Raw genomic sequence first — 125,226 nt, forward strand, 5'->3', positions numbered from 1 at the left:
GTATTGAAGTATTGTCAAGAGAAAGAGAATGAGCTGAGAAATAAACAAGTTACATAAGCTTAAGTCGTTTATGTCCAGTTATTTAAAAATTAGTACCTAATTAGTACCTATTATCCATTACCTAATACATAATGTTTGGTAATAAAAGTAAACATCTGTCATACCACCTTTATCAGGTTTTTACTGCACTACAAACTTCTTAAAGTATTTTTAAATATAACATTGGAAACAAAACGAATATATAAACATTATAAAACAATTCCCTTAAAAGTAGATGCTGCCCAGAGAGTGAGCTGCCTTGGGGGGATGTTTGTGTTCAGTCCGCAGTTCTAAAGAATTCTATTTTACTAACATCCTTTAAATTGATAGCATTGGCTAATCAGCAGTTGCACACATTTGTTTTTCCACCACTTTCATATCAAGATGTAAACTATAATCTTCAGATTAATTTAATCATATATTTTGCAAAAAAAAAAAAAAAGCAAATGTGTCTGGTCAGGGGAGTCAGCAACCTTTACTATCATAAGAGCTGTTTTTTTGGTTGTTTTTTTTTTTTTTATTTCTTGACAAAAAAAAAAACAGAAAAAAACCAAAAGATCAACAAAACATATTTAAGCTTAGTAATAAAGGTGACATAGTACATTAGGTATAATTTAGCCTAGCAACATTTTTGTTTTAAAAAAAAACCTTTAAAAATATACAATATTATAAGACATGTAACTGTAGATGCATTTACAACATGTTTTTGCTTTTTTATGAACTTATTCACTTGTGAAATTAACTGCTTGAAGTAATGAAAGTAAATAAAGTTGAAACCTCCAGAGGTCTACATCTGCAACTAGTTATGTGCTTGCTTTAAAGTTTGGGACAGCCTCTATTTATGAACAGTTATAGCCTATTGTAAATATATAAATATACCTATAAGTCCAAGAGTACGCGCAACTTTGTAGGCGCTCAGTATGGCTCCGCCCACAGCTGCTCAAACCGGAAGTTTAGCTGTTGTTGACACACTGGAAGAAAATGGCTGCTGCTCCGACTTTTTTTCAATGAAGACACCGATATTTCAATTTCATTTCGTTTTCTTACATCGGAGCTACAGTCGACCGCTATGCAATCTAAAAGGCAAGTCGACTCTGTTTGTTTAGACTGTCGTCGCTTGTTCGGGTTGTGTCTCGGAAGACGTGAGCCTGGCAGCGTAGCTTGTAACTTACAGCTTTGCCCACTCGGAACGGGCTAGCATGCTAACGGTGGCTATGTTAGCCCAACGGTCAGGCATCAACGAGTTCTTGCTATTCAGCTGCTCTCTCTTGGCTGGGCTCACAGTCACCAGAGTTCACTAACCTTTGCCGTTTTGTTGTATTAACTCTGACACATCGTGTGGTCACGTTTACTTTGTTATTGCATTTTAAAATATAAGCTAATGGTAAAAGTACTTAGATGGAACAGTTTGGCTCCTCGGTCCTTGCAGCTGCTTGTGTGTGGCATCTCTGAGTGTCAGCTGGATGATTTGGCATCAGCACTCTCTTACCAGCGTGCCAGCAACACACTGAGTGCATCTCTATGAATGTACCAGTAATCTGTGTTTTTGTTTTCTCTTCACGCTGCCTGCGTGTCCTCTGTTGTGTTGCCGTGCAGGCTGTGAATGGTCACTTTAGGAAGGTGACAGTGTGGGTCAGAAAGGACAGCATCGTCTACCGTCACTCAGCTCGTAGCTGGCGGTGGACCACAATGGTAAGTTTAATCTCTGTCAGTTCATTCATCTCTACATAGACAAAGGACTCCTGCTGTAGTGTTTCATGTGAGATTCCGATCTCTATTGGTCTGTGACTTCCAGCTGTTGCTGATCTGTTTCACTTTAATTTTATCCCCCAAAGCAACAAGTTTTGGAATATGCATTGGATCGAGCGGAGGTAATATAACCACTGTTTTTTGTTGTTTTTTTTGCTCTGAAATAAATTTAAACTATGTACTCAGAAACATGAAGCACAATTTATTCATCGTGTTATTAAGTTCTTTCCTGCCCCATTATTCATTAATAACGCGTGTGTTATTTGTTATTCAGTACATTGTTGAAAGTGCTCGACAACGACCAGCCAAACGAAGAATTTCATCTGGCGGGAGGAAGAGTTTGTACCAGAAGCTCTATGAGCTCTACATAGAGGAATGTGAGAAAGAGCCAGAGTTAAAGGTTTGTGTTATGCACCATGACTCACTTGTTACTTGGTAATTACTGGATCTAATAAAACCTTACTTAAAACCAAGCTTGGGGAATGATTTGGAAAAAGTGGATTTTTTTTTTGTTTGCGACACAAAACCGCTTTGTTTCCCGTCACCTGCACAAACACGTTTTAGCTGTAGTAAAGTTAGAGAAACAACAATTTTGTAACAGTTATTTACCCCAGTAACTTGTGGATCCAGAACTTACAGTTGCTTCCTGCTTTTGTTTACTGCGAAACCTGCTGAATTAACGTGACATAACTCACATTATTATCTTTAAATAATATAGGAATAAGCATGTACATGTTTATTAAAGTATTATAAACATTAGCTCAGGAATATCTAAATTGGTTTTCGTATTTGTTCATTGGAGAATACACATTCTATCATTTTTATAAATTAATGGATCTGTATATTACTGCTTCACAAATTTGCCAAACAAGTTAAAGATTCTTGGTTTGATCTGGGGAGTAGACACAGATTTCTTTAGGGCTGAGCAAGGAAGGTCATCCAGCGTAAAGATCTGCCAAATCCAACATGCTACCTGCTGTGGCAACCTCTTGTGAATAAGGGAGCATTTCAAAGTACCTTTTATTTTATTTGTGTATTTTTTATTTAAAATTGTCATGCCACTGGGGAGGAAAATTGTTGGTTAAAAATTCTCTTAGAGAGACAATTTGTTCAAGAATAGATTGACATACTTTTTCTTTTGTTGTTTCGATTGTTTTGATGAGAGTTGTCAGATTTTTAAGATGTCTTTTCTCAAATAAATCGTAACCTAAACCCCACCAATTGTTCAAAAAACAACAACAAAAAATGTTGTTCAGCAGCCTCTTGCAGGAACTACTTTCCCTCTAACTAACCACATTCACTACATAACTTTGAAGAAGGAAGTCTATATCTAGCTGTGATAAGAGATTATTGCCAGTAACAGCATGACAGGATATAATCATTTACGGAGTCGTCCTCCCTAGTGGCATGCTTGCTTTTTCATTGAAGGAAAAAAAAGAAAGAAAGAAAGAAAGAAAGGTAAAATAGACCCTATGTTAAGTTGCTTATGACAAGGTTTGTGGATTTTCTTCTTTTTCTTTGGAAAGAGACACTGCTGCTAATCTGTATACATGTTTCTTCTTTTTTTTGGGGGGGGGGCGGCATCTTAGGCTTCACTTCGAGGAGTCCTTGGTTCTGTAGCACTCGCCACAAGAGAAATATCTTTTTTCTTTTTTTTTAAGAAAATTTTTTTTTTTAAATGCCATTAAGCAGGTATAACTAATAAGGTTTGTGCTTCTAATGAGGAGAATTTGCCTTTTGTGTGTTTCATTTGCTGTCTCTCTGAAGAATTTGAGGAGGAATGTGAATCTACTGGAGAAGCTGGTGTCTCAGGAGTCTGTATCATGTCTGGTGGTCAATCTGTACCCTGGGAATGAAGGCTATTCTTTAATGCTCAGGGGCAAAAATGGATCTGGTAAGTCAAGTTAGATCATTACATTGACCGTTGGGTTTTGTTTTTTGGCTCTTTGTGCTGCAGTTGTCTCACCTGCATGTTTGTGTTACTTTCTAGATTCTGAAACCATTCGCCTGCCATATGAAGAAGGAGAACTGCTGGAGTACCTCGACGCTGAGGAGTTGCCTCCTATTTTGGTGGATTTGTTGGAGAAATCACAGGTTGTGTGCAAGCGTGGTGCATTTTGAAATCCAATCATTTTAAACAAAAGATGGTGCAAAAGTGTCACATTTCTGCTTAAATATATAAAGAGCTAAGAACCATGTAAGGTTTCTATTTTGATTAATGAGCTCCCTGTGTTTGTAACCACCTCTCGGTCATGCTTTGTGTGTCAGGTGAACATCTTCCACTGTGGCTGTGTAATAGTAGAGGTCAGAGACTACCGGCAGTCTGGTAATACCAAGATTCCCACCTATCAGAGCAGACATATCCTACTGCGGCCAACCATGCAGGTAAAGACAGAATAAGATTATGAGGAGGCATGAGTGGAAAACCACATTAGATCTTTAGCACAATAAATCTGACTTACATTATATTCATAACAACTTTGTTTCCCTGCAGACTCTCATCTGTGATGTCCATGCCATGACCAGTGACCACCACAAGTGGACACAGGTAAAGTATTGTTCAGTATGTTTTATCTGAAACATGTAGTTGTGTGTTTTCATTTAAAGTGCATTTGGAGTTACTAGTGTGGTGCTCCATCCCAGAATTTTCCAGGCTCAGGTGTTTTCTGTAACATGTCCTTTCTCTTTGCTTTAGGATGACAAACTGCAGTTGGAAAGTCAGTTGATTTTGGCTACAGCTGAACCTCTGTGCCTGGACCCCTCCATTTCTGTTACTTGCACAGCTAACCGCCTGCTTTACAACAAACAGAAAATGAACACTCGCTCCATGAAACGGTATTGAATACCCTCTCATGCTCATCTAGGTTGAAGCCAGCTCAGTGTGAAATCGGTTATGCCAGGATAAAGATCTCATTTACGGATGTTTATTTTGTGAAATTGAAGGCAGGGAAGTGCAAGCTCTGTGACTGTATAAAGGAAAAAAGCCAATAAATGAAGCAAAGACCTTGGTTTTGTTAACACGCGTTAATTGTTTGCTTTGTAGGTGTTTCAAGAGGCACTCTCGGGCTGCACTGAACAGGCAGCAGGAGCTGTCCCACCTTCCCATACCACCACAGCTACGACTCTACGACTACCTACAGAGAAGAAAAGAGAGGAAACCCGCGCCTGTCATAGACCTGAAGATCTCAAAGATCGGAAACGTAAGTGGGAAACATCCACACAGTTTGTAGAGTATATATCAAGGTCCAAAAGTATGAACTGGGACTACTACTACTTTATTATAGATTATATTTGTATCTCCTTGTATTTTGTCTCCTCCATTTGGCTTTATTAACAGTATGTACTCCACAAGTTTGTGTAAAACCTGAGGGTCCATGTTATTATAATGGATGCAGGTGATCCATTTTTTTATGCCATGCCCCTCAATTCAGGTTTATTTATGTCGCTTCAAATCACAAGTTACAGACCTTGCGGTATTCAAGAGGAAACCCCAACAATGAGGCAATCCCCCTCATGATCAAGAAATTGGGACAATTGGAAGGAAATATTTAAAGAAGCCTCCAGCAGAATCAGGGTCAGGGAGCAAAGAGAGCGAAAAAGGAGATAAAACTAAACACAGACGAATGCCTGAATTGTGCTTTAGTTCAGGCATTAGTCTGAAATCTATGAAATCTACATGCAGGAAATCTACGTTGTAACATTGTAACTTGCAGTGTAACTGCAATCCCCTCTTAGACATATGCCATAATCCGCGCCAGTCATGCTGCGTCAGCCCCAAGTGTGGTTGCATTTCTCGGGAGGTACACATCAGGTTACGTGGAAGGTGAGGGCCTGAATCCAAACTGGGATTTGGTTTCACAGCAGAGGGCCGTAATAGCTGAAGGCACTGTCTCCTGTTCTAATTTAAGGAATTCTAGGAACTACAAGTAAGCCAGCAGTTTGAGAGCAAAGTGTGCTTTTGGGATAGCATGATACTAAGAGGCCTTTAAGATATGATGGGTCCTGATTGGTCAAGATTTTGTATTTTAGGAGAAGAATTTTAAATTCAATTCATTCAATTCTAACAGGGAGCCAATGAAGAGAACCTAATATGGGAGAAATATGATGTGTCTTGTTAGCACTGTTGGTGCAGTATTTTACATCCACTGGAGGCTTTGGTAGCCTCTAGGCTACGCGTGATTGACTCTGAGAAAGCCCTTCTCAAAGACAGCACAGTTAGTTCTGATGCTGCGTTTCCCGCTGTAACTATGTCATTTAGTAAGTAACACTGACCTTTTCTGCAAGTAGCTGCACCAAGGTGTTTTCCTTGTGGCTGCGTGCAGCAGGGCTGGGGGAGGGTCTGTGCTGGCGGACGTAGGTTACTGGTCTGGTAGCCTGGCTGCCCCTGAGTGGATGCGGGGCAGGCGTGGGGGCTTGGGGTTCATGGGTGCTTCGCCTCCGTGCTAGGGCTCTGGCTGGGCCTTGGGGGCCGAGGTTGTGGGCGGGTGGGTGCATGGGGGCTTAGCCCTGGCGCAGGGGGCCTCTGGCGCATCGGCCTAACTAGGGGGCTCTTCAACTGACAGGGAGTTTGTTCCATCCTTGTCCACTCTGCAGGTGGGGGAGAGTCATAGGAGAGGTGGAGAATAAACTTAACCTGGGTGTCTATTGTCTTGTGCAGTCTGGGAGATGATTGAATGTTAGGGTGGGTACAGTTTCCTATGCGGTGGGGTCAGGTGGGCTGCCCCGGGTCCTGTGGAGCTGGGCGGTCCTGCTGCCGTAGGCCCCAATCTGGATGGGCCTGGGCTCCCCTGCCTTGGTGGGTGCCGAAGGACGGGGGTGCCTACTGGGGTCAGCGGGGGAGCTGGCCCCAGGGAGGGGCATCTTGCTCCTCCCTTCTTTTCCTCCCCATCCCCGGCTGCCTCCCTCTTCCTGTTCCAACACACCCACCCACACAAGTAGGGCCTTGGGGTGCGGGTGTGTCACCAGGGTGCAGAGGAGGGATATAAACTACACCTTTATTGGCTGCTATTTCCAAGCACATTGTGCGCTGTCGGTCCTGCTTGCTACACAACAACATTGAACATTTAGTATTTACTGCTGTTTACACTTAGCTAGATTGATGTTGCTGTTTTTTTTTTTTGCTTGTTTTCTCTTCTTTTTCTCTCAACAGGTGACCCAGGAGATTTTTTTTCCTCTTCTTTCTCTTTTTAAGTACCCTTTCTCACTGTCCCGCTTCCCTTCTGTTTTTCTTTTCCTTCATCTTTCTTTCTTTCATGTCTGCCCCGTCTGTAACAACTGAAAATAAAATAAAATAAATAATAACAACAAAGGTTGATCAAATGGACCAATACGGCAAGGCCGTGATGATCCATTTGGCAAAGTAAATCCATTGGGTATCCTTGTTGGTCTTCAGACAACAATTCTGACGGCTAAAGAACCAAATGGGACAGGCAAAAAAAAAAAAAAAAAGTAACACTGACCTGGAAATTCGAGGTACAGCCGTATTTATAACAGAGTTGCTGTGGCACCAATATGAGCATCTTCTGCTTCATTGGGAAGATATAGCTCAAGGATATCTGACCTTTTGTACAGAAGAGTTAAGATAAATGCCAAAAATTTGTTTCAATTTGATTGCTGCATTAATTGTTTTTAGCTCATCCAGTCAATGGCCCTATAAGTTTATTCAACGGTGAGGTATCTGTCTGTTCCATCCCTCCACAATTCACAAGAATTGCTACTCCTCCTTGATCTGTCAGATTTTAGTGAAAGAATAATAATTAATAATTCTGGATATGACTATTTGTAAGATTCTTTGATTTCTTAGTGGATTTAAATCCTCGTTAGATTACACAGCCAATCAGTGACAACAGAACTTATAACCTTAATTCTGCACAATCACTTCTGAATTGTGATGGCTCACGAGCTGGATGAGCTTCTATCTCACTGACACTTTCTGTGTTTTTGAATGTTTCTAAAAGCTGATACTTTTGTGATCATTTACAGTTTTACATGAAAACGTGACACATAAATTTGGCAGACGTTTTCGTAAATGAGAATCATTCGCCTGTTTGTTATGACAATATAATTGTAGATGATGTTACTTTGCATAACAGCCATGGTAAAATCTCGGGTCTATTCACTGTGTCCCAAAGCACAGATCCCATTTTTTTTGTCTATTTACATCTTTCTAAATTATCGACTAAACCCAAAGGGAGTCATTAGAACAATAGGTGAAAACAAGTTGGTGTGTCAGTACTCTGGTGTGTTCCTCTTTACCGTTAACTATCGTTGACAAAAATCTCACGTCACTTAATTCTCACAGATTTTCTCTAACACCTCCTGTTTTTCTTCCTGTTGTTCTGGCTTGTCAACTATCATCTCTTGCAGTGTGTTGACATGTGGAAGCAGAACAACTGCCAACTAACTGTGCCCAAGGAAATTGATGTGAGTGGCTCTTTTATAAAACCCACACTTAAATACTTGATCCAACACTACTTATAAAAAAAAACAAAAACACTTAATACCACACAAGTGATTGCTTGGCAATGAAATTTGCATCCTGTAACAGACAGTTTTATATGTATGTTGATTTAGGTGGAAAAGTACGCTGTGGTTGAGAGGTCTTTGCAGTTGGCAAGCTCTGAACATAAAACTGTGATCTGGCCTGCTGAGGTAAGTTTTGCAGCAGATAACCTTACATTGTTGAGATCATTAATGGCTGTTTGCTGTCAGAAATAAGCAAGGAGTGTTTGTTTAAAATGGTAATTATTTCTTTAAAGGAAGAAAAGCAAACATTTACATTCTCACACTCTACAGTGTAGTTCTTTCACAAATAGTGACACAGTTTCTGCAGGATGGCAGCTTAACTGGAAAGTGATAAAGGTGCTCTGCAACTTGGTTTTATGCATTTACTTAACCAGCTGAGCCGAGTCTCCTATTGCAAAGAGATGTCACAGATAAGTTGAGCTTACTGGCACAGACTGATTCCAATTCTTTTCTATTTGTAAATGAGGCGGCAGTTATATACTAATCTTTTCCAATTTGTCTGAGAGTGATAGCAGTCAGTCCGAGTCAGACCACAGGTGTTTAGAGACATCTCTCCCACCAAGCAGCCTTTGCAATTGCAAAGTGTTTGCACAGGATACATGGTGGGAGGCAACCAGTCTCTAAAAAACTGAGATAACTATGGTGCAGCTACTTGCAATTGGTCTTCAAGGGCAAAAATAAATTTAAAAAAATTATGCAGTCCACAGATAACCACTGATTTTTTTCCCTATCCACAAGGAGGTTGTCCCACTTTTAATGTTGTGGGACTGACGAATAAAATGACCGAGCTGAGGTTGTTACTGTCACCTTTTTATGCTGTGTTTTTTAAATACATCCAGTTGCTTGTACTATTTCCTTGTCCGTCACAAATCTGCTAAAATTTTCTGATATGATTAATGATGGTTTTCAGTCATTTTTATGTGATAAAATAAAATAAATTTTAAAAAAAAACACACAAATTCTACAAGTAAATTTACATCAATTTTTCATTTGTTTAGGCAATACTTGTTCATCAGGGTCTTGTTCAGCCTTTGTCCCCATGCTTCTGTTTAATCTAGACATGCATCATATTTGAAGTGTGTTGCATTTAAAATATTTTGTGTAAAAAAACAAACAAACAAAAAACTCAGAAGCTTAATTACCAACAAATTACACTAAAATATAAAGTCATAAATTATGACTCCACATTAGTTTCCATTATCCTTTGCTACAACAATCGGTTAGTTTCTGTTTTAAAAATGGGGAAAAAACGTTGGAGAAGTAGATTGTTAAACATGTGGCATGTAACATTTTACCATTAAAAACATGATAATGGCAAATATAAATTTGAAGTTGGGGTCATCTGGTCGCCTGAAGGTTAAAGAATTGAAGCTCAATACAGGGAATGTGTCTTTTAATATCCACATTAAAGACTGCTTACTCCCAACTCTCTTCAACCTCTGCTTCTTCTCAATATGTCTTAATGTGTTAATATTATATAAAGTCAAAATATTTATATAAACCAAGTTAGCAATACTATTCTCCCAGTATCTACAATTTCTATTGTGACTGTAGCATTGGAACTGAAGATGCTACAGGTAGTTCTACCATACATTAAATATACGGACTGTATGATTACAATACTTAGTTGCTAAATTTTGCACAAAAATATAATGTCACTGCACACATCCATTTAAGGTGTTCTTGTCATTAGATTTTTTTGTCCTCTTATTTTTTTTTTTTTCCTTACACAGGAAGTTGTAGATGACTACACATTTGAGTGTGAAGTTGGGGGCCAAGCTCAGAGGACCAAGGTTTCTATTTTCCAGTCAATGGGAGACCCGCTTGTGTACGGGAAGATCTACTGTGCTAAAGAATCAAAAGCAGAGGACGACAGTCCAGACCTAAAGCTCATACATCCTCCGTAAGGACACCTTTAAGACAAACTGGTTATATTAAACTGAATTTAAAATGCTGCTTTGATTAAATTAATCTTCATCGTTTTTTGTGTGTCATTCACAGTTTCCTCATAGGTTCAAAGATCGATGCGGACCGGTAAGTCACATTGTGGGCTGCTCTTCAGAAATTCATTCATTCATACAGACTTTTTAGGGATCTGGTGTTAGAAAGTGTGATGCAAGGTTTTTGTCTTTTTAACAGATTTCTTACTCAGTACAAAGGAGTGTATGAGAGAGACGTCAAGTGTCAGGTCAAAGTGTCCCATAACTCAGGCAACATGGGTCAGGGGCCTCCCTCCCCTAGCAAAGATGAGGTAAACATGAAGATTCATACTTCTTTGCCTGGGAGATTCAGATGTGTCAAACTAATCAATATTTGGTGATTTGGAATTAGTGCAGATGAGAACATTACTTTTGGGTTACTCTTGTTATGCAGTGCGGCTAAAAAACAGGTTTAACTGTCACACGCAGGGTGATGGTATTTCTCCACTGGTCCAGACTTCTCTGTTGGGAAAAGGGGTGAAGCACCGGCCCCCTCCCATCAAACTGCCGTCAGGATCAGGAAGCAGCTCCTCAGGTACAACTTCTACTTCTAGTGCGATTGTTCATTGACGTCACACAAATCCTTAATTAGTGGCTAAAAACACCCCGTATTTGTGTGCTACTTTGAAGGGAAAAAAGGGTTGCAGGCAAATCTGATAGTTTGATTCTTTAGGATAATTAAGTTGCATTATAAGAGAGGCATTAAGTGCACTGCAAACATGTTTCTGAGTCTGTTCAAGGTCATTCTCAGCAAAGGTGGAACCAGATCTGCTCTAATAGTGCATTCTTTTTGGAAAAGAGTATTATAAATTAGAGATGGACCGATCGATATTACGTATCGGTCCGATACTGACCTAAATTACTGGATCGGATATCGGAGAGAAATACAAAATGTAATCTGATCCATTCAATATCACAAAAGCATCTCACAAAACCTGCGACATAACGTAACCGAGCTCATAACCTTAGCACGTCGGAGCCGTATACATCACGTGATAGAGCAACTGTGGCCTGCGCGACCTGTCGGCGGTCTGGTTGAACATTTGGAGACTCGCTACGTGCTTCCAAACCAGCATTTAATCTCTGAGAAAGCTGTCCCAGAGAAGTAAACTAAGTGTGTAAGTTCATCTCTGAATGTTTGTAAAGCATTCCCACGTTAAGCTTAACAACCGATATATGGAGCGACTGCCTCTTCTCTCCCCCTCCCTCTCCTGCTGCTACTTCAATCATGAAACTGATCAATGATCGGCTGATCGGCTTTTCTGTCGCGAGTCCGTCTCTCTTGTTAGTTTATCGCCCACTTTGCACCAGAAAGAGGAAACCAGCGGATAAACAACAGCAGCACGTTGAAGCTTGATAATCTGTTGTTAAAATTTATTTAATATTACTTTGTACACCAGGATCCTTTTCTACGTAGCTGACGGCTGGTAGGACATTAACAGGGAAGGGGGGGCACAAAGACATAGTTTTCTTTCTAATTGTTATGTCTAACTTTTAATAAATAATTATCTGAATCTTACAACCAATGTTTTCATCTGATGTGAAATGTACAGAAATCCATTATTGTATATAGGAACTATTATGTCCAATTTATAACCTAGTAAGCTACAGTAATTTTTCCTTTGGGAAGGTACCATCTGTGCAGTCTGCAATTCTGTTGAAGAAAGATGTTGAATCTATTTAATTATTGTAGAAAAATTATTGATTTCTGTGCATTTCTTTTTCTTTTCTTTTTTCACGTGCATTAAATGAAAGTCGATTATGTCAATTAAGCATTATGAGGTGGAGGTGGTTTCCTATTTTTTTATATTTTTTGCTGGGAGTTGGCAACCCTATTAGTTAGGTTGCTTAGTATTTCCACGAATTACTCTTTAAAATACCAGCATAGGGAGGATGGTGTAGGGTTTAAGTTTATTAGATTCATCAGTATTGCTGAACTATGAAATATTTTGGGTGCAGTGTATTTTTTGCATACAGGTATAACAGAATAGATTTAGTTTTGTTTTGTTTTTTAAACTTGAGTACGAACTTACACAAAAAGCAGCAAGATATTAAAAAAACGTTTTATTGATTATAAAATACGCTAGATCTGATTTATATCGGTATCGGCAGATATCCAAATTTATGATATCAGTATCGGTATCGGACATAAAAAAGTGGTATCGTGCCATCTCTATTATAAATATGTTATGTCTTTATTTTTCAGGTAATCCATATAGTTCACAAACCACCAGTGGTCTACTTAAGTGTCCTACACCCCCTCCAGCCAAAAGCCAGTCTCTGAACAGAAAGCACTCAATGGAGCTGGGCCAGGTGGGCCTGCTGTCACCTGCCTCCCTCTCCCCAATGGGATCCAATCAGAGTGAGTGCTGGAGTCCGATTAGTTATTCTGGAATGTTTTAAATCTGCTTTAAGCTTCTGAATTTTCCCAATTTGGAGTTTTTGAACATATTCTCATAAATTATGTTGACAAAAATGGAAAAACAGTAACATATTGGGAGCTTAGCAAATACACATAATACTGGACAACTGCAAGCCCTATTCTCTGAAGTATTATCAAAGGATTAACTAAGATGTCACGCAAATTGACATTAAAAGGGGGATCAGGTTTTGGTATAACTAGTGCCTCATAATTTAAATTTAGTTTTAATAATGGATTTTAATTGACTGAAAAGTACTGTGTCTTGTTAAAGTGTTGTACTATTTTGGCCCTCTTTCCCCCTTTCAGGATCGGGAACCCCCAAGCCATCTACCCCAACGCCTACCAATACGCCATGCTCGACCCCTCACCCCCCTGATGCCCTCTCCGCTCCTCTCTCAGTGACCCCTACCCCTTCAGACCCTCCCTTGGTTCAGAACCAGTCACAGAATGCCCTCCTCACGCCTTTTACCCAACAGCCGCTAGCTTTAAGCCAGACGCTGCCCGTCATGACCATTCCCCTGCCCACCATGGGTACATCCATCACCACAGGAACCACATCGTCACAGGTCATGGCCAATCCAGCAGGGCTCAATTTCATCAACGTGGTCAGCTCAGTCTGGTAATAATTTTAAACTGTCTCGAATGCCACATAGCACCTGCTGATCACTGTCACTTTTAATAATGATCTTGTACTGTCTGTGTAGCAGTCCTCAGGCTTTGATGAGTGGCTCCAATCCCATGCTGGGCACAGGCTTAAACCTGAGTGGAATCCTGCCAACTGGAGGGTTGATGCCTACCATGCAGTCTGCAGCACAGGCGGGTAAGATTCCATAGTTATGCCCCCCTTTTTATTACCTTTGCATTACATTTACAGAGTTATTTTTTAATTAAATCCCGTTCTAGAGAGTGTAGCTGTCCAGTAAAAAAAAAAAAAAGACTGGGTCTAATGACATTAGAAGAGATAAGATAAAGCCCTGATTGTCTCGCTGTTTCGTGGTAACTCCGATTTGTTTTCCAGGGAGTCCTTTTGGCCTGAATAGCAATGCTGGGTTGAGACCTCTGAACCTACTCCAGGTATGACTCTACAGTTTAGTCTTAACACACTTTCAGTAGCATGCACTGGGTATTTGTTTGGCATAGTGACTTAGTCCTGATCTTCACCTGTGTTGGCACACCTGAAATAGTGAAATCAGCAGCTTAAATTTCCCCACACCTCATTGCATATGCAATGTAGTGTAAACCCTTGAAAGTGCTTTAGTGCAATAAGGGGCATGCATCTTTTGTTATGCAATGTCCTGGCCTGAACAACAACTTAGCTTTATAACATTTTTACCCCCTTTACCTCTTGAACTGCTAAGAGTCTCTTAGCAAAGGTTTTTTTTGCTAGAGGAATAGCAGCAGAAGAAGTAAAGGATGTAATCTGAATGCAGACACAGCCTGTTTGAGGATCACTGCTTGTGCCATTCCCTTTATAGTCCTTTGTAGCTCTGTTAGTCTGATAGTAGTAATGATCAGTGCCGATCTCTTTGTTAACGCTCCATTTCCTTTTTCCTCCCTTTTTGGTTATGTGTGCATCATTCCTTTCCCTCTGCCTTCCCTCTGTCCTTCATCCTCATTTCCCTGTGTTTTATTCCACCACTTTTTGTTCGTTGGTGTGTGTATTTTACATCTTCAGATCCCCACTGGTCCTCTCATCTTTAATTCTCTGCAGCAGCAGCAGCTGTCTCAGTTCTCCCCACAGCAGAGTCAGTCAGCCACCTCCAGTCCTCAGCAGCAAGGGGGGGAGACGGTGAGACTCAAACACCATATTTTCATAGTATAGAAGAACACATCTTAATTAAATTACAGCAACAGAGGGATGTTAGAAATGATCTTCTAATAAATATGAGAGGTTTGATTTTGGTCATGTTTAGTGTCCATCTTCACAGATGTGTAGCTTGGCATCATTTAGTTAGTTAGCTTAGGCACACCTATTAAAAAAATATAGAATACAAAAACTATTCATACCTGTGAACTGAGAAAACTAGCATGGTTTTAAAGGGAGCGCTGTACTGCCTCTTTTCCACTTGAACCTACTCGGGTTGACTCGACTTGGTTTTTTTAGGGTTTTCCATTAGGTGGCAGTACCTGCCATGTACTTTTTAGTACTTATTCAGCCCAGGGATCCAAGCGATCTGAGTCGATCCGAAAATGTGGCATCAACAGATCTCATGCGACCGATTGGCCAATCAGTGGCATCACTCAATGAGTCATGAGTGCGACTCCTTCACAAAAATCCAAGCCACCATTTTAGATTAAACGCAGCTCTATTCAATTTCATTCATTTTCCATTACAGTTGAGTGCCATCTCAATGGGTTTTCCGTCATTATAGCAACACAGCCAAAAGTCCCATGGCGTCATTTTAATGCGACACAACACAGCAATGGAGGATATCGAGATGATGGTGTACTACGCTGGGTTTTTGGCATTTCCCTCGTTGCTGTGTTGTAAAAATGTTGGGTTTGATTTTTGGGAAGGACTCGCCAGTGGACTTGATTGGCCAGTCGGTTGTATGTGGTCTGTTGATGCCACATTTTCAGATTGGCGAGTAGGTACTACAAAAGTACACCAGGTACTGCCAACTAATGGAAAACTCTAAAAGGCCAAGTTGAGTTGAGCTGAGTAGGTACAATGGGAAAAGGGCTATAATTAAACTAATGTGATGGAGTAACTGGGCTGCATGCCAGACTGACTAGGAAAAAGTCACAAATACAAAAGAAATGTAGTCCTAAAGAGGCGAATGAATAATGGCTTTAGAACAACAATTTGAAACTACTGAACCTGATAAATCCTGCTTGGATTTGAGTCGTTGCGAAATATTTACACCTCTTAATAGTTATTGAGACACTCTGCATCTTAAAAAAGATTAATTTGAACAAATCTGATTGGAATAACAGGGAATGGCGTCTAGCGGCCGTGATGTACAGAATCTGTAACCACTGCCAAAACATTTCACTTCCTAACGATATGGAACCAAAATCACTACTGCTTGCCCCTTTTAAGTTTTTTAAATATATAATAATAATAATAATGGATACTTTATTGATCCCCATGGGGAAATTACTTGTTTTTCTCTGCATTTGACCCATTCACTCAGTGAAGCAGTGGGCAGCCCACTAAGCAGGCGCCCGGGGAGCAGTGTGTAGGGACGGTACCTTGCTCAGGGGTACCTCAGGGTAGCCGTTAAGTGGATTCGAACCGCCGACCTTCCGATCATGGGGCGACCACTTTACCTACTGAGCTATCCCTGCCCCACATATATGTGTGTGATTTACTGTCACATGTTCTGCTTTGGTGGCAGTTGTGTGTGACAGCCTTGTGTTGTCTTTGACTTTCTTCATAGAGTGACCAGGGGTCAGATCAAAGTTTAGGGAACCAGCAAACGGCTGTCATAAATCTGGGAGTGGGAGGCTTCATGTCTCCACAGGCAGCAGGTATGAGCCGCACAAGCACACACACACACGCAAAACATTTCTCTTCATTAACCTGTTCCTAAACAAAATGACACCGTGACACTAACTAGTACTAATAAGATAAGATGTACTAATGTATTCATGACTGTAATTACTGTTCGTTAGGACTCTCAGTCTGTAACTAAACATGACCATTTTGTTGAAGTTAGCCATTGTTCCTCTCAGTGGAACATGTAACATCTGACAGGAGAGACTCAACTTCCCCTTCTTCTCTGCCACATTTTCTCTTTTCTTTTTTAATTGTTTGTTTTTTTTTGCCCCCACCCTTCTGTCTTTCCTCCTACACTGTCCTCCTGTCCCTCTTCTCAATTTGCCCTATTCGCTAAATTCCCTGAATCTCCCAATTCACGCTATTTCTCCATAATGCGCTTTTTAAAACTCAACGCACACGGTCATTTATCTTTGGCCTCCCTGCAACATTTGTTTTTGCTTCTCTCTCTTCCATCTCTGTGTGTGTTTACGCACTCCTGAAACCACAACTCACCCCTGCTCTCCCGCTAATCCTCGCAAATATTCTACTTTTTTCACTTGTTCATTTCCTGTCTTTACACTCCCCCCCATTCCTTCTTCTGCTGCTTCTTTCCCTCTTGCCATCATGTCCTTCCCTCTGGGGCTCCCTGTCTCCCTCCTCCCCTTCCCCTCCACCTTAGTGCTGTCCCAGTTGGGCTGTGGGCTGGACGGGTCTGGGCCCCCGCTGCCTTCTCCAAGGCTTCAGCAGCAGCACCAGCCACAGATCCAAGTAATACGGCAACATTAACATCCATATACACATATAGAGTTTATAAGAGCTGTTGAGATTAGACACACCTGCTTCCACCAGCTCTCCTTGTTTTTATTTATCTTGCAGGCTTCTGTTGTGCTGCACCATAAAGTGTGAGGGAATTAGGTAAACTAGCTTTATGACATATAGATTTAGTATTTTTATCACGTTAATGGATTTTAAAAATAGCTTCCATCCATAACCTTTATATAATACGGAGATAGTTTTAGTATAAACCGTATTATTTTCCTAAAATAAATAAATAATTATAAGTTTTTATAAAAATCTTCTTTCAAATACATTTTATAGATAAACACCATTCACTCCATATTGTGTTGTATGTTTGGTTACTATGCTGTTTGATAAAGACCACAGTAGCCCCAGTACTTCCAGCAACCCACACACCAGAGCTCGCAGCACTTCCAATGGCAACAACTAACAAAGTGTCAGAGTGGGAGGCATGTTCTTGCACAGCCATTTAGCAGCAGGTTCTGAAACTGTGTCACTGGGAACAGACCGCTGAAAGGTAGCCGACGGCATTGCGACAGAGACATTAAGTTGTTCCACTGTAAGCATGAATCTGAGTTAAGATTTTTTTTCTTTTGCCCAGTTGAGGTTGCTGGCTTACTCTGAGCACAACGCACGGTTTGCTGAGCTGCATGTTTGTTTGTTTGTTTTTATGCCAGGATCACAGCCAATAATTTTTGTCTTCCAGACGCCACTGGTGCTGCTTGACTGTATCCCGCCTCACTCCCCAAAACATGACATGCCCCAAATCTTATCTCTTCCTTCCTCTTCCTTCCCCTCTGCAACCCATTAACCACTCTCCTGTGTTTCTCCGCACACTCTTCTTGTATGTTCTATGTATCAGGCTTCACTAACCCATGCCAGTTGTACGACACAAGGCACTCTGCTAGACGACGTTTTAGCAAGGGATTCCAGTTTACATGTGTTAAACGAGCTTGAGATGCTTACATAAATCTTAAAGTCAATATCATTATTTCTTTCTGCATTATCTTATTTGTCGTAACATACTGAAGTCTATTTTTTTTGTCCTTCTTCCATGTTTCTTTTTGCACTGAACAGTTGCAATTCTTGCAGCACCAAATGCAGCAGCAGCAGCAAATGGCTATGGGAGCAGCAGCTCCTCAGGGGGGAGTGCCACGGCACCATACCGCCAGCCAACCAAGAAGTAAGAGGAAGAGGAGCACGCCTCAGCCCCTCCCCAAATCATGAAAGACTTAAATCACACTAAAACCTTCCCCCCACCCAAATCCACACACAAAAGGACGTGAATGATCCACATTGTGCTCTTTACCTGCCTCGCTGTCGAGAGTGTAGGCAAAAAAACAACAACGAAAAACCCCACAAAAAACTCTTTTCTGTTTGTCTTTTTCTAGCTGACAAATTTGTATGTAATGGTTGTCAGATGTTTGGGAGAGAACCAAAACTGTGTCCACCGTAGGGGATTTGGGGGGGGGGGGGGGGGTTAGAAAAGGGAGCCCTAAAGTTAAAAAAAAAATTATTAATGCTATTTTTTGAGATGACACAGAAGAGGATTGTTGTAGGTAGTGGGCTTCCACAATAACGCACCACCCCCCTCCGTTGTGGAAGAGCTGTCTCTGATGGAGGCCCTGTGAACTGAGAGGATCGCAGATGCACATTCTCAGAGGATTCCCCTCGAGAAGCCCGATCCTCCTGCCTCTGCTCGGTTGACGCAGGTAGAAACTGCCCTTTAAGCACGGATCCCGACAGAGCGTACCGACACCAAATCCTCCCTGTGTAACCGTTACATGTGAAATGCAAATCTGATCTTGGAATTGTGCCTGGGGGCAGCTCTCTACCTCTCAGTCTGTTGGAAGTCTTTCTTCTTTTAAGCAGTCCCAGCACAGGGCTCAAACGAGGACTCAAGATCATCATGCAAGATGGTGTACCTGCTTTTGTACAGCACATTTTGAAAAGGCATTTCCTTTTAATTAGTACAGGAGCCATGAGCATATTCTTACGAGACATCAACTGAGTGTGTGTGTGAGACATTTCCGGACACTGAGAAATAATTTTTTAAAGCGGTCTTTGTCAGCAGTTTTATTGTTATTAAAAAAAAAAAAGAATATATATTGACAGTGAAAAATACAACTTTTAGATAAAAAAAAAAAAAAAAAACATCGTCCGAGTGTCATTATTGTGCCTTCTTCACACTGTGTGCAACTTTGTCAATGAGTTTCTGGATCTCTCTCTGTCGTGTTGTTGCTCGGCTGATACACTCCTGCAGCCTCTCTCCTGACAGTGATGTCCCACCTGAGCAACAAGTAGCAATGTATAGAACAGTATTTCCCAGTTAAGTTAAAAATGTCTTTTTGGCATTTTTGAGTTGTTGTTGTTGTTTTTTTTTTAATTTCTGTTGACTGAACCTGAGTGTTCATTTTGAAGCCGTCAGTTTATGTTGGTGTTACTATTACACATGCATTGATTCATACAACAGGGGTATTTTGAGGATGGTTTTTTCGTGTTAATACTAAATCATCGTGCCAGGAAGGACATTGGCATTAAATCTGGCAAATCAGCTACACGCTTTGGCTCTTCCAGTAAGGGATAAGCCCAAAATATCTTCAACCCAATTAGATTCATGCTACATACCATGCAGTCTCAGAAAGGCAAATCCCTTCAAACTTATTTCTCACCTGGTTTGTGCACAGAGCAGAGCCGGTCATCCTCATCAGTCACCACCGTCAGGTTTGCTGTTGACAGAGTCTCCTCCTCAGCTGTGGGGTCCGCAATCAGTATGGAACTGCAACAAGATTAGGCCAGGATTAGAAAAAGAAGCACATGTCACTTAAAAATAGAAATTATAAATTTGTTTTTTGGGTTTTTTCTTTTTTTATAATGGCTAGACAAACTTACTCATCAAAGATGCAAAAAGAAGCGCTGACCAGATGTTTGTGAATCTGAAGCTCACGTCTCTTTTCTAAATTCACCTCTGGTGCAGAGGTCTCCTTGTTGATGGTGACTTCTGGGAGTCGTGCTGTGAGGAGCCAGGATACTGTTAAGTTCATGTACTGCTTAAAGAAAAACTACTGATTTGTTTCAACTACTGATTATTACCAGTTACGACACATGGACTTATTTTAATTTTTTTTTTTAATTTACATTACAGTAGAAATTTACATACTGTTCTTTAGAGCAGCCAGCAGAGCGATAACACAAGCATCCAATATGTTCCCATCATAGTCGAGACACATGAGGTCACAGTACAGCACCCAGCAGAGCTGCAACAAGAGTCCGCAGTTTTAGTACCCATGGCTGGATAATTAAAGGTCAAATTGTGTGTCAGTGTAGCTCCGCGACTCTTGGGTTTACCTTTCCTCTGTCGATGCACAGATCCTCTGTTTTTATCACTTCAGAGCTTCAAAAAGCCACATAAAAACTCAGTTAAACCAGCACCAGGCTTAAAAACTGTCACTCATTTAAAATAAAAACTAAAAAAGCTAACATATATTGAAGTCGCGCACCTTTCAATGACATCAGCGATAAACTGGCTGGCAGCCTGGGCCTGCTCTCCCGGTGGTCCCGGACGAAAGCGAGAGGAACACAGGGGTGGCAGGTCCACGTTGGGCACTGACAGAGATGACATCAATGTTTGAATGATGTGATATCAGATAATTAACAAAGAAAGAATGGGAGAAAACGAAGACTTCTTACTACACCTACCAATGTAGCCTTTACCAGGTGCCTCCACTGTAGGGTTTGTTAGCTCCTGCAGGAGGAGGAGATATAGGTGAGTACTCATCAACCTGGTCCACACTCACGAAATAAAACAACAAAAAGGAAAAGCAAATGTGTTTACCGCTTTAATTCCACATATGATTGTGGTGTTTCCAAGCTTCACCAGGGCTGAGCCATCTGCTGTGGAAATTGACCCTAAACATGGAAATAAAGTTAAAAATCCTATGTAGGTTACAGAAACTTCTCTCTCGCACACACACTGTGGGGAAGTCTCACCTATGTTCAGTGTTGTGGTTCTGAATTCGGTCAGCTCTCGTCCATCAGGCCGACAGTTTTCTTTCTGAAGAGAAACAAATAACAGTTCATATCTATCCAGAGAGCAACACTTGTCTGTCAAGTGTTGGATAAACTTGTTTTCAACACTGACCAGAAAGCTCCGGTGGTACTCCAGAGGCTCAGCAGTCCTGCAAGTTAAAAGGGAACGCGGTAAAGAAAGCCATAGCACAGACACATCAGAAGCTCCGTCAGAAACAGCACAGCGAAGAGAGTGACCGAGTACTCTTGCTATACACGTCAATGACAAATATCTGAGCCAGTCATAAACTACAGCTGTGACACAAGAATGAATAAAGTGCGCTGTATGTCACGTGCATGATGTCCGGAATTTTCGTTTTATTTTGTGTAATAAATAATTTAATTTATTATAACACCAAATATGCATTTGCTCCGCTGGTAAGTACAGGAAAAAATAAACAGAGCAAACTAAAAGTGATATTTTCACTAACATAGAACGGAGAGCTTGTATATTCTTACTTGAAGCCAGCCGCCATGATGTTTTGATTAACCACGTGGGTTCGCGCTATGACCTACGGTAGCCGGGTAGGAAGAAGCGCATAACCAAAGTTTAACCAAACGCGTTTCTAACCAAATCATAGCATTATACTGTCCATAGTCGTCTCTGATCAAATCTATCTGCAAGTAAATAAACTCCAGCCATTTATTGAGTTTCTTTTTATATTTTTGTTGAACTTGTAGGACATTTTCAGGAAACATTTCCGATAGGTTTTACAAAATCATTTTTGTCCAAAATATGACCTTTAGGGAATTGGGGGACTGTTTGCTGGGATGCAGGTTGTTGTTTTCCATAAATCCATCCATCCATTCGCTTCCGCTTCTCCTTTTCAGGGTCGCGGGGGGCGCTGGAGCCTATCCCAGCTGTCATAGGGCGAGAGGCAGGGTACACCCTGGACAGGTCGCCAGTCTGTCGCAGGGCCAACACACAGGGACAGACAACCATTCACACTCACATTAACTCGCACATTCACACCTAGTGGCAATTTGGATTATCCAATTAACCTATCCCCACAAGCTGCATGTCTTTGGACGGTGGGAGGAAGCCGGAGTACCCGGAGAGAACCCACGCAAACACGGGGAGAACATGCAAACTCCTTTTCACCCATTCACACACACATTCACACACACAGGTGATGGCAAGCTACATTGTAGCCACAGCTGCCCTGGGGCGCACTGACAGAGGCGAGGCTGCCGGACACTGGCGCCACCGGGCCCTCTGACCACCACCAGTAGGCAACGGGTGAAGTGTCTTGCCCAAGGACACAATGACCGAGACTGTCCAAGCTGGGGCTCGAACCGGCAACCTTCCGATTACAAGGCGAACTCCCAACTCTTGAGCCACGATCGCCCTGTTTTCCATAAATGTTACAACAAAATGTTGCGGACTAGAAGAAAAGTCTTTATTGCTTTGACAAATAATCATATTCTTCCTAGCATTATACCTCCCTTTTCTCTTTGTGTACCGTACATGTTAAAGAGAGTCCTTGCCACCATTTCCACCCCTGTCCGCTATGAGGCAGTGTGCCCCAGCGCCGAGCGGTACTGTGCCGCTCGTTGTTCTCCTCCTCCAATATGATGATGTGGGAGAAAAACAGTCACTACTTCCGTATCGTCGTTGTGTTCAGTTGTGATTGGAAGTGGAGTTAGGTGAAGTGTCCTCACAGCAATGGAAACATAAGGACTCATTTTTAACATTTTAACCTTCTGAATAATATCGTAAGCCCGTAATTTGGTACATATATTTGGACACACCAGGAAGTTAGAGCACAGGCTGTGTGTCAAAAAGCAAAAGAAAGGAGAAAGCCAGCTAGTTTCTGAGCTAGCCCCTGCAGGTGGTCTGTCTGTCAGTGGGTGTAGGGTAGGTAACCTGATGGAAAATGGATTTCCTCTGTGAAATAGTTCAAGCCCTCGTCGCACTGGCAGCTGTAGTTTTCGTCGTGGTGAGTAATCAGTGCTTTGGATGAGAGATGCTGTAGCTAAGTTGTTTTGGGAGAAGTTGCCCAAATACAGTTACAGTGATAGCGTGGGTATCTTTCCTTTTGTACTTTTTCCAAGTTATCCTTGAGCATTGTGTTTGACTCGGGCCATTGTAGACTTTTACAGGCCTGTTCATGTACCTCAGTTTTATGATACTTCCTTTTCATTCTGTTCTAAAGCAACAGAGGGGTCAAGTGTCATGCAGAAAAAATACCTGAGCATGAAACGGACATTTAATTCAGAAAAACTAGACATTGGCTGATACCGGATCTTTTGGTTGTAAATAAGTCATGTATTGATTGGTATTTATTCAGAGCTTTAGTCCTATTGACTATAGAAAGCATATATAAAACCACCAATTGCTTCTCTAGCACAGAGAAGCAAGCTGATGATGACAGACACAGTTGATCTCTTTCCTCCTTGGCATTGTGTTACTCCACCCCTGGGATGGGGTAACACAGACCGAAAACATCCTTCTTTCTTTTTTTTATAGAGGTGCTCAAACTTGCTAATCATTAGTTAATAGCAGGCACCTGACTGCTAATTACTCTCTGCATTCCTATGTCATATTTTGTAGTTCATCTGAGGTTGTATTTACTCAATTTTAAGATCTGCTAAGGACGAGATTATTTTTTTTATTATATCCTAAAATGTAAAACTTTAGAAACTGGTCTATATCTAAAAGCATGCGAGCAAATATGTACCATATGTTATAATGAGTCTAGAAAGTCTTATAAGGTCTTCTCTCTAAAACCAACATGGGAGCGAAGCGTAGGTTTTCAGTCTTGGATCTAAACAAACCACAAGACTTGTGTGGTTTGGAGATGTTTGGCCAAAATGCATCACAAGAAAGATTCAATTGTAAATCAAATGCAATTCTCATATTTCTCACTTTTCAGTTGCTCGTAATAGCACACTTAACCGCAGGGATGGTGGACCTGACACGCCATGAGAAGGAGAAATACTTTCTCACCGCCACCGGAGAGAAGCGGCTCTTCCCCAGTCTGCATGATCCCCATTCCAGGGAGCTCTCTGTGGTGGTCCCGGCCTACAACGAGGAGCTCCGATGTGAGTAAAGTCTGCTTTTCTGCTCAGTCAGTCATTATGAATGCCCACATTAGACACACACTGTAAATAGTCACAGTTTTCACTTAGGCGTTAGTAGTGCAATCCATCCAGGTTGGTGCAGTCAGTCGTCATGTCACTGTGCACCTGCAGTAGGTTGTACTTGCTATTATATGTGTGTTACTGTGTGTCCCTTCAGTACCTGTGATGATGGATGAAGCTATGGAGTACTTGGAAAACAGGCAGGTAAGTGCAGAGCCTGAATTAAAGCTTAATTATATTTACAGTAAAAAGCAGCACATTTAAAAGCATATACAACGACATGTATCACCAGATATCCAATTACCACATTTAACAGTAACTGTAATTACATTTGGGATATTTATTTATAATCAAAATCTGACACACAAAGAGCAAACAAAAAAAGGCTGTTATCAGGACTGTGTTTTTATTAAGAACATTTATTAATAAATAAATGTACATACTTTAAGGCTAAACTATGTATAAACAGATGGTTTAAAAATTTTAATGACAGGAAAGCCCTTAAATTAGTTGTATCTTATCAGAGATACAATTCAAGTTTGTTTTTTGTTTAGTTTTTTTATATTTTGTTTACATTTTTTGGTCACTGGTTCCTTTTTTTCCGCAACCTTGTGTATTTAGGTTTCTTGAATAACTGATGTTAGTGCCTTTTTGTCTGCACTGATGATGGATAACGTTCATTATTTAAAAAAAAAACAAAAACATATATTGCTGGATATGTTATTCTCAGACTTACCAGTAGGTGGCAACAATGATCTGGGTAAAGTGGCTGTTGTGAAACAAGTCTCTCCTGTTTTTGTTTTTTTGTCTGTTTTTGTTTCTGACTGCAGAAACAAAACCCCTCTTTTACCTATGAGGTCATCGTGGTGGATGATGGCAGCAAAGACAAAACCACAGAGGTAATAATTTTAAATCTTTTTTTGGGGCAAATTTAACCAGGCCTTCTATTTTAGCACAACTCCGTTTTGCTCAGCTAAACATTTTCAGCCAGTATAGATCGGTTTCATGAGTGGACACTGTTGTGTTGTCCTGGCAGGTTGCTTTGCGGTACACTACGAAGTACAGTGCTGATAAAGTGCGCGTCCTGACGCTGGTGAAGAACAGAGGGAAAGGAGGAGCTGTGCGGATGGTGAGATTGTAGATGTGAGACTACAGTGTGTGTCCAAATGGGAACCCTGAAGCAGCAGTTTGGAGCTGACTTTGGTTTTTTTGTTTTGTTTTTATCTCTTTTAAAGGGAACTCTGAGCTCCAGAGGGAAAGTCATTCTGATGGCAGATGCTGATGGAGCCACAAAGTTTTCTGACATTGAGAAAGTGGAGGCTGGACTCAATGACCTCAACCCCAAACCGGTGTGATGGTGTTCTGTTCTGTTTTAAATTCAGTCTCACTTATTCGATATGTAAGTGTGTAAAAGTGGTTAAAATGTGGCCAAGCCTAATGCCTCATGTGCTGCTCTCACATCTAGGAGAACATGGCAATTTCATGTGGATCCAGAGCTCACCTAGAGAAAGACTCTGTAGCTCAGGTAACAGGGTTTTATTTTATTCTGCTTAAAAAAAAAAAAAAAGTGTTCGAAAACAAATTTCAGAGCAGTAAATAACCACACTTTGGTGTCTTTGCAGCGGTCTTTGTTTCGGACGTTCCTTATGTATGGCTTCCACTTCCTGGTGTGGTTCTTTTGCGTGAAGGGGATCAAGGACACTCAGTGTGGCTTCAAGCTTTTCACACGTGAGGCTGCACTCAAGACCTTCTCCTCTCTCCATGTAGAGCGATGGTAAGGAAACAGCCTCCACTGTTGGCACATGATGATGTCTTAGCTTAAAGTATTAGCTCTAATGTGCATTCACCTCGACTATATTAAAAGCAGAAATTTACAAATCTTAACCAATGTGTCATATGTTTAGCAAAGGGATTCCTGGAAAATTTTGTCTAAAGGCCATTACACACTGAGCGCATTGTGAAAAAGTCAAATTAAGTTTTGATGCCACATCTGAGAAGGCAGAGAAATAATTTCAGAGAGCCGGACCCGGAGCGACGTCTAGCTGTGTGTCTGAGCTAAAATAGTGTTACTTCACTTGTTCCACATCGTTGTTTATTCAGTAAAGTGCGCTTTTTGAGCTGCGAGTGTGCTTGTTGCCAAACGCAGTGGTGTGATTGTTCAGGTCCTTTTATTCAGAAATTCAAAGAAATTGAACTTCAGCCGCAAAGAGAAGGGAAAAAAAAAAATATATATATATATATATATATATATATATATATATATATATATATATATATATATATATATATATATATATATATATATATATATAAGTCAGGGCTATGTTTAATTGTGCAAAGTGCACAATGAACACTGCAAAAAGGGACTCAGGGGGCTGGAACTGAACAGCTGCATAGCCTTAAGAAAACCACTTATCAGTGAGGCTAATCTGAGAAAATGGCTTTAATTTGCTATGGAGCATAAAGATTGGACTCTGGAGCAATGGAAAAAGGTCATGTGGTCATGTGGATGAGTCGTCTCAACCTGATGACTACATCAGGTTGAGAGGAGAGGCAGATGGAGTGATGCCTACCGTACAAGATTATTGTTATGTCTGCAATTGCTTCAGTTGGTCGGGTCTAAACCCAGAAAGTTACATCAATTAAATCAACACACAGTATTCCAAGATGACAGTGCCGGGATTCATGAGTCAAAGAGTGGTTGAGGGAGCAGGATTGGTCACCTCAGAGTCCAGACCTTAACCTCGCTGAGATTCTTTGGAATGTGCTGGAGAAGACTTTACACAGAGCTTTGACGTTCACATGAGCAGTACAAGGTCTCGGTGGAGCTGTGGACATTATATGTGCAAAATCCATGCCTCAGGGAATTACAGTTGGTGTACTCTTAGTGTCATCTCAACCCCAGATGAACTGTAGGATGGCAAATCTATGTCATGAGGAATTTTCAGGGCTGAGACCCACATTTATGTCATGTTACAAATTGCAACCAGATAAACTTTACACACGCTTAAAGTGAATTAGGACTTTAAGCAGTCTGAGTCCACAATTCTCAGGCATAAAATGGTGTGGCGCCGCTGACTCGGGGACATGGATGAGCTGCTGCCCCAAGTGAAGGAGTTTAAGTATCCTGTGTTTTTTGTTCACGGGTGGGGGAAGAGTGGATTGGGATATTCACAGATGGATCTGCAGTGGTGAAGAGAGCACTGAGTGTGAAAGTGAAATTGTTGATTTACTGATCAATCCACGTTTCTACCCTCACCCAGAGCCATGAGCTGTGGGTAGAGACCAAAAAGAAGGAGAGTGCAGATACAAGTGAAAGAAATGAGCTTGCTGGGCTCTCCATTAGAAATTTAAAATAGATTCTGAATATATCTGCTTCTCCTTCAAATCAAAAACAGACAGTTAAGGTGGTTCAGACATCTTGCTAAGAGCCCTCCTGAGTGGCCGTTAGGTGAGCAGCAAACTGTCCACGATACAAAGTAACAGAAACAAACACTAGTCACAAGGATTTTTCATCTGTTTTCTGATAATTAACTGGTGAAAACTCCAAGAAGTGAATTTTTGGTGAAATTTAAACAGTCTTAATTAATACTAAATAACTAAGAAGTCCTGAGGATTTATACCTAGCACAGGTGATGGAGTTACAGTGAGGTTTTAGGTTTTAACCTGCAGTAAAACAGGAACTTTAAATCCACTTTCTTCTCACAGGGCTTTTGATGTGGAGCTCCTGTATATCGCCCAGTGTTTTAAAATCCCCATAGCTGAGGTGGCAGTCAACTGGACTGAAATAGAAGGTACGACTTTTTTTTCTCTCTCTATGAAATATGTCTCTTCCCACCATGCCACCTATCTGGAGGGCTATAAATATCTCTGTAGGGTGTGTTTGGAAGTCTGTTTGTGGTTGATTGCATTTATTTTTAGACCTTTTGTAATAATTGAAAATTGTAGGCATTTGTAGAAGTTGATCTACACAGGCATATTTCCAGTATTTGTCTTATGAAAGCACGACTTGAAGCTGAAGCGCCTCTGGGTTTGTTCTAACAGGGTCCAAGCTGGTACCATTTTGGAGCTGGCTGCAGATGGGACGAGACCTGGTTTTCATTCGCCTGCGCTACATCACCGGAGCCTGGAAACTGCAGTCGTTGCATAAGACTGATTAGCCAATCAGACGAGCCCTTGTATCATAGAGACGGCCTATGATACGGCCACCGAGCCTTTGGGTGGTTTGGGGGGGGAAGCGTTACAGCTGTGTCCATCATTCACTGTAATCAGAAGCAAAGCACGGTGTATCAATACTTCTCCTTTCCAGGCATCACTGGATGTGAAGTAATGACACAGTTGTGGTTTCCTCCTGGATCCTGCCTTTATTTTTATTTGATTACTGTTTGTTATGGCTTATGTTAAAAAAAAAAAAAAAAATCTGTTGCCATGGGTTACAGAACATCTCTGTGGCTCGTCCTTGAACTAAGTTACATCATGTTGTGCCCAGTCAGCCGCGAGAAGGACTTTTAGTGGTGTTATGTGGAGGACTAATTTTATTTTGTAGGGTTGATGGGCTTAATGACATGAACAAGAATAATAAAAAAGTCAGTGATTTATGACTCGATAATTGTTAGTAACCAAAGCTGCAACAATAGGTTGAGCTACAGAAATGTAACTGACAACTGTTGTTAATTCAAAAAAATATGAGCATTTGATTGATTTTGAGTTGTCAGAATTTGCTGATTTTCTTTGTTTTTTTTTGTTTTTTTTTCCAATTTGCACTGCTGTCAAATAGAATCAACGAATGACTGATGGTATGAAAACAACAACATGCTTTACAGTATGTAATCAGATTGGTGAATGGGAGGAAAAACATCCATTAATCCAATCCTTTAACTGCTTTTCTCACCTTAGTTGCAGTTGGGCTGAAGCCTATTCCAGCTGATACCGAGTGACAGGCAGGATTTATCCTGAGCAGAAAGAGAAAGAAATTGATAGAAATGTGCAGTAAACAAACTCATTTTACACGGTCGGCCACATACAGCCCACTTTGATCTTTGGCCGTAGCAACGAAACTGCCCTTTCTGTCAGTGTAAAGATGTTTAACTACACAGTTAGCCCCATTTAGTATAAAAAGAAGTCTAATTGCAATGGTCCAGCTCTTTATCAGCAGGAAATGCTATGAAACCTATGAATTCAAATCCAAAATCAATGCCCTCCTTCACATTTTATATTTCCCAAATTCGAGCAGTGGCCCAAATTGAGTTCTTAGCCAGACCGATTCTGGCCCCCAGACCTCGTGTTTGACACCTCTGACGTAGAGATTAAAGAACCATAAGTGATGACATGGTTTCATACAATACATAGAAACTTAAACTACTCTGCTGTGTTTGTAACAATGCTTACTGCAGCTACAGTGTTTGGTAAAGACATGACATGTCTTTGTTAATACTGAAGCTAAAGGAGTTTCTTGTTGTAGGGCCGAGGATCTTTAATGGGTCTTAAAACTTGACTAATTGTGACTGATGTTCCCAAACATGCAGTGAGGCACCTTTCAGGCTTCTTACACAGAGTACCAGGGTCAGGAAAGTACCTTTGAAATATTATTACTAGATGTCTGCAGGCTCTAACTCCACTAAACGTTTAATTTGGTATAAATCATGTTTAACTGATTAAGTTATCTGGGGTCAGCTCTAGGAAATGTTCAGCACAGTAGGCAGTGTGATCTGGCCTTTCCTCAACATGAAAGAAAGTAGGAAACCCTGGACTGCGGTATTTATCTCAATATTCATCCTTTTGTTTGTCTCCCAGGCCCAGTGTGGACATCTTGGAAGGAGTCCAGCAAGCGTTTTTGTGGTCTGAGTAAATGAACTTTAATAGTGCTGTTTTCTTATGCAAGCCTGAGGTCTGTGCTTCGCGCTCATGCAGATGTCTCTGAGGGCCTCCCGGAGCCCCAGGGAGCGCATCCTGTTTGTGCCCCGCTCGTCTGGCTGTGTCTGCCCTACCAGACACAGAAGTGGGGAATCGCAAGCTGCACATTTCTAGTTTCCTGCCTCCAGATTTGGCACTGCAGAAAATTAGGGTGCCCTATTTAAAGATTTACAAAAGCATTCGATTGGCACCAATTAGCTCCATGATATGAAATGAAATTTAATTTCAAGAAACCAAATGTAATGCTCCACAAAATAGGCCCTGTGTTTCTAATGGGCGATTAAAACCCTTCCAGGCTGTTGTGCTCGCATCTAAAACGGTGATCAAACAGGTTGCACAGCCCACTGCTCTCGGTCCTGCTCTGAAACCTTCCCGCGGCTTCTTTGGCGGTCCCCGAACCAAACCTTGGACTCTTAGTCCCCCACCTTTTTAGGCGCACACCGGCCAATTGAATTTAGTGGTGTGTCCTGATGGTTTACCTGGTGGTTAAGATGAAAAAAAAAATGTTTTTTTTTATGAGATATTCAAAGTAGTTTCACTTCGCGTTGGGAGTGTTGTTACATCCCGCAGCAGTTGCTGTAAACTCTGAAAATGTCAAACTTGTAGACTCACTGTCGCCAGCCGGGCTTGCGTCATTAACTGGACCAGTCACGGCACTCCCAATAAAGGATCGTATCCATCCGCAATGAGAAAGACCTCAGCGCTCCCAACAATGGATAAAAAAACAAACCTGGATTTTTAAGACGAGGAAAAACTATATATATAAATAAAGATGATTTCACCGCATGTGTGGAATCATGCATAAAGACTGAGTACTAAACGGGAAGATGTTTTACTTGATCTTTTCTTTTTTAAGCCTACAGGTGCAGCATGTGCGTGCACGTGCGCGCGGCCACAGGCAAGTAACAGTGTGAGGTGGTTGGATATGATAGCAGATTTGATCCTCCCCGAGCTGGACTTTATATATAACTTAAGAGTTAATATATAGAAGCAGATTTAGTCTTATACTCGGTACATTGCACCAATAGCCTGGCCTGCGCCCAACAGGTGCTCGTTGCTGTAAAGGAAGAAGATGACAGCAAACAGACCCTCACAGGCAGAGAGATGGGTGTAACAAAAACTCGCTGATAAACACTTTAAGTACAATAATTATTAGAGTTTTATCAGGTAAAGTCAGTGAAATCTTCAGCAATACTAGAACAGGTGTGATTTGGGGATTTTTATTTCTCTATTTTTCTTTTCCTTTATATCGTGATTAGGTGATTGGGAGCTCAGGTGCTCGAACACAAACGCTCGTGCGTGCTGCCGCGAGCGCTAAATCTGAAATCCTGAGAAAGTTCCAGGAGAGGGGGGGGGGGGGGGCGGAGGGATCTAGCATGCAGGCGCTGCGGTTCCAGCCAGGCTGACGCCGCCGAGGCTGTGTGGCGCTCGGCTGGGGCTGCTGGAGGAGTGGAGCCTCCGAGCTTCACAAACCTGCGTCAAAGCGACCGCAACGAACAACGCCGGAAATAACTAAGACTGAGCCTTCATAATAAACGCGGAAGTTCACACTATGTGCGATGTCCTCTACAAGATTATAAAAGCAAACAAAACATTTTTTTAATTTTTTTTATTTATTTATTTTCATGTAGACTTACTTTACAACCTCCTTTCTAACACTTACCTGTAGAAATTACTGATAATAATTTCACTTAGAAGATTTAAATAAAAAAATAATGATGTTATTTTATTAAAGTTAATGACTTGTAATGCCAAGTGTGTGTTTTTTTCACTCACCTTTTCCACTTTCTTGGTGCTTACCGCACCACTCTGCATTTAATCATTAGTTATTAATTATGTCTGTCTCTCTTCCACAGCGGACAAAAGTAGTTTTGTACTTCACTTTTAAAAGTAGAATTTTCAAATATTGATTGAAGATAGACAAAAATGTATAAACATATAGAAACTTTTTCTCTCATTTTTTTAAATCTGGCTTTTGTCAAATGGAGCCTTTGGCTATATTCGTTTATAAACTGGCATCTACAAATTGAGTTGGCGATGCTTTTATTTAGAAATCACCAGCAGGGCGCAAAGTGTTATTGAGGCTAAGTTGACCCTTCTACACATGCTCACAGACTCAATCGCACACACATACAAACAGGCACACACCTTCGCAGCCTCAGTGTGCTGGCCTGACTTACTACAAACAGGAAAGCCTCGCACACTCACACGGCTGTCTGCACTGCACTTGTTACAGAGGTGAGAAATTAAACTAACTGGCTCGTTTTTCCTTTAAATATTTTAAATGTATATTTGTTTTTTATGTCACGCGAATTTGAATTCCTGTTAAGAGAGAAATAGTATCAAAATTAAATGTTACCCTCTTGCACTGTCGGTAAACTTTAAGGGGGGTTTCATTTGTTCAGAGTTGTCATCTACATGCTGAGTTCAGTATAAAGTTGCAAAGCTGAGCTGAATTAAGTATTCAAGATGTATTTAAAAATAATAACTGCAGTTTTCTTTGCTCCTACACGTGTTTTCTCTGTAGTAGCATGCCTTCATCACACAAGAATGAGCCGAGCGACTTCAATGTCATTGCTCCTAATCGCATATTTGCAGTGAAGGTGTGGAGGTTAGGTCCGAGCCTGGATTTTGTAGCTGCAGAATGACTCGCAGTTGAGTTGTAGTAAAAAGGAAGCTGGCGTGTTTACTTTTTTGGGAAGGGGTGTCCTGGTGATAAAGCATTAGGTAATTAGCCTATCTGAGCCTGCAGACTGAGTGACGCCAGGCTTCATAAAAGCAGCAGCAGCGGTGGACTGATGCCGCATTGAGCCCTGTGCGCTTTTTGCTGTCATTGTAAACCCCAGCTGTCTGTGTGTCTGTCTGCGGGAAACCGGCGCTGGCCATGAGCACATGAGGGCAAAAAGAGTGAACATACAGATCCGCATAACTCATCACCTGTGTTTAGTTTGACAAAAAAAAAAGAACAGAAATTCGGAAGAAAGTCTAAAGTGGTTCTGTTTCTTTTACAGGAAAGGGGGAAAGCTGAGCTTCCAGTTCACTTTTATAAACTCTGTCTGCCAATAGATTCATATTTTTTCCCCTTTCGGCATCAGATGCGCACAAACATGTGGAAAAGTGTTCTGACATGCAAGGACGATGTGCAAAGAGCTGATAGTACAAGATGTAAAACTATGCGTTTTACCCAAAAGGTTGGGCATGATGCTGCAGAAAGACTCACAAACAGGAGACTAATAAAATTACGTGTTTATTTTTATGAATATCTAGGAATTTCTTTGAGTAGAAAGATGCTGCCGAACCCACGAACCCTACCTAAATAATAGAACTTTAATCTGATACTTTTTTTGTCTGCACCTTATTCTTGGCATTCATATAATAATATATACTGTTCAGTAGATTTAGATGGACAGAGAGGCTAACAGAGGGAGAGAGCTCTCTGTCTGTCGCCCTCCCTCTCCCCCTCCTGCCCTGTGATGTGTTCTGGCCAGACAGTATGGCTCCTGGGCGTCAGTGGCATGATCATAGAAACAGAGGCCAGAAAGGACATTCCTCATTGTTGGTGAATCTAGAAATGAGCTTGGCCATCTTGGCCTGCGCTTTCTGCAGCAGTTTTGTGAAGTGTTTCATTTTCTCCATAGAGAATAATAACACTGCTGTTCAGCATGTGGGGAGATCACTTTCATGCGGGCGTGCTTTCTGTAACAGCGCCCTGCTGATACGGCCGTCCTTATCATGGAAATCCACCTTCGATGCCCACTTCATTAAATATGAGTAGTTTTTGGTTATGAGGTGTTTTCTCTGGCTGTTCTCATCTCATCACCAGCTTATCACCTTAGTGACTCTGTCTTAATTCTGCTTTTCCAATAAAACCCGAGGTCTCTTTTCTTTTTTTTTTCTTCCTAACCTCCAAACTTTTTTTCTTTTCTTTTTGTTTTTTGGCTGAATTATCTGTTAATACAATCTCTTGCTTCTCCTGCCAGATGATTGAAACTTGACCTGGATTTCTGGCTGTGTAAAGAATAACCTTCCCCGCTGGAGGCTTCGACTCCAGAGCTGCCGGATCCCAACACAGAGAGGGGATTTAGGGGGTTTGCGCTGCACTGGCAGGAGTCCAGCACCTCTACTAGAGCTGCTCGGAAGTAACAGTGGAATACAGAAAAGAAAAAACGGCGCCTGTTTACACAGACTCATCACGCCACGTCTTTCATCCTCACCTCTTCTGTTTCCTCTTCTGGCTGCTCATTATTTGCATCTTCACTGTTATCCACAAGGGAACTTTTATCCCTTTAACAGGACCCATCAGCTCGTCTTGCCACCCATTTATCCATCTCATAATGAACTCCTCTACCTCCATTACATCCTTATTCTCCTTCACCAGCCCGGCAGTGAAGCGCCTGCTCGGCTGGAAACAAGGGGACGAGGAGGAGAAGTGGGCGGAAAAGGCTGTAGACTCTCTAGTGAAGAAACTGAAAAAGAAAAAGGGGGCAATGGAAGAGCTGGAGAGAGCGCTCAGCTGCCCCGGGCAGCCTAGTGAGTATCACAGTGTCCAATATAGAAGTTTAGTCTAGCGGTTCTAATTGTAGAGGTCAAAATAAACATGAAGATTATTTAGACAGGATGACGTTTACAAGATGGGAAAGACAACACAAGCAGGGGGGGGGGGGGTGCTTTTACCTGTGTGGGGAATCAAAGGAAATGACTAAGGGTTTTACTTGGGCAGCACTTCATTGATGAGATCACAAGGTATAAATTTTATCAACTATAAATCAGAGTTCATACATAATATATATTATATAATAAATTATTTCCAATTATTTTACATGTGTATAGCACTTTTCAAAAAGTAGATTTACAAAGTGCTTCACAGTTCAAATAAAAGCCACATTAGTTGCAACATGCACACATACATGCAATGTTGGTTCTTTCTTTTTTTAACATGGTTAAAAATATCCAGAAGAATTTAAAAATGTAAATTAAATATACAATAAATAAAATGAAAACAGAGTTTCTCATAATGCTTTAGTATTTCAGTAAAACGGTCAGTGGTACAAAAACATTTAATGTTAATGTGCACACAGCACATTTAATTTGGTAGAGTTCTGTTTTTAAAAAGAGCTATTTCATGTGAATCCTCCAGGTAAATGTGTGACCATTCCTCGGTCGCTGGACGGGAGGTTGCAGGTGTCCCACAGGAAGGGTCTGCCCCATGTTATCTACTGCAGGGTGTGGCGCTGGCCTGACTTGCAGTCCCACCATGAGCTGAAAGCCCTCGAGTGCTGCGAGTTCGCCTTCGGCTCCAAGCAGAAGGACATCTGCGTGAACCCCTACCACTACAGACGGGTGGAGACGCCAGGTACTTTAAATTTGCTGTAAAAATATGGCCTTTATTGAATTTTAGCCTTAGAGAAAGGGCGCCTGATCAAATAGTGTTCCCAAGCCTAAAGCACTTGCCGTAATATGATCTTTTAAAGCTCCATCTGGCTCTCACCCCCACCCTTTTTTGCCCCCCTCCCCCAAGTGCTGCCACCAGTCCTTGTTCCACGCCACAGCGAGTTCAACCCTCAACATAGTTTACTGGCAAAGTTTAGGAACGCCTCCCTTCACAACGAGCCGCTGATGCCCCAGAACGCCATCTACCCAGACTCCTTCCCTGCCCTTCCCTGCTCCTCCTTCTCCTCCTCCTCCCCTCCATTGTCCCTCGCCCAGTCTCCCAGCTCGCAGAGTTACCCCAACTCCCCCAACAGCTCTGCAGAACCTGGTAGTCCATATCATATCACAGGTAAGAATCACAGTATGCAAGCTAATACCTTCACTTTGAATCTTCACACAACAGTACATAATTTATTCTCTTCTGTCATTCAAAACACGGTTTTCCAGCTGAGACTCCACCACCTCCGTACAGCATGATGGAGACAAATCCCCAAGAGGACGTGAAGCCAAGCAACTCCATGGAGACCCCTAAACTCACATTTTCTGCTCCGCACAGAGGTATCCTTTCACAACACAAAGATATACAGGTGTTAGGAACAGCAGACTCTATGTGGAAGATGGTGTTAGCCACTGTGACATCACCCACCTGTCCTGCTGTAAAACCTCAAGGTGCATGATTTGAAAGTGGATGTGATGACTGACTGAGAAAGTGAAGTTCAAATAGTATGGTAGCAACTTGTCAATCGCAATGCGCTGGTCTCCTTGTGACTATAACGAGGAACATCAATTACAAAATGACAATCGTGCTGTATTCCTCAAGACTTAAAACCAGTGATGGAGACCATGAACTCATCAGGAGAGTTTACTGAGCTCACAGTCTAAATAAGCTGAGGAATACCAGTCATCAGAAAGAATATAAGTTTAATAGACTTTGCTTTACTTTTCAGAGCTGGAAGCTGCATCCATCTTTTATATACAGTCTGTGTTAGAATACATAAAATCGATGCAAAACTTGCTTTAGTTTTATCAGGTTGGATTCATATGAATTTGCATTGGGTTTAAAATTTAAAATGGATAAATAGGATAAAATGTTTTATCCCTAACACCCACCTCTCGAGCATTTGTTGTTCCTGTTCAGATTTAAGGCCCGTTTGCTACGAGGAACCAGAGTACTGGTGCTCCATAGCTTACTATGAGCTCAACAACCGGGTGGGGGAGACTTTCCATGCCTCATCACGCAGCGTCCTGGTGGACGGCTTCACAGACCCGTCCAACAACAAGAACCGCTTCTGCCTCGGCCTACTTTCCAATGTCAACCGCAACTCAACCATCGAGCACACGCGCAGGCACATAGGCAAAGGTAGGCTGGATGGCTTTTGGGGGTGGGGGGTTTTTTGGGGGTTTTTGGGTTTTTTTGCATTTGGTGAGAGCAAGAGCTTTTAAAGGAAGGTTGTTTAAAAAGTTAATCTGCTCACTATTGGTTTCATCACTGCCTTTGGTGTGCATGTGCTAGTCTTTGTAAAACGTTGTCATGCTTTAAACTCAGCTTGTCATTTTGCAATAAATCCTTTGGGCCAAATAATGTTTGATTTTTTTTTTTTTTCCCCTCATGCTCAGTGTTTACAAAGCCTGCCTTTGTTGGATCGACATCAAGCATTTTAGTGGCTTCCAATAAACTGTGCAGTGTGAGGATGTGTGTGGTTTTAAATGACAGAGATGGGACAAAGGCTTGAGGATAGTTGGTCCCCAGTTCACAAACAGTACCAACACCACTCAGCGTTTCCTTGTTTGCGGACATAAAAGCCTCTGTGGTTTTTCTTCCAAGGGAATATGAGAAAAATCCATCAATATCAGTTAATTTTCAGTGAAGTAATGAAATATTGTGGTTAGCTCATTAATTATGTCTTTCTTGTAGCTTTTTTTATACTCTTTAGATCTGCTATGCTAAATTGTAAATATTGCATTTCCACCACATTTAAAGCACCAAACATTCAGCAACTTTAGTATTTAGTTGTTGTTGTTTTTTTAATCATCTCCCTTTAATTCCAGGTTTGCACCTGTACTACGTGGGCGGCGAAGTGTATGCAGAGTGTCTGAGTGACAGCAGCATCTTTGTCCAGAGTCGCAACTGTAATTTCCAGCACGGCTTCCACACCACCACCGTGTGCAAGATTCCCAGTGGCTGCAGCCTCAAGATCTTTAACAACCAGCTGTTTGCTCAGCTTCTCGCCCAGTCCGTTAACCACGGCTTCGAGGTCGTCTATGAGCTCACCAAGATGTGCACCATCCGCATGAGCTTCGTAAAGGTACTGACTGAGCTTTCTTATGAAAGAGGATGCTGATTATTTGATAGCAATTTTTGCGCCCATTATGGCAATTCTCAGTTTTGTTTGTTTAGATGCATAGAAACGGAGGTCGGTACAGGTTGGAAACTGTGAAATTAACTTCTGTAGTGCATACGAATGCTTTTATTCATGCTCAGTCAAAATCAAATGAGAAGGGTTGGATATACGCTCAGTTTCTCAGGGTAACTTAAAATTCCCATGCTTAGTGCTGCCAGTCATGTCAGATCCTCCCATACACAAGGTGGGATTACTTGTTTTCTTTGCATTAAATATTTTATAGTTAACTGAAGAGCCAATATTACCAGCTGACCAGTTGTTGCATCTTTTCCTTTAGGGCTGGGGAGCTGAATACCACCGTCAAGATGTGACCAGCACCCCCTGCTGGATTGAAGTGCATCTGCATGGGCCGCTGCAGTGGCTGGATAAAGTCCTTACACAGATGGGTTCCCCACACAACCCAATTTCTTCAGTGTCGTAACATGAACACAGACACACACCTTGCGTGTGTGTGTGCGCGCGCGCGCTCTCATTCCTGACAGGTAGTCACAGATTCTGTACATTTTTCTGTCCTACATTTGACATCTCATGCAAAGTTACAAAGATGCGTTACACCTTTGTCACACGGCTAAAGCAGACGTGAAGATGAATTTTATTTAGCTGAATTTACACTAAGCGTTCCTAATTTCAGTATAACGCAGTTAGCCTCTTCCGTTTCCTCTGGGATGCTTTAACTGCACAGGAAAAGTGGGATATATTTGTAGGTACTTAAACTGTTATACGTCCAAAGTGTTATTGGCGTGGTATGTACTGTATTTGTGTCAACCAATGTTTGACTTCATGTTCTGGTTGCTTTTTACTTTTTACATTAAGTTTTTTCTGTGATTCCAGTTTTCCAAGGTTTGAATTTCTGGTGTTTTTTTTTGTTTTTTCTCATTAAAAAAAACAAAACTCATATTGCATCTTTTTTTATTGTCATATACTCATCAGGGACAAACACTACAACTTAAACACAGAGGGATAATGCAGTAACAGAGTTTCATTTGTAAAGTATATCCCTCCTCCTCTGTATTCAGTTATCACTTAAGGTTTGTGCAACAGTTCAGGGAGAATAGACAAAGTCTTGTCAAAACCAAGTCGTCAACCTGCAGGAAACGACATGCACCACACAAATGATTGTCACAACAATAGCATTTCAAGTTAAATCTCACACACACACTAAGGATTTATAACTCATTTTATTTTATTAATACTGCACCAAATCACAACATTTCCTATAAGGCGCAATTCTTCCAGAGAAAACAGTCTGAACTGGAGTTTCAACAACTAAACTAAACAAAACAAAACAGGACAATGTTTTTAAAATGAACAAAAAGTGAAAACGAATATTGGCTTAAATTTAGGACAAAATGTACCAAAAACAGCACCAGTCCTGGTTTAAATACATGGTCAGTATGTGATTTGAAGAAATCTTCACTCTCTGGGAGTTGAATCAGTTTAGTCTTCCATTCTCAGCACAACTTCAAAATGTCCTTTTATTCTCTCACAGCATGACGGAAGAAATCCATGCTTTCAGTGTACGCTTACGATTCATTTACGCATCAGATGCCAGTGTATTTCTTTAGTGCGCTTTATGCATCACAAAAACTAACGCCCGCCACCCACCGTCAGCAGCTCTGGAACTGCTGTTGTGACTGGCTACGGCTCTGTGTAGCTAGAAGCTGCTGCTGTTGCTGCAGGAAGCTGATCACCTCTGGACTCCTGAGAAGCGACTGCAAGACAAATACATTGGAAAACATAAGATATTTCACTACAAAGCTGCAGTACAAGACAATCAACATTACTCTGCTTTCACTAATAAAATATGTGTCATAACTGTTCTATGAACTGGATGCTTTAATGTTACCAATAGGTGTTTTCCCATGATTCCCGGGAATCTTCGAGTTCTATGAACTTGGAACATTGTTGGCTTTTAAAATATTACAGTATTTGGGTTTGCGTGTATGCCTGTTTTTTATGTAAGTTTTCTTTTTTGTTTTTTTAGTCCAGCTGAAAGAAACTTTCCTAATTCTGGGATCATTGGAAGAAAATACATCAGTGTAACCCAAAACCAAAAAACTGTAAAGTAAAAAAAAAAAGGAGACGTTAAAGGTTCTCCTTTGAGAAAACAAAATATGTGAAACTAAGAATAAGGACACTTACACTCACTGGCCACATCATTAGGTGGCCCTGTTCAACTGCATTAAAAAGCAAACGGCAGCTCAACTCGAGCATTAAGGCAGACATGGTGAAAACCTTCTGAAATTCAGGCTAAGCATTAGAGTAGTTGTTGGTGCCAGTCTGGCTGCTCCATTTCAGATTCTGTTGCTCTACTGGGATTTTCCCACACAACCACCTCCAAGGTTTACAGTGAATGGTCCAAAAACAGACAAAATACCCCGTGAGCAACAGTTCTCTGGGTGAAGATGCCTTGTTGATGCCAGAAGTCAGAGTATAATGGCTGGACTGTGTTGAGCTGAAATAAACAACCATTTGCTAGAACCAAACTATTCTGAAAACACAACATGTCAAACCTTGAAGCAGCTGGGCAACAGTAACAGAAGACCACACCAATGCTGCTGCTGTTAGCAAAGAAAAGGAAACTAAGACTACAGTCAGTATGGCTCATCAAAATTGGACATTCGAGTGGTTGGTTCAGAATCTAGGTAAACAACAGGAAAGCATAGATTCATCAAATTTTCTATCAATGTTTCAGGCTGTTGGCGATGCTATAATGATGAGGACGATATATTCTTGTCACACTTTGTTTCCCTTAGTACCAAATGAACATTGTTTAAATGCCACAGCATACCTGAGTATTACTGCTGACTACGTCCATTCCTGTATGACCACAGTGTACCCATCTTCTCATCACTGCTTTCAGCAGGACAAAAAGCTATGTCACAAAGCTCAAATTATTTCAAACTGGTTTCCCAAACATGAAAGTGAGTTCCCTGCACTCAAATGACCTCCACAGTCACCAGATCTCAATCCAGTAAACACCTTAGGGATGTGGTGGCACAGGAGAGTCATATTGTGGATGTGCAGCCAATAAATCTGCAGCAAATATGCGATTTCATGCAAATATATCACATTTCATGTCCATTTAACCCTTAAAGCCGGGTGCCACAGAATAATATGCTTGTCATTTGTCTGCATGTTCGTCATGGAACAATCAACCAGTCTTACCAGTCTTTTCTGGTTGAGGACCTGCTCTATCAGAGAAGGTCTGGCTGGACGGTCCCCCATGGCACCTAGACGCTGTTTGTTCACAGACACAGGACGTTCTTCAGAGTTTTCCTACAGACAGAAAAACGCAATTAAATGTGCAGGTTTTGTTTGTGGCTTGGCTCTAAAGTGTGGAAATCAGACCTCCACATCATGGTAAATGCTTCTAGCACTGAGAGTATTTAACTTACATCAAGTTTCCCACTGGACATGGCCTTATCATTCTTCTTCTTCTTGTACTTGTCTTTGTACATTTTGTTGCGGTGTTTTTTGCACATCCATGGCTTTCTCTGCTTGGCCACCTGCGTCGTTGTCTCCGTGCACCCATCGTAGGTACACTGTTTGGGGGCGTTGTCGCCCTCGGAGGTCTCTTCGTCGTTGAGCTCCTCCGGGCTAGCTGCGCCGTCTCTGGGATCTGAGGCGTCCAGAACGTCGCTCTCTTCGTCCGGATCGTCCATGTCGTAGGAGGCGTTGTTCTCCGGTTCGTGCGGCGTTATCACATTTCTACTGTCCACAACTCCGCTTTTATTTACATAGTACCTATGTCCGTCTTTAGTAAGCAGAAGAGTGGAGTCTTTGTCCTTACTTGATGATACGGAAGCGTCTTCTTCGCTCATGATAGCAGCAAACAAACAAACGACGCTACAGCGACCTAGCTAGTAGCCCCACGTTGGTTAGCTAAAACAGCTACTCGCTTACATTTACTGGTCCATTTTTCCAGTATTAGACGTTAAATTAATTTCTAAATAAAAGGTCATAAATATTCCAGTATTTCAGAAGCAAATGTCATAGTTTTTACTTCTATTGGTTTAGCCTGTCACCGGTCAGGAAACATGAAAATCTTCTTCTTCTTCTCTGCTTTAGGTTTATGTGTTAAAGCGACACCTAGTGGTCAAAATAACATATGCACGCCAGTTACGGGCAACTACGACCAACTTGTGAGATGTTTACTATAACACTGTTGCCTGCTGAAAGGGCAATGCCCCTACAATCCTACTTATATATTTACCCTTTCCTAATCATAGTGGATGCTTATGTTCACAATATTCCTGTCACATGGACACATTAGAGTTCTACTATGTGTAAAAATAGACTAAAATAGACACCTTTCTTGAAAAGGCTTGATGGAAGAGGGGTATGCTAGGAAGCATATTACTTGGATGTTCTGGCCTTGCTCCCGCAGCCAGTATGAATTTAAATTCATACTTTCAATACATTCATCTTTCATTTACAATTTATGTTCGCAGAAGGTTTTCAAATAACCTCTCTGCACACTTTCTACTCAAATCCAGACAGGATCCATAACAGAGCCAAGTACCACCAAGCATTCAAAAGTTAATAATAAGCAGAGGGCCTGTGTGGAATAAGTGCAATTATTTCATAGAAAACAAAACTGACGTCTGTATGGATAAAAAGTTAAGCCAAGGACTGAGTTGTGTATTTGGTACAGACCGGTAATGAAACAAAAGTCCTATAAACAGGAGCTAAACACAAAACAAAAGACTCAAACAATTTGATTTTAAACATATTTTAATTATTACTATAGTCATAGACCATTGTTGAACAGAGGTACAGGTATTGGTATTGCAATGGACTGTAATACAGTGGGTCAGCTGTGAGAGCACTTTGGTAAACCACGTGTCCGTGCGCTGGAGAGCACAAGTTCATACTGATCTGGTCAATGTGGCAGCACATTACCGCATATGTGCAATGATGAGAATAAATACAGAGAGTCTGACTGGTGTGACGACTGCAAGGAGATCATCTGCAAAAAACAAACAAACAAAAAAACCTAACACTTCTGTGTATTTCTCTCACTCATCTGTCTTCTCATCTCTTATCTCACATCAGTTTAAGGGAAACTATATTACTGGCTGCTTTTCTGAAGAAAAGAAGTGACATCATTCCCAGTAGGAGGCAAAGTTGATGATCTCTTCTTCATATCCACTACCGATCCATCCAACTCACCCATGCTTAACGCTTCACATCAACCTGATGATCTCCTCTAGTTTATTATTTTTTTCTTCGCTGACTGACTGATACGCATGTATGACTGATTTTGTTGTATTTTTTTGTATTATTATTGTACAATTCTCATAGACTGACTACTAGTAAAGAAATATACTGTATTGTGAACTATCAAAATAAATAAAATTGTTATTTACACAACATATAAACAATACTTCATCACTAAACTGTTTCTTTTATAAGAATAGGCTACTGTATGTCTGTCATGCTTTCATCTGAAGAAATGAAGCCATGAATGAGGTTGTACAGAGCTGAAATAAATTCTCCTCCACCCTTTTTCGCTGTACTGCTGGTTCTCTGGCATCCATACTGTCATTCTCTCGATCATGTCTCACTGCACCTAGACTGCAGTGCAAATGTGCAAATAGGCACCTCTTGTGAACTGTTAACTGTGCGCCTTTTCCATCTGAAAACGTGTCTGTGTAACCATATACTTGAGCTGCACCAACCATAGCTTGAACATATTGATGAAACATGTGTCTAGTGTTCATAAAATATAAAAAGAATTAGCGTGATGATCACTGTGAAAATGTGTGGCTTGAGGACAAATGGGTTCAGATGTCGAGTTTGCTACACAAGCACCAGGATGCTGCTGAGTTTTGTGTATCAAGATGTCGTGAACCGAGCAAGTAACAAAACCAGAAGGAGCAGTCAAATGCACCATTGTCGTCTTAGAATAGCAGTCTGTGTAAAATGTAAACTGTATGACTGCGATCCAACGTTACGGGGGAAGGCAGCGCCGAAACTGTGTTGAGCACAGCGTCACAGCACAATTTCATCTTTTTTTTTTTTTCATCAAAGCCATTTTTAAAACACATTTTGCAACTGAAAAAAACCATAAAATCCTTCCCCAACGTGTTTTAGCTCGCTTTCCAACATTGTGTTTTCATCACGTCTGCTGTCACCTACTTAAACGTTTCTGCACTCTACTTCTAAGCACTTTGCCATTATTTTAAATCCACCAAGCTCTAAGGAGAAGTCAATAAAAACATTGTTTTTTTTTCTATGAAAAAGAGAAATACATATCAAAAAATGCTGTGAATTAAAGTATGAATAAATAAGGTTCAATAAAACATGAACATTGGTCCATATTCTCATATTGCCTTGTAGAGCTGTTCCGCCTTGAGGAAGTTTCCATGTCGAGCCCGGATCATCACTGAAGGGTAAAGCCCTTTCTTGCTCCTTGAGCTCTACAACATGTGCTCAGATGAGAAAATGTTAAAAAGAAATCAACAAAAGTCTTTCACCTCACTCTGGCTTTTCCCTCTTCCGCTCGATCCCTGTTTCTTGTTGCCTCTTGAATCTTTCTCCCAACCTCTCTAACGTCTTCTTATCCACCCCTTGGTCCATCTTTCCTCCAGGTTCGGAAAGTTGGATTCAGGGAAGTGTGAAGTTCTCTGCTGATATTTTTATTTCTTTTTTTCAGAGATACTGGGAGAAAGGGGTTGACACCTCGTCCTCCTCCTCCTCCACATGCAGAGGGAGGAGCTGGATGAGGATTTTCCCTCGCCGCCTCCTCCTTTGCACACCTTCCTCCTCTTCCTCCCCCTACTCCCCTTCGCCTGCTCTCTAGAAGGGCGAGCTGGGGGAGCAGGCGGTGCTGGCTGAGCTGATGGAGATGTCATCAGAGTCGGATGGGAGTCTGGGGTCTGGGGAGGGGTCAGAGCAAGTGTCAGGGGTCAGAGAGGGAGGGGCCGTGGGCAGGCCAGGGAGGCAACTGGGGGGCTCCGCCCGTAGTGTTTTTGTTGTTGTTGTTACTGAATTCACAGTTGGCATCATCTGCAGCGGCAGCGGTTTCACATCCGGGTGGCATCCTCGTCCGAGAACCTGCCTCTCCTTATCAAGAGGGGTGGCCTGAAAAAGAGAGGAGAAGGAGGAAAAGGTAAGGATCAGATCTGTCTGCTGCACAGTCGATTATCCAGGAAGGAGGAGCAGAAGAACTTTGCACATGTTCATTAAGTTACTAATGAATATTTAATTGGACAGTAACAAGGAAGTGAAAAACCATGGACACTGACAATTGTTTCTTCTTTTCTGAAATGTTATGTTTATCTGAGGAACAGTCTATCTAATTTTCCACAATAAATCTCTCGGATAAAGGCAGGTTCAACATTCTTGTTTAATTTTTCAGGCACAGTAAATATTATAAAGAGGAGATTCTGGATATCACTTTTTAATCACAACACAAATCAGAAACATCTGCACAAGTTCGGGTCCATCATGTTCAGGACTTCTAATCAGTCAAACTAAACTCTGTCGTGCTGGAAAACTGGGAATCTCAACCCAAATAATTCATAAATTAAGTCACTGTTAATTTTTTCCAGCCTATTTTTAATTCCTCTAGTCAGTGTCCATATTACTTTAAGTTCTGTGACCTTTATAACAATGCACTTTGTGGTCCTCCTAAATCAGGGGACACAGTCACACAAGAGGAGTCAGGTAATGTGAGCTCAGTAACGAGCCCTGGTGTTTGAGGAGGTAACCAGGTGAGGGAGCATCACATCAGACAAAAACATCACAGCAAATCACTCAGACAAGCAACACCGCAGGGTTATTTCTTTAGAAAGGGTTCATTCACAAATGAACTGTGCAAACGAGATGTGCAGGAGAATCATCAGCAAGGGTGATTCTAATTGGGCACGTCGTTACTCACACACACTAAAGAAAAGCAGGGGACACCGATAAAAAGGTGACACAACACAGAGGACAAGGCTTTAACCGGTGACGCACAATAACGATGCAGGTAATGCAGGAATGAAATCTGTGTTTACAGCGAGGGATGAAAGGAGAGAAGCAAAAAGCCGAGCACAGAAAGTACAACATGAGGCTGTCAAAGCAGCACAGCAGCAGCCAGTCAGCGGGGCAGCACGCAAAGGAGGGGGAGACATCAATTTTAGAGACACTGTTTTGGTCTGTTTTGATTTCTCGCTGATTTGTGACCCAGTCGTGTCTCTATGGAAACCTGGCGTACCTTATCCAGTACATGGCCGGGTGCTGGTAGAAATCCAACGACCCAGATCTCTGCATAGAAAAGCTGTCATCCAACTGAACAACAAAAGAGAAATCGGCACAATCAATCTAAACGCCACGTGAAAAACTTGCTGATTTCTCTACAAACTGATGCAACTCAGTGTAACAGCTACATCTTTAGATGGTTGCTAATGGTTACTTACAGAAATGACTGACACTCCAGCAGTGGTGTCAGTGCCTTTTGGGCTGGTGTTGAAGTGCTTCTTTATCTTTCCTGCTACCGACAGCTGGTGTTCATTCTCGCACAGACCCTCGTCCTGGATTAGACAAATGAGGAGAAAGGAAGTAAATTCAGTGTTTTGGTGAAAACAAAGGAAATGAACAGATTTACTGACACTGTACTTACAGTGACCCAGGGGTGCTCCAGCACCTGGAGGGCAGTGTATCTCTTATCGACCTCCACCTCCAGCATGGATCGAATCAGCTCCTACACCCCCCCCAAAAGTAAAAAGCAGTTAGTTTTTTACTCTGGATTTTCTATAACATGTAGATCCATCCACACCAATCAGACATACAGCAGATATTTACCATAGCGGTCTCTGACACATTGTCCCAGTAGGGCAGAGGAAATTCTAGCTGACCCATTAGTATCTGATCAAAAAGCACTTCTTGATCGTCACTGCTCCTGCAAAAAAAAAAGTTCACATGAATGGGTGCATCAACCAAATATTAATTAGCGAGTCAACAAATAAAGGTGCAATACTACTGCTGACCAGTAGAGGGTCCTGCATAACACACTTTCAAGAAAGGCGCTAAAGCAGAGGGAGAAATGTAGGGTAGGGCTTGCTGTTAACTTACCCCCGAAAGGGTGGGAAACCACACAGGAGGATATAGGTGATGACTCCAGCTGCCCAGATGTCAACCTTAAGACCATACCTGAAAAAAAAAGAGAGGTTAAATCAAAGCAAACATAGAGAAAACGTGCAGAGCATGACCTTTAAGGCAAATATCTACTACTGTAAATGGATTAAGACACGACAGATATGTTGGCCGTCATAGTGATCATACTTTGATCTTAAAGGTGCCTGCTAAATGCAGCTGCAGCTCTCACCCTGTTTCTGCAATGATTTCAGGTGCTACATATGTTGGGGTCCCGCAGACAGTGTAGAGGGGTCCGTCCACCACGGTCGCCAAACCAAAGTCTCCCAGTTTGAGGCTCTTGCTGCCATCTGCATGTTCGTACACCTAAACACACAGGAATGCAAAAATGTTTTTAAAAAAAAGAAGCAGGATCATAATGTACAGCATTATTATGAGGGCAACAAACAACAAACAAACTTAAAACACATTATGTGATGGGGGTTGCTATTAATAATTTCACCACTCAGTGTGTTGTTTAACAGCTCACAGCTGTAGCTACTCTATCTGCCCTACGCCTACAGACACAGACGAAGCGAGCGACCAGCTTTTTAACGCAGCAAAGCATTTATGTGGCCAAAAATAAAACTAATGTTAGTGTTGCTGGGTGTCTGCTACATGGATGGGGTAATCTGCATGTCATTACCTTCAAAAAGTTACATGAATAGAAGGCCACTGTTTTTTTTTTAACCATTCAAGGCTTTCTTATTTCGTTGGAGAGAAAAAGCAAAACAGGAAATCGGCTGACTAGGTTTAAATGTGGCCACTAAAAAGCTGAATTCTGAAGTCTGACTCCTGCCCAGACAATCTCAAGTAGGGGGGCAAAGAGCGGTATTTGAAGTTAAGCAAGGACGATGGGGAGTTTGACAGAAGGGAGAAGGAGGGAAGGAAAGAACAAACGAGGGAGGCTGGAGAAGGAGCGTGCAGAAGGTGTGAGGGCAGCAGGGATGAGTCATCTCTCTGCTCTGGGAGGGCCCCGTAGTGAGTGATATTACTTCACTGATCATTCAGAAAGGAGAGGAGGTGCACCAGTGCCGCACCAAGTTACATGTATGCAATCTGCGTGACGTCCACTCACCAGCAGGTTTTCTGGTTTGATGTCTCTGTGGACAATGTTGAGGCTGTGAAGGTATTTGATGGCGCTGGCCAGATTGTGGAGCATGCCGCTGGCGTCTCTCTCTGTGTATCTATTGGCAGAGGTGATGGCATCGAACAGATCTCCCCCCTGTGGACAAGACATGATGGACGGGTCAGTATTAGGAGATGTCACAAGAGTTTGGTTGGTGTTTTTTGCACCAGCAGAACAGATTCACTTGCAAATTTTCACAGCTGCTTGCCTTTTTTTTTTTCTGAAAAGAGGCTAAAAACTTCATTTAACCACAAGACTTTTTTGTCTGCTCAGCAGCAGCAAGGAGGTGGGGGTAAATCCTAATTCTTCACCTTGCTTGAAAGACGACCCCCCCGCGTTAATATTTCTTTTCATTTTTGTCATTTTTTAGGCTTTTCTCAGTCTCTTTTCTCTGATTTTTCATCCTGTCCGAATCTCCCTCTCATTCCCTCTGCGTTTCTCTCATTGAGTGGACTAAGTGGAACAGAGGCTTAAAATAGTGCTGAATCTCCCTCTATCCTCGAACAGCACAGCACACTGTAAGGCTTTGACCTGCTCGTTGGCAGCTGTTTCAATATGAGAGTTGTCAAATGCCAGCTCAGGCTTTAGCTAATACATTTCACTTATTTTTCTCTGCCTCCGCTATCGGAGGCCCAAAAGTACACGAACATGAATATACTGCTGTAAATTTGGGGGCATTCTGCAAAGTTTTGGGACGTGGCTGCTGAAGATAGTCAATGAGAAATTAAGCCAAAAGATGGGATTTACATCAGTCCTTTGTAAATCCTCTCCTCACTCTTTTTTATGGGTATCATTTCCGCTTGTAAAAACAGGAATGAGCCTTCCCTGGAATTGCAACACAATTTTGTCTGATCACATTATTGCCTCATTATTGCTTTTCCACAGTTTAAACTAAAGGACTTGAACTGAGCAGGACCAAGCAAAAGAACACTCATTTTCTCTCTCTTTCGTTCTCTGCGCCTATCCTCTACTTTCAATTCATCTATCTCTCTCTTTCTCTCGGCCCCTGTTATTTTAGCAGCGACTCTTTTCACCCCATTCATCCACAGCCTCCTCTTGATCCTCCTACTTTGGACATGCTCACAAGTACACACACTTCTTCCACAAATTGCCTCTCATCTATATTCTGTAGTACTCCACATCACAGCACGAACAGATGGATCACATTCCTGGCTCCTGAATTATGCACAAACATTTCTTGACTCAGAGAGCGAGAGAGAATGAAGAACGCGAGCGCACGAGCACTCGGGGCCACTGGCGGATTCACTCTAGTCCCGAATTGTGTGACTGGTTGGAAAAATTCATCAGTTGCTTCACAGGCTGAATGCCGCTCCTCTGTCTCTGTCACTATTACTGCCTCCCTGCTCCTCTAAGTCGTAGATTTGAGATAATGATGATCACCCTTGTATTGTAAGAGAATACACCCATCCGTTATCTCAGCTTGGCAAAATGTCCCTGCTCGTTCCTAACTGGAGCAGATGGTGCACAAACTCATAAAGTAACAGTGTACAAACATGGCCACACACCTTGACCAACTCCATGACCAGGTAGAGCTCGTTGTAAGTGTCAAACTCCTCGATGAGTAAGACGATATTTGGATGTTTGACCCGGCGAAGTATGGCCACCTCGTTCTGGATCATGTGCTCCTGGTAAAAAGAAGTTCAGGTGTTCAGCCAAGTGGAAGACATTCAGTAAAGGAATCATTTAGAAGACATTTAGAAGATTTTTATTTTATGTATGTCACACCAGCCTCTCTACAGCAACTCAGTAGCACCTTGGAGTACATTTCTACAACCTTCCAATAAAGGTTGCACATTAACCCGAAGATATCAGCGGGTCTTTAAGCAAAATAGGGATATTACTCTAAAAATGCAAAATATTCTTTTCTGGGTGGAAAAAAAATGAGCTATCAAAACTGAATTTCAATTCAATTCAGTTTTTTCAAATGATGCCAAATCACAACAATAGATAAAGGCCCTTTTAACTGTAAGGTAAAGACTCCACAACAGTCCAAAGAAAATAGAGAAAACGCCAACAATCACATGACCTCCTTTGAGCAAACGTGTTGGTGACAGTGGGAAGGAAAAACTCCCTTTTAACAGGAAGAAAGTTCCAGGCTCAAGAAGGGGCGGCCATCTGCCTCACCCGGATGGGGTGAAAGGAGGAAGAATTTATCCTCTGAAGTTAGGATTATGTGGAGCTTTAGCCTTCTTGACGTGTCAGTACAATTTTTGCCTTTTTTGGGTCGTATTCGGTGGATGTTTGTTTACCTTGCCTCTGCATTTGCCCTTGTTGATGATCTTCAGAGCGTACTCTCGTCCTGTGGAGTGCTCCGTGCATTCCCGGACGACTGCAAAATTCCCATCTCCTAACATTCGCCCCACCTTGTAACGGTCTGATATGTAGGACGGCACAGCTGGAACCTCATTGACTAGAACTTCAGCTGCAGAGAAGAAGCACTGGTTTTTAGAGGGAACATAAACTGGTTTACACAGTTTAGCACCATAGAATATACACAGATATATGCTGAGGAAGCTATGATGTCTGATTATCAACTGTTGTCTAACCAGTCTCTTCAAGACATAAAGGTAGATTTAAAAACCTTCACAATTAAACAAACTGTAATATGATTGCAGACTTGAAATGTAAAAATAAGCAAATAGCAGAAACCTTTTAAATCTAAAAGATTCATATTTTTACAGCCAGTGAGGTCTGCAATTACATCACACAGAAGACTTTTTTGTTTATAAATCAAGATGCAAATAGGCATGATTTATCAATGCTCAGCTAAGTGTTAATGAGTCTCATGAATCTGTTTAAAAGATCTATAAGGGGGAAAAAAAGGTCCTCTGGATACTTTTTAAAAAAAATAAATAAAATCAAAGATGAAAATGTCACATATGAGACCAAAAATCCTCCAGCCTTTCAAAGCAGTGTCACAGAGAGGTGAGTAAGACAGCATAAGAGCGGAAAGTTGCCGTAAGCATCGTGTACTAATCATGCTATGCAGGCAAGGGACGCGTCAAAGGTCACGCGCATGATTCAGACATGCATGATATTTGCAAGCACAAAGCAAGCTTTTTTTCCTCACCTTCAGGAACAAGTCCATCACCATCTTCCACTGGGCTCGAACCTTTAGTGGAAGACAGAGAGGTGGAAGAACCCTGGGACCCCTGCAGAGAAAGGAACAGGGTAGAGAGCAGGATGGAAAGGGGTTTATTACTAATCTGCGGCATTACCCAAAATAGTTTGCAATCCATAATCACGATAAAAAAAACCCAGACAAACACAATCACAGTCCCTTCTGCTACAGTCCTAGCCTAAACAAATATGTATGTTCAAAAATAGACAAAGGAACACTGTGTAACCCGCCTTATCCTCACAACAGCCCTACTGCTGTGGCTGTGTTTGCGCATCTTTCTGATGTAATGCCCTGTGCTGTGTCTATACTGTGCTCATGAAAAAAAAAATCTGAAAACGAGTCCGAACAGACTTACTTGATCTGCATATAAGCCAGCAACCCCCCTATGTGTGTCTATATCATAGAGATGATTGCATCCAAATAAGCTCCTTTCCATTCACCTCACAACTGGAAATAATTCTTCCCTGTTTTCTCACTCCTTACGATTACCTTTAATAAATCATAAAAACATGGGCTCCGGTGACACTAAATAAAGGCAGATGCCTTTCATCTGGATAGTAAGTGGGGGGTCATTAAATTGAAAGAGAGAGGATGAGAAGAGGCGTCTGCATCTATCTATCTAAAGACAAAAACTCATTATGCCATCCACCTTGTAACCTTCTGTCTGGTTGTCATGGAAGCAACAAGGATGGAGAGTATCTAGTCGGGACTGTAAATGGGAATCTACCCCTCTTGTATTTCTGTGTCTGTTCCACTCCTGTGCACCTTTCTCTTCTCCTCGCTGCCAAACTCTGTTGTTTTGCTTCAGTCTTTTACTGCACTAGAAGACTTTCATCCTGTTTCGTTTGGAAGGTGGCGTTTTTCACGTGTTCGGTGGATTTTACCACCTTCTTTACTCTTTACTAATCTCTCCTCTGCTCAAATCCGTTCTCGTGGCTTACAGTCAGTCTTCGGGGTTGGGGCGTTTCCAGTGCTTGAATAAATCCACTAGCTGCAGCTGGAAGACGCAGGCTGGCCAGTGATGGCAACACGCACCATTGCAGTTCCTCTAAAATATAAGTGGAGCAACGTTGCCACTGTGCATTATTAACAAGTGCAGTTTGCTCTGTAGATGGTCTGTGTCTGTGAGCGTCATGCATGACTCAACTACATAATTATGGACGACCTCTCCAGGACATGACACATTTTTCCCATTACATGTGTAGCCAGATGTATTTTGCTGCTTTCCGTTGTATAACAATCGCTCATCAATAATCCCTTTCACCGTGATAGACTGCTGCCTGCTAAGCTTCACATTTGCTCTTTCAAGTCACTGAGCTGGATCTGCTGTCTGTGATTTTGTTTGATAATTAATATTGGACTTGGACCCTATTGTTCAAACACAGTGACTTCTGGCTCCAAAAATTGACAACATGACAATATCCTTAAAATCAAAACTGAGTCTTAAAGATATGTTTAAACTCTGTGGGTGATGTCACGGCGTTTAATTCCATCTTTTACATACAGTCTGTGATTAAAAGCTCAGAAAAGAACATTTGTGTGTGATCTTGAATGTCTTTTTTTTAAGTGAAAGAGAAATGTCCTAAGCATTTGTAAATCCCGGGGAGCTTGCTGTCCTGGCAGACTGGGATAAAAGCCATGCCTGTAATGACTTGGATCTGAAAACTATTTGCAGAGCTGATCTGCCCTGTATCTCTGCCACAGTAGCTGTCTGCTCTTTTACTCATCTCAGCTGCTGTGACCTGAAAACCACGTAGGTAAATGTAGCTGTGAGTCAGGCTCAGTTTGGTTTATGTAATGTTGTTGTTGGCTGGGCACTCATCCCGGAACAAGAAAACCCACTTAATACCCATAAAGCCAATGACCCTCCTGTGCTTTATCTCAAAAAACATCCTTATTCTGTTCTTTTATTTTCTCATCCCAACTCGGATATTTACCTCTCTTGTGCTCTTATCGCACATCCAGTGCTGTCCTCAGCTCGCTTTCTCATTTTGAACTCCTTTCTCTCTCTCTCTCTCTCTCTCTCTCTCTCTCTCGCTTCCTGCCACTGAGGGAAACAAAATACTGTTGCTATGGAAACTGCTCACAGACAGGAGAACAGCAGCTTCCAGTGTAGAGACGGTAGCCTATATATGGGCACTTCCTGTCTGCGGGCTGAGAGATAGGTTCAGCCTTCTATGAAATTTGAGTCTCTCGTTTCTGTGTGGAAAACGATGAGACAGATGGGGTGACAGACAGAGTGGGAAACACAGAGAAAGACAGAGAGAGGGAGAGAGGTGGAGTGATGAAGCAGCAGAGAAATGTATGGAGTCTGGTCTGGCTGATATTGATCATGAGATTTGGCAGGAACTGTCTTGTTATTGTTAGACACTCCAGCTTTCTCCCTGTTGCACAATACACTATTCCTAGCTCTACATCTCTACACCTTTTCTGTAACTATGACTCACAACGACACTGACAAACCTTTTACATCATGACTGGAGCCACTGCTCTTCAGACCTGCGAGGGCAACACTCAGCAACTGCATACTGATCAGCTCATAAATAGGAATTAAACAGGATGTCCACAGTTGACCTTAAATGTGGAGCATCATCTCAGAAGTAGGTTTGCAGCAGAAAGAAAGAATCATTCATTCCGTGGCTGGAAAGGAAATCTGTCAACTGTAGAGCCGAGCATTAAAAATGCACCACACATTTACATAACCAACTTAAGCGTAATGCCAGCTTTGTCCTTCATGCCTCTGTTTGAATCTGATTACAGCACACATAGCGAGGCTTTCTTGGTCTCTGCCCCTCAGGCTGCCAGAGCCAGACCTCTTATTTTTGCTTTCCCTGTCAGGCAATATCCAGCAGAAGCAAGATTTATTAGTGTTTACTTTGGTGGTAAAAATCTAATAAGATTTGATGCTAATGGGACTTTTTTCCTTCTTGTTGTTCCTCAAGAACACAGGGTACGGGAGACGGACAGAAAACATAATCTACTTGACTTTCATGAAAAGATCAAAACCATTTGGGGGATTCTGTCTTTCTGCTCTGCCAGTTGGACACAGTGAAGGTTCCTAATCACAATCCGTATGGACTCCAATCCCAGGAAATCACAGAAACGTGATTAAATACTTCAGGGAAAATTAAAGAAGGGAAGAAGGGGAGATTTAGGCTGCCCCGCCCATATATATATGAAATTGAGAGTAAAAGCAGTGAGCAATGAAAGATAACTGCTCCTCTGAGACTGTTTGTGTTGTAATAGCTGTTCTGCTCTGATGAATGCCCACAGCAGGCAGGTTTAACAAAGGAGAAGCACTGATAAATGTGCTACAGAAGAAAATCGCCATCCCCACGGCTGTACTGATGGAACATGAGGAACATGAGTGACGGTGTCGAGTTAAGAGAATAAAGACCACGAAATGAAAATGAAATGACAATGAATTTAATGAGGACGTCAACAAATGAAAATGAACACATTTAGCAAACAAAAACAAAAATGAGCCAAAAAGAGAGAGCAGCATCGCACGATGGAACCACGACAACATGTCGATAATTGACATGTTTACAAAAATCCGCATTAATGGAAAGAGCCAAAATTATCATCAAGCCTTTTTAGATGCGAGTGCTATTTGAATCATTAGTGAGTAATTTGGATAACTGATGTTTTTCTGTGGTTGTTGTTTTTGTGCGTGTGACAAACAAACAAAAGACAAAAAATGATTCTTGAAAAAAAGGCAAAAAACACTCTTCCGGGTTAGTCCACCGTGTGATGCGGCCGGTCTCTTTGACAGTCACAGAAACAAGCCAACTAATGACATCAAACACAACACATAATAAGAAATATATTACAACCAAAAATAACAAATACAATCTTCAGCAACAATACACTCGTGGGAATGAGATGAGACATTTATAAGAAGTTCACGATGCACACTTTCTGCTTCAGTCGGCACTCTTCCTTTCACACATACTCGCACACAAATAATTTCAAAATGAATCACCCGACACATAACATGAACGCTGAGAATGAGAGACGGAGCATGCAATTCAACAGATTACGGATGTGAATGGATGAACGGTGAGAGGAGGATGAAGGTGATACTACAGATAACAATTAGCACTCTGTTTCTCTTAGACTCTCCTAAATGCATCACAGCTGCTGCGACACAGACCTTCTGTTAGTGTCGCCTTCGATCTGTCACTCTCTCCTCTTAATGCATTGTCTTTTTTTGTATGTTTATTTGTTTTCACACCAAATGGAGCGGACAGACTGCGAAGAGCGCTGACCTCGGTGGCACATTGAATTATGCCTCAGAGCTGATATTGACAGAAAACACTGTTGTGGGTGCGTGCCTGTGTGGAATAATGTGTCTATAGATCTTATATGAAAATAAAACTAATACGGAAATTTAGGATGCTCTCAGTGGTTTCACTGAGGCAAGCGGCCTTGAAAAGCTCATAAGAAGTGCAAAGTGGAAGGGCGGGGGGACGGCGGGCAGGGGGACGATTTTGTGAATGTAGACCAGACTTTCATGCGTCGCTTGACAATTAGTAAAAATGGGTCACAGAGAGCATCAAATTTGCAAAATGTGTGAGTGTGCATGAAGCTGCTGTGCACAAATTTTCTGTACAAAAGTGTTCCACTGAAGTGTGCACGAACATGAAAGTTACTGTGCATGCACCTTCTTCTGAAGACGTGTGCATGCAATGGTGCAATGCTATGTTTGTAGTCTCTGCTTGGGGAAATAGGTTGTGATGGTCCTAGATGTGCTAGCAACCTACTTCAAGCAGCAAAGTGCCTCTAAGTGTTTAAATGCATGGTCCAGCGAGGTGAACTGTTAAATACAGCACTCGCAGTAGGTCACTGAGCCCCTGTGGCTGCTTAGGAAATAGATTTTTCATTCTTTTATTTGTTATATTTAACTTGCATTTTACCACCTAAACCTCATATCTGTGTTATTTTAGCCACTCTAAGCCTCAGATTGCTCTTCAGGGTTGGTAATGTTACTTGCTAGTTTTAAAGGGGTGCAGAGTTGTAATTATTCGTGCGGGTTTACACGCAAATCACAAAGAAGGAGAGGAGGAAATGTGCAAATTAGGGTCTTGGACTTATTGCCTCCTTCTCAAAGAAGATTAAATAGCATCTATAAGAGAGATGATGGAATATAATTTCTCCCCATGAGGTTAATACCCTTTGATATGGGGAGGCGAGAGGGAGGGGGTGGGTGTGAGAATGACTGGGAAACGACTGTAAAAGAGAAATTAGAAGGTGTCGGGGAGGGAAGGGACAGGGACAGGGAGGAAATCTGTAACAGGGTAGATAGAAGAAGTAAGAAGTGGAGAGGAGAATTACATCGTAACATGGCTGAAGAGCGTGGAGCTGCAGAGTGGAAGGAAGAGATAATGGCCTGTGAGGCTTCTTCCCCTCCTTACAGCAGTCAAGCCATCGCGGGCTTGCTGCAGAGGCTGGAATAATCCCTCTTTGAGAAACAGACACTCAACTGGAATGTAACTGCTGCAACAGTGAGCTCTGAAATGGGCTAGAAAAGAAGGTTTAAGGAGGTTACGAAAACCAAAGGATAGGTGGGATAGGTGGTGTGTTTGCGTTTATAGCACTGGATTTTCATATTGTGGAAGAGGCAGAAAGTGGGCGGGGTCATTTTCTACAATGACTGCCCCACATTTATTTAACCAGAGCAAAGAACATAGAAAGGGCGGTAGAGCTTATAAATGTGCGCACGAGCCAGAACATTTCCTCTCAACACTGTAAACTATAATGACCCAGTTCCATAATTCAGATGAATGTGGAAGCCCTGTTATAGCTACAGCTCATAGCTGATCTGTTATCCTGGGTTACCTTCAGATTGCGTCAATATAACTTCTCACTGATGGATTCAGACTCTCTGCCATTCATCTATGTTTCCCGATTCACGGAAAATAGCACAGGAAAACCCAAGGAATGGACTCTTTAACCTACGCTGACTGAGGATACGGTCATGCATGAACACACACACGCACACACACGCACACACATACTTATATAAAAGGTAATGACCCCCTCTGCTTTCCTCCCATAAAATCCGCCTGTGTAAATAAATAGTTGCAACATACATCATAGCTGCATCCCTGCAGTCAGGCAGAACGTGCAGTGAGTTTCAATCAGTGTGCATTAGAAACACACGAAACCTGCGAGTAGAAGCCTATGTGGATACACATGTATCTGTATTTCGGTATTCTAGAGGCTGAGGTGAACTGAGCTAGCGAGTGTTTGTTTAGGAGGGAGAAGACACTAAAACAGCAGTCGGCTTAAGCGCAAATTTAAGAGATGCTGTCAGAAAGCTGAGTGATTGGGATTGGAGCTGTTCTTAAAAGCTCACCCACATCACTGTCAAAGACTGGATTAACAAATACTTTGATATAAGCATCTACACACACGCGCGCGCACAGTGTACACGAAGTCGAGATATTTAATTCGAAGTTTTCCCTTTGAGTTGCATGCTCCTGCTCTGCACAGCAGTAATTTTATTTGTTAGCTACAGAAAACAGACTGCTATTAAGGTACTTTAACAGGCATACATGACAAAAAAGGGCTTAAATAATCAAATAGACTAGTATAAAATGTATTTCTACATCATTTACACAACTCGACATGTACAAAATAATGTGACTTGATTAAAAAAACAAAAGAAATTCTATATCAGAAGTGTGTACTGATTGCATCTTTTTGCTGAAAGATGGTCAAATGCAATGCAATGCCCAGCAGGTGAAGAAGGATGCAATCCAATTTCTGGAAATTAAAAACACACTGCAGACTGGGGCAGACTGCCAATCAGCCAGTCTCATCTTTATATCAGATACTGCACAATTTACCGACTAGCAGATCAGGTGATCTCAACAGGTCGGTGTTAACGTTATTCAGTGCTGAGCCACCAAAGGCAGACAGAGTTCTTTATGAGGGACAGAATATGTGCTATAATATCCAAATGAAATGAACATTTGCCTTGCTGGAAGCCCAGAGCAGCACTGGGTGAGGTCTGAAATACTAAAGATGCTGGGAAGTTGTGCTTTCTTCATAATCTAGTGATTCTAAGATGTAGTCGGCCTATGCTCAGTCCCGGCTTTGTCCATTTCCTGAGAAAATAGAATAATTGTGTTATAAGTTTTGTGATTTGGAGTCACTAAATGCTACGGGCTGACTCTTAGTGCGTGCTTTGCGAGCGTGCTCGTGTATTCCCATTCTTACCCTGCGTCGGCTAAGGCTGCCTGGACTGGTTGGGGAGGGGCTGGGAGATTTTCCCGAATGAGGAGTTGACAGCTGACTGGCCGGCGTCCCGTTCACTGGAGGGAGAAAAGAAAGGAGAGAAAAAACGGAGCAGGATGGATGAGAGTGGAGCGACCACTTTAAAAAACAAACAAACAAAAAAAAACACATAAATATTGTAATAGATGACTCCTTAAATGAAAATGCCTATTTTTTTAGAACAGCTATATTAGTGTCTAGCAACAGCCTACACTTCCGCCCTCAGCATCTCTCCATTAACATGAATGAGGCAGAGGAAGAGGAGAGCAAGGGAGAGAGTGAGGGAGAAAGATAAAGAAGAGCACCGAAGTCCACACTAGTTTTTTTTCTTTTTTCAGTCTAACAAAACAAACCCAGCAACAGCATCTCATTAAACAAGAACATACATTAATCAACCTCGCACACCAATCCTGTGTGCAGTTTGGCAGGGGGAGGAAAAGAAAAATCCAGGAGCATCATTAACCGGCAAAAAAACCACCAGCCTGTATTTCATCTTACTGAAAACATGACTTATTGTTTCTTGGCAACAAGAGGCTGCTTGGAGAATACAAAAACGGTCAGACGCAACTGAGTTCAGCTGAAGGCATATGTCATCTTCCTGAAGAGATTCAGAGCAGAATTCAGAAAACACTACAAGACTTAATACAAACACCCCTTTTTTAAAAATGCGGTTTAATTTCCTTTCTATGGCTGCCAGCACTGAGCTCTGTTTATATTGGCATTGAGATATAAAGAGCTCCAGCATGTAAAGAGTTCCTTTTATTTGTAACGTTCACCTAAATACAATTTCAGCCCAGCTCACAAGTCTGTGTATTTCCTGCTGAGATCAAAGAACTTTCTGAATTATTCAAGACAAAGGAGGAAAGCACAAAAGAGACTAAGATATAACATCTGCCGCTGTATCACACGTATCATCGCCATCATCATCATCATCATTATCATCATTAAAACATAAAAAAATAAAGAAACCCTTCTCCTAAAGCTCTTCATTGATGAAATTCAACATCACGGCGTTACGCACACAGGCAGACACTCCTCCTGGTTACACAACAAAAGCATTAACATTTTAACGGCAGCTCTCACTGACCTCTTACCAGAAAAATCCCTACACGACACTTTACAAAGTCAGCAGCTTGGCATGTGTTGCGGTGACACGGCGGACACAATCAGAGGTGTCCAAAAATGATCCGATCCAGGGACAATTAAAGTTTTACGTTACCCGGGGAAATGGTATTATAAAAGCTGCATGCATTACAGGGGTTTATTTTCTGGATGGGATGGTTTCCTACCTTCCACTTCCAGCATGATGAAAAGCACAGTGATAATCCAAAATGGGATAAAGAGAGGAGGAGGAAGAACAGCACCTTTGTACTCGCTCCGTCCGAGTGTGATAATAAACTGTGGTGAATGGGAGAGACGGAGCAGGGCTGTAGTGTACTACACAGAGAGGCGGAGAGGCTGCTTGCGCAAACTCTGACGCGCACCAGTGAGCAGAGACAGAGAGAGAGAGAGAGAGAGAGAGAGAGAGAGAGGAGGGGGGTGTAGTACAAAAAAATAACATCTATATTTTAAATATCTATCCACTGGCCTCCTTGCTTGTATGAGACAAGCTGAGAAAGGGGCGGATTAGAACTGATAATATAACTAATGCAGTAGATATAGATCCAACCAAGGAGGCTGTAATGCTCAGGAGCAGCCTGTCCTACTTTAAGAGCTTTACACTTCCTCGTGGAAACATCCTCAGGAAAAATCAAGAACAATAATTCTTCTATTTATTAGAAGTCTCACCCAAAGCAGCAGCCATTGCACCAGCGTCCTCTGCATGTCTTTAGGTTTTATCATTCCTCAAGTTACATGGCCAAACTAGAGGATACTGCAAACAAGATTCACCCAGACCTACTGGAGCTATTTTCTAATTTTGGCTGTAAATGAAAAAAATAAAATCTCATCCTTCAGGAAGCATTTGAATTTTCTCTCTAGCCCAGACTGGTTGAGGAGTTACAGCAAGGTGACACACAGATGATGAAATCTCTTTCTATCAGTGTTCAGCTAGCAGTGCCTTATGAATGCCTTGTGCTACTATGATACATTAAATATCTCCGTAAAGCTCGTCTTATCTACTTTCAGAAACCGTTTGAGTTTTGTCTCAACAATAACAGGATTATGGTCATTTAAAAAGTGCTTGTAAAATGGGCCCATGGCTAAATGTTGAAACAACTCCACCACAAAAGCTCTGGAAGACTTTCTGGTAAGACCAGTTAATGGAGAAGTTTGTGGTTGTGATACACAGGCAGGTTTTTTCTCCCAGTATGTGTCGCCAGGTTGTAAAGCGAACGGTTCCAAATGAATTCAGTGTAACTTGTTTTCTTTCTAGGTTCATTTTTCCAGTGTGACTCAACATTCACACATGAGGAGATCCACTGTTGGAGTAAGGATACCAATTTGGCCACAATGCAGCCACAAAAAGACGCTGTTTTTCAGCTTCTTTCACACCTACTGTGTTAAATGCAGCAAGTGTTATGCTTAGAAAAAAACAACAACAATAATAATAATATTAATGACAAGTGAGCTGGGCTAGTATCGAAGATTGAAAAGCACCTCGTGTGCTCCTGTCTCCTGCTGAGTGATGCCCTGATTGATGCACTGGCTGCATATTATGTAAGACTCTTGAAAAAAGAAATAAAAACACAGCCTCAGAGTGAATGTGAAGTATATCCAGGAGATCTGTCACTGCTATTGACGAGCAGTGTGACAGTACAATGTTCATTGTTTAAATAACCCATTACACGGAGCTGACGTAAAGCCTGCGAGTTAATTAAAGTGTTTTCGGTTCCTAAGTAGAAAACAAGACAGCACCGTTCTTCATCTGGGAACTGTAAATTTCTGTGACAGAGCGGACCAAGTATAGACCAACACTGCCTTTCCTCAAGTCGAGACATTAATGCGTCTAAAAATTCAATTTAATCCACACAAGCATAAAATAATGCCTGCTCAATTATGGTACCCAGCAGCAACACATTCAGCTATTACAAGCTGTATGGGTAAACAAGCACAGTGGTTTAAAACTGTTATTTAATAATGTCAGTATAAGAGAAAAATGTGTGATCTTGATTTTCTACATTGTCATCGGCTCACATCCTCCTCCATATGAGGAATTTGGAAGCTTGTGTGTATCCAGCCTTTATTCTTAGATCCAAATATGCACACTCTGTTCTAAAAATTGAATATTTTCAGCATATTTGAGCAAATTCTATAGATAAAATCATGCATGAAGGCAGGTTTTGGGACAACACAGTGAAACATTACAAATTCTCATATGACTCAATTCTCAATTCTCAAATGACATAACAGAAGTCAATAAAAGCACCAGAGCAGCTCTGTTTCATAACACCAAAGCTGCCTGAAAGGATGTGTCCTTATGCATTTAGTGCTGTTGTTTTGTATTTGTTGCATCCCCTCTGCTCAAAGTACATTCGGGCCTTTCATGATTGGATTTTTCCGAGCAAGAGATGTGTTGAAGGCTGCAGACATCATGTGTTCACAGTTCAGAAGCTGCCGCTGCCAGCAGGGAATCCTCTCGAGACACCCTGCATTTATTTTTGGGTCAGCTGCCCCAAACACTTCAGCGTGAAGTCTCTCCATTCACGAGGAGCCGCTTATGACGGAAAGCACGAGGTGAGACGCCGAGGCAGCGAGAGAGCGATTCTTCCTGACTACATCTGCACTTCTCAGTTAATTTTAGCTGACATGAGGCATTCGAGGAGAGCCGGGGGACAGATGGTAAAATGGAGGGGAGGGGAAGGAGAAACTATGTATGAGTGCAAAATGTTTTCTCACTTTATTTTGGGTTTGTGTGCTTGTGACATCATCTCAGAGCGACGCTCGAGTGACAATGTCAGCCTGAGAAGCAACAATCTGCCGACACACAACCAAAAGACTAATGCTAAATACGACCACCGTCAATACGAAAGGGGAACGAGGCAGCATCCAAGCGACGCATTAAAATTGCAAGGTTGAATAATTTTAAATGGAATTTGTAACATAACATTTAATTTTCCTTCACTTTGATGCCTTCTCGTTAATTTCAAATTATTCTATTTCTGTGCAATTATGATTCATCGGCGAGACAGAGCATGATTCACCTAACAAACATTCAGCACACAAGTCTCTGAGCTTTGATGTTCTTCGGTACGTACAAGGACGGAGAGTTAAACTTCATCTGTGCTGGGAAGCGGGACGAGAAGTTGTTTGTTCTGCATTGATTCAGCATATTTCTCAGAAGGCTTTCTGTTCATGAAAGAGACCAAAGACAACGTGTTTTTCTAGTCTGATAAAGGAACGCAAAGGCTGCACCATCCTTTTTTTGCTCCATCACATATCCAACATAAATCCGATACTCGACAGAGATGCTTTTACATATATTCCATTCACTTTTGTGTGTTGCAGTTTATATGGAGTATAATCTCACTGTGAGCAATACACAACTGTGACTGCTTTGTTGATCACTATACAAGCGCTGTTTATCACAAATCCTTAGTGTGAACCTTTTAGATCTAATGCTTATTAAAAATAGAATGATTTTTTTGAATAGCTGCTTTCTTCTGAAAACACAGTAAAATTGTTAAAAAGTTAGGGATTAGTCAAGAAAGCGTTTTTTCAGAGTGAACCAGACTCGTGGTAAATAGACCGATTCTTATATAGAGCTTCTCTACTCTACCGGAGCACTTAAAGTATTTTATACAACATGCCTCATTCACATAAACACTTTCTTCTATGCTTAAGTTCTTTCTTTCTAACATTCACACACATTCATACTCATAGCAACTTGGGGTTAGTATCTTGCATATTTGGCATGCAGACTGGAGCAGCCAGGGATTCTTATCAGTAGATGACCTGCTCCACATACTGCACAGCAGGTCTGTAGAGTAGCTCTACCTAATCGTTTGCTGCCTATTCCCACCACACAAGTCACATAACTTCTCCATCCATCCATTACCTTCTGATTATCTAAAGTTGATAAGATGACAAGACAAACCAGATGTGGTACATAATCTCTCCAGTGAGTTTTGGGTGTCCTCCCAGTGAGGGGTGCCTGGAAAACCTCTAATGGGAATTGCCCAGGAGGCATCCTAACCACCTTCTTTCAGCATGGAAGAGCTTGGAGCTTTTCCCCGTGTTTTTTTTTTTGTTTGGTTGGGTTTTTTTTATACAGTCTCCTTAATGCCCAGATGTGTCTGGGATGCAAGGAACAAAAGCAAATACAGGAAAAAGGTGCTGTGTCCTGGACTATTGGAGTACACTGAACATTTGCATTTGTTTCACAGTTAGCTGTTAGCTGGTGTAGACTTTTGCACATCTATAGTATCTTGCCGCGTCTCAGAATGCAAAGCACACGGGGTTATAGTTTTTTTTTTTAGCTATAACTTACAACATACACCTGGTAGCTGGTTGGGATCCTGATTGGATGAGGTTCACACCAAAAACCAACCACTCTGGAGTTCATTTAGAAACGCAACGAGACCAACTCCTCCAAAGGTCTTGCGATCACTGCGTCGACACACCTGCACAAGTGAACCGCACAAAGTCAGAAAACTAAACACCACACCTGTGCCTTATGTGGATACATTTTAAAAGCTCTGATTTCAGTTTGATTCTCCCGATCGCATTCTTTGTCTCCGTATGAGTGTGCGGTTGTCTATAGCTCGCTTGTTTTGCTTTTCTGTGCCTCTTTAGTGGTGTCCAGGTCTACCCTGCAAACGTGCAGAATGAGGAGCAGCCAGACACACACAAAGAACACCAGGTGGTGCTTAGCAGCACACGTGTTGTGTTACGTGCACTCACTATCTGGCTTTCACTACCTTGCAGATAATTCTCGCCTCACATCTGCTCTGTGCAGCTCCTCAGGTCCAGCTTATTATATGTGATCAAGAATTTTATGTCTGTGTTGGCTGAAGGGAAAATTAATGTGGGAATTCAAGGCTGCTTTTTCAGCACACCCAAAGACCCGGAGCAAGGTTAAAAACTATAGGAGATCGTCATCATGCACTGACATCATGGATGAAAAATAACACTTCTACTGTCTGCCAAGAGTCTTTCTGATGTCGAAGTCTTATTTCCACTGTGAAGATGTCCATCCATAACTAACAGCAATATGATCACACAGTGATTTTTGAGTAATTTGTTGCATTTTAACTTGTTGCATTTTAACTTTATGATGTTTATTTGAAAGACCTAACTCTAATTTGTGTCCTGATATCAGGAGGCTGTGAACTCAAAGCTCAGGAATAGCAGGTTACTGCTCAAAATGTCTCTATTTTGAGAAAATGTGTTGATGATGTAAGATCACATGCTCCCCAGATCTCAGTTTTTGTTATATTTATTCTAATTTAGGACTAAGAATAAGCTTCACGGCTAATTAATCTGTTAATTTCTCTCTTGATTTACTGATTAAATGCTTGTAGTCTATAATTACCCAAAATACTCAAAATTTCCAAAAATCCCAAGTTGACATCTGTAAATAGCAGTCCAATAACCATAACGTGTCCGATCAGAATGATATAAAACAGAGTAAAGAAACACTTGTGATCAAATATTTCAGCAGTAGTAATACTTAAACCTGCAAATTGCACATAGCAAGAGGAGACGGCACACACTGGGAAACTGCACCACTGAACTTGCCTTTAACGCAACACTTTAGATCTAAATAAAGTTTGTAAATAAATACATTGTCTTTATTTTCATTACCAGTGATGAGACCTGATCACAGTAACGCCTATCAAATGTCATTGGACATTGACACAGTCCCCCATTTTCAGACGCTCAAAAGTAATTGAACAAAATAACATGATTTTAAATATAAAGACTGTTTTCAGTGCTTAGATGAAAATCGTGAGTGCCTGAAGTCTAGAAACCACAGATATCACCAAATGCTGTGTTTTCTTTAGACCTTTACATCATCTTCAGATGTGTTTTTGTGGGTCTCTCTGTCTTCAGTTTTTCTTCAGTAACTGAAAAGCATGCTCTCAAGTCTGAGCAGAGTACAGCCCTGTACGCCTTATCACAGTCCATCTGCTATCATTTCTACCAGCAGTCACATCATCGACACACACTAGTAAACTGGTTTCACTGGCAGACATCCATGCTCATGCCATAACACTGACTCCACCATGTTTGGCAGATACTGTGGATCAGATCATGAGCTATTGTTCTCCTTCTCTTACTTTTCTCCTCCCCAAAGTTCATTTTGGTTTCATCTGTCCAAAGAATTTGCTTCAGAAGTGTGCAGGCTGTTTTGGATGTTTTCTGGCAAAGCCTAACGTGGATGGATGTCTTGCTCTTGAGCCAAACCAGTAGTTTGCACAAGTGTCTGTTTATATTTTTGAAGGTGTCTTTTGATTGTTGACCTTGACAATGATACTGCTATCTCCCCAAGAGTGTTGGTCTTGACTTGGCTTGATGTTATGAAGTTGTTTTTCTTTGGGAACATATTCTCTGATCATCCACTTTAGTTCTCCTCTGTGATCTTTCTGGTCTTTCGGTGTTGCTGAGCTGGCCAGTTCATTCCTTCTTTTTAAGAATGGATCTTTAGACCTCATATTGAGAGGTCCAGTGAACAGCTTCCAAATTCAAATTTTAACACTTGGAATGAGCTCAAGGAATAACAGCAGAACAGGCCTCACATGGCCATTAAACTGCTTGTTAGACGAATGTCCAATTACTTTAGAGCCTCTAAAAATTGGGGACTGTGTATAAAAAAAAGTGATTCCTAAAGAGTTAATGGAATACATTTGCTGAGCCCCTTGAATTAAAGCTGGAAGTCTATGGTTCAGTCACACAGTGATTGTTTGATTTAAAATCCACAGAAAACTACAATAATTGTGTCTTTGTCCAAAGAAAATATGAACCTAACTGTACATACAGATTGATAAGTGAATGTGCTCCTGGTTCAGCAGTATCAGCTGTTGTTCACTACTATAACAGAACATGTTGTCCTCAAGGGGAGGGAACACGATGTGCTTTTAACATTTGAATAAAAGAGCAGCAGAAGGTTAGTCAGGGTCAGACAGATTTCCACTGCTGTTTTGTTCCTGACCAACAATGTCTGAGGGAGTAAATACAAACAGAAAACAGTCAACACCAGTCAGGGAATATTTGATGATGTTAAGCAGCGGAAGCAACACCAGAAGGTGAACATTTTGGCGACGTGAAAAAAACGCAGGGACGTTCTGAGTCAGGGCGAGGGCCGAACGTCAGTCAGCTCCTCTCCCCTCTGCAGGCCATTTCACAGGAAGTCCCTGCCATATATGGTTGTCACAGGCCATTGTGTCTGTAGCTACATGCTCCTACTGTGCTATGTTCCCATGGCAACCAAGACGAATCAGTCCCTCCCTCCGCCAGTCTCTTGTTTTCTCTTTCTCTCTCTCTCTCACACACACAGACACACACACACACACACACACACACACCAGGATACACCTTTATTCCAGACTTTGCTGCAGCCAGCGAGATCAGATGGTGGTGTATGACTCACTCTCATAACCTTTCCCCAAAGTTTTCAAGCCTTCAGCATCCAGAAGTTTCTCTCCTTACCCCAGCTGTTTACATCCTTCTTCCTATTCAGGTCAACAAAAAATCCAGCAGCAAATGTTCGCGTTCGTTCTGCGTGGTCACGTTACGGTTACGATTTAAGGTTAAAATAATAATAATAATAATAAAGAAATAAATGGTGCCTCTGGACTTCAGCAGCAGGTGGAACAAATTCTTCTTTAGTAGTTTCTGTGTGTTGCATCACCCACTCAATAACCCCCCTACCAAAAAAAACCCCAATAGGTCTTTATACGCGTACAAATCATAAAATGATTACAGTGTGGAGGAAAAGTTAAGTGCACTGTTGCATAACCAGGCATATTACACACAACCAAAGCTCAAGCTGTGCAATCAGACAATGCCTGATTTTGTTCAAAGCTCTAAACTAATCATCAAGTTCTCGCCAGCTCTGAGACAGACCGAATGAATGTTTGGCCTCTTAAACACACACACACACACACACACACACACACACACACACACACACACACACACACACACACACACACACACACACACACACACACACACACAAACAGTTGTGGTGCATTAATGAAAGCTGCATTCATCTATCAGAATGATTGTTTTCACACACGTTTGGTCTGTTGTTATCTCAAAAGGACTTCTAGACAGACTCTCAGGCACAAACAATAAGAGCAGGCACCAGTGCAAGCTTATTACATTTCATTAGTATGTCAGGTGAAGCACGGCTTGTTGGGGAGCTGCAGGATTGAGTCACCAGCCCCGTTCATCTTTCCCTCTCATCTTCACTCCTTCCACCCTCCCTCTCTCTCTCTTTTTTTTTGTTGCTTTTTACCTCTCTCATCCCTGTTTGCCTTTTTCTCTCCTCCCTTGTGAAAACATTCTCATTTGAATTCACATTCAAGCAACAAGGCGCAGCTCACATATGTACGCCGCGAGACACTCCACAGAGCTCAGATTTCATCGTGTTCATTCATACTGCGCTGAGATGCCGATTAAGTGACGATCTAGAAAACACCAAGCAATCAGACGATGAGCTATTATTACACAAACAACTCCCGACCACGGCGAACGCATCTGAGGTGCTGCAGACATGCACAAGCTCAAAAAAAAAGGCAGGGGATGAGTTACAGGGTGTGTTAAACTACTTAAAGAGAGGACTAGAAGAAGACAGAAACTTTTGCTGTCTTACCAGATGCAGGCGACTTGCTGCGCAGCGATTGGACAACAGTTCTGGGGGAGCCTCGGTTCAAAGAGCCTGACATCCTCCCATAGATCAATGATTTCATCATACGACACTCTGCAAGCACAAAGAGAGGACAGATAGAGGTGTTCAGGGACTGTTTAGCAAATATTAATCCACTCACCTTTATGTATTCATCCAGTGCGCTGAAATCCAAAATGTGTAAGCTGTAGAAATTCAAATCCTAAGGAGGTAGCAGCTTTTTTACCTTCTTGCAGCACTCGGGATTTCATGCTCAAATAAACTGACATTAGGTGTGCGACACTGTAACATGACACTGGTTTGTGGCACAGAAACAGCCTTAATATTACACCATCAGAGCACTCGAACAACACGACAGCTCTGTTAGTCTGAAATGAAAAGTTTATGGATTTTAAGCCAGCTACTGTTTTAATATTGTTTTTGAGTGAGTCTAACCTTTAGCCGTGCAAGAGAACAGCAAACCACTAATGTATCGCCACACTTGTAATTGGTTTTACCTTCAGGTCCCCCTGCAAAAACGAGCCCTGACCTTCAGTGGGCTCGTTTTCCAAACGCAATTATTGTGGTGCTTCAGAAGTGACAGCTATGACTCACGGAGGTCTTACAGACACACACACACACACACACACAGCGCTAGTAAATGAGCCATGTGATGGTATTAAAACACACGCTCCGTGTCGGCTCCATCCCCAAAACTTTACTCCTCCACTGTTCATTAACCCAGCCCCATTATAGCTCATTGCCATTATAGACCAGTGGGAAAGACAAATTGTACAGCTTGCCCCGCACATGTCTGTGTGTGTGCGTGTGTGTGTGTGTGCATGCGTGCGTGCATATGAGAGCCTGGCTGTGTGTCTGTCTGTATTTGCATTTGCTTGTGTGGCAGACGTTTGTGGCCCAGTGATTAATGTACAATACCGAGTGTTAACATGATGACAGTGTGCCAGAGCTGAGGCAGAGGCGATAATTATAGCGATGCTGAGAGGAGGCGAAGTTGTCTGCAGCTCTGACTCCAGATGTCTCTCTGTTACGCTGTCTGTTTCGTTTGTCGCTCTCCGTTCCTGTCTGTCTATTTCTGCCTCTTGCTCTCTGTCTGCCAGCGCATGATGAGGTGTCAAATCATGCTCTGTGTCTATAAAACATTAGATATGGCTGTGTTATAATCACTGTTTTTGGGGGGGAAATGTGGTTCAGACGAATTCTCCTGACGAAAATCGACCTATGTAGAAGAGTCTGTGTAACGTTTTTAACGGTGTTGATTGTGCCCAAACTTTCATAAAGGACATTTGGGATGTTTAGAGAACATTCCCATACTGCCCCTCAATGGTCACATGAGATCATTTAATTGAGAAATTAAACAAAGGATCCTACGTGGGTAAAAGCTGAATGTATACTCTCCATTCTCAGTAAGATTTTTAAAAAGATCATTTTCATTCCTTTATGGTCATGTTGCAGCATTTCATAGCAGACATTTGGTATCTTTGGGGTACATTTTCTTATGGTAATCTGTTATTCACAATATTTACATGAGGACCTTTCATACGAGACTAGTGGAAACATTTTGGATATGAAGAAGATGTTCCCTATAAATGTAAGAGATTGCACCCTTTTTCGTTTTAATAAAAGTTAATTGAAACTGAAGTTTAATAAATATTGGATATGGTTGGGGATGGAGCAAGGAGTAGTCTGATTACAACAATTATCACAACAATCAGATAATGTTACATCTGGCTATTTGCAACTAGAAGTGTTGCATTTAAATGCATTTGGCACACATTCTTGGGAAATACTGGGAGTGATCGGGGGACAGTTGATATATGGTACCATGTATTGAGCCATTACTAATTTGGTTTAGTTTTCCAGGCTTTCTGAAGGTCTTTCAAAGTTTTTCTTTGGACATTGGCTGCTTTATCACTGCTCATTTTTGTACCGGACCATTCTCACAGGAATGTTTTTATTCATTAATTATTAAGCCACTTAACACTGACCCATCAATCATTCAGGCTTAAAAAACGCACATAACACAAGGAATGACCAGTGTTGTGTCCACACGTAACGGATAACACAGAATCCATTTTAAATAGTATCTTTAGCCACTTTGTTACTAGGAGCCTGAACAAAACACATTATTTGTTCCAATTTCTTTAGATGAGTCTATGAAAAATAATACAGATAACACAGTTTGACAGACTTAAAATAGTATTTTTGTACCAACAACATCTGTCCCTTCAGTTAATAAATCTAATGCTCACTGAAGTCTCATCAGAAATGGTCTTAATGGAAGTGTACCTGTTAAGAAGCCATTCTCAAGGAAGATAAATAGAGAACAAAGACTTATGGATGCCAAATTACACAAGAACTGAACGGAAAATTAGTGACAACAGGTCTTATGCGAAAGATCCCAAACACACTCCCGCTGCCGTAAAGCACACCTGAATAGAAAAACACACAAACTCTATATCAGTCATGGATTGGCCTCTCCAGAGCCTGAACCTTAATATTACTGAAGCAGCGTGAGATCATCTTGACAGAAAACAGAAAAAAAAGGAAGCTTTGAACATCCTTCAAGAAGCCTGGAGAACTATTCCTGAAGACTACTTAAAAGATGGCTTGCCTAAGAGCATTCAGGCTGTGTGCAAGAATAAAGATGGGAATACCAAACATTGACTTTCAGGCTCATTAGATTTATACAACCTCAGTTTTTGCCTGTTATTATGTATTTGCACAAATGCATCTTTGGACCTATTTCACACTTTTCTAGCAAAATATAAACATGGGCGCCTGAAAACTTTCCTTTAGATCACTATAGTATAATTAACTGAATTACGATTACATTACCAGGCCTTTATGTCCTTCACACATTAAATAGTCAACACAAGGTCAGAAATCAACGCTTGAAGTTTAAACGCAGTTTTAGGTGAAAGTTAGAGATGTACAGGCTTGAGTTTGACATATCTGGATTCTTCAAACACGTGTTTTCATCAGGGAGCTGTCTGACTAGTCTTCACTCAGTAGCATGACAGCAGCCTACGATACAGGCAGAGACACAAGAACAAGCAGCCCTGCAACCACTTCTGTGGTCCCCACAGAGCCCTTATTTCAACATCATTGAGACAAACTGGGAATACATGAAAAGAAACCGAAAACAGGCAGCTGAACTCCACAGATTTACAGTGTTTCAAAGAGGACTGGAGCTCTTTTCACAACAGCAGCTCAAAAAACGAATTTGGAGGAAGCTTTGAGGCGGAAATGACCCTATTGTATTCTTCCAGCAAGAAAATACAGCAAATCCTGATGTACTAGAAAATGTACTAATGTACTCTACGAACTCTAAGAGCAAGGACGACAGTGGGCATGCTTGCTGTGCTGTTAGTGTGTTTTTTGTTCACACACAGTTGTAGCAAGCGTGGGCAGATAATTAAATTTTCATCACACGGATAAGAGGTGCTTCTTAGCTATAAGTGATTGGTTTAAAATGCTTATGGAGACAATCGTCAGTAATTAATTAAACATAGTCGAATCACAGGCTTATAAACCTTGCTGCATGAAGGAAAAAGTTTTGTTGTTATCATTCTCAAGACAGAGGAAGGTTACCAAAGGAAGACATAGCTAATGAAAGCAGGAAGGCACAATGTGCTCCAAATGAAAGAACAGTGAGGAGGAGGAGTGAGGGGAAAAGGGAGACAAAAGAGGGTAGGGGGCGGAGGTTTGCAACCATGGCGGGATGGATACCTGGGAAACAAATAAATTGAATAAACCTTTCAACAAAACCCAGTGCACACTCATTCATGTAGGAGACAGGAAGAGAGATGAGAGGGTAAGAATACAGATGAGCACTAAATGGCAGGAGTGAAGGGAAGGGGGAGAGAGACAGGCAGCAGCACACACAGATGGGTAAAGTGAGGACAGAACACATCCTCAGTGGATAGCGGTGGGGAGACAGGCAGAAAAGAGGGAGAGGAACAATGGTAAAATAGGTTAGACGGTGGTTTAAGTGCAGTGGACCGAGAGGAGAGGATGAAGTAGACAGCCTACAGCTGGGGTGTCGAACATGAGGCCCGGTGGCCAGAATGGGCCTTTCAAAAACTCCAGTTTGGCCCATGCAATGGCTTCGGAAAAAATGTATGAGGACATAAATTTCGGTTATTGAACTGCTTTTTAGTTTTACAGCCTTTGCTACATTTGTACAACACCAGTTAAAAAGTAATAGAAAAAACAATTAAATGACAGAAAAGATCTTGTTTTATTTTAGTGAGACAAATCGTGCTGTGAATTAGCAAAACTCTTCTGTGTTACAATTCCAACACAGTCAGGGCAACAAGCTACCAAACCTTTTTTTTATTGCAATTTTATACATTTATTTCTTGCAACTTTAGCCCAAAGTGTCAGCAGCATTGCTTCATCATGAAGAGAAACAGACAGTTTTTATATGAAGATATCTCCAGGGTGAAATGTGTACTTAAATTTCTTTTACACTGACAGAAATGGGACTTTCACTGGTCAAAGTGGGCTGTTTGTGGCCCAAAATGTAAAATGTGTTGGACATCAAGCAGAGGGTTGAACCAGGAAGATTACCGGTAATGTTTTTTTTATTTTATTCACTGAAATGTTTTATGATGACGTGCATGTACTTAGCCCTTTATCACCCAAGTATCATGCAGGACCCTGGACTTATTTTGTAATTTTGGCTGTAAAATGTCAAAATAATTGTTATCGTTCAGGAATCCTTTGAATTTTCTCTCTAGCCTAAAGTGGTTGAGAAGTTATGCTAATGAAGGAAGAGCTGTGTTCAGAAAGCAGTACCTTATGACAGCTCTGTGCTGCCATGATACACCAAATATCTTCTATTCTTTCCAAAAGTATTTTCCTTTTGTCTCTAGCACAAATAGTAACTGTCACACCCAGCAGGATCAGTGTCCAGCTGATCTGAGGTTTTTTCTATCTTTCTCTCCAACTTCCACTCTCTCTCTCTCCTCTTGTCATTGTGGGTTCACGCCCTCGGTGGGAGGAAACAACTGAGCCTAATCAGGGCGGTCAGCATTTAAGCCAGGAGGTGACTGCTGTTCTTCGCTGGATCGTTGTCTGCCACGCGTTAGTGAAAGTCAAGTCTACAGCAAAGCTAAGTCAAATGTTTAGAAGTGAACTGTGTAACTATTCCTCGTCTCCCCGTCTCTCCTCCTGGATTCCCTCCCCGTGTGATTCTTTGTGTCGAGTGTGGATGAGTGAACCTGTGGCCGTGAGTGTGGAGAGTTGGAGAACGCGTGACTACCCCCTTGGATTTCCCCAGAGCCCCGTCGCTCACTTAATTGTATATAGCACTGCCCTGCACTTCCTGTAAATACACAAGGTGGATTCTGTAAATAAATTATTGTGTACAGCTGATTCTGGAGTCCTGCGCTTGAGTTCTCCCCGTCAAACCGTAACAATAACAAAGTTGGGGTCATTTAAAGAGTGCTTATAAAATGACTAATGGTTTAAAAAAAAAGATTTGGTTAATTTGATAGAAAATAGAAAGTAAGGAAGGGAGGGAAGAATAAAATAGGAAACGTGAGGATAGAAATGTAAGAGAAGGTATTTCTCACCACTTTCATCCAGCATCAAGTCATCTTGATAGCGGAACTTCTCTGGTCCACAAGCCACGAAGATGTCCTCGTCACCAAAGAAGTCCTGCAGGCATGACACCTGAAAAGATGGAAGAGTTCAGTTTTTGTAAGGTTGGATAAATGCTCAACGTTTTATTCAGGAAAATGAGATTTTCTGACAACAGCAATTTGCTAACATGTTGGCAAATTTAGTCACATAGTCTACTTTAGTCACTTGTAAGCTGCTGATAGTGTTTGTATGTATACATTGCAAACTGCGAGAGCCACTCACATACTCTGCATTGTGCATGCTCACAACACTGGCTTCCTCTGCCTGTGCTCGGGTGAAGGGGCACATTCACCGTGCGTGCTGGTTTTGTTTGGTTCATTTTGTGTGCTCGCCAAACCTCTTTATAGACAGTCCATGTTCCCGACAAGTCCCCAAGCAGCAGCGCTGTGCTGCTTCTGCACCTAATCAGTCTATCAGTAACTATAATGGGACCTTGCTGACTCACTAATTTGTTGATGCACCGTAGCTCATGCACCGGACATCCAGAGAAGCAAGTGGGGTTAAATGAAGGCCAGTATCTTATAAATGGTGGTGAATAACAAAGAGAAGGATGGATGAGGTAGACGGACCTACGGATAAAAGGACTCTGAAGGCGTCGCTGTCATTATTTGATGAGCTCCCTAATGTGCAGTTAAAACCAAAGCCACAGATTTGGTTAACACCACAGTTAGTGTTGGATTATTTTTTAAGGCTGTCTACAGATGGACACCATTTCATTAAGACACGCCTAATAAACACATTGTTCACAAATCTTCAGCTGCAGCACAAGACAGGTGTTATGTGCCTTTTTAATTTGTAAGATCACTGGTTCTCTACCAGGAAGAAACCTCAGCAATGGGCTGTTTATGATGACAAACAGGATGAAAAGCACACCACCGTTCATTTTTTTCCTATTTGATTTAGTCAACAGCTAATTCCATATCTGATCTAAACGCTGCGTGAATTGCTCAAATAACTTTAATTACACCCCAAAGGCCAACCATCACACTTCAATTCCAAGACATCAATATTCCAAATGATATTTCTCCACTGGAAACGGTACAGTCAGAAAGGGATTTACTGGAAGACAATAGTTCATTCATCTAGTATGACAAATCTCCTACCAAAAACCTATTAGGAGCTATTATAGTTTAGGCTGCATGCAAGTGTAACACCGCCTGAAGTTAGCACACAAACACAAAGCTTCAGTTATTGCATTTTCATGGCAATTAGCATCTAAGAATCCATTTAGATTCCCATTAGCCACCAATCAGTGCCCCAAAAGAAAGTCACAAATGATGTAACAGCATTATCAGCAAAATGCCAAATAAACAGCAAAGAGGCCATTCTGTGTGTGCGTCTGTGTGTGTCAAGAAGGGAGTTGTCCTGCTTTACCCCCCGTAGACCCACAGATGAGCCAGCGGGGAGATAGAAAACAAGTTTAATCTCAGGCACAGGCTCTCTGTGGAGTATGGATCACTTTCATTTAACTTTTTAAATTAATGCTTGTGTGTGTCTGCATATGTGTGCGTGTGTGTGTGTGTGTGTGTGTGTGTCTGCATATGTGTGCGTGTGTGTGTGTGTGTGTGTGTGTGTCTGCGTGTGGAAATGATATTACTCCAGTTTCATAACAGAGTGCATATTGCTTTGTTCCCTGATGTCCCCTGATAGCGCTGGTGATTATTTCAGGGGCGAGCGGCTCAACTTCCTAACAAGATGGCGTGATACAGATGCCGGAAACATTTCCCAAGTGCGTCAGTGCTGACGACTTGGCCACTTCTCTAAAGGTAAAGTTTTTTAATTCGAGTATTTTTCACATTTTTTTCGAAGTGATATCAGATTTTGTGCTTACAGTACACTGAACACAACTTCTACTTTGAAAGCACAGCGATTACTGAAAAGTTTGTCACTGATAATGTTATTGGCTGCTTCAGGCTCAGGCAAACTTTGGTCTCACATACACTCGTGTTTAGTTGCAGCAAGCTGAATCTGTCACCTGTGATGCTCCAATGAACGCATCTCTCTTTGTCTTTACACAGCCTACGTTACATCAGTCACTCTCTAATGACGCATGCTGCTTGGTCAATTAATTAATGAGCTGACTGAAAGAAAATGAATTGCCAATTGTTTAGATAATCAAACACAATTGTGACCTTGTTTTTGAGAGAGAGATGAGAGATGTTGAGCTTCTGAGTCCTGATGATATCTTTGCAATTTGAACTACTGATCTGACAGGGTGAAACAAATGTCAAAGATGCTTTGCTATAAGCTGAAGCAACTGGATGTAATGGCTTTCTTGTCATAATCAAGGACAGGCGAGGTGGTGAGAGTGCTCACTTTCCTGGGAACCCTTCAGTAGGTGTGTCAAGGTTACCTGAGTGGTGAAGACAAGGTTAGGGTTTACCTGCAAGCTCTCATTAATCATAGCCATCTTGAGCCGCTCTCAGCTGCTGTGGCAGTGTCCCCTATCAGCTGTATGGGCTCAGTGGTTAACTTCTTGCAGCATGTGTGGTCGCAGCAAGCACTCTGACCACTGATGTCTGCAGGAAACCACAGGAAACCCAAGTCAGCTGAGAGAAATAACCTCTCCAGAGTATCCTGGGTCTGCTCTGCATCCCCCTCCCAGCAGAACATGCCTGAAACATCTCATCTAGGAGGTGAAAAGGAGGTCCCCTAGCCAGATGCCCAAAGCACCTCATCTAACTCCAAGAGGCCAGCCAGGCACAGCCCAAAAGCACGACATGGACTTGCCATCCTATGGGCTCACCATATGCTATATTGTGTATTTCTCATTTACGTCCCTAAAAACAAGAAAAAAGTGCAACCACACAGATTTTGTCTCCAGGTGTATAACAGACAGCATAACATAAACCAACACATGTGGCTCTCTCCTTTTTGCAAAAACTGCCAAACTGTCCTCGCCCTCTACCTTTTGCCCTCTTGTACTGCATGCAATTATAGTAATTATCATGCTAAGTCTCAGCACCTTTGCACTTTTTTTTAAACACAGAAAAATTACTTTAAACAAATATTTCTTTTGATGGTTTTAGTTTAATACAGCCTTGCATTTGCACAACTGTTTATTAATCAATATGAACCAGTATATTTTTGTGTGTTCATCCATACCAGAGACTGTAGAAATGACTCTTATCAGAATCAGAATCAGAATCAGAATCAGAATGGGTTTATTGCCAGATGTTGAGGTTTACAACATTAGGAAATTGCTGCGGTGCTTCAGTGCAAACAATAAGAATTAAAGTGCTATGTAGAAAGAAAGATATGTGCATGAGATATACATTATATATGCATTTTTATGCACAAATCTATGATCTCTAAAAAAGTTTCTTTATTAGAGCTATTCTAACAATGTTTATGTTGTATACACTATATAAAAGAAAATGAGCCAACAATGCTCTCTGATTTGAGGAGCTACAACTGCAAAATGTTGAGTGCAAATATTGATCCACTAGTTGTTTCATCTCTAATGGAAAGATTTTTCTTTTGACGTCTAAGACTCTTCGTTTGAGCCTCATCGATTTAAAACTTGGGCTCTTTTGAAATCTGTGATCTTTATTGGCATGACGCACATCCTGTTGTTCCAATCAATTTGTGCAGGACTGGAGCAGAGGGCTCTATATATCTGTATACATCTGCTGCTCTGAAGCAGTTAGATTGAGTCCTTAAGCCAGGACTGCTGCTATTTAACAAAGACCCTTGTTTGAAATTAGGATATTTGAAGCATATCAACCTGAGAACACTGGGCAAATACTGGGCAAACACGGAGGGGAAAAAGCAGAGTGTAATAAGATAAATAAGCGAAAGAATGAGGATTCAGGGATGATAAGGATGGGAAGATAAGGACGAGTTTCATCTGGGGCAGCTAATGAGCAACACACAAACACAAACTGTCTACTGAGACTGGTGAGTAAAAGTATAGCTGCCATGGTGATGATGCCCTTAAGGCACTGTTGCATGGTTGATGCATGCCACTGACTGCAACAATGCGTACATGGTGATAAGAGAGCTCCATTATTAATATTTTACCTACTATGAGTATGATTTGCTCATAGTATGATATGATCTGCTTCATTCACACAAATGCAGAAACACGCCCTTGTGGCAAATGACCTGGTTAATGGTGAAAAAAAGATGTTGCGAGAGGAAGAAGCGCTTTTCTGAAACACTCAGGAAGATGGATCAACTGATGATGAAGAGATGAGTGAGCTGGTAAAGGTGAAGAGAACAAAAGGAAAAGAAAACAATCAAAAAGAAAATCAGAGAGAGATTAAACCAAATCATCAAATCCCCTGAGTTAGAGAGGAAGCAAACAGAGGGGGGGGCAGCGGAGAAGATTTATTCCTGACTGCTGCTCCGAGCCCTTATCCGAGCCCAATGACAAAACAAGCCACTTTGATGTTTCTGATGCTCCCTTCTCCCAGAGAACCAGCACAGTTACACAACATCTACTGCTGCTATAAACAAGGCCGGGGTGAGAGAAACGGAGCACCGGAGGAAAAGACTCATCTAAATCTAATCTAGTCTAAAACAGTGAGAGGAGAGCAGAGGAGTGTGGAGATTTCATAATCTTCCCATCAGCTCAGCACCAGTAAGGAAAAAAATGTCAGCTTATTCTTTGCTGGGCCTTATGGGCCTGACCCTGAACTTCTTCCTTTACTGTCCACTGCTATCACGCTTAACAGGCCAGTTTAATAGGTATCACTGTGTTTTATATAACAATGGGGGCAAGTTTTGTTTATTTTCCACAATGGGAAAAAAAACAGTTAGAGAAATCCTTGCAGAATAAGCCTCCAGCTCCCGATCATCGTGCATAAAACAACCAACAGGCCATTATGAAGCTGTTTTATGTCGCCACTGCGCCATCTAGTGTAGAATCACCTAACTCCATGACGTGTCTGTTCCTCGCTCTTTCTTCTATTTGCTTTTCATTTTGTCTTTCAGCACAAATACAAATCATATCTGGGGAAACCTGCAGGTTTTGGTCTTACACGGTGTCGCAGCTAATGCAATGTCCAGAACATCACAGCAAAGGTGGATGAGAAACTGACGCAGGGAAATAACTGCCACCACACGGTGGCGCTGGTTAATAATCACAGGAAGAGGACACAGCCAGTACAAAATCCCACAAATGAAAAAAGAAATTGACTCAATTTACCTTGAATCAAGAGAACTGAAGCACATAAATGTAATGACAAAAGAACAACCTACAATTGAAATTAAACATATGCAAATGTATTCACCTAAATTCGCCTACGTAAAGCTTAAGTAGGAACATCTGGGACTCAAAAGAACTTTAAAAAACACATGAAAACAGTTTAAGTATGCAGATTAATCTACTGTGAGTCATAGCATCTATCCTGTTTTTTATAAGATCGCACATAACATATGGCATATACAGTGTTAATGCTTATTTGGCAAGGAAAAATGCACACACACACATTTAAATCAAAGCATCTGCCTGGCTCTCACTTTCCATCCGCTCTCGTGAATCATATGCTGGTAGCAAATGATCAGTGACAACACTTCTCGCTCTACTCATTTGGATCGCCTATTTATGTCCCTCTGTCTGATTTCAGGAGCTGACAGGTGGAAGACACACCTGTCAGCTCCTGTCACATTTTAGTGGGAATTTCTGACAGCCAATCATAGATAGAGACGATAATGTGTAACTACGTGAGGCTGCATGCAATTGTATTTACTACTAGGTAACAGGAGGTTGAATTCTGCTTAAATTTCACTTAGTTCGTACTCTTGATTTCACATCACTAGTCACTCAGTTGATATTGTTGGCTTTTGAACAAATCAGCATAGGTGGGAGTTTGTGATTTTGATCATTCAATGACTTTTATGAACCAGAAATAATCCCAATTAATTAAAAAAGAAAACAAAAATACAAATGAGTCTGTACCCTTCCTGCACCTCATTTTTGGGTACTTTTTAAAATGTTTTTTCTTTCTCTGTTAACAAACTTAGTCAAACATATGGCTACAATTCCAGAATTTAAAAAAAAAGAAACAAGAGCAGAAGGAGAAGAAAAGAAGATTCAACCACTAATCTTTTGCACCACAATAGATGGTGAGGTCAACATAATCCAGCCCACGGAAATGCCACGTCTCAGACTGAGGAGGAGCTGTCTGTGGTGCTGAATCGACCGTAGCGAGCCAACAGGGCCTTTCACGCTGCTCTGAAAAAAAAACTTTCCTTGTAAGGATACCGAAGATGGGAGGGTAGACAGATGGAACTGACAGACACACAGACTGACGGATTAACTGACAGATGCTCTGACACAAATATGGATATACAGAAACAACAAAGGGTAAAGTGTTTGTTTCTATCATTCAGAGCCTCTGATGTGAAGAAAAAAAACCATGACACTGACTGACAAAGCTTTAATATTTAAGCAGCAATAAAGCATCACCAAAAACATTCTCACATGAAACAACTAAAGCTAATTTCCTTATTCTTCTAATCACCTCCTAATGTCCTCGTAGACCCAGAGGAGACGCAGAGAAGTGCAGAGCCACCTGACTAAAGGACAGAGAGACAGTGATCTAACAGAGATCAGGACACTGTCCGTACCCTGACGGTGAATTTACACGTGACCTCCCGCTGATTTAATCAGCACAACGCAAAGAGCCCAGTTTCACCAGAAACTGAATGTGAACTGACAGAGAGGAGCGGGGAACAAGGGATGGCAGGAAGAACCGGGGGGAAAGCAAACAGAAGAAACAAAAAGCAGCATTGATGTGGGGCCAATTAACTGTGCAGCAGGCTGAGTTGGCGCTGGTGTTACTGCGTTCACCTCAAACCAGAGCAGCAGGCTGCCTGCCTGCCTGGCTGGATGCTTTGTTGCATAACAGCTTGTGTAACTGTTTCTGGCCTCCACAGGGAGAAAGCAAACTTTCTTGTGAAGCTGTTTGATGCACGTCTTTCTAAATTTGACAACATCTTCCTGTCATTCATTTGTGTAAAGATGTTTTTCCTCCTTCTTTCTCTTTCAAGCTACTGGTTTCAGCCAATAGTGGGAAACCGGTGCGCGTGCAGGAGCACGTGTGTGTGATGCATAAAATACGAATGTATGCTGAATTAATGAGCTAAAACAGGTTTTTAGAGCCTAAGTAAGCGGGTGCCATGGGATCAATTAAGTGAGCAGCGAGGAAGCAGTCTAACTAACTGCTAAGCAGAACAAACTTGAGGGCTGAGATGGAATACTCTTTCATGGTTGATTCACCTGCTGATCACGCTCTCAATTAATCCATAAAATGTAAATTCCATCATACTTTTTTCTGACAAATGCTTTGAAATGTCTTATTTTGCTCAACTAACAGAAGAAAATAAAACCTGTGGCAAGGATTCAAAATCAGGTTAATTATTATACAAAACGAGGCTGGATAAGGATGCGGTCCCAATATGCTACTTGCAATAAACATAAACAAACATTTACCAATAAATCAAGAACAAATAAGTCGTCAGTCCAAGTCTGACTGACTCAACCACGGCTAAACAAATCTTCCAATATGGCTTCCAATTAAAATGTAACTTCAGCCTTTTTTAACTGCAATAATAGAGGAAAGACAAACATGCACTACTCTATAATGCATAACATGCAGATTAAACTCTGACCTTTTGAAGTTGATGCTGATAGACAGAAATAAAGAACAATGAGCAATAGTGCAGGCTCTGATGATGGTTTAAAAAACATTCATGACACCATTAAAAAAATGCATAATAATAAGTGTAGTGAGTTGTGCTGACTACCCACTACTGCATTAAATACAACTCTTGGTCATAAAGGATGCAAAGATTTTGCTTCTGAAGGTTTGGTTCTGTTAGCCACACATTAACATTTATCTTTTGCGATTTTAAAACTTCTGAGGTGTTTATTAACAAAGCACGGCATTTTTGCCTTCCAGCTGGCCTGGATAAGCTTTGTTCAAATAAGATATATCTTCTGTCACATTAGACAAAATCTAATCTGACAGATGATATGTGTCAGTCCGACTCTTTAAGCAGCCAAAAGCATGAAGCTGGAATCCAATCTTTCAAATGCAGATTCATTTGAGGCAGATTAGAGAATGAGTGACTCAGGAAGTGAATGAGTCAGACTGTATATGTATATGTATATGCATGTGCGTGTGCGTGTGTGCGTGTGATAAAGTTGTGGTGTGACTAAGTCCTGAACAGTCTGCCAGGGCTGGAAACGTCTGCCATCGATCCTAATTTGGCAGCAGATCCTCTGACTACAATAGGCTCTCCAATCTGCTACAGTCACTCTTCACTGGTGGACCAAGACACACACACACACAGACTGGTTTACCAAACCAGAAGGAAACAGACGGACAGACAGACAGCCTGACAAAAAAGCCTTCTATATTGCCTGTTTACACACAAAAACAGCAGTATAGTCTTAGCATTTCTGCTTGGGAATGCAAAACTACACTCCACAGTAACAAATTGACTATGTACTAGCAACAAATACACATATCCACACTGTGCTGAGTAACTGTGACTCAGCAGAACAGCAGGAGCAGATGGGGGCTCTGCTTCCCACGATCCTCATATACAGAAAAGGTGACATCATCAACATTAAATACATCCCGCAGCGAATAACAAGATCTAATGCTTTGCATATGAGCATAACATAATTGCTGTCCTTGCGTTCTGTAAGTATCACTAATGTAGCACCTTGTCTATAGTCACTGCAGAGCTGGATTCAGACTCAGAGGGAGAAAGGAGACAGGCACAATTAAAACAATGAAAAACAAAGCAAATATGGAGTAATGTGCAAAAAAAAAAAAAAGGAGGGTGGGTAGGGAGGGGGGGGGGCAGAAAGAGCAATGCCATATGTTGCAGCCTCTTGGATTTGGGGATGCATGTCGAGTGTGCTAATTAAATGAAGACTAGACAGCCATGAAAAAAAGAAAACAGCGGAAGGCTGCCAGCAAAGTGACAGACATACTGAGAAAAGTTAGGAGAGAGGACATATAAGACCAGAGGACGTAAAGCTGTGGGGATTGAAAACTGGGTGATGAGGATGAATAATATATGAAGATGCAAATAGAACAGATGCAGTCATGGGTGGAGAGAAAATTTTAAAAGGGGGCGTGGTGGAGAAAAAGGAGGTTGCAGAGGAAACAGAAGATGACGATAAAAGGATATAAGAGATTCTTTTGCCTTGCCAACAAGCAGAAGGACAAGCCAACAATGCAGTTAAAGAAGCGAGAGCTGCACTGCAGATAGTGAACAAGTAGTTCATCACTCCTACAAGTAACCTCTACCTCACCTTAAGAGACGTTATTATGTTGTTTTTTAATACCAAATGTAAAAGAGGGTTGACATAAGAATATAATGGAAAAGGAGATGAACAGTGCATAACCTCTTTAAATTAAATCAAATTAATTGGCAGCAAACAGCAACTTACATGTAACAGTGTTGTGGTTTTTTTCTATAATTTAGCATAATTTCATCATTGAAGGGACGAACAAGTAGACAGGCTGATGCCATTAACCCTAAAGCAACATGGCCACCATGGCATTAAACTTAATGATATGATATGATGCTTTAGGAGAAGTGTGGACTCAAGTAATGTTCCACCTTGTTCAGTTTAGAGAACAAAAATAGCATATCAGCCTATGCTGCTTAATTTACCAATGATTTAAAATATTTCATGGTTTTTTTTGTCTTCTAACTTTATGGAAGTTAATTGACTGTTTGCCAGCTCCTCTTCTTTAGCAGTTTTTTCTCTTTGTTTTGCATATTTTTTCCATTTTAAAACCTTTTCTGTAAGCATTTATACCACTTTGGGTAAGTGTCCCCTTTTTTATGCGTGTTTTAGCTTTAGCATTAGCATTAGCGCTTAATGTGAGAATGCTACTATTTCCCTGTGCTCAACCCCCTGAGGTACAAACTACAAGGTCTGAGTAATGAGACTCTGAATAATAGAATGCAACCGACCTTAGAAATGAGTAATCAGCATCAAGTGCCTGCAGTTAATGGCCAGCGATGCATGAGCAGAAATCTAGATGAATCCATTCAAAAAAGGGTGTGTGTCACTATCCATGCTAAGTGGCCTCAGCAGGCTCAAGGCTGGCAGCTGGGGTCCTACATAATGTGTGTGTGTGTGTGTGTGTGTGTGTGTGTGTGTGTGTGTGTGTGTGTGTGTGTGTGTGTGTGTGTGTAAACACAGCTCAAAAGTATTAATAGGCCAGCCGTGTCTGTGTCCTAAGCCACTTATGGCTCGTCTCTGTTCTCCTAAGACCGACCAAGCTACACAATCCCACCATGCTATGATATCACATCAGGTTTGCTGGTTCCTAAGCAACTGGATCAAATCTTCATAGAAACTGGCAGGGTTAAGAGTTTGCCGAGAAATAGGAGATTTGTGGTAACCCCAAAGGCGAAAGGATGGAGCTAAAAATAACAGCTATCAGATACTAAGAGACCAGCATGTTAGCATCAATGTAGCAGTATAGTGGGGGTCGGAACTTGATCTAGATTCTTGCATTACAGTCGGAAATATGATATCCAAATGGACACGGTGGAATGAGCTCACGGAGAGAGTTCACAACTTGTCCAATCTCCATCGCATGCATTATTGCATACATGCATTACTGTAGATAAACACGTAGGTATGCAGGATTTAGAACATCCTAATACTTTATTATTACTGACTAAAATGTACTGGCGGCACTAAGTGTTTGAGATTACATAACATACTAACATAACAAGCACTGCAGAAATATCCCAGCGTTTCCCAAAGACGATTGCTTTCATTTCAACCAAAAGACCTGAAACACTGCACACAGTCAGGTACAGATTCATACATGCACCTGAACCTGCATATAGAAATGAACAGGTGTAACCAAATGACTGACAGCTAAACACATTCCCTCAGCAGCATCTATATGCATGTTTTTCCTTGAACTGAACTTCTGAAGATCGTTTTTCACGTACACGTAAACCCTTCCGCACTGACTCTGTCCTCATTACAGGGGTTAATGAAGGAAAGAAGCCCAAGCTCTGGTTTTCACAAGCTCTCTCTCTCTCTCTCTCTCTCTCTCTCTCTCTCTCTCTAGGCTCTGCAGCTCTGTTGGGACTCGACGCTACTGCCAGCAAGGCCCAGAAACCTACTTCTGCCGTAGGCTCAATGACTGACGCGGCTCAGCTGACGGCAGCAGGCCACACAGGCAAAACCATGCAAGGACGCGAGCATGCACCTGCGCGCACACTCTACTTAAACCTTAAAGTCCCTTTATCCTTAGGAAATTACCTTTGGCACACTTCTGATATGTCAAAAGGTACATTAGGTAACCCCTGCCATTATTTATCCAAAATGTTACTCCTATGCTTATTCAGACATAATAGTTCATTCATTGGTACTTAAAAAAAAACATGCTGAGGTTAAATTTCTTTAATGAGTTCCCCTTTTTGTAGCCACGCAAAAATGTTCTGAACCCTTTTGCTCGCTGCTTATTCACCAGTAATTCCCACCTTACAAGTTGAATCCCACATTCTCCCCTTTTTCTCCTCTCTTAATAACATAATCGCAAACTCTCCCACAGGCATTAATCGACACCTACGTACAAAATCAGACATAAAAATGCGAAGGAGCTGGATCTGCACTCAGCCCAGCCCAGCTAATTTGGCAGTGTGCGTGTTACCATGCCTACAGGCCCGATCAATACTTTAACTAAAAATAGCATAGCCGTAATACGCTTACTTCAAATTGCAGAAGGCTGAACGTGGCAGGAGCAGAATTTATTCTGTAATTTCCAACATAAGTGTAACCAGTGGCAGAGGAAGTGGACACTGGGCAAAAGTGTGAGTTTAATCCCCGACAGGAGGTTTCTTAAGGCGATTCCAGGATGTTATTGGCTGGGCCTGCGTTCAAACAGCAGGTCACTTCCTGCTGGGTTAGCGGTGGATCATTAAATAGACAGTGTGGCTTCAGAAATGGGATCATAAACCAGTGCGAACACATGCAGATCAATGATTAGAGTTGGGATAGATGCTAGCGCAGTGTATCAAAATGCCTATTAAGCATGAAAATACCACAAGGCAAAGAGAATATTTGTTAAGACGAGTCAAACAGCGCCCTATTAGGAGATAGCTGTATGACACCAAGTAGCCAGACACCCTTTACATCCAGTACAATCTGTTTAACTGATGCTCCTGCTGGCGGTGCATTCAATAACTTACGACATGACCTAGAGAGAGGCAGAGAGAGAGACGGGGGGAGCACGGACAGATGCACAGACAGAAACGATGATGATGATGATGATGTGGGCTGGCGTGAGGGATGGAGTTGGGGACATGAAAGCAAACAGGAAGAGACTGGGGAGTTAAAGCATGTCAGAAGTATAAGCTAAAACCTGACACGCTGGCAGAGATGGCCTCTTTCTCTCTGCACCGTCCTCTTGTTGACACACAGGTGTGAGAAAGAGCACTTGATCTCACACGGCTGCCACGCAGGTCAAGTCCAGTGCTGTTTCCACTCAGACATAAAGAGAGGAATATGTGTGATCCACGTACACACACTACGTCTGCGTACACAACTGGTTTAAACCCTGTTCTTTTTATAGTGTCTGCCTCCCACCCACTGAGAGAGGAAGCGGGTTAGGTGGGTGGACTATCAAGGGGGGGTATGACTATGATTTCTGGCACACATCGCTGCAGCGTGGGTGAGAACTCAGACTCCATTCATAGATTTCTTTTTTTTACCTTCATTTGACCTCTTTCAGTCTCTGTGCCGCTCTTTCCCTACACAGCTCCGGCTGTGAACGGGGACAAAAATGTTCGTCATTCATAAAAGGCTCAGGATCGTGTTCATTAAATATTTACACCCTTTTTTTGATTCCTTTACCAGACCATAGATCTTCAGTTCCCTTCTCCAATCCAGTCTAAAACAGCCATATAATATCTCCCTCTTTTTCTGAGTGTGTCTCTCAGTGGAGACACTCATCATGTGTGACACATCTCCCACTGGCTCCATTGTGAGATTTAGTTCGAATTTAATACAGGCTAACAGCCAATGTCATCCACAATAAAACCAATTCAAAGCCACGTCTAATGTTCTTTGATACCATGCAAACACTAACAGGCTGCTTATCTTCTGCAAGCGCAATTCTATTTACTCCATACAACTACAAATCAGTGAACCGTGTAAGGAATTCTCACCCGTTTGCCATCCACCGTGTAGATCTTCTTCACCACTCCAGAGTCGAGCTTTATGGCGTCTGTGATGTCGGTAAGGACCTGTTCATAGGAATGGGCTGTTTTCTTGTTCAGAAGAATCCTCACTGCTTTCCGGGGCTTCACTCCGCTCCGCACCACCGTCACAAGCTTCGGACGGATGAAGTCCTTGCTTTCGCGACCCTCTGAGGCGGTGGTCTTGGTGCTGCCCAGAGACGGAAGCCCGCGGGACGATGCTGCCGCAGCCTTGACGTTCACTGACCAGTTGGGGTTCACGTTCTTTGCGTAATCCAACTTTTTGTAGGCTTCGGTCGAACTGCAAACATAGCTTTCACCTGTTGGGATGGGGGGTTGGAAAAAAGAGAGGGTATCAAAGATGGATTATTTAGTAAACAGCCAAACAAAAGAGATAATCTTTAGGCTTCTTTTGGCAAAAGAAATAGATTATAAAGAGTAAAAACTATATATTTGGGTGAGAATCTAAAGGTAAACTCTACTGAAGGGGTGAACACCATTCTTTAAAAAAATATACACTCTTATTTGTTCTGCTATATTCAGAGCGACGTGCATATAAAGGATATGATTAACATTGGTTTCAGATCCCTCAAACCATTCAGTGACCCCTGGTGCCCTTTAAATCCTGGAGGAGGCCACTCCCGTCACAATAGAGATGTTTCATCACTGGACGAATGCGATTACTCAGATCAGCTTTGTATTGATCTGAAGCGACCTTTCCATCTCAGGCGATAATTATGCCAGAGTCAGTGGACCCTATCAATGTTGAGGTCAAAGGTTTGTTTTTTTTTCTTTACTGTTTGCACATAATCAACAGTCCATATCATCTAAACCTGCTGCCAACAGCTTAGAGCTCTTCCTCTTTCACCCCTCCTGACCTAATGATATTGGCTTGTAACTTTTAGAGAGTAAAACAGACCAAGATAACCTGAGCTGACACACCGGATATCTGGACCGCCATCTGGCCATCAAATAAGTTGCATAATCTTAAAGCAGTCATCTACAGTGTGCTCACTGGGTTAGGCTTTTTTGTGTGAACAAATGCCCCCTAAAAGTATCATGTACAGGCTGTTTCATATTATCTATCATTGGGGCTTCTTACTTTACATTTACAGTCTTGTTAGTGACCTTACTCTATGCAGCAGGAGGGGGAGCAAGGGAAGATCACATAACACCTCAGCTCACAGGTCAGGGAGTGTTTACTCTTTTAGAGAGTAGAAGAGAGGCATCCTATTATGTTAGATAACCACAAACATGTTGATAAGGTCATAGATGAGAGGAAGTGTGTCTCAGTGCTTTGAATTGTCGCAGATATACATATGTATTTATACTGACCTTCTACTAGCTGTTCAATATTGGTGATTTTCTTTGACCCATCCAGGGTGTATATGGTCCGGACGCCCTGAGGCAGGTTGACATTGTCGGATAGGGAACGGGTCAGGTCCGCCAGCAGGGCGTCAAAGGTCCGGAACCTGTCAGCAGAAATGGCGTACACAATCCCATTGAAGTACCGGTCTCCATTGCGGTAGAAGCGGACTTTCTTGGCTCTCTTCTCCGCACTCAGTGTCTTCAGGGTCCGGGTCCGGTACAGACTGCAGTGGGCGCTGTGTGTGGGACTCAGCACACCGTTCATCTTCGCACTAGAGCGGCTGTGCCTCTGACCTTTGTCCCGCTCGTCAAAATGCTCCATCTCCATTTCGCTACCGAGGCTCACAAGTACGGCAGTACTGTCTGGGAAACAACAAAGAGGAGGGGAGGGGAGGGAGAAGATAAAGTTTGAACTACCGAATAACAAATGAAAAGGAGGTGCCGAAAATGAATATCCGACCCAAGAGAGGTTCGGAAGGCTGATATAACCGCCAGCCGGTATCCGTCGCTGGCGCACTGTCTCAAAATACCCCACTAATGACAGATTAAGTGCTCTTAAGCCGAGCAGTGGACAGTGCGCTTCTTGACGACCCACGCTGTGTGTGACAGTGCGCCCGAGCTACTGTGACGCGCAGATGGCTGGAGAGCCTCGGTCACGAATCGATAATAACCTATTAATTTGGCCCTATAAATATTCAGAAGAGCCGCAGCTGGACCAACATCCCTCCTGGGCCGGAGTTAAAACACAACATCGCGGTCCCGTTATAGATGCCCATCATTAAAATATGCCAGGTTATATTCTGCAGTCCCAAAAAGACTCGTTAAAAACATATAAAAGTGTGTTTCAAGACTTTGCAGCAAACCACAAATAAAACAGTTAATCACGCTGGTATGAGATGATAATAATAATTTTAAAAAGCAACTGCTCAGGCTTACCTACGCGAGCAATTAACGCTTCTGTGACGGTCACCTCCAGTCTGACTGACGCTTTAATTCCCAGCAGATGTGAGAAAGGAGTTCAGTGTCCCTGACACTGGACGCCGGTGATATGTGATGCTGTCCTGGCTGCAGTGTGTGAGCCCCCCCTGTGCGTCTCTTTGTTGTCCGGTTGATGTGCCCCACCACACCAAACCAGTGAATACGTGCGTGTGTGTGCTTGTGTGCGCGTTGTGAGAAAGCAAGCAGCAGAGGCTGGACTGGAAATGGACTTGGTAGCAGCTGCTTCCCCTCCCATTCTCTTTTCTGTTTTTTTTTTTACACCCACCCTTTCTCTCTCCTCCTCCACGTCACTCTGTCGTGATTTTCATTCGGCGCCCCCACCCCTCATTAGGATGCAACCACACGCTTCCCACCCGTGCTGGGGAGGATGTTGGTCCTGCACCCCCACCCAGCCCCTCAAAAGCACGCGTCAACTGAGGTGGGTGGATGGTGGTGTCAACCCTGCTTTGTGGCATTTTAAATCATCACTGTGGTGCTCAGTAAAGAGAGAAAACAGATATTTTTCTGTGATTATTTTCCAGTTTAATTCCCTCCTCATATTTCACATAAATCATTATTTATAGCTTAACTGATCGTAAATGCAGCATTGTGTTTAACCCACATTTGCACGTGGGTTGTTATGTAATACTTTAACTCTATACACAAACCCACATGCTGTATTTCTTCTACAATGACTTACTGTTGTTGCTGTATGAAGACTTTTTTTTCTTGGGAATGAAATGTATGGATGAGCTCAAAAGAGGTTCAGTTACACTGAATTCATCAACGCAGAGAACTGAGAGATGTAAATGATGCTTCTGTCTCGTTTCTTCCTATGAGCTTTGAAATTTGAGGTTAAGACAGGAACCAGTCTCACAGTGCAGGAAGAGATAAAGACCGCTGACCTACATCATAGACTCCAGAGACTACAAAAATCCCACTCCACCACTCACTAATGAACCACACACATGCATGTGCGTATTATCTAACATTTATATGTGCCAGTGATGATGATAAAAAAAAAAGAAGAACAAGAAGGTGCCGTCAATTTCTCACATCTTTGCCATTCGTTTATTTTATTTACAGCGTTATGTTTTGATGATGTCACTTTCATCAGTAATAATACAGAGTCTTTCTCTGTGTCTTTGTGTGTGATAATGAAACACCACAGCCTACCATGCTAGCCATGATCATCCCTTTATGACCACAGTGCTCCCATATTCTCATGGCTGCTTCCATCAGAAGATGGGTCCTTCCAGCAGGATAACATACCGTGTCCCAAAGCTCAGATCAACACAAACTGGTGTCTTGAACATGACAATGAGTTCAGTGCACTCGAATGTCCTCAACAGTCACCAGATTTCAGTCCACTAAAGTTCCTTTGGGATGTAGTTTAAGGAGGTTATGATGGATGTGCAACCAATAAATCTGCAGCAACTGTGTGACACTATCCTGTCAATATGGTACAAACTCTCAGAGGAACGTGTCCAGCACCTTGCTGAATTTGCGCCACAACAAAATAAGCATTGTTGAGAGCAATGTGTGTAAATGTGGGTCCAACCCAGTACTTGTACCTGATAAAGTGGCCTGTGAGTGCCCATGAATTCTTTACTGTGTGAGAGTGAAAGACAAATAAATACATTTAAAATAAAATAATTTAAAAAAACACACCCACAATTTTTTTTTCTATTTTGGGGACTTGGTGTGCGTCACAAACAGAGAGGAGATGACACTCTCAGACATAATGTGATTTTCAAAAGAGAGTCAGATATGTCAGATTTATAAATTTCCACATTTTGTTCAAATAACAGATGAGAGCGCAGAGAAATGGATTTTGGTGTTGTGGTAGACTTAAAACAAACATATCTGATATTAGAACTGACAAAATGTGAGGTACACTGTGAAAGCAGCTCTGTTTGTCTTAGGATCATACAGTATCTTGCAGTTAGCAAGCAGCATTTCATAGTAATCAAGCATTTCAAACATATATTGCTTCCATCTACATTTGTGTCACCAGTGCCACTGACTAATTACAGACCGGGTGGAACAAAATCAGAATGAAATAAGCTTGGAAATACTGCATCCATACTAATTAGGTAAGTTCTTCATTTCTTCAATTCTTCATAGAGGCCAACTCTTGAAGCGTAGCACAGCATGACTCGTAGCAGATATAAAGAGAAGTGTGTGTGGTTAAGACTTTTAAGCCTCCATGTGGGCATGTATGATTTTATTTGTATATTATGTATGTAAGTGGACAGTTTTACAATCATAAAAACATATTTTTATGCCAAGCTCCTTTTCTCAGCAATGTGCATAACGGCCACGTTTTCATTCAAATGTTAGAAAAACACAAAAAGGCACGATGTAGAACACTTCTGCAAATACACTTCTGTGAGGTTATGATAAAGAAGCTGAAGCTCAATTGGATGGATTTATGGACTGATAACTGATATTGAAGTCTCATCTGGAGTAATTAAAACCTGCTTTCAATTTACAACCTGTGATTAATGTATTTTGATGCAATGCTTTCACACTACACAGAAGGGTGTGTGAACACGTGTGCTACCACAAAAGTGCGCGAGCCAAATGAATTAGCATAGTAATGCAGCAGTATTGTGAATCATTGTGTTTTGAGAGTCGCTGTTGTGATTTGTCATTCTCTTTCACCTGTCAGGAGAAGACATTTGGGTAGTTCCTCTGTGGCTGTGTGATTCATCGGCAAGACGCATTGAGTTGTAATAAATAAAAAAAGCTTATACGTGAAATTGAGATGGCAGAAGACTAGAGACTAGTTAGAAGGAGAGAGTGGTACACTGCAAATGTGCTCAGTGTTTCATGAGGCGATGTGAACTGGCTATGTCTAAATGAAGTCATGAATCTAAGATAAACAAGCTGTTGTGGATCACACTTAGAAGCGTACACCAAGTCAGCCATATCAAAAAGTAAATACCAGCTCAATAAACAAATTCCTCCCGTGGAAATTGAAGCATTAGGACTCGAGCTGATCAGGCGATACTTTTCAGAGGATTTACAGGGACAGGACAAAAAAATTAAATTATACAATTTATGCCTATGGCACCATGTTGTCCGCTTTGTGATTTTGTTTTAATTCAGTGTAATTCAGCAAGGCTGAGAAGAACTGAAACCATCCTACACGTTTCACAAATACAACTGAAGCAGTACTCCTGGTGTTTGTTTTTTTTGTTGTTTTTTTCCTATTCACTACTTCATCTCATATCGATAGAGTTTTCTGACACCCACATTTGAAAAGGTGGTCAGTAGGTGGGACATGGGTGACTGTTTGCTCTGTGGAGAAACTACAAACAGCGAGAGCGGTGATGTGGTGCTGCATACGTAATGTGAATCGTAGGAGGTGTTAAAAAAAACTGCAGTGACACAAGAAATGTTCAACTTGGCAGGCTTGTAGCACACTAGACTCAAAGCCTTCAGCTTGTTTCCTGTCCTGAAATAAAGGCCTTAGCCACAAAAGTTTAAAAACCCATATTTGAAACATTTCTCTTTTTAAATAATTCATCTCCTTGTTCAAAGAAACACGTAAGAAAACACTAAGCCCACACTTTGTTGTGAATGTAGCCTTTTATAGCTTGACATCAGGTTAATACTGTGGTTACCTTATCAAATGAAAAAAAATACAAAAATAAAAACACAATACCAACTGCAGCAAATGGACAGAAAAAACGAAATACATTCACATTCATGTTATTAAGTATGCCAGCTGAACTGCTTGTTAACACAAATATTTAATCAGCCAATCACACGACAGCAATTCAAAGCATTTAGGCATATGGACATGATCAAATTGATCTGCCAAAGTTCAAATTGAGCATCAGAATGGGGAATAAAGGTGGTTTCAGTGACTTTGAATGTGGCCTGGTTGTTTGTGCCAGAGAGTATTTCAGAAACTGCCGATCTACTGGGATCTTCCCACACAACCATCTTGAGAGTTTACAGAGAATGGTCAGAAAAAGAGAAAATATCCAATGAGTAGCAGTTCTCAGGTTGAAAATGTCTTGTTGATGTCAAAGGTCCGAGGAGAATGGACTTCTTCAAATTGAAGGCAACAGTAACTCAAATAACCAGAAGAGCATCTCTGAACACGCAACACGTTGAACCTTGAAGCAAACGAGCTACTGAAGTAGAATACCGCACCTCAGTATGGTATTACTTGCTATTTTTGGCCAGGATGTGTCCTTCAATACGCATATTAAACAAATATGTAGGACTGCTTCCTTGCATTTGCACAACATCTCTAAAATTAGAAACATCCTGTGTCAGAGTAATGCTGGAAAAACAAATTCTAGGCTGGACTACTGTAATTCATTATTATCAGGATGTCCTAAAAACTCCCTAAAAAGCCTTTGGCTGATCTAAAATGCTGCATCAAGAGTCCTGACAAGAGAAAGACAGTATTTCTCCCATTTTAGGTCCTCTTAATTGGCTCCATGTTAAATCCCGAATCAAATCTAAAGGTCCATCTCATATCAAAGACCTCATAGTACCACATAGAGCACTCAGACTGCTATCTTACTTGCGGTTCTGATTTTGTTTTGGTGACAGACACCCTCTCTGATTTTAGGATCAGGCCTGGTGACCCTGAATCCTCCCACTGCAGCACTGCAATAGGCTTAGGTTGCTGGGGGATTCCCATGATTCACTGAGCAATTCTCATTCATTCACCTGTTCTTGCTCATTATGTGTTTATCCACCACTTTACTTTTAATCATTAGTCATTATTAATCTCTGGCTCTTCTCCACACCGTGTCTTTTGTCCTGTCTCCCTCCCCTCACCCCCAACCAGCTGCTGCAGGTGGTTGCCCCTCCCTCAAAATTGGTTCTGATGGGGGTTCCTTCTGATTGTTTGGGTTTTCTCTGTATTACTGTGGGCTCTCAACCTTACAATATAAAGTGCCTTGTGATGACTGAGAACTATATAAATCAAATTTAACTGAATCGAAAAAGGGCTCACAAAAATTGGACGACAGAAGATAGGAAAAATGTCGTCTGGCAAGATGAGTCTTGCCACTGAAACATTTAGCTGGCAGCATCAGAATTTGGTATAAACAATGTGAAAGCATGGATCCATCATACTTTTTGTCAGCAGTTCAGGCTGCTGGAGGTGGTGTAATGGTGTGAGAGATATTTTCTTGGCACACGTTGGGTCAATTAGTATCAGCGCTGTATTGTTTAAACACCACAGCCTGCCTGAGTGTTGTTGCTAATAATCTGTTTATGACCACAGTGTACCTATCTTCTGATGGCTGCTTGCAGCAGGACACTGCATCATGTCACAAAGCTCAAATCACCTCAAATTTTACTCAAATGTCTTCAACAATCACCAGATCTCAATCCAGTACAGCAACTTTGAGTTGTGGTGAAATGGGATATTTAGATCATGGATGTGCAGCCAACAAATGTACAGCCACTGCATGATGCAAAAAGGACCAAAATCTGTGAGGAATTATTCTAGCAGGTTGTTGAATCAATACCATAAAGAATTGTGGCAGCTCTTAAAGAAAAAGGAGGTCCAGCTGAGTACTGGACAGTACAAAGTGTACCTAATTAAGTGGCTGGTTAGTGTAGAAACTGCAGTATTTCAACATAATCAGTCGCAATGTGAACTAAAGCATAACCAAAAGCAACATGACTAAGTTTGGGTTACGGATCGTGCTTCGGGTTGTGCTTAAGCGTGGGTAACCTGCTTTTCCTTTGTAATTTCTTCTCTCCTTTTCTCTCTGCTATTCTTCCACCATCACCTCCTCCTCTTTCTTTCACAAAGGCCTCGCCACCATCTTCTTCTCCTCCCTCTTTTCCTTTCTTAGAATCAGCCTCTGCCTTCCTGCCAGTCTGCTTCCCTCTAAGCAACAGGAGATGAAAGGGAGAAAAGTACAATTTATATCTACCAAAATTGCTTTGATTAAAACAACAATGTCAGTGGCTTTATCTAACAGTCATTATGTCAATAATAGCCTTAGAAAATGTCAGAATCTATTTATTTATTTACAGCATGAATTGTTTGTCAAGCATGAATACACAGTTAAGGAGTTGAGGGAAAACTGATTTCAGTGACACATGTATTGCTTCCTCCCAAATTAATAAGTGAAATCAGAATTAAGCCAAACACCATAAAAATAAAAACCTTTGAGTGAAGCTCATTCTGCATTCATTCTATAAAGCATGTTATTGCGCTGCAGTTTATGTTATTTTGTCCATAATCTGTGGGCCTTGTGCTTCACAGACCTCATTTGTTTGCTTTCTGGTGCCCTCTGTGGCTGTGCAAAGTACTGTCTTCTTTGAGCTTCATGGGTAGATGACAGCTGTAGGAGAAGAGAACTGATTAGTAATTCAAGTCCACTCTAGACCAGGAGTGTCAAACAAAAGGTCCGTGGGCAGGAATTGGCCCAGTAAAGACTCAAATCTGGCTCACTGGAAGGCTTTGAAAAATGTGAAGAAGTGCATAGATTTTGAACTTTTAACTTTATTTTCATCAGTTTTACAGCTGGGCAAGCAATGAGCTACCAGAACCTTTTTCTGTAATTTTACACATTATTATGAAGAAAAACGTAAATGCACCATTAAACTGACATTTTTGTACATTAAAGACATCTCAGTGATTAAATCTTCAGTTAAATGTACTTTTCTGGTCTGGCCCACTTAAGATCAGAGTGTGCTATATGTGGCCCATGATGTAAAATGAGTTTGACATCCCTGCTGTAGACACATGATGTAAAGCTGCAGTAACTGTGACCTATGGTCTCTAAAACACAGTGAACTTCAGCTTGCGCTCTGCAGAAACCTGTTTTGTTGCAACATACAGAGGAAAGTCCTTGACTTCCTTTTTTGCCTGAGCAGACTGACCTGTTATATAACAGGAGAATAAATGAGAGCTGCATGAAAAAAGCAGAAACACAGTATGCAGAGTATGTCATTAGAAGTATAACACTTACTGTAACATTTACCAGAGCATCTGTTTAGCAGTCAAGGATTAGTCGTTAACGGGTATTTGCTTAAGATTGTGACTGCTTACCTTAGCAATTTCTGACAGGTATGCCCGCCTCTCATCATTGGTTTTATGAAAAGCCTGAAATTTGGAAAAAACAGCAAGCTATACCGTCACAAATTTGTATTCATGAGCCACGCTTGTTCTATCAGGCAATAATCTATCTGCTCGTGGGTACAATGTGTGTATGTTTGTGTGTGCACTTCTCAAGTCTTCAGTGTTAATTAGCAACAGGGATTACTGACTGCACGTGTCGTTTGCTAAACCAGCATTCAGCGAATATCTCTCTCTTTGTTGAGCAGAACAATAAACAAAACTAAATCTTTCTCAATCCACTGCTAATGGTGGCTACTCACAAGTAAACTATTTATTACCTGGAAAAAACTAAAGCTGCTTGTCTAAGAAATTAAAAAAAACAAAACATAAGTAGAACAGCAGACGTTGTGACCTCAAACAATCCCTCTCACTGTTCTATGTCAAAAGGGACAGCTAGGAGTCACACCTTTCCTTCTTGTTCAATTTGAAGATGACAATCCATTAGCTGACTCTGGAGGTCAGATTTCTCCCCGGTCAGGAGCTTCAGACGTTGTCTCAGTGTTTCCTGTGCCAAAGCGTTCCCGTTAATTAGAAACAAATCACGACAAAGAGGCCACAGAGTACGAGGGTGTCACGCTGCTGAATTACCAATCAATTTGTTCTTGAATTGCACTGTGCTGCCTGACGGGATCAAACAATAGCAGCATCGTTAATGCAGAAAACACGAGTACAAAAATGGACTGAGCTCATACGTATTTTAATAACCATATAAACACATTAGCCCTGTGAAATGGTAAGATTTATAGCCCAGAAAAGACCAGTAAGACCTTTGCAATTTTCTAGGTTTGGAACAGTCTGCTTCTTTTCATTGTGCACCTGAGAGGAGAGTGTTTTAAGGTTGCAATACTTGAAATCTATGAGTACCACTCTCTGAATATCAGTCTGATGTCTTCGGATCAGCCAAGTGTTCTTTTCTGCTTGGTTAGATCACATTTTTTTTCTTCCTAATCATTAATTGTGTTAGAGTTGTATGCCACTAAGAGGATGCATTTGAGGCACTGAGATCACTAATCAGAAATATTCTTAGCCTCATTCTTTAGAGCTTTAGACATAGTAGCATGCTCTTGTATTGCTTACTTTACCAGAACACTTTCATTTACCTCCATATTAACAGTATCGTGATAACATTCCTCTCACATGCTCACTCTCTCATACTGTCATGCTCAGTTTGTCTAAAGACTTCCAGTATGCAATATTGTTTCCTTGGTTACACTAATAAGCATCTGTTAGCACTGCTCTAAGAAATACACACATATTTAGACTGTATTGTGCAACCTTTGGTGTGCCTTAAAGTATTGTAATTAGTGTGTATTACTCTCCCATGGTTTGTAATCCTGTGATTACAGCGCTGTGATTAAACTCTGGCTTATTCATCCTGCATCAGCAGGAGAATAGAGAGCAGCTGGCCAAACAGTTCTGCCTGTGCTGTCCACTCTCTTTAACCGATTCTGCATCTCTGGCTCTATCTTGTGGCGCGTGCTTCTGTCTTACACTTGCAGCTCCCTCTCGCTTTGTCAAACTGTCCTTGGAAAAAAAATATCAAATTTAACAAAACTGATAAAGACAAACCCTCAGTGGAAAATGAACATTTGCGCTCACCACTGGCATGTCCTCATACGACCGAATAGAAGCCAGTCGGTCTGCAAAAAAAAGCAAGAGCATTTGAGTATTATGTGTGTATGCATAATACTGAAAAAAAAAACTTCTCGAGATGGGTGGAAGTATTCCATCTTGTCTTATTTATTGCACTAAATGGAAAAAGAGAGTTTATTTGAAAAATAAATATTTTCCTCCCAAGTTGCCTATTTTACACGAGCAACATCATCATCACAAATGCTTCATGTATTGGAAAAGTTGAGCTCATATATTTAAAAGAGTTTTTGCAGATGACACTACTCTTGATCTGGAGAAAGATAACCACACTATACACAGAGGTATAGTGTTGTTACTTACAAACACTTGTGAAAAAACTGCAACATAATGAATGTGCTTTCACAGTAAAGTTTTTTGAAAGCCTGAGAACTTACCCACAGGGTTTCCTCTTATGTCTTCCAGTCTCTCACGGATGAGTGAGATCTGCCGTTCCAGCTGCCCATTTAGCTCTACCTGTGTCTCATACCTTGTCCTCCACTCATTTCCTGATACATCAGCAGAAACATAGAAAACCATCATAATATAGTCCTTTTGAGGACTGAAGACATTACCGACAACAAAAAGAGAACCATGTCTGACCTTTATTTTTTTTTTTCTGGAGGTCCTAATGTAATATCATGTGGTAAACAGTACTCAAGCTAACATACATTTAAACACATACACTCACTAGACAGTTTATTACACCTGTTCAAGCGCTCTTTAGCACGGATATTTAGTCAACCAATTGACCAACCAATTCTACCAGTCACTTTAATTTTGCTTACCTTCCCCATCAACACTGTGCAGTCTTTCTTGGAGTTCACTCGTGGTACTCCGCAGATCAGACACTGACTCTTCAAGCATTTCTCTACGACCAAGAACTAAATTATACTATTCTTGCAGTGTGTAAGTTAACATTTATTTAAACAAACAAAAAAGGTCTTTCTGTTGTTATTTCAGACTTACTTCATCCCCCTCTCCTTTTCCAGTTCTACCTGCAGCCGTGCCAACGCGTATTTACAGTCCTCGCTAGCTTTAGCCATGTTTCTGAAAAAAATCTAAGCTTTGTTTGGGTTTCTACGGAAACCGCCGTTTCCGGTGTTGTGCCAAAAAGTGATCGCGTGCCAAAAAATGATATCCAGTGTTTTTTGTGTTTTTTATGTGGAATATCTTTACGTATCTTGGTAGAGAGACCTCCGTGAACAGGGTTTACAAAGGGGTTATATATCAAATCATAAAATTAGATGTTTTTTTAAGTATCTTTATAACTCCCTCTATTGTACTTACATTATAACCAACCCGGTCCATTTTGTCCACTTAAAGTATGTTTACAGAACTATTGTTATATTTGTTGCAATATCTGCTATCCTCTTGGCCAGATTACTCTTAAAAACACGTTTTTAATATCAACCAGATTTTTATAACTGGAAAAATTAAGGATATATAGAAGTCACTGCCAAAAACAGACGCTTCTACCTTGTTACACGAATGTTGTTTGTGGCTCAAGATGACTTGATATCCTCCACGAGGGATACATGTGACATATGTTTCACATATTATAGACCAACAAGTTATTCATAGTTTAAATACGTGCAGTTTTTGGCAGACGACCTTTTTTTTTTTGGCACAGCTTATCAGGAAACGTCGACAAGGGCGCAGGAGTTTTTGGTTTGTTGCTTTTCTGTTTTCCTGACAGACATTTTATAAATTCATCTCTTGCTTAAATGCGCCTAAAAACGTTTAATCACATTAGTAAAAGAATACATACATTCAAGGCTGAAGACTATCTGTACATATAACATGAATATCTTAATATCTGTATATAAATGAAACACAGACTTAAATAACTTAAAATTAGAAGCAAAACTCCATTCAGTGTTAAATTAATTCTAGTATGTTCACATGGACATGACAAAATATAGCAAAGAACTGAAAGGTCTATTTTTCATAAGATCCCTATCAAAGATAAAACATGCAGGAAGGCATTAAGATGCACTGGAAATCTATTTTTTCTTCTCTTCTTCCTTGTTCTTCTGTACATCTTTTGCCTCAGCCTCATCCTCTTGTACTTCCTTCTGCAACTTTTTCTCTTCATTTGATTTTGCGGCCAATTCCTTGGCCGTGCATTTGCCGGCCTTCTTGAAAAAGGCTTTGATGCCTACATTATCGATGTTGTTTGCAGTCACGCCAATGTTGATCACCGACTGGAGACCAGTGTCTGTGGCTTCGCCTGCATTGTTGCCGTACCTTCACCACAATTAATGTGGTGAGGTTACAGAAATGGTGGTAGAGTTGTGTGATGGAAGAAAATTTAATGAGCATGTGAATTGAAATCTGGGGCAAGTTTGTTTACTACAGTCATTCACATAAAAAAGACAAAAGAATTAGGAAAACACAGTCATATCATTATTTATAGCTGTTTATTAACAACAAACTATGGAAAATATCTACAGATAAATAGTATGAAGAGCATAAGCATCACCACCCAGCACAAGCTGACATGTAACAGTAACATGGACAGACCCAGAAAGACACCTGATATTTATATTGTGTCTACACAGAAGCCACAGCTCAAACAGAACATTAGCCCAGTAGCACCAACTCCAGGGATGTATTTGTCTACACAGAAGGTGTTCAGACATATCACTGAGTGTAGGTCACCTATGTTTTCAAAGCCATTACTGTTCTTTGAATAACACACAGAGGGAATTAGACACGAAGCATAAAAGCAGTGTTGCATTTATGGGGCTAGAGCAAAGGAAACACCCAATCTGTTACGTATCCTGTTTAGGCAAGGTTTTAAATTACAAAGAGTCAAAACAGAAACCAAAACACATACTTTCTGTGTCTGACATGTATGACTAAGAAATGCCATTTTGATTAAGTTAGTTCCGCGTTATGTTGTTGTATTTATCTTGTTGACAGTTTACTGCTGTGTGCATGAAAGGGTTGAGCAGGTACACGTGTTAGTTTACAAGCCTTTTCCTTTAGTCCGCTGTGCAGTCATATGTTTCTGGACAAGTTTAAAAGATTCTCTAAGCCCCTAAATCTGAAAAGAAATAGGTGTGAAAAGCAGGTCAGAGCACCACCATCCCAAGAAGAAAGAGGCAAAGTAGGTAAGAATCAGACTGGTTTCTGATCCAGCTTGGTACTGATGTTTAAAATGACCAAACAGGTTCAGAAACAAGATGGAAACAAAAGATAACATTAATCCACTCATGATACTAAAGCATGAATTAATTAAAATATATGAACTTACTTGTAAGTGACAGTTGAGACCGTCTCTGCTGCCACACTTTTCCCAACAAGTTTTGCTCCAGTCTCCAGACTGGACCAAATGGTAGCCAAACCTAGTTCAAAATATCACCGATTTTAGAAACCTTATACTTTAGAACTTTAATGTGATAGTTAGTGCTAGTGATGATATGAGAATTGTATCAGTCTATGCACAATTTTTTAACTGATTAACATTTAGTGTCTTGAAAAAACATCTGCCCTCTCCTTGAGTTTTTGCATATTTGTCACGCAGGTGTTGTTTCAGATCATCAATCAAATTTTAATATTGGACAAAGATAAGTAAATGCCCTCTAAACCTAATAACTGGTTCTGTTAGCTTTAAGTTCAGACTTTCACTATGGCACTTCAAGACATTTATTTGGGGGGTTTTAATCATTCAGACGTGGACTTGCTGGTGAGTTTCAGGTCACTGTCCTGCTGCATAACTCAAACACAGTTCTGCTTCAGGATGTGAACTGATGGCCTGATATTCTCCTTCAAGATTTTCTAATACAGAGCATAATTGATTTCCATCAAGTTCTCCAGGTCCTGAAGCATCAAACCAGTCTCCAGACCATCACACTACCACCACCATGTTTGACTAATAGTATGATCTTCTTTTTACTAATGCTATGTTAGCTTTATGGCAGACAAGAGGATTCAAACCCTCCAAAAAATTGTCTCATCAATTCACAGAATATTTTTCCAAAAGTCTTGAGAATCATCAGGATGGTTTTTTTTTGGTAAATGTGAAACAAGTCCACTCATTTCAGTACTTTTTTTTTTACTGCACTGTAACCTTGTTGTGAACATCCTGAAGTCTTGTACATACCATGCACAGTGCTGACCGCTACAAACTTGGCTCCATCCATTTTGGAAGCTTGGCCGTCTTCTTTCTTCTTCAAAGCTTCTGGAACCAGTTTTGCACCATGTTTCTTCACATGAGGTGCCATCTTTTCTGCCAGTTTTTCTGCCACTGTGCCTACACCATTCACTAAAGATACAGAAAGGTAATCATTATTATTTTGGAAGTAGAGTTCAGAGATTCCATGACTTAAAAACATGATGTCTTGGATTATTTCAAAGTAGTGCTCACCCAAGAACTGGCTGACTCGAACAGCACCCCCAGTGGCCTTTCTGGCCATCTCCAGACGTTTGGTGGTACTGGGGCTGACCTCTGAAGGAGTCTCTTCAGGTGTGAGTTGGTCTCGAATCTTGGCTGCTCCTTTGTGAATGGCCCTACCAGTAGCTTCTGCTCCTTTTATCAGTGAATCACTCAACCGAAGCGCTCCTATGGAGATATATTTGAGATAGTGAATGTACAACAGCAAAGAAACTGTCATTTAAAAAATTTCTAATAAAACTATATGAAAGCTATTTCAACAACATTTTCTTTGAAGCACTGAAGGGCATTACAAAGATAAACAACACCCACTAGTGGGCATTTTTTTATACAGAGGGATGTCTAATGTATAAGCATTCAATACAACACTTTGAAGGGATATATACAATTTATTTTTTTCCCCTTCATTAGGACTCTTGCTTATAAACTCACCTGTCAAGATTCCTTGACCCATCTTCTCACTCCATCCAGGAAGTGGTAGTTTTTCCTGCTCTCCTGCTGATGTAGTCGGTTCTACTTGCTCTTTTGTGGGATTAAGGGGGACTTTCGTACTCAAGTTGACTACCTCTGACTCTGTGCCCTCTGGACCCTGTTAAGTCAAGGGACAAAAACAGTGGGTGGGTTGCTTTAAAAAAAAAAAGAAAAAAAGTACGCCCAAACAGAGTTGGCATATTTTTTTACCTACAACATGACATAACCACTTCATTCCTCCTGTGTCAAAGAAGTGTCAAAGAAAAATGTGTTTCTAGTATATCTAGTGTAACAACTTAAACCAGCCACAACATGAGTTTTCAGTTTCCACAAAAAGGTTCAATTAATGCTTTTACTAAGACAACTCACTAAGACACTGAGTTTGTTTTGCATCGTTTCCAGTTATTAAATCAGGGCTTGTTTAAATGCATGGACACAATATAACAAACTGCTTTGAATGTAGAGTTTCACAAGGCTTTTAATTCAGTTTGACAGTTTTGGGTAGTTTTACAGCTAACCTTTGTGATAGAGACAATAAGACAGGTAAAAATGGAGAGATAAAATCATTACACCCTCACATACCCAATGATCATTTTTGGGCACAAATAAATAGCAGACCTCAAAAAGCTTCATCTTCCCTGTACTAGTTAGCAAATTGACAGTATATGTATGTATAAAATTTCCAAGGCGCCATCAGGAGCTACTACCTACAAGGTCTTTCTGTTTCCAAACCAGGAGAAACATCCTATAAAAATTGCACCAAAGCTCCGCTCCAACACATACACACCCTTGCATTTGTTTCCTAAAGGAAGTAAAAGCTGACCTGGATCCTGAATTCAGCAAGCTGTGACAGGAGGTCCTGAAAAGTCTGCAGGTCTGCAGGAGGCAGTTCAGAAGACAACACTATACCCGCATAGCACCCTGGCATTTCTGCCAAGGAGTCAGGGAACATAAAGATCCCGGAGTTAGCCAGCAGCACTGGGGTGTCTTTTGTCAGTGGGTACATCCAATCGCATACCTGGAAAACACAATGACATTAAAATATGTAGGTGATGAATGTTAAGAGTCCTTGAAATTAGATCCACATCTGCTGTTTATAACAGAAACCTGAAATCTTTAATATGACACAGAGAGTGAGAAATGACAACATCTGCTGAGTGTTTGTTTCCATGAGGGGGAATATGTCCCATATGCAATTTATTTCATCAAATAACTTCACTGGAAGATATTATAAGATTTGGTTTGAAGGGTTTCCCAAGGATTTGTGCTTTCTTTTTCTCTTTTGAGCATAAAACTGTACTCTCATTTCCAAGTATTTACAATTTCCTCTAGTCTGTTTATAGACACGTTGTAGGATTTAAGGATTCAGGATTAATGTCACTTCTCAACTGAGGCAAAATACAGACACTTGCTGCATCGTACCACTGGTATGCCGGCTGATAACATGACCCCTGTGAGGGCACAGGACACTGAACAGCAATACAACAGAAGCGCAGAGTCATCTGTTAATGGGACCATTGTCTTGGCCCAAAACAAAGCAAGGACAGAATACAGGAGCAGCCTACCAGCCTGGTCGGGTGGGAAACAAGAGTCATGGGTTGCAGTGCAGTTTACAGCACAGCATAATACAGGCTTTGTAAAGGTGCCAGAATAGATTGGTATTTTATATAAACTCAATACAAAAGCCATCACACAGAAGGTTGCCAGAAAGCACAAAGTAAAAAGGATATGAATGGATATAAAGTAGATAAAATCACACTGTTGCACAGGAAAGATTAAGCAACGAATATCTGCTCTATAGATGAACAAGCTATAATAAGTCTCAAATGAAACAGTCTAGTTTTCTGTTAAATGAAAACTAGACTGTTATTCATTTAAGAGTCTAATAAATAATAAGCATTTGTACTTCAGCAACCAATTTCATCTGCAACATTGCTGTTTCAGTGTAACAACAATGATGGGATTGCAAGCTGAGGGTGAAGCATTTGGGCAATCTATCAATTGGTGGCATGATTAAAACTTAATATGTAACTATTTTAATATTTTTTTTAAAAAATGTTAAAGGCCTTTTTTCAGAAAAGAAATACATCTAATCCACCATTTGTTGCTAAAAAAAAAAAAAGGTGTAAGAAATCAGTTAACAACACTGCCTTTTTAGCATTCAGTTCCAACATTTTGTAGACACACATACTTATTGTTGAACTAAACATATCCATAAATTGCAGTCTACAAAAAAACTTAAGACTTTATAATACCATAATTTACTAATAAAAGTGGCACCTTTTAATTTTCTCACACTACATTACTATAAAAAGTAAGTATAAATTACGTAAACCTTGCATATAGCATAAATTATAATATGAAACATGAGTCCCACACTGTCTTGTTCGACTTGTACATAAAAAAATACATTTAAAAGGTGTATTTATTATTGTAGGGAACTTCTCTTGTGTTTTAAGTGGTTAAGGAATGTGTCAAAAACACGTCATCATTTGTAAGAGGAACATTTCTTTGACTCAGAGTTATGAAAGGCTTCTCAAACAGAAGAAACAATTCCCCTGGGGTCACACCTGCTTGCTCTTCAGGACACACGCCCAAAATAAAAATGCTTTTCTAAAATACACACTCTCACAGGTTAACATACACTTAACAATAAATATACTTACATGTAAAAACACTGCAGGTTTTTCAGCAGGGGAATCCTGCTGACTGTTCACCACAATGATGCGAAGGTAGCCTGGAGAGGAGAGTGAGCTGACTTGCCCGTTTGGTGCCACAAAAAACAGCTGCACCCCGGAAGGGATGCACAGCAGTTCAGTTCCATTTTCTCCTGCTACTGCTGCAGTCTGTCTTCCTGGACAAAAGCCACCTTCAACAGGAGCATAAGCCAGGATACGGTGCCCATCTGTGGGCTGTGGTGTGTATGCTGGAGGCTGCTCTGCTGGACTGGCCATGGCTATAGTTTTTGAAACCACTGCAGGGAGTGTGTCTGGAGCAGGAGGGGTCGCAGGACTGACAGGGACTGTGTTGGGGGTTGGGACAATGTTGTGGGTGGTAGCAGGTATGGTGGGGTAGAGATGGTGGACAGAGTTTTGGGGAGGCTGGCCGTTAGGTGCCAGGTCTGGATAAAGTTGGGGAACAGAAAGATCCTTCAACAGCTGGTCTCTCTGGTTTGCTGTTATAGTAAGCTGAGATGTTTCCAGGTCAGAAAGGTGGTTCTCAATTGTCTTTAAAGTATCCCTCATCTTCTGTTGAAGCCGCCGGGCTGTGTCCCAGTTCGCTCCCTGCTGCCGCTGCCCTCCAGTGGGAACCTCCAGTCCCTGAGTGAGGTGCAGCCGACCCTTCCTGTAATACTCGAGGGCCTCGGCTCTTTTCTCTGCCTCTTCAGCAGCCAGTCCACGACTCAAAGAATGAAACGCCAGCTCATACTGGTCCCTGATGAGCAGTAATTCAGCAGGTTCACCCATTGCCTACCACTGAGGAAAGGGCGCAAGAAAACTAGAGAGGAGATAATGAAAGCTTGTTAGCTCTCTTCTGTGTGTGTATAGTGTATAGTACCTGTTCTAGAAAGAAAATGTAGTCAGTGGCACTAATTCAGATCTTACGTACTCTGTGACAGCAGCGTTTATGAGTTACGTGAGAAAAATCTCAGCAATGTAACTGTTATTGGCAGCTGTTGCCAGCAGAGAGGTTAAACGGCAGGTTTTACCTGAACAACAAGACCTGCGTGCGAGCTTTCTAAAGCTTTCCCACACATCACTGGGAGACTACTAGGAAACTGAACTTCAATTACTGCCAAAAAAAAAGAAAATGCTTCAAAGAGTCGTTATTTGAATCTTCAAGTGTTCTACTGACATTTAGGTTTGAAAATCCCCTCCTCATATCAGTTTTCTCTTAACTCTGCGGCGTCTTCTCGCGCTCCACCAGCCTCGCGCATCAAAGTAACCGGGATAGGCGCGAGAAAAAAAAAACCCCTTCCGGCCAGTCCTTTCAAAGCCGATTGTCCGTCTTTTAACTGTTGTAGATGCCTTGCCAGTCTAAAATCTACGAAACATATGTCAGTCCCGTCTGAATGATGATGACGATAAAGCCGTTTAGACCCCCAAATCACGGACTTTTATACATCCTTTAATTATACCTTTAAAAATTAAAGATGTCATTTTAAAGATGACAAATTAAAAACGCCGAAAATCCCGGTGTGATATTTAATTTACAATTTAATGCACAATTGTAACGGCGAATATGTAAAGCTATCTCATATTCACGTAATATGACATTTGTGCTTTTATTTTGGTAACTTTCTATGTGACCGGAAGTGAATGATGTAACGGTAAACAACTTGATGTGCAAAAGAGACGGAAGAAAACGGAAAACTAATGCTAACGGAGAAAAGGGAGAGAAGAATATAGTTAAATTGTACAAAAACGAATGGTTCTAGCTACAGTCGACAGGGGAACAAGGTTTGTAATGTATATGATTTAATTTGAGCAATCTGAAATGCATAATATGTATTATATAGTTTAATAGAAAACGGTTAGACCAGCGTAATGAGCGGTTAAGATGCTGTTACATGAATAATATGTTAATTGTTTTATTTGTTTGTCTAGCTCTTACGTTGGTTCGTTGTCTGATACACGGCAAGGAATAATAAAGGTCATTCAACAACCATCAGTTCTGGCCTTCTCAGTTCGACTGGATGCTACAACAATATTTAAACATTGCAATTTAAATGCATTAAGAATTTCATTCAGAAGAAGAAATAAAACACAGTGACAAAAACTCTTGTGAAACTATGAACTTTTATTGAAAAGTTCATACTATCTAAAAACATTTTTCAATCAGTCATAATACATAATTCTAGTAAACTACCACTAAATACTACCTTCCAAAACTTTTTCCATTGCCACCATGTACATATAAAAAGTAGCTTTTAGTTCACTTTTACATTAACTGCGCAGAATGGTGCCTTAGTTCAGGCTTAAAAGGCGGTTTGTTTTAATGCAAATCATTTTCTGTGTTAACATAAATCTTGCGGTTTGTGTTTGCAAGTATGTATTGCACATGTACAAGTGCTGTAGAAAAAAAAAGTTAATAAAAGTTTAAAAAGCACACACTGCAAATATATACAAATGTAAAAAGCAAATATTCTGCATGAAAAGACAATAGTGTGTGATGCAGGAAACCTTCTGAGGTAACCACTTCTACGGCATCTTACCAGAAAACAGACATTTTCATGCAAAACAACTCGAAAAATATCAGACATGGCTTATTATTGCAGATATCTGGATCATCTGGACAGGTTATTTTCATCTGCATAAATTTAAAAAAAAAAAAGTCCAGATCGGCTTATATGAATAGTCTTGGCAGCAAATGCCACTTTGCTTGCTTGTTTTGTTCTTCATTTCATTGTGTCAGATGGGTGTAGCAGTGAGTCACGGGAAAAACAAAAAAGCAGGGGGAGTGATCCATGAAACGCCACAGTACCTGTAAACGGAGACAGAAAACATCATAAGGAAAGACAGAAAATAAGACATGCAAAACTGCACATGACAGGCTTTCATCTTATCATAGTTGTTTTTAAAGTGGTTTGAATTTTAAAATACATAAACCATTCCTTACTTTGAATTTTTGTACTTTTCTCTGATGCCCTGTAGTGGGCGACTCTCTGCGCTGGCGTATAGCTTGTACAGGTGAGTCAGGCAGGGAGAAATGTCAGCCATCGTGTATCCGCTAAAAGCCACTAAAGAATCGGGCTAAAGCAGAAAAACACAGGTTAAAAGTCACATTTTTTTCCTAATTTCTTAAGAAATTTCAATAAAATTAGATTAACCAAATAAAATATTAAACTTACCCATAAAGACGTATTTATGGTGTAGGAAGCTAGGCAGTAGGCTGCAGCAGCAACCATAGATGGGCTGTACTGTAGAAATGGATCCATTTCCAGCAGGCTTAACTCCGCCACATACTAGAAAGCAGAAATTAAAAAAAAATACAATAAATAAAAATAGAAAATCATATCCATATTCCTTAAAGGCATTTGGCCTGACTATTGTTAAATGGTTCAATTTACTCACCAGGGCCAGGTTTTTGGTGTTGGCACAGACAGACTGGATGGCCATGAAAAGGTGAAGGAACGAGTTTATGGTGGGTGCCGCCAAGTTGAAGCCCAGCACACTTAGAAATGCTTGCTCCATCCGAAGCAGCTGTTTCTTAGTGTAGGTGTTGTCTGTGATGGTCACAAATTGGTCGAGTTTAGGAGGTGACTTCTCCTCATATTTTCTAAAAAAAAAAAAAAAGTAGCAGATCAGATGGCATGTTATATGTAAGGTTGACTATTAGCACAGACTATTAGCAAAAAAGAAAAGGGAAAAAAAAGCATTGATCATTAGAAACAAACAGTGACTTACGCAGCAATCACCAAGGCAGCCGTGCCAACCAGCTGCAGCTTGCCTCGTTTCACATTTCCGATGAGGGAGAGAAATCGGTCCAAGTAATTGATAGCAAGATGAAGAGTTTCAGCTTGAAGTTGGAATTCCTGCGCCACCTCAGCCATCCAGTCCACCAGAACGACGCGCATATCATCCGTGATCTCTGGGTGTCTTTCTAAATACTTTGGCCTTGGCCTGAATGCAATCTGCAATCAGAAGCCAAAACATTATATAGTGAACTAAAGAACAACAAGTCACAATTACATTGCAATAAGGTTGAAAGAAATTATGGAGGTCACTGGGCAAATAAATAAATAAAAATAACCAAACATACAAACAAAAAAAATTCAAACCTCATTATTCCTCAAGTGCTGGTGAATATCTCTGGCATACTCCACACAAAAAACCTCCTCAGATTCAGAAGGCGTAGAAGCATCCTGGCATGGACCTATAAAAGTAAAAAGTAATGAGCATTAAGGAAAGAGGAAAAAACAACAAGTTTTCTTGGTAGATTCTTTTTTAATCTGTCATACTCACTTGAACTCAGCTCCAGCATGATTACCATATCTTCATTGTGCAGGGCATTGGTTTCCTCATCTTGGTAATTACGGTGTCCGACAACTTCTTCGCCAGAAGCCGCAAGGACAACTTCGCAAGCCTCTTCCACGTACACATCAAAGCTGGAGCTGGAAGGGCAGCCCAGACAGTTGAGTTGAGAGCTTTCTGAGGTTGAGCTGTGTCTGGAAAACTGGCCACCCTGAAAATGATAATAACCCAACATGATGGCCTTGGTTCCTTAAAAAGAAGAGAGCTGGATTTCTTGCGTGATGTTTCCCTTCTCCTCCACGAGTCTTGTTCAGTTTTGAAATAACAGAGGAGAGAACTTCCAGATATATAAACCCCCAGTGGGACTTGGTCCTGAGAGTCGCTGACCTACTATTGGGTCGACACATGAGTGAAGGTATGAAAAAGGGGCGTTGATCATTACTGAGAATGGGGACAAAGGGTGAAGCCTCTATCTACCATTGTCCCATTCATCATCGTTTGATTTGTTAAAATTATCTGAGGCAACTTGATTGGCAGCTGAAACTCCTGAGAAAGCTTCCCAAGTCGTCAACCACCACCCGTTTTCAACGATGGTCGTTCACAGTGGACAAAGGCAAGGCAAGGCAAGGCAAGTTTATTTGTATAGCACAATTCAACAACAAGGTGATTCAAAGTGCTTTACAGAGACATTAGAAACAAGAACAAATAAAAAGCATGATTTAAAATTGATTAAAACAAGCAAATAAACTAACTAACTAATTAACAAACAAACAAACAAACAAACAAACAAAACAGTATATAAAATCAAAACAGATAAAATCAGAACAGTAGATAAAATCAGTAGTTAAATGTAAGTTTTGAAATTTAAGCTTAAAGTGTGGATTTGGTGCTTTATTCAAATGCAGCTGAGAACAGGTGAGTCTTCAACCTGGATTTAAATAAACTGAGTGTTTCAGCTGATCTGAGGCTTTCTGGGAGTTTGTTCCAGATATAAGGAGCATAAAAGCTGAATGCAGCTTCTCCGTGTCTGGTTCTGACTCTGGGAACTGATAAAAGACCGGATCCAGATGACCTGAGGGATCTGGAAGGTTCATACTGGGTCAGGAGGTCATTGATGTATTTTGGTCCTAAACCATTCAGAGCTTTATAGGCCAGCATCAGAACTTTAAAGTCTATCCTCTGACGGACAGGCAGCCAGTGTAAGGACCTCAGAGCTGGACTGATGTGGTCCACTTTTTTGGTCTTAGTGAGGACTCGAGCAGCAGAGTTCTGAATGAGCTGTAGTTGTCTGACTGATTTTTTAGGTAGACCTGTAAAGATGCTGTTACAGTAATCAAGCCTACTAAAGATGAATGCATGGACTAGTTTTTCCAGGTCCTGTTGAGACATCAGATCTTTTATCCTTGATATATTCTTGAGGTGATAGTAAGCTGACTTTGTTATTGTCTTAATGTGTTTTTCTAAGTTTAGGTCTGCATCCATCACTACACCCAAATTTCTCGCCTGGTTTGTGGTTTTAGATGTATAGATTGAAGTTCTCTGGTGACCTGTAATCGTTTTTCTTTGGCGCCAAAGACTAAGGCCTCCTTTACACCTTTCTCAAACCGTCTGTTTTCTCAGTCCAGACATTGTGAACATTAGCGAGAGTTTCCTTTCTCCTTTGATCAATCTAGTGGAGTCTTGTGTTGCACTGGCACTGATCAAAGCTTTTATTCATGCAGTGCTTAACAAATTTATCCGACCAACTCCTAGTGTAAGGTTTATTACTCATCCACCCTAAATCAGCAGTATTGATAATAACCAAAAACACTTTTCTAATTCATTTCTAGTCTTAATTTTTATTTTTATTTCATTTTAACCTTTTGCTTCAAGTCAAATGTTTCAGTCTTAGTTTTAGTTGTTAGTTGTTAGTAATTCACTTTATTATGGTGGGCACATACCAGAGACAAGATTTAAGGACATCAGTAAATACATTACAATAACGACCCATTACCTTTTGAAAGCAGTTGACACAGTCATCCACAGTCTCAATAAACACAACTATCAAAGCCTCATGAGGCAATTTCTGATAAAAAAAAAAAACACTATTTATTATTATTTATTTTATTTAGTTTTCCAAGTTCACAAAGTAATTTAACTTTTTTCCAAAGGTCTGCTTTTTAGTTTTTTGTGTCTAGTTTTAATTTTCAGTTTAGATTTAACAACCTTGGTTTCTGTAATATTAATCTACCAATACGCATAAGCTCTTTAATCAGAATGACAATTTTAAGTATAAAATATAATTATTACTGTTATTTTGGTGAACAGTTCATTTTCAATTTTACTGTTTTACAAAAAAGCAGGAAAATGATGTGATTACGAAGCCAAACTAAAATTATTTACTTGCATTCCTGAACAGAAAAATCCATTTTAGATGTTAAATCTTATGCTTGATTAATTTCTGGCTTCTCAGACAAGACCAGTATGTTGGTAAATACAGTAATTGCTAGTTTTAAAAAGGTTTTGAGGTATTTCTAAAATATTTAATTTTTCTTGTTTTTATGGTGTAATAAATTTGCTGTACCTGGCTCATGTGACAATAGTAGCTCAGTGACCTTCGGGATGACATCCAATGGCACAATCTCCATTAGAGGTTGAATATCAAATGAAGAAGCCTCTTAAATGAAAGCTGAAACATTTACTTTGTCCTAGATGACTGAGAACCAACATAGACAAGCTAACATGATTGTCACGTTAACAGCGGTGGGGAGTGTTTTTTCTCTGTCACCTACCTGGCTGAGGGATCGACCTCGCAGTTCATTTTCTGACAAGACTCCGAGCACCGTCCGCTGTTTGGACCTCTGCAGTGTATCTACTCTGGCTGAGGGTGCCATATTTTCTTTGCTGGCTCGACTGCGTTGACTTTTGCTAAAGTTCATCTTTAAACAAAGACATTGGAAAAGAACAAGTAAAAAATATGCTTTTTTTTATCCAGAAAGATTATAATGATTATCAGGTCTCTGTCAATTTCCTGTATACATTGGCAAACACAGCAAGCAAGTATGAAGACTTTACTTTCAGAGTAAAAATGCTTTAAAGCAGTATAGCAGCCAAACAGGATTGCAAGTGACTGATTTTAAGTTAGAGAAATGTTGGAAAACACATTACAGGTTTCGCAGCGCTAAAGTGGATGAAGTTGTTTGTTTTTTTAATAAAACTATCACATAGAAAATATCATATAAGGGAGATCAACTACAGTTTTAGTCAGAAGTTTATACGCATTCATCATGTGCATCAAAGTCATGGTCACTTTGGGCTTTTAATTATCACTTTCAACTGCTCTTTTAACAGGGTGCAATATTTGTACAGCATCTTTAATAGCTTTCTATAATTCCCACAGGCTCAAAAGTACACACACAGGCTTTAAAATATACATACACACCCCACTAACCCTATGGTATAAGTTTCTCTTTGGTTAAATGTCTCTTAGCATGTTGTGGCTCAACCACATGCTTTTGGTAGCCATCAACGAGTTTCTGGCATAATTCTGGGTAGATCTCTTCTTGACAGAATTGGCAGGGTTCATATTTAAACTAGGGTGGACATGTGTCACAGATTATCAGTCGTGTTGAGGTCAGGGCTTTGGGAAGGCCATTCCAGAAGCTTAATTTTAGCCTGCTTTATCCATTACAAAACCAGTTTTGTGTTTGGGATCACAGTTCACACCCGACTGTGTCCAAGCTTCAGCCATCTAACTGTTGTTTTGATGTGAAGTTGATGAATTACATATCATTATTCCTTACTACATTTACTTGTCATTGAGGCCAAATAGCTTAATCTTTGTCTATGATTACGTGGATAAGCTCGAGTCGTTAGCCAACACCCGTTTTGAACGATGGTCGTTCACAGATGGGGGCTTTGGTTTCCTTTACTGCTTTCTCAAACCGTCTGTCTTCTCTGGCCCAGAAGGTAAACCCTGCCAAGAGTGTCCTTCCCTCTTTGAGTCATGATCAACATTTTCTGATGAGATGACGTGCCTCTGGAGTGTAACGATTAAAGCTTTTATTCCTATATTGCTTAACAAATTTATCAGACCCCCCTCCCAATGTAAGGGTTGTTCCTAAACCCCTCTGGCCATAAAACATTTCTCCAACAGGAATTTGGGTCATCCATGTATGCACTTTCAAATTTCAGATGAGCACGAAGGTGAAAGTTTGTGTCTTCTTCCAGACTTCAGGCACATCTGAATAACTTGTACTTATATAGTCTAGTTTGAATTGATGATCTTGGAATCTGCAGGTTTCTAGAAATTGTTTAGCGACGTTCCCAACTTCTGTAACTCTACGATTCTCCTTCTTAGATCTTCACTGAGTTTCTTAGACGTCCCTATTGTTCTGAGCATTGGTCAATCCAATGAGTGCTGTCAAACAAATCTTTTTTGTCCTGGCAAATGAAAATAACAGTTGTAGTCGACCATAATCACTAATAATGAGTTAACACTCCTTGGCCTTTTCAAGACTTTGTACAACTTTTTGACCACTTATAAAAAGATTTAAGTGAATGCATGTATTTGAGCCCGTATGTATAATTGTGACCCTGTGTGGATTAGAGAAAAGTCAATTCAAACTTCTGACCACAGCTGAATGTCCTTTTAGTTTCTCCAGTGTAGAATATAGTTACTGTTTGTGTCCCTGCTGGCATCATGGGTGGAATTTCTATATAAAATTTGTACTGTTCCCTTTTTAAAGCTCTACTGATTCTAGTTTGTCACAGATTTCCAGCTCATTTTGACTCCAATCACTCTCCACCTCCTGTTTTTAGAAAAACAGGAGATGGAGCATGTATGGCAGGGATGATGCTCAGTGTTGTGCTGCGTATACTATAATTAAAACTGCTTTTACTGAAACTGTTTGGTTGAAGATGGCAAAACCCAAAATTAGCAGGGCATTCATGTCATTGATAAGTAAATGTAAACTTCTAACCACAACTGTAGCTATCAAATACAAGAGGCAGGGACCGGTGAAGCTACATGAAAAAAAAAATGCATGGATTGATCAGTTTACTATTACTAAAAACTGCTGGTATTAAATGAGTTAAACAACTAAAAGTTGAAAAGTGAATCTTTCAGCTCTGCAAGTAAAAATACACAAAAAAAATGGTAAAAGAGAGAAAAGTCATAGGTCATCTTAAATCTACACCAACTGAGGTCATAGCAACAAAAAAACTGTTTGCAAAAGTGTTACACCGTGTATTCCTGAGCATGTCCTTTTTCAATACTACAGTGAGAGAGAATGGGTTTGTAACTCTTACAAATGACATCTTGATGTCATTTTTACTCACTTTGGCAAGGACTGCCTAAAGCTAGTGCGTGAGTAAGATGGCGGATCACAGGAACCGAGATTCAGTCGCGGATTGCAGAAAAATTACGAGTCTAAATCTATAAATGAAATCCTCTGTTAAGGGTCTCCAAGCTTCACAAATCATAGAGTCACCTGCTAAACAAACAGGTGAGACAGTTTTGTTTTGTTTTTACCATTAATGTACTAAAAATCAGAGGAAAAGCAGATCCAATAAAGACTTTGAGATAAGTAAACTCTTCAAAATGTATCTGAATTTAAAGTATGAGATCAGGCAGTAAAGGAAATTTGATCTACTTTTGATCTAATAATCAGAAGTTGTGTGTCACAAACATCAACACACTATGTAGACAAATATGGCATAAACATGGGCGTGCCATAAGTTCCCCAGTTTCACCTAGAATGTCTACTTTGCATATGGAGGAAGTGAAAGAAGGGGTCTATTATCCTGTTCTGAAATACCACTGAGCCATATAAATATATCAGGACACAGTTCGCTAATTACATTAACTCATGGTCATTGATTAGTGGTCATGACAACTGTATACAGTCATAAAACTGAACTCACAGCCCATCGTTAGTCAGTGCATGCGCTGTTTAGAAGGGTGGGAAAACCTGGAGTCAGCTAAGGCTGAAGAAGTCATTCGGATGAGTGGTGAAAAGTTTCTCCCACTGAAAATGCGATGCCCAGATGAACAGAATCAACTTTCTGTGACTTCAGAAGCATAATCCACTATTAGGATGTTAAAAAGTATAAAAGTTCCCATTCACTAAGCGTGTGAACACAGTGTCTTTTCAGTAATTCTATTTTTTAAAAAGGCATGTTTTTAATCTTTCAGTAAGGAAAGATTAGTATGCATTGTTTTCATATTTTCTAAAAATGAAATAAAGAATCATTTACAGTGGTGTGAAAAGTCTTGAGCCACCCTTCCTTTCTTTATATTTTAGAAAAATTTAAAAAAAAAGAAGGTTTTTTGGAGGACAGATTTATTGAAATGTGCAAACATACATGCAAATGCAGGATACATTTCAAAATTTTCGACTGAAAATTCTTCGCCAAAAAAAGCAGTTAGAATAAATTATGATGTTTTTGTGTCGGCCTTTTTAAGTATGATATTAAAAATTGTTTATTTGCTAAGTTGTTGTAGATGCAACATTGATATATTATTTTTAAGCTTTAATCATTCGTGTCAGTGTTAAGTGCCTTATCAAACAAACAAATAAATAAAAGAAACCCGAAGAAAACAAAAATATTACTCGGACCGGACAGAAAATGGGTGGGAAAAAAAACACTGTGAAAGCTCTTTAGAAAGCCTGGAGAGCTACTGCTCAAGACCACTTAAAAAATACAAGACAGTCTGGATCATTGGAGGAAAAATATCCAGGAATCAGGGGTGACTCAGGACCTGCACGGCACTATGAATATTCCCGGTGCAATTATGGTCTCACATTGCCATGGTTACTAAAAATTAGCAGAAGGAATCAGTCAGAAAAAAATCAAGGAAAACAGGATGTTGCACTGTGAAAACACAGTGCATCACCCCGATGTATCACAGACCACTGCCAGCTCATGGTTACATGTACTTTTTAGTGTATTTGTTCCTAACTGTAAACTCACCATGATCAGGATCAGTGCAGTTAGCAGTTTAGCGTTTCAGCGTCACCACCACCGACCAAGTCGGACAATCGACAGCTGCCCCTGACTTGGTTGTTAATAATCTGTACCAACAGCGCCCTCTGGATCTCTTCGCGTGACTTGAAGCAGGTTTCTGGGTGTAGCAGGGGTTTTTTTTACTTTCTTTCGGCGATGTTTGCCTCGAAAATCAGCTATTTCCTCCTGAGTCTCTGTCCAATCACGTGGCAGAACGCAACCGCCGACGGTCAACGTCACATGGGTTACTGGATTTATCCGCTCAATATTTTCCCGTGATTGATTAGTTTTATTTGAACTCTTCACAACTTCGACTCTACATATTATGGATCAATCTTAACTGATGCCCTGAGGCGAGAAAAATGAGTTGTGTTCGGTCAGTGTGTTTTATTAAATCTACAGGTGCTGCAGGGGCTGTAGGAGAATTATTGAACAGGAAGGCTGCCTGCATGTATAAGTTATTAATACTCTTCGCCATACTCCACATATAAATAGTCTTTGCCAAAAAAGGGAAAAGAAGAAAAAGAAAAGATTATTTCTGTGAATCGTAGAGGACTTTATCATTTTATAACATGCTGAAAAAACTGCTTGACAGAGAATCTCACTTGGCCTTTTTCCCTCTTCTGCTTTATGAATAATGTTAAATATTATTTTTAAATTCACTTTCTTACCATATTCGTCATCTATAAAGTTGTGGGTGTTACAAAAATATACACACTGATTAACCCTAACTTTTGTAAAGTTTTGAGTACAAAATCTATTTACCTACTTTTATTTTCACAACTATAAATATAAATATTATATTATATTATAAATAATATTAACGTTGTGTCTTCTCTCACTCACGTGCTAAAACATGGGAAACCTGGTAATGGATGGAGGAACAATGTGACAGCAGAAAGTAAAGATGACATTTATCTGGGTCACTGTTTAAATCTGCTGACTCCATCAAGCAGCATTTGGTGAAACACCTGAAGCTGTACAGGCCTGATTACACAACCATGTGTGGTCAGAAGTTTACTTTCAGTCATCATGGACATGGATGTCATAGCAATTTGTGGGATTTTGATGATTTCTTTCAATTTCTCAATCAGATGCTTTTAGAAGCCATCATAAGGAGATGTAGGACTGTAGGACTGGATTCTCTCATACATCACATCAATGCACATGCACTCTAATAATAATAACATGATGTACCTCATTACTATACCTCAGTAACCTGTTTACTCCACTGTAAACTGTTACTTTGCACACTGTTTATTTGCACAGTTTTTTATAATTTCTTCAATTTGTTTATTGCACATTTTATTTTAAAATGTAACTTTCATTCTTAGTTCAAACTTTACTTCTTAGGTTAAATTCTTAATTTATTCTTTACATATTATTCTTTACAAGCTTACTTCAATGTTTTGTTTTGTTTTATCTATTATGCAACTCTTATATCCGTTTTCCTGTAAATGTTTCCTGTAGTTTTATGGTCGGGCATTGCAGAGCAACAAGCATTTCACTGCATGTCGTACTGTGTATGATTGTGAATGTGACAAATAAAATTTGAAATGTGAAATTTGAACTTTCATGGCAGAATTGACTGAGTTCATTTAAATGGGTTGATTTTCTGGCACTGAGCCATCTTTTAAGCTGTAGTCAATAAAGATCCATAAGTAGAAGACAAGTTATCATGTTAAAAGACTTTTGTAGAACCTTCAGCACCACGTCTTGATGCAGGCTCAATCATGCAGGTAAGGAAGTCACAGAAAGTTGATTTTGTTCATCTTGATGTAGCGTTTTCAGTGGGAGAAATGTTTCCTTACTCAGGTTTCTTGAAGGCTTCCCCAAACCTATAAACAATACCTCTGCACAATGACTGAAACTAGCACCTCTGGTGAACAATGGGCTGTGAGGTCAGTTCTTTGATCATTAATATGCAAATTGTCATGACCATTGATCAACAGCCACTGATCAAAGACAAGCAGCAATGCAAATAATATCTTTTACATTTTTAAGATGACACATTGTCGGAGTCACAACTGATCCATTATTAGATAACTACACCAAAAAAACAAAAACAAACAAGCAGAAAACAAAGCGGAAACATTCATATCCAAACATTAAAATGTATTCCAAGAAGCTATAAATTGCTACAAGCTAAAAAATACCTTTATGTAATGTGCCCCTGAACAGGGAGTTTCCATGTACATAAGTATAAACACAAAAATGTGTAGTCAGTGGATTCACAGAGAATGAATGATCTTTATTGAAGCCTGTGTGTGTTTGGCCTGAGAAAAATGAGTGCACATTTTGTGTAGTCCATCAGGTGGCAGGCTTTCTCTTCAGTCATGGTGCAAGGAAATAATAATAATAAGATTTGAATAAAATTCTAAGCATATGACACTGTGACCCTGTTAAATTTAATTTAGCAAAAAAGCCCTGAACTTTTGCCCACTCGGGAAAGGAGGTGATGCAAATCGAGGAAATGTTCAGCTAATTAAAATTCCAAAGTGTCTCAAAGTCTATGTCTTTCTTTGGCAACAGACCTTGTGGAATAATCTTGAGTTGTTGTTTTTATTAGTGTTATTTAGTCACAGCAGGAACTACAGGTATAGAGGTATTTAGGAAGCAGTCATGCTGCTGCTGAGTTTAGAAATTCCCACTTTTAGCCTTTCGGTCACAAGGATGCTTCTTTAGCCTCGAGTCAATCATTGCTCTTAATATGTTCTGACACTAGTATTTGATGTAAGGGTCCTTCGCTTGTAGCCGACTGTGCCTTTTTACAGGCACATTACCAAACCTTCCACCTTTAAACAGAGTCCACAGTGTCTCAAAACGACCCTTTTTAGACATGTTTTCCTCACACATATAACAATATATTCATGTATTTAAAATTCATGTTTGATGATTTGGATTTAAACAGTGTTTTCATGCCACAGCAGAGGAAGGAGCATCTTTCTTCCACTGTTATTGGTCATTTTTAAACTCAGCTGTGTATTCTTTTCCTCCAAAGTAATGTAATGTAAATTGATACGTTAAAATTTGAATCATCCGTCATCTGTTGAATCAGTGTGTGGGAGAAACAAACACAAACAGGAGGATGTTACGTCGAGGGAGAGCAGTAATTTTCTTTCTAACAGGAAAAATGCTTTTGGAACTTTGTTCTACCAAAGACCTGATAATATATCCTTGCCTATTTTATACAGTAGGCATGGGGGATAAGGTTTCCTGATGTGGTTATTTTCTTCTGTTAAAATAAAATCAATATCTGCACAGGCACCAGCTCATGGGACACAAAGTCTGTCCGTCTTCCTCTGTTTTCTTAATCTCTCATTCTCATTTCCGTTCATTCCCTAAGCAGATGCAGATTGCCCGTGACAGATAGCATAGGGCTGGTACCATTTCATTAGTGGGATGCATTGCCAGTGAAAGGCTTGGATGCATCAGATGTGCTGGGGGTTTGAGCAGGACAGTCCAGGAGACACCAAGCTGAGGACGAGTTTCATATCTCTAGGAGGCCTTTGGTCCAGAGGTGTTACAGTGCTGAGAGGGACCAGAGCTGAGACTGTCTCCCATCCTGAGCACAGAAAAGTTCAAAAATAGAAGCAAGGATGATGAAAGTTGCCACTAACTTGAAGGATAAGGAGATGAAAAGGCATCCCCAATCTGCTGAGGATTATTCTTGCTGGACAGATATTTTCAAATTCACTGGTTTTTGCAAGAAGAAAAAAGATTTAATTGGTCATGAATGTATCATCAGAGTCCAGTGAATCATCCCAGTGATGGCACATTTAGAGGATGGCAAACTGGAATGTAGTCAGATATATCTTCTTACAGTTGCCTTTTACCTTTTGTCATTTTCATGCTACAGCTGCTCAAAGAAGAGGAAATATTATGTAGCTAACCTACACTCGCAGCTCAGCCTGATTAAGCTTATCCCAATCCCTATTCCCACAAGCCCATTGTATGGCGTTGTCTCTGCAGCCTATCTGCACACGCAAACACCACACAGAAGAGGTCTTTAACTCTAGCATTGCTTTGTTAGTTGCTGCCAACACAGGCCTCGTGTGGGGTTGAAAACTGATCAGCAGCAGTGACTGGCTCTTAAAGAAGGCAATCAGTGCTTTAATAAGCACATTTTCAAATCAGAGAACTCCAAAGAGGACAAATCATCTGTGCCAAACTGAAGAAAACTGCAGGACGGAGTCTAAGTGCTCGCAGGAGATGCCAACAACCTACATTAAATATGATGACTACAATCTTCCTCCCTTGTCTCTTAACTAAAGGTCATATTGTTTCCCACCGTCCACCCACTCTATTTATTGTTTACTTATAAGCTGTCATGTAGATTTAAGGACTTTTTAATCAGGGATATGATGCGGAAGCTTGGTGCCAGTCTGATTCATTAAGAGGTCCATCACTGCAGTAAACCAGAGGCATGAAAGGAAAATTAGCACAGAGAGCAGGGGTGTGCTATTGTCTGTTTCTTATAATGGCAGGATAATTATGTTGCTTAAATCAGGATGCCGTATAACACACACACACACACACAGGCTGTTCAGTTTATAACCCCAGGGCTACACTTTATATCACGGCGTGCCACAATAACAAACCTTTGACAAAAACTTTGTTTACTGCTTTTTTCTTCTTTTTTTCCCCTTTTCATTAATTAAAAAAATGAGAGGAAAACATAAAGGAGGAGAGAGCAGAACAGAAAACAAAGTCAACCACTTGATATTCACAGCAAAGACAAAACGATTCAGTAATCACGCTGAAAGACAAAGTGCCACGTTTTGTCCTTGTATCCCCAGTACCTTCTGCGGACTGCTCGTACATCAAATATCTCCCAGTCAGAGCTGTGGGACATATGAATTATGAATGTCTGAGTAAGAGACTAAGGGCTTCTATTTTTTTTTTTTTTTTTTGCAATTTAAGGGCCTCAAATCTTTTGGTGCAGTAAATTATTCATATATTCAAATGAATCTGACTTTGAGGATGTTTTTCTTTCTTCTCCTCTTTCATGAATTTAGAGTGTACCCTGCAGAAGGAGAGCGCCAAAAAATTGCAAAGTGCTATTAATGGTGAAGTTTGGAGTAGGATGGTGCCTCGGTCGGCTGTCGGACTTTTGAGCTTACGCTTGTGCTCTTGTGGTCGAGCTGCCCGCACTGCTAGGGGGTGGTTTGAGACAGCCCCAGTATCACATTGCTATCTCTCATTGTTATTCTGGACAAGTGCTCGCCTATCAGGCTTCTGTCCTCTGTGTGTGTGTGCGTGGACATGTGGGTGTGTCACTGATACGCCTCAGTATGTTCGTTCTGCTCCACGCTCTCAGATCTCTGAAGATCACTCTGATTGGCACACCACCGCCATGAGACGAAAAGCGGCAGTGTGCTGCATATTTATTGGTTTCAGAATCTTTCAAATGTCACTAATAATTTCATACATCTTGGAGACAAAGGCACGCTGCCTCCCCGTGATTAAAGACGCAGCAATACTTTCTCCTGCAGTCAGGAGAGGATATGAAGCAGTTTTCCTGTGCTCATCACAGAGGGAAATTTTGTTTTTTATGAGCCTCCCTCTCAGCGGGATGCTCGGCAAATTGGTTCAAATTACCAGAGGGATGTAAATCATATCTTGCGGCACATCTAAAATGTACGCATCTTGGAACATAATCCGTAACTAATATTGTGACACTTTCCTGCCGTTTATCTCAGAGTTCATAGTTGTGTTCACACGGGTTTTAGCAAACAGAGATTTCCTTTGCAGCTGTACCCTGACTGCTGCATGTTTCTTCTCATTAACATGCAGTGCAGAGACTGGTGTCCTTACAAGGGCAGCTCTAGGATGGCATGGACTGAGAACAGGCTGGGAAATCAGGGAATGACATGGAATCGGCAGCTACTTCTTCGCCTTCTGGGATTAGTGACAAAAGCCAGCTGAGGCCGAAGCGCTTATCTCTATCCTTCAGTCCTCTTTCTTGCTCTTACACACACACACACACACACACACACATGAAACAAAAACGCACACAAGAACATTTGAGTTTGCACAGAGTGAGGGTGCATGTACTCCCATTGCCTTAATTAGCTTTGCCTAGCATATTCCCTATTTAGAAAAAAAGTTGTCCGCAGTGATTCCTTTTGATAGGTTTAGAAATAGTCTTCTATGGTGTGAGATCAGGCCAAATAATTATTAGAGTAGTTAAATGAAATGCAAAACCAGCTTCTTATTGGGTTGCCAATCAAAATATAGTCATATATATATTTGTGCAGATCCAATAAATCAAAGCCCTTTTTCTAGCATAGCTGTCAGAGTACGTACACCTGAATACCAGCGGTGATGTTTGCCGATGCTGGATTTGGATGTTAAATAAAGTCATCTCATCTCTGCCCTGCGTTCTTCTTTGCTGCTATTCCTCTCTGGTGCGCATGTCAGCGGGCAGATGGCAGGAGATAGAGGCATCTGTGGAGGAGGAGGTGCCTTTTTCCCTTCACGGAGCAGAGACAGGTGACATCTGCCACACAATTAACACCTCATGAATACCATTAAGGTGCTAACAAGCATAATTTATGCTAAGTCAGATGAGACTGGATTTTATTTGGAGTGCTTTACACCAAAAGAAGACATATCTAGTGCCAAACAAAGCAATTTAAACGTCAGTTCATCCAGATAAAATAAATCATTTTTGAAAAGTCAGGTAAAGTAGGGGGCGGGGCATTTCAAAGTGTGGTAAGAATTTTAAATAATTATAAACACATTAAATAATTATAATTAATGGGTTGAAATCTTTGATAGAGACATGTAAAGAATGAATTCAGTAGCTTTTCCTCTAGAGGCTTTTAGCCTTTCCCTTTTTAGTGAAATATTTCAGTTCCAGCAGCACCTGAGGTTACTGGACCCTTCATTTAATGACACGATCAAGCTCAATTTTAATGAAGTAAATGATCAATAGCATGCTAACATGCTAAACAGGCATGGTGCACACAATAAGAATTTTATCTAGTTAAAATTAACACACTGGCATCATTTTCTTAAAAGGTTTTAGCATGCTGAAATTAGCATATCAATCTAGTCAAATCACAGCTGTGCCTTAGTCTCAAAAACCATGTGCAGCACAGGTTGGAGGCCACAGATGGAGAGCAGGCGATGAAAAACGGCTGAGGCTTCCGGGCAAGCAGATAGGCAGAGGCTACTGTGTGGAACAAGCAGGTTTAAAAAATGACAGGCAGCCAGGCGTAAAAGAAGCTGGTCTGTTGTTAGTAGCAGAAAGATAGTTGGGATGTTGGTAGGTGTGCAGTCGTGTGATCGTGGCTGGCAGGGCAAATCTACAAAGTTCTAATGGAATGCAGGGACCTATTAAGAGAGCGAGAGTGGCCTAGAGCAGGGACAGAGACGGAAATTGTAACAGCCACCAGTCTGCTTTAAATCTCTGCTGTCAAGCTGCAGACACATATTTCAAAGCCTGTCCCAATAAATCCAGAGTGGTTGACACCACTGGCAGAGTGTTTCTCCTGCTTATAAATCGACATAGTTTGTCGAGAATACAATCCTCTCTGTTTCATCACTCGATGAAATACAGCAAGTGATAAGTTATGGGAAGCCTTTTTTAAAAAGGCGCCTCGTTTCATGTGTCCATACTCAGTTCACATAAAAAGACTTTTCAACAGAACAGATGCGCTTAGCCGCTGCTAACTGGTTTGAGGAGGTGAAGGAGAAAAAAGAGAGAAGAGAGACGGGAGTGAAAACACGAGATAAGAGCTTTAAGATGAAGGGAGGTGAGAAAGAGATGTTGAATGCTACGACTTTCCACTTGGGCCCCCCCCCCCCCATGTTTTTTTTTTTTTGTTGTTGTTCATTCATCCACAGGTCTGGGGTCTCATTTAAACAGCTCGGTCTGCCTCTCCACAACAGCAGCCGGTTATTACTCACCACTGGATGCTGTCTACTGACACAGTTTAGCTGAGAGCACAGAGCTGGGCCGTGTGTCCCTCACACAAACGGAAGAGCCAAAGCAAAGGCGGCTCAATTGTGTGTCTGAGCACACAATGACAGAAATGTATTAAAATGGCTAAAACTGTCATTTCATTTACTTGCGT

General features: G+C 41.0%; 8 protein-coding genes across 19 annotated transcripts; 3 read left to right on the forward strand and 5 right to left on the reverse strand.

Annotated features, from left to right (window-relative positions):
- The first annotated feature begins 1,670 nt into the window (after positions 1-1,670).
- Positions 1,671-19,052, forward strand: supt20 (SPT20 homolog, SAGA complex component). 5 transcript variants are annotated; one of them, XM_026182045.1, is made up of 23 exons: positions 1,671-1,731; positions 1,875-1,910; positions 2,063-2,188; positions 3,556-3,682; positions 3,779-3,882; positions 4,057-4,173; positions 4,283-4,336; positions 4,484-4,623; positions 4,832-4,988; positions 8,155-8,211; positions 8,362-8,439; positions 10,047-10,216; positions 10,315-10,347; positions 10,453-10,564; positions 10,722-10,827; positions 12,499-12,654; positions 13,021-13,333; positions 13,419-13,534; positions 13,733-13,788; positions 14,390-14,503; positions 16,098-16,188; positions 16,878-16,966; positions 18,089-19,052. In XM_026182045.1, exons 1-23 carry the CDS (start codon positions 1,729-1,731, stop codon positions 18,221-18,223), a joined length of 2,490 nt encoding a protein of 829 aa, XP_026037830.1. In that variant the 5' UTR covers positions 1,671-1,728; the 3' UTR covers positions 18,224-19,052. The 5 variants fall into 5 exon arrangements, with proteins under 5 accessions (XP_026037830.1, XP_026037831.1, XP_026037829.1 ...); XM_026182046.1 differs by having other exon boundaries at positions 14,426-14,503; positions 18,074-19,052; XM_026182044.1 differs by having other exon boundaries at positions 13,422-13,534; positions 18,074-19,052.
- Positions 19,053-19,105: 53 nt separating this feature from the next.
- On the reverse strand, positions 19,106-21,596 carry exosc8 (exosome component 8). The gene is made up of 11 exons (XM_026182062.1): positions 21,524-21,596; positions 21,138-21,174; positions 20,987-21,050; positions 20,832-20,905; positions 20,696-20,741; positions 20,497-20,602; positions 20,345-20,390; positions 20,157-20,253; positions 19,889-20,009; positions 19,669-19,775; positions 19,106-19,285 (listed from the first exon to the last, which is right to left on the reverse strand). The coding sequence occupies exons 1-11, from the start codon at positions 21,538-21,540 to the stop codon at positions 19,167-19,169; spliced, it is 834 nt and encodes a 277-aa protein (XP_026037847.1). The 5' UTR covers positions 21,541-21,596; the 3' UTR covers positions 19,106-19,166.
- A 1,058-nt stretch (positions 21,597-22,654) lies between these two features.
- Positions 22,655-28,855, forward strand: alg5 (ALG5 dolichyl-phosphate beta-glucosyltransferase). Its single transcript, XM_026182846.1, has 10 exons — positions 22,655-23,004; positions 23,941-24,109; positions 24,306-24,352; positions 24,979-25,047; positions 25,185-25,277; positions 25,384-25,497; positions 25,614-25,673; positions 25,771-25,922; positions 27,857-27,942; positions 28,193-28,855. The coding sequence occupies exons 1-10, from the start codon at positions 22,942-22,944 to the stop codon at positions 28,306-28,308; spliced, it is 969 nt and encodes a 322-aa protein (XP_026038631.1). The 5' UTR covers positions 22,655-22,941; the 3' UTR covers positions 28,309-28,855.
- Positions 28,856-32,147: 3,292 nt separating this feature from the next.
- Positions 32,148-38,788, forward strand: smad9 (SMAD family member 9). The gene is made up of 8 exons (XM_026183263.1): positions 32,148-32,299; positions 34,042-34,591; positions 35,199-35,414; positions 35,580-35,840; positions 35,939-36,049; positions 36,630-36,851; positions 37,541-37,797; positions 38,171-38,788. The coding sequence occupies exons 2-8, from the start codon at positions 34,396-34,398 to the stop codon at positions 38,312-38,314; spliced, it is 1,407 nt and encodes a 468-aa protein (XP_026039048.1). The 5' UTR covers positions 32,148-32,299; positions 34,042-34,395; the 3' UTR covers positions 38,315-38,788.
- rfxap (regulatory factor X-associated protein) lies at positions 38,786-41,988 on the reverse strand. Its single transcript, XM_026183264.1, has 3 exons — positions 41,292-41,988; positions 41,062-41,172; positions 38,786-39,605 (listed from the first exon to the last, which is right to left on the reverse strand). The coding sequence occupies exons 1-3, from the start codon at positions 41,715-41,717 to the stop codon at positions 39,501-39,503; spliced, it is 642 nt and encodes a 213-aa protein (XP_026039049.1). The 5' UTR covers positions 41,718-41,988; the 3' UTR covers positions 38,786-39,500.
- A 624-nt stretch (positions 41,989-42,612) lies between these two features.
- dclk1a (doublecortin-like kinase 1a) lies at positions 42,613-99,557 on the reverse strand. Of its 4 annotated transcripts, XM_026183253.1 has the most exons (24): positions 99,278-99,557; positions 99,097-99,179; positions 98,707-98,817; positions 98,279-98,319; positions 97,086-97,184; positions 96,611-96,664; positions 95,824-95,900; positions 95,340-95,440; positions 88,555-88,950; positions 87,190-87,539; positions 73,947-74,046; positions 68,332-68,439; positions 58,515-58,609; positions 51,237-51,318; positions 50,416-50,588; positions 49,672-49,791; positions 48,095-48,241; positions 47,210-47,343; positions 46,957-47,034; positions 46,687-46,783; positions 46,505-46,585; positions 46,302-46,415; positions 46,100-46,173; positions 44,864-44,982 (listed from the first exon to the last, which is right to left on the reverse strand). In XM_026183253.1, the coding sequence occupies exons 1-24, from the start codon at positions 99,352-99,354 to the stop codon at positions 44,925-44,927; spliced, it is 2,850 nt and encodes a 949-aa protein (XP_026039038.1). In that variant the 5' UTR covers positions 99,355-99,557; the 3' UTR covers positions 44,864-44,924. The 4 variants fall into 4 exon arrangements, with proteins under 4 accessions (XP_026039042.1, XP_026039038.1, XP_026039039.1 ...); XM_026183254.1 differs by lacking the exons at positions 95,340-95,440; positions 95,824-95,900; positions 96,611-96,664; ... (3 more) ...; positions 99,097-99,179; positions 99,278-99,557 and adding an exon at positions 89,524-89,825; XM_026183256.1 differs by lacking the exons at positions 68,332-68,439; positions 73,947-74,046; positions 87,190-87,539; ... (7 more) ...; positions 99,097-99,179; positions 99,278-99,557 and adding an exon at positions 59,861-60,031.
- A 2-nt stretch (positions 99,558-99,559) lies between these two features.
- sparta (spartin a) lies at positions 99,560-107,124 on the reverse strand. 5 transcript variants are annotated; one of them, XM_026183261.1, is made up of 8 exons: positions 107,037-107,124; positions 105,848-106,679; positions 104,005-104,199; positions 103,143-103,299; positions 102,684-102,878; positions 102,420-102,581; positions 101,571-101,661; positions 99,560-100,558 (listed from the first exon to the last, which is right to left on the reverse strand). In XM_026183261.1, the coding sequence occupies exons 2-8, from the start codon at positions 106,646-106,648 to the stop codon at positions 100,315-100,317; spliced, it is 1,845 nt and encodes a 614-aa protein (XP_026039046.1). In that variant the 5' UTR covers positions 106,649-106,679; positions 107,037-107,124; the 3' UTR covers positions 99,560-100,314. The 5 variants fall into 5 exon arrangements, with proteins under 5 accessions (XP_026039046.1, XP_026039044.1, XP_026039045.1 ...); XM_026183259.1 differs by having other exon boundaries at positions 106,891-107,124; XM_026183260.1 differs by lacking the exon at positions 107,037-107,124 and adding an exon at positions 106,791-106,884.
- A 904-nt stretch (positions 107,125-108,028) lies between these two features.
- ccna1 (cyclin A1) lies at positions 108,029-117,512 on the reverse strand. Its single transcript, XM_026183299.1, has 9 exons — positions 117,110-117,512; positions 112,927-113,073; positions 110,147-110,366; positions 109,963-110,057; positions 109,589-109,815; positions 109,256-109,460; positions 109,033-109,146; positions 108,801-108,934; positions 108,029-108,665 (listed from the first exon to the last, which is right to left on the reverse strand). Exons 1-9 carry the CDS (start codon positions 117,110-117,112, stop codon positions 108,614-108,616), a joined length of 1,197 nt encoding a protein of 398 aa, XP_026039084.1. The 5' UTR covers positions 117,113-117,512; the 3' UTR covers positions 108,029-108,613.
- Positions 117,513-125,226: the final 7,714 nt, after the last annotated feature.

Source organism: Astatotilapia calliptera, chromosome 10 (genome assembly GCF_900246225.1).
Source record: "Astatotilapia calliptera chromosome 10, fAstCal1.2, whole genome shotgun sequence".
NCBI lineage: Eukaryota > Metazoa > Chordata > Actinopteri > Cichliformes > Cichlidae > Astatotilapia > Astatotilapia calliptera.

Coding starts and splice junctions, on each gene's coding strand:
- supt20 (XM_026182044.1), top strand. Junction 1,911..2,062: donor ATGCATTGGATCGAGCGGAG/GTAATATAACCA, acceptor TTTGTTATTCAG/TACATTGTTGAAAGTGCTCG. Junction 13,789..14,389: donor GACCTCTGAACCTACTCCAG/GTATGACTCTAC, acceptor TTACATCTTCAG/ATCCCCACTGGTCCTCTCAT.
- exosc8 (XM_026182062.1), bottom strand. Junction 20,742..20,831: donor TCATATGTGGAATTAAAGCG/GTAAACACATTT, acceptor CTCCTCCTGCAG/GAGCTAACAAACCCTACAGT. Junction 20,254..20,344: donor TGTGCATCGACAGAGGAAAG/GTAAACCCAAGA, acceptor CTCTTGTTGCAG/CTCTGCTGGGTGCTGTACTG.
- alg5 (XM_026182846.1), top strand. CDS start 22,942: ATGGATTTCCTCTGTGAAATAGTTCAAGCCCTCGTCGCACTGGCAGCT. Junction 23,005..23,940: donor CAGCTGTAGTTTTCGTCGTG/GTGAGTAATCAG, acceptor CTCACTTTTCAG/TTGCTCGTAATAGCACACTT. Junction 25,674..25,770: donor AGAAAGACTCTGTAGCTCAG/GTAACAGGGTTT, acceptor GTGTCTTTGCAG/CGGTCTTTGTTTCGGACGTT.
- smad9 (XM_026183263.1), top strand. CDS start 34,396: ATGAACTCCTCTACCTCCATTACATCCTTATTCTCCTTCACCAGCCCG. Junction 35,415..35,579: donor CAGACGGGTGGAGACGCCAG/GTACTTTAAATT, acceptor CCCTCCCCCAAG/TGCTGCCACCAGTCCTTGTT. Junction 37,798..38,170: donor TCCGCATGAGCTTCGTAAAG/GTACTGACTGAG, acceptor CTTTTCCTTTAG/GGCTGGGGAGCTGAATACCA.
- rfxap (XM_026183264.1), bottom strand. CDS start 41,717: ATGAGCGAAGAAGACGCTTCCGTATCATCAAGTAAGGACAAAGACTCC. Junction 41,173..41,291: donor TGTCCAGTGGGAAACTTGAT/GTAAGTTAAATA, acceptor TTCTGTCTGTAG/GAAAACTCTGAAGAACGTCC. Junction 39,606..41,061: donor TCCTCAACCAGAAAAGACTG/GTAAGACTGGTT, acceptor TTTGTCTTGCAG/TCGCTTCTCAGGAGTCCAGA.
- dclk1a (XM_026183253.1), bottom strand. CDS start 99,354: ATGGCTAAAGCTAGCGAGGACTGTAAATACGCGTTGGCACGGCTGCAG. Junction 50,589..51,236: donor TGATGGACTTGTTCCTGAAG/GTGAGGAAAAAA, acceptor TCTTCTCTGCAG/CTGAAGTTCTAGTCAATGAG. Junction 46,416..46,504: donor TGGAGCACCCCTGGGTCACT/GTAAGTACAGTG, acceptor TGTCTAATCCAG/GACGAGGGTCTGTGCGAGAA.
- sparta (XM_026183261.1), bottom strand. CDS start 106,648: ATGGGTGAACCTGCTGAATTACTGCTCATCAGGGACCAGTATGAGCTG. Junction 102,879..103,142: donor GGGTCAAGGAATCTTGACAG/GTGAGTTTATAA, acceptor ATATCTCCATAG/GAGCGCTTCGGTTGAGTGAT. Junction 100,559..101,570: donor GTCTCAACTGTCACTTACAA/GTAAGTTCATAT, acceptor ATTGTGGTGAAG/GTACGGCAACAATGCAGGCG.
- ccna1 (XM_026183299.1), bottom strand. Junction 110,367..112,926: donor GAGGTCGATCCCTCAGCCAG/GTAGGTGACAGA, acceptor TATCATTTTCAG/GGTGGCCAGTTTTCCAGACA. Junction 110,058..110,146: donor CATGCTGGAGCTGAGTTCAA/GTGAGTATGACA, acceptor TTACTTTTATAG/GTCCATGCCAGGATGCTTCT.